The sequence below is a fragment of the Acomys russatus genome, chromosome 32 (genome assembly GCF_903995435.1).
Source record: "Acomys russatus chromosome 32, mAcoRus1.1, whole genome shotgun sequence".
Lineage (NCBI taxonomy): Eukaryota > Metazoa > Chordata > Mammalia > Rodentia > Muridae > Acomys > Acomys russatus.
Genome location: NC_067168.1, coordinates 30,623,350 through 30,734,514, shown reverse-complemented (window position 1 = coordinate 30,734,514; position 111,165 = coordinate 30,623,350). Strand labels below are relative to the sequence as shown.

The 111,165-nt window shown below is 44.3% G+C and overlaps 3 protein-coding genes across 3 annotated transcripts; 2 read left to right on the top strand and 1 right to left on the bottom strand.

Moving 5' to 3' along the window:
• Positions 1–26,225: 26,225 nt before the first annotated feature.
• Positions 26,226–91,906, bottom strand: Acad11 (acyl-CoA dehydrogenase family member 11). Its single transcript, XM_051140807.1, has 20 exons — positions 91,703–91,906; positions 85,623–85,722; positions 83,525–83,650; positions 82,837–82,998; positions 80,804–80,968; positions 73,289–73,430; positions 72,837–72,958; positions 71,847–71,953; positions 70,368–70,494; positions 64,088–64,165; positions 62,466–62,604; positions 58,481–58,588; positions 56,838–56,936; positions 40,168–40,234; positions 39,102–39,187; positions 38,261–38,332; positions 34,430–34,584; positions 28,446–28,562; positions 27,502–27,611; positions 26,226–26,463 (listed from the first exon to the last, which is right to left on the bottom strand). The coding sequence occupies exons 1-20, from the start codon at positions 91,843–91,845 to the stop codon at positions 26,349–26,351; spliced, it is 2,340 nt and encodes a 779-aa protein (XP_050996764.1). The 5' UTR covers positions 91,846–91,906; the 3' UTR covers positions 26,226–26,348.
• On the top strand, positions 50,998–55,599 carry Ackr4 (atypical chemokine receptor 4). The gene is made up of 2 exons (XM_051140808.1): positions 50,998–51,090; positions 54,290–55,599. The coding sequence occupies exon 2, from the start codon at positions 54,299–54,301 to the stop codon at positions 55,349–55,351; it is 1,053 nt and encodes a 350-aa protein (XP_050996765.1). The 5' UTR covers positions 50,998–51,090; positions 54,290–54,298; the 3' UTR covers positions 55,352–55,599.
• Positions 91,907–92,419: 513 nt separating the features above from the next.
• On the top strand, positions 92,420–108,324 carry Uba5 (ubiquitin like modifier activating enzyme 5). The gene is made up of 12 exons (XM_051140230.1): positions 92,420–92,758; positions 95,118–95,163; positions 95,276–95,365; positions 98,117–98,226; positions 99,392–99,478; positions 100,070–100,154; positions 100,900–101,004; positions 101,162–101,289; positions 105,591–105,726; positions 105,972–106,056; positions 106,239–106,345; positions 107,822–108,324. The coding sequence occupies exons 1-12, from the start codon at positions 92,598–92,600 to the stop codon at positions 107,897–107,899; spliced, it is 1,218 nt and encodes a 405-aa protein (XP_050996187.1). The 5' UTR covers positions 92,420–92,597; the 3' UTR covers positions 107,900–108,324.
• Positions 108,325–111,165: the final 2,841 nt, after the last annotated feature.

Below are 111,165 nucleotides of genomic sequence, written 5' to 3'. Positions count from 1 at the left end.
GATTACAGCACCTTTTTTTTTTTTTTTCTAACAGAGCATGATGCAGGCAGTTAGTATATTCCATAGAAGCTAGAAAGCACTTCCTTTAAGTCAGTGGTTCTCAACTTTCCTCATGCTGTGACCCTTTAATACAGTTTCTCATGGTGTGGAGAGCCCAACCATAAAATTACTTTCATTGCCACTTAATAACTGTAATTTTGCTACTGTTATGAATTGTAATATAAATATCTGATATGCATTCGACCCCCAAAAGGGTCTTGACCCACAGCTTGAGAACCACTGCTCTAAGTGAAAAAACCATGTCCACATAACCTTTATCACAGCATAGCATAATTCTGCTATTAGTCTTGTTTGCCTAATTCATAAATTGAACTCCTACAGGTGCACCTATACCATTCGGTACCCCCCCTCTGCATAGAGAATGGTGTTGCCCACAGTGGGCTGGATCGTCCCACATTGGTTGACCTAAATAACAAATCCATAGACACATCCACAGGTCACCCTCACTTAGACCCTCACTGGAACTCCCTTCCAACGTGACTCTAGAGTGTGTCAGGCTGACTATTAAAACAATTACACCGGGGACACAGTCTGTCCCTCACTAGTGAGAGCTATGAGACTTTTCCAGGGCCTTGGTGTTCCTGCTGTGCTTACGAGTTGTGTTGCTCAATAATTATTCAAAGTGGAAGACAAGCTGGGCGAAGTGGTACACGCCTTTAATCCCAGCACTCGAGAGGCAGAGGCAGGAGGATCACTGTGACTTTGAAGCCAGCCTGGTCTACAAAGTGAGTCTAGGACAGCCAAGGCTACACAGAGGAACCCTGTCTCAAAAAAAAAAAATAAAAATAAAAACAAACAAACAAAACCTAAAGAACTTCGTATTTGAATTAGTGGATGCCCACTAACTTTTAAATTTAGGGACTAGAGAAGTAGGTCACAGCACTGTGGAATTTAGAGCCCATGAGTAGAGGAAGTGGGGGGTGGAAAGTTAAGAACATTATTTTTACTATCAAACTTATAGAAGAAGATGCTGTTATCTGTATAAGTTCAAATGCTGCTGCTATTATTGTTGTTATAGAGAAAAGGAAAGTTCCAGAACTATTCAGAGAAAAAGTCTGGTTACATACACAAATAAGAATGTTGACACATTTTTTTACATTGCAAAGGCACTGGGTCTCTATCACAGAGTTATATATGGCAATTGCAGGCAGGGGTTTTCAGTAATTCAGGGTATTATACAAAGGAAAAGAGGAGCCTTGCACCCTTGGGTTTGTTTGTTTCAGAGAACAGTTTATGAAGACATGGTTTGAGTCAGTGGAGGAATGAGTCATTGCCTTCCAAAGGAAAGGTCAGACAGAAGTAATTCTATAAATGTTTAGTTTTTCCTAAACTCGGGAAAGTCACATCAATAGAGTTTTTGCTCAAGTACCAGTCATGCATTATTTTATGTGATTTACAAGCCCCCTTCAATGTGCATCTCCCAGGTTTCTCAGCATGCCAAGGCAGGATGTAGACTGAGTTTCAAGCAGTGTCAAATGTAATACTGAGCTTGAGCCTGTCTTGTGAGCCCTGGGAGGATCTAGGCGAGGTCAGATTTCCCAGCACTGGAGCTGGAGCCATTATCAGTAAATAGAGAACTGACTGATAGCCACACCCTTCCTGCAGCAGGGACTTTCCTGAGGGTGGGATGGAGCACCTTGGCAGTAAGAGGCCTGAGTGCTGACAGGTGTATTCTTCCAGCCTGAGAGTATGAATGTGTGTGTTGGGGGTGGGGGAAAGGGGGGGGGGAAGGGGGGGAAGAAGACAATGAAGAAAGAAGAGCACAAAATCTGTCATTCAGAGAAAAACATTTTTATCCTCCAGACAACAGGGAGCCACACTGGGAAGCAGAATTCTTTTGTTTCTGAAAATTAAGGTCAGGCTTTACAATTTTTTTTTTTTAATGTGTGTGTGTGTGTGTGTGTGTGTGTGTGTGTGTGTGTGTGTGTGTGTGTGTGATGACACATGGAGATCATAGGGCAAGTGGTTCTCTCCTTCCACTATGTGCACCCTAGGGATTAAACTCAGTCAGGCTTGGTGGCAGTCACCTTTACCTGCTAGCCCATCTCACTTGCTGAGGGCATAGAAATTTTAAAGAGCAAGAAAAATAGCAACAGCAAAAATACCTAATATTGAGAGGTAAATTGAAGGAAGCTTGCTAAGAAGCAAAGTGAAAAGGTAACACATGAGCCAGGCATGGTAGTGTGCTCTTTAACCCAGAATGCAGGAGGCTGGATGGGGAGTAGGGAGGTATTCGGTTCAGGCTCTCATGGGATCTCGTGAGAAGTTGTCTCAAACAAACCAAGGCTGGGAAGGTGGCTCCACTGGTAAAGTGGCTACTGCTTAAGCAGCTTCCAGCTTAGTAAGAGACTCTTGTCTCCAAAACTAAAAGCAGTCAAAAGACAGCAGCTATGTGCATGTGCACCAACAGACACATCTGCACACACAAGACCACATCTACACACAACAACAACGTACGCATGCACACACACACAGACACACACCCCTGGTTAAGGAGCAAAACAAAAAGAGACAGAGATATCGAAATAAGGGACAAGTTAAGGGTTGGAGAGATAGCTCAGTGGTTAAGAGTACCACCTGCTCTTCCAAAGGTTCTGAGTTCAATTCCCAGCAACCACATGGTGGCTCACCATCATCTATAATGTGATCTGATGCCCTCTTCTGGCCTGCGGGTAGAACACTGTGTACTTAATAAGTAAATCTTTTTTTTTTTTTAAAAAAAGAGAGACAAGCACATCTCAAGATGCCCTCAAACCAAAAATAAATAAATAAAATTCTATTGAGAAAAATACAACTAGTTTTAAAAAGTGGGTAAAAGACAAAAACATCAAACATCAAGACATTCCCAGAAGGAAGTACCCAGCCTAGTGGAGGAGCGTCACTCTTCACAAATGCACACAACATAGTGTGGAAACAAGAAAGTCCTACCAGTTTTTAGAGAGTTCTAGGCACACAGGAGAACATTTTTGAGAAACAGAGCACTGCATGCTCACTGACAGTACAAGGTAGGTGACAGTGGATCGTAAGAGATGAGGGGGTCATAGGAGATAATGGGTGATAGGAGACCAGGGATTGTAGAAGATGGGGGGGGGTTGTAGAAGATGGGGGGGTTATGGTACCTTTAGAGTTGCTAGGCCAGGACTCTGTCCAGACTGCAAAGTTCTGATTCCTCTCACTCGAGAACCCAAGAGATACCTGAGACAGGAGAGAGCAGCCCTCGTGTTAGTCACCCGGACTGCTTCACCTGAATAGCTCTTTCAGGTTTAGACTCAGTTTGACAATGGTTCCTGTTGCTGATGGGGGAACACTTTACAGGCTCTACTTTTGGCAACACGGTGTCCGTAACAAGCAAATTTTGCCCTAATACACAAATGTTGCTCTAAAAATTCTGGATCAAGAACACTGCCCACTGACTCAATATTTCTGGCCACCCAGATGGCTGCGTAGTGGGCAAGGGCCAGTCATGCTTTAGAACACTGAGTCCCCCTGGTGGTCTTAGGGAGAACGGCACACCCAACCTGTATGCTTCTCTCTTCAGATGATGTCCTAGTGAGCTCTACAGAGCACAGGATGGAAGGCACTAAGAAGTCCCTGGGAGGCAATAAGCTGATGGGGGAAGGGTTTGTGCTCTGTCCTCTAGGATGACTGGCTGTGACTGAAGCTGAGGGAGCCAAGCATGTAAACCCTGGAACCCAATGAACAACAGTCCCAGGACAATTTTAGTTCAACTGAAAGGAGCACCAGATAAGGCACAGCCACCCTCTTCATGGCATTGAAGCTTGGTCAGAACGCCACCAGAAAGAAGGGACTGTTCAGGTTTCAGGAGAAATAACCCTTCTATGGCTGACCCAGGCCACTTGGATCTGGGTCCAGTGTTCTATATCTAGCTGTGGCCCAGCCGTTGTGTTAGGTTCCTTGAGGCAAATAGAGCCAGATGGACTCTATGAGAGGGGCATCTGTATCCGTCACAGCAGAGACCCTCCTGCACATGAAAGAGTGACTGCTGTCCCAGACTTGTGAGCTCCAGATGGTACCTTTCCTGAGTCCTAAGGGACAAAATGCAAGTGACTCATGGAAGTTGGCACCTACAGCTGTTTTCAAGCTTGAAGTGTATAGGAGATCTTCTCTAGGCACAGCTGTCTCCCTGTCTCTCTCTGTGTGTGTATGTATGTGTATGTGTGTGTGTGTGCACGCGCGCACATGTGTATGCGCATGCACGCATGTGTGTGTGTTTACAGGACTCAAGCCATCATGCGTGCGTGGCAAACACCCTTGCCCACTGCACTATCTCCCCAGCTCTCTGTGTATCCCTTATCTGTTCCGTTATACCTGGGGAAGGTCTCTACCACACACATCATCTCCAGAAGCCCAAGCATTACATGTACTTGTATAACCCCTTACCTGGGAGACCAACAGTAATGAGCAGAGTCATGTGACTCTCAAGAGCTCCGTGGCCTGACAGCCCTGCTGAAATGGCTAGCCTAGGGTTCAGTGAGAAACTGTGTCTCAAGGCAGCAAGGTAGAGACCACACACACTTTAATTACAGAGGATAAAAAAGTAAATCTATAAGGAAGGATATGAGCCTCACAGGAAGGAGAAGCTGCCTTCTGCTGGGCTTTGATACCCAGACTAAACAAAGGGCTGGCCAAGCCACCTTCCTACCCTTTGCCTAATCTTCTGTTCCAGACAGAGGCATTCAGAGACATGTCCACCTCCCTTCACCTATTGTCATTTTTCCACTTGCAAAATTGTTGTAATAAAAGGGATGTAGGAAGTCAGGCCAAAGGAAAAACCTCAAACCATAAGATAGGGACACTCACAACTCTGCAACAAAGAACCTTCCAGAACCTGGGGACCAAGTTTCCAAGTGTGAGAATCTTTCAGCCATCACTCCACAAAAGCCCCAGAAGCTATTTTTAACTTTGAAATGGCTATTTTTTTTTTTAGCTTTTCTCTGAGGTGTGTTCTCTGTGCCCCATTTTCCCAGCCCTACACCCTTGGCCAGTCTCTGTCTCTGTTTGTTTCAGTAGACGCAGTAGGCAGTAGGAGCTCCAGGGGCACAGGTGCCACAGTTTGAGCAGGAGTGGCCTTGGTGCTTTTAGCTTTGTTATCTGAAATGCTTGACTAGCAGGTCAGGTATAGGAGCATCCCTTGGACATGAGGGGCAAGCACTGGTTTGTGGTGTTAGTAGCCTTGATGGTAGAGCCTTGGCACTTGATGGGACATCTACCTGGAGGATTCTGACACTTTTGCATGTGCAACTGCAGGCCCGAGGCCATGTTCTATGGAGACCTTACCTTAGTGCCGCATGGTAGGACAGGCAGACTTTGCTGGAAGCTGCTAATCTGGAGTATTTGTGGAATAGGTGCTTCGGGCATCAGCAAGCATATTCCAAGGACGTGTGTCCGATAGGAGACCTGTCCTATTGTATTGTAATAGGTAAAGATCTTGTGACACCCGCACCACCGCAGTACCGAGTCGAGGGCGAGGGACTACGGATTTAACTCATGCACACACAGTGGGTCCTTCGTGCTAAGAGAGCAGCAGCCACAGCCGAGGTTTATTATTCTTCTCCAGAGTTTCAAAGAGCCTTCTTATAGGCAGCAAAATAGGAATCCTCCTCCCAGGTGAAATCCCTCAAGAGGTAATCGCACACAGGAGGAAAAGTCTCAAGGAAGGGAGGGGCGTGTTCTCAGAGCAGTAAACATGACTAGCTAACCAAGATAAACACAGATGTGGAAGCTGCTAGAAACAGGACATGAAACAGCAAGACAGGCAGGCAGCCCAGTCGGGCCTGGTTCCTACAGGTCCACCCTTTATATAAAATACAAATGAGCGTCTGTCTTAGGTTGCCAGGACATTGGTTTCCTATCTTACCCGTCATTGGAAAGGCTTTGTACTTCAAAACCCTCCTGTCTTATGTGGTTAGGTACCTCCACGGTCTTACCTGTCAATAGATACTCATTTATCAAGGCTCAGCCAAGACAGGGCAGTAGGGTTATCCCCTGCCAAAGGCACGAGGACCTGTTTGGCATGGAACTGTTGAAATGCTTGTTGCTTTCTCATGCGGCAGAGGCTCCAGAACAGAAAACCTCCTAAGCCACACAGCAGGATGCCTAGCGCGATAGCGTCGCTTCAGCTTGTTAGCAAGCTTCCCACAGCTGTAGGCCCTTTATGAAGGCATTCCCCGTAATGGGTGGACCTCTAGTCTCCTGTAATAAGGCTGTTCACTGATTAAGATTTTAGATAGCCAATTGTATCATAGAATTTAGATTCTGAGTAACCAACGCACTGGCCTCCTCTCCTGAGAATTTATCCATCATGTGCACAGTAGTTAACAGACTGAGAAATGGCAATGCCCACAGCAGCAGTGGCGGCGGCAGCTGCTACAGCAATGATGACAATAACAGCGGCAGTAGTTCTGAAATCTCTCCTTTCATGATAGATCACCAGGCCTCGCCAGCCACCATGCGTCACAGAAAAGGGAACACCATTCCAGGTGTCCATGCCACCACAGCAGTCTTCTCATCATTCCAGCAACGTCTTAAATGGCAAACCTGCAGGGAACAATTTAAAGTCTCCCCCTCAAGGGAGTCATTAGTAACAACAAGAAAGGTGCTATAGCACAGATAGCTGAACTTATATTTTTACTCCTTTACAGATCCTCAGGCATAGCAGCCCTGTCCAGGCTGCAATTAGTCAAATACAGCCATACTGGTCTGCTCAGACCTACTAGCATCAGAATTGGGGGGGCTCTTCACCAGAGCCCAAACGGTCTCCTGTAGGCTGGGCTGACTTGTGGAAGAATGCACAGGTTGAATCATTTGAAGGGCAGGTGTCTGCAATGCTCTGCACACCTGTCTTGACGGGGCCCGGAGCTGACCCTGGGGCCTGTTTCCCTGCAATGGCCTCCCTTGCCTATTTGTCTTAGAGTGGCACTCATTCCCCTAATGATACCCACGTTGGCAACAAGGACACAAACCTGGCTTAGTATGATCAACTCTATCTCGAGCTTGTCCAGTCTCCCTTCGAGTACATTCTCTCTTCAGGTGTTCTATCTGGACACATCTGAAACATGTTTTCGGCCAGACTCCCCCAGAAGGTGACCGTCCCTGAACAGCAGAAGCTAATACTTGCCCCATTATGTGAGTAGTATCTATACTTCGGCAAATTTTCAGATAATCATTCACGCTTTTATATTTATAAGGCCGAAGGGCTTCCTGACAATACTTATTAACATTTTCAAAGGCCAATTGTTTAATAATAGGCATGACTCCTTCCACATCTCCAAAAATCCTTCCTGCCAATTGCATTAGGCGATCTACAAATTCCTGAAAGGGCTCTGAGGGTCCCTGGACCACTTTAGACAGCTGTTCTCCTGCCCCCTTATTAGGCAAGGACTTCCAAGCCCTCGTGGTGCAAGTTGCAATCTGCGCATACACAGCTGGGTCATATTGTATCTGGGCACTAAGTTCAGTATACAAACCCATGCCTGCTAGCATATCCACGTTTCTCTGTGGAACCCCAGCTGCTGCATTACGTGCGGCAGTCTGAATACACTGTTCTTGATAATCACTGCGCCAAAGCAAATAATCACCCCCACTGAGGACTGCTCTACACATCTGTTGCCAGTCACTAGGTGTTAAGAATTGTCCTGTGAAGGATTCAAAAATGGCAATTGTAAAAGGGGCATGTGGACCATAGGCCATAACTGCCTCCTTAAGCTGTTTTATGTCTTTAAACTGGAGGGATTCATACTGTCTCTGCATTTGCCCTGGGTTAGTTGGGTGAGGCACTTCAACTACTGGAAAGACTACTCCCCAAGAGGGAGCAGAAGGCTCTGCCAAAGATAATTGACTTTGATAATCTGGGTTATACGCCGGGGGCCGCTCTCCTCTAGTTTCTTTTCCTTCAATCTTACACTCCCTCAACTTCTTTAGGGCCCGTATCTCAGAGGTTAAAGTTGCCTCTTCCTCCTCAGAATTAGAAGAATATCTATCAGAGGCAATCTCAGACGGGGCCAAAGATTTTACAGATTGCTCCTCCTGCACTTCATTTAGAGTAAGTTCCAAACTTCCTAGCTGCTCTCTTACATTCTCGTCCTCGCTCCTAAGCACATCTCTAACAAGACGCCATAACCAAAAGGTAACGATAGGAACACTGTTGGACCCTTCATTTTGTAAAGTCCTCTGGAGATCAGACTTCACTTGATCCCAATCTTGGATATTTAACTCTCCCGATACCATAAGCCAAGAACTACTCAATTCTATTGTTTTTATAAAATCTTTAACACGCATACTTAATCCCGGTGCCTTAATCACTAGTCCATCAGAACCGTGGACAAACGTGTGGCACCTATTTCCAATACGCCCATTTCCTACCTCCCTGAGGCGCTGGCCAGCTTCCCTGGGCGATCCGTCAACTTCCTCCCTTCCTTCCCTGGTCTCGATGGAACCTCCACTTGTGACGCCCGCGCCACCACAGTACCGAGTCGTGGGCGAGGGACTGCGGATTTAACTCATGCACATGCGCGCGCGCGCGCACACACACAATAACACAGCGGGTCCTTCATGCTAAGAGAGCAGCAGCCACAGCCGAGGTTTATTATTCTTCTCCAGAGTTTCAAAGAGCCTTCTTATAGGCAGCAAAACAGGAATCCTCCTCCCAGGTGAAATCCCTCAAGAGGTGATTGCACACAGGAGGAAAAGTCTCCAGGAAGAGGGGGGGGCGAGTTCTCAGAGCAGTAAACATGACTAGCTAACCAAGATAAACACAGTCATGGAAGCTGCTAGAAACAGGACATAAAACAGCAAGACAGGCAGGCAGCCCAGTTGGGCCTGGTTCCTACAGATCTGAGTCTGGATATCACCTCATGGGGCTTTGCAGGTTTTTCTAGCCCAAAGCAGAGAACTGAATTGGAGGCACAAGGTTAGAAATAGAAATAAAGACAGCTTATTATTAAGAGGAAATCATTCCAGTGAATGAGAGCAGACTTGTGAGCTTGGAAAAATCCCAAAAGCATTGGGCTGGAAACCACAGGACCCTTTATAGGTCATTGACAAAGCACACACCTCTCCTGCTCTTCTTATGCAGGCTCTGAGCTGTGTTCATAGACCTGGTGGGGAAGAGCTGCCAATCTCACTGTCAACTGGCTTATTTTGTATGTTAATCTTTTCATTTTATTTTATTTACTAGTGTGTGTGTGTGTAGGTCAAAGGACAACTAGTGGCAGTCAGTTCTCTCCTTCCACCCTATGGATCCTGGGAATTAAACTCGGGCCATCAAGCCCAGTGACAAGAGCCTTTACCTCCCGAGTCATTGTGCTGGCATTCCCATTCTTCCGTAGCTTTCTCCAGGCTCCACTCTCCTGCCACCCTCCAGGATGAGTGGTAGTGGCGCTGGGGAGTGGTCACCATGTCTGAGGAGGCGGACATGGTCTCAGTGCCCAGCGGATAGGTATTGGTGAAGCCAGGACTCTGCATCAGCAGCTATAGCCCCAAGGTCACAGACTAGGAAAGAGACCTCCCTGGTTCCTGAGGGGGTCAAGCATGGGCGGCACTCAAGCTGCTTCCTTCCCATCTTGTGGTATCTTTGCTGACTGACGAATCTTTATTTACAGTCTGTTGTAATGAATACATTTCTGATTCTAACTGAAGGAGCACAATACAGGCAGGCCGGAGCGGAAAAAAACAGGACATGAACACAGACTACGCACCAACCAGCTAGCTTTGATCCTGCTTGCTGATGCCCAAGGAGAAAGCACACACGACAGTCGCTCTGTTGTTGTCGTCCTTGGGAGGCAATGTATCTATCCGACTGGCACTCAACCTAACAGCCCCACCCTTCCTTAATAGATAGAGCCGATTCCCCTCAGCCTTGGGAAATAAACAGTCTACCTAGGAAAATGAAAGGGAAACATGTTCAAAAGTGATCTTCTAAGATCACACATGTTCTGGAGAAGTTAGGGAACACAGATGTAGTTTCAGCTGAAGATGGTGAAAACAGATGTCAGGATTAAGCTATTAGAAGAGAGAGCTCTAGGAGAAAAACAACAAGGAAACAAGTCTTGGTGGGCTGGTGGGATAGCTCAGTGGATAAAGGGTGCGTGCCAGCAACTCTGAGCACCCGAGTTCGGTCCCTGGAACTGACTACGGGGTTGTGGGAACCTAGACAGCACAGAAAAGTGTCAGAGCAGGGAAGAACTAGAGGTGTTAAAGGAAGCACTGTTGGGGGATGGTCTGATGTATTTTGATGCTAATTAATAAAAAGCCATCCCACTTGAGCAGGCAACTGAGATAGGTGTGGCTAAGGTTCCCGGGCTTAGAGAGACAGAGGAATCCTGGGAAGAAGAAGAAAGAAGATCCAAGGGTCCCGAAAAGAGAAGAGAAGAGAGGAAAGCCGCCATGGGTTAGATGGAAGAGAAACACATGGCAGGTGTGGATGAAAGATTTGACCCTGATGAAGAATGTTAACAAGTATTTGGGATTATGGCTGGGAGGTAGCTTGATAGAAGTTACTAGAAACAGATGGCATGGGATTGAGACAGGGATTCCATGCCTGCCCCGCTATGGGAAGTAGTTTACAGAATTGATATCTGCCCTGGCCCAGGTTAACTATGGCTATTTTAAAATATAACAGGTGTCTGTGCCTTGATTGATTGCTAGCTGGGCATACTGATAATTCAGATAATTTAAAAACAATAGCCCACAGCCAGGCATAGTCCATGAACTCGAAGGAAACCATGCCCTGCTGGGGAAGCAGTGGGTTAATGGGTGGAATACTCCAGAACAGTTCACTCCTCCTTCCATTTTAGATCTGTTTCTCCAACTAACAGAACTGACAGAAACACACAAGGAAACAAAGTTGTACAGAGAGACACACAGTAAAGACAACCAGGGTGGCCATCACACATTCATACACCTAAACAGACCAGCGGTATTGGGTAATATCTCAACATGGTCCCACACACAGGATCTACAGTTGTGTCTGACCTCCTCTCTTGTGTCCTTGCCAGATGGTGCCTCTTATGGACCAAACTTACCTCCGGAGGTGGTGTTCAGACCAGATGACTTAACATTTATCTTTTTTTCTTTTCTTTTGGGTGGTGGTGTTGGAGGGACTACAAAATGTTTGCCAGTAATTGGCCAGAGAGGACTTTCCTGGGGCCCTCGAATATCTCAGAGCTCACACCCTCGATGCTCTTCTCCAATTGGTGCCCTTGTCCTTGCTCCTAGGGGTCCCGAGGCCTCTAAGGGTTGGGATCCAGTCTCTGAGGATCTCGCTGGAGCCTCCAAAATGTTGTGGAGAGCCCACCAGAGATGACCACTCAGACACTTTATTGCCAGCTGAAAGTCTTTATTCCAGCCATCTGGGACGACACTCAGGTATTTGGGACCCAAGTGTAGCCCTGAGCACTTTAAAACAAGGGGCCTTTAAAGGCAAAGACCGTGTCCTGTTATGTTGCTCAGTAGCTGCAGGGGGAGGTTTGCACAAGCAAGCAGTTGAATAGAAGGTTAAGATAGGCTGTTAGCTGGCGCAGGGAGGTTTGCACAATCAGGTAGTTTAATAGACACTAAGATAAGTAAGCTAGGGCACTTTGACCTTGGGTTCCTAGAACAGATGTGGTTAATTTTCCATGGGATTCTCCATCAAGGAGATTAAATTAAATGGCCTCAGCAAGAATCCAAGATGGAGGACACACTGCACCCTCTTCCCTTGTCACCAAGGGAAGCAAACAGACTGTAACTTCAACCCTGACTGGGGACGGTGGCCCAGTACGCATTGCACACCACTAATGGTAAGGGAAGCTGCCACCAAGCCCAGAGACCCCAAGTGCTGACCAAAGCATTCCACCGTGCTCACGAGGTTTACATCAAATGTGGGCATCTGGCTTACCTCAGTGGCTGCCGTGTGCCAAAGGCTGACCTCACACTGGGTCCTCACAAGTCCCCACATTGCTACAATAGCCATGGTTATATGCCATCTTGTCCTAGGGGCTATCAGCTGTCTTCCTGACTCTAACAGAGGTCTAGGGCCTGCAAGCCTCACAAGTCAGAGGACAGTCCCTTCAGCAGCCTGCAGCCTACCAGAATCTTTATGCTAAGACCAACTTGTCTCCCTTGATACAGCCCAGGACTCAGAATCCAGGCCCCAGTGAGGACAGGGCGAAGTGTGGCCTATACTAAATGGAATGACACACAGCAAGTAAGGCCTCTGGAGGCTAACTCCTCCAAGCCAAAAATGTCATTTAAAGCAATTTTCCACAGGGTGGACTCAGAAAGAAAAATGATATCAGTTTTGACTGGTTTCTCTATTGTGATGACAAGATCATCACTAACTCCCATGGAGCTGGGAGGACCCTGGCTCCTAAGTCAACCCTGGAGTCCTAGGCACAGATGTCACAGGCTTCCTTGCTGGACCTCGGAACCAGGGTGCTTTTTTGCAGCTGGAGCCACTTATCGCTATGAACAAATCTTACTGTGCCCTTAGATGATCTCCAGGATGTTATTGGCCAAAGGATGGGCCTTTGATAAACTAGAACTATTTAGCAACTTCCTGTCACGCTGAATGTTTGCTGTCTTAGAAGCAAGACGTGGAACTAGCAATATAAGTTTTCCTTTGCCAAACAAAAGAGACAGCAATACAGATTCTTGTCACCCTTAATGACTAGTGTGGACTGTGACTTTTGGCTGGTCAATTCCCTATTGCTAATGTAACAGCATTACCTGGTGCTTTGTGTTTGATTGTTAACTGTGTCACTCCCAGGTTTGCTTGCTGTCTTGAACGAACCCCAAGCAGTGCTATGAAACCTTGCCTCTCTGAATGTTCTGAATAAAAGGCCTACACCTGGGCACAGCAGAAAGAAGGAGCAGAAGGAAAGTTCGAGGGCTTCCGGGACAGAGAGGATCTTGGGTAGGAGATGGGTATGGGAGGAGGAAGGAAGAAAGGAGCTATGGGTTAGCATGGAAGGGAGGCATGATTGGATTGGTGTGGATGGAGGGAAGTGGCCAAGAATAAACAAGTATTTATAGAATTTTGGATGGGAGGTAACCCAGAAAGAAATGATCCAAACGGATGGCATGGGATAGAGGCTGGGAGATGATGGGACGGAGCTTAGGAGGTAATATCTGCTGTGCCACAGGTGAAATAAGGCTATTCTAAAACCTACCAGGTGTCTGTGTCTTTAGATTGTGAGAGTAGGTTAGATAACACTACTATAACAGTTATAAGCCTAACACTAACCATCATTTAGGCCATGCTTCTTTTAAATTAACAACATGCTAATGATATGCCACAAGTTCCTTACTGGAACCGAGTACTTTCAGGAGGAGCTAGATATTACTATGACTTTCAAGGCTGTGCACATCACAGGCAAAGACTTTGGACCATGGGTGGACACACGTCACTCATACACATTTGAACATGCCTGAGGAAATTAACTTCTAATTTAAATAATGTATATAAAATTTTAAACTGGCAGATTAAGTTTTAGGAGACTGCTAAGAATATCCAGAATAGCTTGGATATGTGAACATATTTTTATTATAAATTTTATGAAATCTGCAGTTAACTCTTTTTTTTTTTTTTTTTTTTTTTTTTTTTTCGAGACAAGGTCTCTCTCTGTAGCCTTGCCTGTCCTAGACTCGCTTTGTAGACCAGACTGGCCTCGAACTCACAGTGATCCGCCTGCCTCTTGCCTCCTGACTGCTGGGATTAAAGGTGTGTGCTACCATGCCCAGCATTGCAGTTAACTTTTTACAGAACAAGTATTTCCATTAAATATTTAATTTAGATGAAATGGAATATAAATGTATACTGAATCTAGAGAAAATGTAAGATATTTATATTTTTTAATGTTAATTATATGTTGAAGTAATCCTTGGATATATTGGGTTAAACAAAATTAAAGTTAATTTTTACATTTTAATACAGTACTAAATAATTTTAAGTGCAGTATCACTTATTCATTTGTGCATTGCGCATGTTAATATAATATTTTAACTGATGTATATGTTGTTCACTGATGAAATCCAACCATCCTTTTCCTGTTCTGACCCGTACCATCTTCCCATTCTTAATTAAACACTGTTTCACAAATGAGAGCAGACACAAGGTATTGTCTTTCTGTCTGGCTTATTTCACCAACAGTATCCTTCACTTCTATCCATTTTGCTGCAAATGATGTCATTCATTTTGCTTTGTGGCTGATTACTGTTTACATATGTTGTTTTCTTTACCCATACGTTTAGTGGTGCATCTCTAGGCTGAATCCTTAGCACTATAAATAGCCCGAAAGTCATCTACTGTGAATAGTGCCTCAACAAACATGCGCGTGCTCTCTATGGTGTTTCCCTGACAACAATACTGAGCTGGCTTTTTGGTTTGGTTTTTTTTTGGGGGGGGGGGGAGTTGGTCTTTTGAGACAGGGTCTCTCTGTGTAGCCTTGGCTGTCCTGGACTTGCTTTGTAGACCAGGCTGGCCTCAAACTCACAGCGATCTGCCTGCCTCTGCCTCCCAAGTGCTGGGATTAAAGGTGTGTGCCACTATACCCGGCTTTTTATTTTTATTTTTAAAACATATTTGTTGGCTATCTGTATTTCTTTTTTCTGCAGACCATTTGTCCATTTGAAATGTCTTTTTTCTTCATTGTTTCAGCTCCTTAACCACACAGCATGACCCCTCTGCAAGATGAACACTCTAGGCATTTTCTCCACTCTGCACGCTGTGTCTTCCCTCCATTTGACTATTTCCTCTGTTACACAGTTTTTAGTTTGTTATTTGATCAGACAGTTGTGGATCTTGCTTCTTTGGCTTATTGTTCTATCCAGGCTCTTTACCTGTTTGCTCTATGGTTGGTTGGTTTGTTTTTTGCTCTTTTTGTTTTGTTTTGTTTTTGTTTTTGTTTTTTAGTTTCAGGTCTTTCATTTGGGTACCTGATCCATTTTGAACTCAATTTTTATAACTAACAAGAATAAATTATCTTATGCATATAGATATCTTCCTTCAGAGTGTGTGTGTGTGCGTGTGTGTGTGTGCGCGTGCATGCGCACACGTGCATGTGTGCACATGCATACATGCGTATGTACATGCACCATTGTCAGCAATCAGTCAGCTGTAAATGCGTGGGCTTATTCAGCAGGTCGCTGCTTGTTCCTTTGTTCTTTCTACTTCTCTGTTGTTATAGAGTACGTCTTGAGGTCAGTGTTGTGACACCCCTGCTTCATTCTTTTTACACATATTGCTTTAGCTATTGGTGCCTCTTGTGCTTTCACATGAATTTCAGAGTTATTTTTTCCAAGTTCTGTGAAGAACTATTTGGAATTTCACTGGGAATTTCGTCACATCTGTAGACTGCTTGAGTGGTATGAATATATATATATATATATATTTGGGGGGGCGGTTAAGACAGAGTTTTTCTGTGTAATAGCCCTGGCTGTCTTGGAACTCTTTTTGTAGAACAGACTGGCCTTGAACTCACAGGGATCTGTCTAAGTGCTGGAATTAAAGGCATGCCCTGCTCAATATTAATTCCTTTAATCCATAGACACAGAGTCTGTCCACCTTTTTTGTCTTCAATATCTTTTATCAGTGTTTGTAATTTTCATCATAGAAATATTTCATTTTCTTCCTTAACTTTATCCCTAGGTTATTATTTTATAACAATTGTAAATCGGATTACTTTTATGATTTCTTTCCCAGCAAATTACTATTTATTTATTTAAAGACAGGTGTCCGTATATAGCCATGGCTGGCCTGGAACTTGCTATGTAAATCAGGCTGGCCTCAGAATCATGGAGAGCCATCTGCTCCTGCTTTGCCAGTGCTGAGATTGAAGGCACCCTCCACCATCCTACTCATCGAATTTCTTACTATGTATAGAAAAGCACCTGTATTTTGTATATAGATTTTAAAAAGTCTTTTAGTTAAAACTTTAGGTTTTTCTACCTATGAGACTATGTCACGTACAAACACAGGCGTTTCCCTGTCTCCCTTCCTATCCGTGTGCCTCCTATTCTCTTGCTTAATTGCTTCAGCTAAAACTTACAGTATTATACTATGTACAAGAAACATGAGTGTTTTTCCTTGTTCATTTAAGAAAAATTCTTAATCTTTTCCCTGGTCAATATAGTTTTGGGTACAAATTTGTACTATATAGCATTTGTGTAGGGTGATCCTTCTATACCTAATTTCCTCAGGTCTCTAAGAATAAAAGTGTATTGACTTGTTGTTGTTGTTGTTTTGAGACAAAGTCTCATGTGGCCCAGGTTGGCCTCAAACTTACTAAATAGTCGAGGGTGACCTTGAACTTCTGGCCTTCCTTCCTCCATCTCCCAAGTGTGAGGATTACTGTCTTGCATTGTCACATCTGGTTTATGCAGTTCTGGGGACTGAACCCAGGGCTTTGTGCATGGTAGGCAAGCACTCTACCAGCTGTGCTACGACCTCAGCCCATTTGGATTTTATCAGCTGAGATGATACATAAATTTTATCCTTCATTCTGTTGGTGTGATAGGTCTGTTGCCTGCACGTATCAAACCGCCCTTGCATCCTGGCATGAAACCAAACTTGATCATGTTCAGCGATCTTTTTGGTGTGCTGTTGAATGTGGTTTGCTAGTATTTTGCTGAGGATTTTTGCACGGACCTTTACCAGGGATATTAATCTCTTCAATTCTCGCCATGTCCTTGCTTGGTTTTGCTTTTTGCTAACAGAATGATTCTGGCCCCACAGGATGAGTTGGGAAGTGTTCTCTCCTTTTTGATTCTTTAGAATCATTTGAGAATAATTAGTATTAGCTTTTCTTCAAGTGCTTAGCAAAACTCATCGGAAAGCTGGGGTGTATCTTTGTTGGGAAACCTTTACTGATGATTCAGTCTATTTGGGTTTTGTTTTGGTTTTGTTGTTTTGGTTTTTTTTTTTCAAGACACGGTTTCTCTGTGTAGCCTTGGCTGTCTTGGACTCACTTTGTAGACCAGACTGGCCTCGAACTCACCGAGATCCATATGCCTCTGCCTCCACCTGGTGATTCAGTCTATTTGTTTTGGGGTTATTCAGCATTTTTATATCCTCATAGCATATTTTGTGGGTCACATATGTACAGAATATTGTTTGTTTATTTTGGGTTTTCTAATAGTTTTTCTTAATTCCTATGATCCTTTGTATTTCTGTGGGGGTGAGTTCTAGGGTCTTCTTTTCCCATTGAATCTTTATTTATTTATGCCTTCTATTTATTTCTGGGTTCCAGCCTCTTTATTGATGATTTCCAGTTCTCTGCCCTTCCGGTTCCTTGCGGAGGAGTGGGAGAGTGCTGTGCAGGCCATTCAGTTGTGGGGTCTACTGTCCTCTGATCTTAGCTATCTTACCTTCTTTTGTAAGTCTTTTTTTTTTTTTTTTAAAGACTCATGATGCACAAACACACACAGAAGATTTCTTGAGAGCAGAACATGTGTGGGCAGAAGGAATCATTCCATTTCTGTGAGAGGAACAGAGAATGCAGTCTTGATTGAACTTTGGCAGCCGTGTTCTCTGGTCCCCATGCTTTATCCAGACCACTTTAGACAATCCTAGATGTCAAGGCACATTGCCATTCACAAATGGGCTTCAATGTTAAAACAAAACACAACATTAAAGCCCCAAAGAAATGCAAGACAGGATGAATCTTCAGAGTTGTTAGCATTAAACAGACCATATCTTTTCTATCTTGGTTTATTAGTAAAATAAACTTTCTATTTAACAGTATTCACCAAACAGAAGAGTAAAGTAATGGCTATATTTTCAAGGTCTCATGGGATTTTAATGAGTATCTGTCAGGAGCCACCCTGTTAAGGGAGCTCACTAGGCATGTGGATGTCTGGTAGATGATGTGGTATTTGCAAGATCTTATACCATGATGCACCCCCAAACTGTTTCCAGCCTCTGACATGCTGTCAGGAGCCATTGATCTGGGGAAGTTCAGCAGACATGAGAGATCTCTGGAGGTGATCTGGTATTTGCAAGGTCTGTATCGTGATGCATGCCAGAATTGCTTCTAACCTCTGACTACCCTGTCAATTGTGTTTTGTTGCATCTCTCTAAAATCTTGCATTAGAGCCGGGCGTGGTGTCACATGCCTTTAATCCCAGCACCCAGGGAGGGAGAGGCAGGTGAATCACTGTGAGTCTAAGGCCAGCTTGGTCTACAAAGTGAGTCCAGGACAGCCAGGACTACGTTCATGGCCAGCCCGGTCTACAAAGCGAGTCTAGGACAGCCAAGATTACACAGAGAAACCCTGTCTTGAAAAACCAGAAAGAAAAAACATCTGGCATTGGTGTGAACTGTTACTTTCTGGGTACTGACCAGCTCTGATTGAGCAAACTTCCTATAGGACCTTGTTGAAGATGCACTGTTTGTTATTCAGATGAATTAATCCCTGATTATGGATTTCCTGACTTGATTCAAATAGTTGTAAAAGTTAAACTTAGTTTATGGTTGCAATAAATACCTTTGTGGACCTCCAAATGCCTCACTAAGGATAGCCTAGTAGCAGATTTGTGGCTGCAGATAAGCCTCCACTCCATATGGCACCACGAATCTTGGTATCTCACCATAAATATAGACAAGTTTGTTTAAACTTTCCACAGACCTAAGTGGAATGAAGCTACCTAGAGATGTCTGAATTTACTCTGTTTCTTAGAATGAAAAACAGATAAAATTATTGTCCTGAACTCATTATGAACTAAGAGCTAGCTGGATAATGTGTAGTTAGGTCAGTCCTACTTGATAAGTTGTATATTCTTGTAACTTTTAGGCCTTGTCACTCCGAACTCACTGTGAACTTATGTAATGGATACTTAGATAAGAAATGTTTAGATTTAAAACATGTAACCTGTTGTATTTTAGAATTCATCTGTTTTCCTGAGTAATTGTCTTTTTTCGATTATGAGGTAATACCCTTTCCTCAGAAGTGTAAGTACGGTCATCCACAATAAATGGGGCTGAAACTGGGAAGCTTAACTTCAGTCAAAGTTAAGATGCCTGACTTCATCCACCTTTTCTCTTGATTTCCCTGAGGATTTGCAAATAAGTTAGTAGACTCAGGGCCATCAGCCTTCTATGGCTAATAAGCCTAAATTTACATTGGCTTACTGGAGATCTCCGCAAAGAGGCCTATCTACAGATCAAAGAGCCTCCTTTACGACCCCTGTGCAGTCTCATGCCAGAAGCCGCTTTTACAGCCTCAGCCATAGGAAATTTGTGGTCAGTTTAAGTTCTCCTCAGCCGCAGTACAGCCAGTCCCTAGAGAAGAAACCCTGGTCTCTCCATTCCCTCCTTCTTCTTTCAGTCCTGATCAGCTGCCTGAGCCATCAGCTCTGGCCACCCAAGAGATAAAGCGAACTGGAAGGGCATCCGCATCCAGCCCCAGAGACCCTACCCTGGACCTCTTCAGAGCCCCAGCCAGGCATTGACAAGTATACCAAGCATAAAGGTTAAAAGCAAATTAAATATACACAAGATTAACATTTTATACTAGGGGACTGAAGAGGTGGCTCATCAGTTAAGCACACTTACTGTTCCTGCAGAGGATTTGAGTTTGATTCTCAGCACCTATGTCTAGTGACTCTAGCCATGTGGAACATTAATTAGTTCCAGGGGATCTGAATCCACTATCCTCCTCAGGCTCCTGCACGCACGTACATACCCCCCCCACACAGGCACACCCCCCCCCCACAGGCACACCCCCACACACAGGCACACCCCCACACACAGGCACACATACCCACACACAGGCACACCCCCCCACACACAGGTACACACTAGGCACACCCCCCCCACACACACACAGGCACACCCTAGGCACACAATGAAAAAAAAAAAACTAAACAAGCTTTAAAATAAATGTTTTAAAAGTAGCTGTATTTCATAAGTATGTACTTAAAAGTCCCTCGAGCTAGGGATGTAGGTGATAGAAGGATTGCCTGACATGTACCAGGCCTGTGGTTCCATCTGTAGTAGGAAAAAAAAAATAGCCTAAATCTCTTTAATACTTTATGCTCTTGAAGTTATACCAAATTAAATTAATTTATTACTGGTCTTATCATCTGAAATAAGATGGAATAACAAAACATTAGTCCCTGGACATAAGTTTAAACAGATCTACCTTTGTCTTTGAGAGATCTCAGAGCACTCACATTGACATATTTACTATCTTGAACTGACGCCACTAGGAAAAAAAAAGTAGATGAAAGAATAAACTCAACACGGCCTTTTACTACTTGTTTTTTTTTTTTTTTAAAGGAGATAAAAAATTCCACATGAAAGATATTTTCCTACCCTAGAGGAAAATAACATTTCTTATCAAGGACAAAAAGTTGAGACTAATGGAAAAAATATTTTTTAAAATGTAATTCTGAGGCCTAGATAAAAATGTAGAGAGGGAAAAGCAAATTTCTGAGCCATTTCTTCCCCTGACCATGTCACCTAGAATTTTAAATTAGATGTGCATTTTGCTTTATATTCCTATTGCAGCGCCAGACAAGTTATTTACTTAGAAAGCCTGTTAGCTGGACTGTCACCAAGTGTGCCTGAGCCCAGGGCTCAGCAAAGCACACAAGGACAGACCATTCAGGTGGAGAGGGCAGTGGAGGTCACCACCTGTCTATCATGGCTGTTCGGGTCGCACCTGCAAACACCTGGCCCCTGCCTATCTCAGCCTCATCTCTTGTCCCATAGTCACTGCACAAATCTTTCAGGCTCCCATTTTCCAGTCTCTGCCTAATCAAACATGCTCACAGACACCTCCACCCTGGCTTCCATGGACGCCTGATGAATCTTGTTCCTGCCAAAGTTGCAGCCATCAAGGCTGGAAGGGCTCTGTGACTGTCGAACGCCTCTGGCAACTCTGATGCAAGGCTTGGGGGTCAAAGTTCCTGCCACCAAGCCCTACAACCTAGCTGGATCCCTGGGGCCCACATGGTGCAAGAGAGAACAGATTCTGGTAAGTTGTCCTCTGACATCTCCATGTGTGCTATGGTATGTAGGCTCTCTCTGTGCCTGTCTGTCTGTCTGTCTGTCTCTCATAAAAAAATGACTGTATGGCCAGTGAGAAACACAAACCTGTTGTACTGCCCTTCTCCTGCAGAGACAGATATACCCCAGGACCCCTCCTTCCTGTAGCCAGTGAGTGCTGTGTACTCAGGAAATGCTGCCTGAGGGCCAGCTACTCAGGGTTTCAGGCTCTTTTCTAGACCCCAGGGAACAAAGGACCCTCTCTGCCAAAGTACATTAGGGAGGGTGATAGGAAGATTGACAATGTGAAGCTACCCTGGGATACATCAAAAGATCCTGAGAGGGAGAGAGGAGGGTGGGTGGGAGGAAGGAAAGGAGGAAGGAAGGGAGAGGGAGAGAGAAGGGGGGGAGACATACATACATACATACAGACAGACAGACAGACAGACAGACAGACAGACACACACACACACAGAGAGACAGAGACACAGACACAGACACAGACACAGACACAGACAGAGAGACAGAGAGACAGAGAGAAATGAAAACAAAATATAACATATAGACTTTAGTAGGAGATGAGAAGGGAATAATGAATCAAAGAAAAGTATACAGTAATCACACAATGAAAAGAAGTTCTAAGAAGCCCAGGACAGAGAAGGGGCCTAGCTATGGTGTGTGCATGTGTGAGGAGGGTTGACAAGTTCGAGGCCTGACCACAGAAGGGACAGCTGGAAGGTCACACTGCAGGACAGGAGTAATCCTTGAGGACATAGAATGGGGTGAGGGGAGCTTTCAGAGTAAATAAACGGCTGTGCAAAGACCCGAGGGTGAGCCAATGTCTGGATGGCAGAGGGTTAACACAGCTTGTGCAGAGGAAGGGGAAAGAGCACTGGACACCGACTTCAGACTTCAGAGTTGAAAAGTGGTGGCGGACTGAGCCTGCAGTCTCCACCTGTCTCCACCTGGAGGAGTGACAGGGAAGAACCCTCATGGAGCCATCAGCCAGTCTCAAGCTGCCTCCTGCAGCTGGCCTGTGCTCACTCAGGCTGTCCCCTAGGTAACGCTTCTGCAGGGAGAGCTGCCCATATTCCAGGGTGAAGGGAAGGACCGAGTCTGCTCATAACCATGCACACTAAAGACGTGAGTAGGTTTACCTTAAAAGGAACATGAAGACACCATTACGAGGAAGACACGCTGGAAAACAGAAAAAACTATTATGCTAGGATCATAAATTGACAATGAATTAAGGGATGACTCTTCCCAGAATCCTGCTTATTTGGGAAACTGGAAAGTTCTAATTTGTTTCTCTGAGGGACTTAGGGTCCCCCTGATCGCGGCCCTCTGGCTGATTAGTTGTTAAGAGACAAGCTAAATGTGCATCCCCTTGGATGTCAATGCTCCACAAACACGTTTCATCAGTTCACTTGCCCAGACTCCTGGCCATCCCTTGTACTGGCCAGTTTCTTAGGGATACTCAAGCCGTCTTGAGTCAGCTGCCTAACCTTCTGGTCACTCATGGCCTGGGGCTCAGACGATAGATCCTCTTCAGAGCCCCAGCTTTATCTTCACCCCCAGCTCTGAACACAAGTAAGTGGTGGTAACGCCAGGTATGCAATCCCTGCCCTGACAAACACACACACACACACACACACATGAATTTGGAGGGAAAACACGAGGTCCACATACAATTACAGGAAAACAGGCCTTAAGTAAACATGAAAGGCGTGAGCTGACACTGAGAGAAGACAAGAACAAATGAGGAACGTCAAAGGCGGCTAGGACAGTGGCCAAGAGAGGACACTTGGTTTCTGAACAGGTCTCTGGAAAAAATCTCAGCAACTCTTCCCAAGCATAGGAAGTGGCAAGAGCCAAGGCTCAGGGGCCTGGGCAGGCAAGAGTGCGGGAACAGAGGCCAGGAGACTGTGCTGGAATGGGCCAGGCGACAGAGATCAGAGGGAGTCAGGCTTGGACAAGCTCTGATAGAACACAGTCAGCTGGAGGGAGGCCTCGGGCTGGGTTCCCAGGCAGGGGAAGCCAGCCGCGCACTCAAGGGGGCTGCAGCAGCCAGCTGGCAGGCTGCGACTACAAGTTTAGTTGGGAGACAGCAGAGGAAAGCCAGGCTAGAAGAAGGTTTAAAAAAAAAAAAGCTGCCAGGGACAAGCAAGCCAGAGGCCCATAGCCTCATCTTCTTCCATCTCCTTGCAGAGGACCAACCACCTCTTTCCACTTGTAACATGGAGACCCTGGGCAAGGCGACCTGGCTCAATGCAATATGGTGTTCTTCAGAGCAGACAGTTCCATGGCTGTCTTTCATGTGATGACATCCTTTATTTAAGAATGCCACAAGTTCAAACCCCTTAAGACGCCTGGGTAATGTCTGTCTTTCGAACATTCTGGAGACTTTCCCATAGTTGGGCTTATGAAGAAAAGCAGTTGCTGGCAAGCCTTGTGTCCATTGAAATACCAAGATCTGGGGCTGGGGAGGTGGCTCAGCAGTAAAGTCCCTGCTCTGTAAGCACAGAGACCTGAGCTCAGATCCCTGGCTTCCATGGTTGGTGTATGGTTGTAACCTTAGCTTGGGGTGGGGACGTGCCTAGAGCTCTCTGATCAGTCCATAAGTTCAGTGAGATACCTTGTCTCAGATAAGGCAGAGAATGATAAACAGGGACATGCATGAATACAATCGCACAGCCTGTCAGCCGCTTTAGTTCTCATATAAAATATAAGCATGTCTGTGGGAGGCAAGTACAGCCCAGCTGGGGACCACCTGGGGACCACCTGGGGACCACCTGGGTTCGTGTGGATTACCTTGGGAAAGGCTTCTTAAGCAGCCACAGGTTGGTGAGGAAATCAGCTTCTTCACGTGTTGTCAACATGGCAGAGGAACATAACTGGCTGCCCTGGGAGCAGGCATCACCCCTTGGTGTCCTATTGGAGGATGACCGCACCTGCCTTCTGCGTGGGGCTCTTGTCTTCCCATGCTCAAGTCTTGAGGCTTCTTCTCTTCTGTTACTAACCACATGGAAAGGCCTTGGGGGGCCATGATGACTTCTGATGACTGCCGAGGGGGCGGGGTGGGGCGGGGGCGGGGCGGCATCCTAGAAACTGCCTGAAGTGTACAATTCTATCATCAGTTCATTCACCCACCATGACAACAGGACTCCCTTGGTCTTATTCTGCAATTTGGGACTTTTTCACTTTCAAAAAAAATCTTTTATGTTTTTGTTTTTGTTTTTTTTTTTTTTTACGCATTTATTTATTCTACCTCTGCGTCTGTCTCTCTCTGTGTGTTTGTTTGTCATGTGGGTATGCATGGAATTTCCTCCGTCCATCACGTGGGGCCCAGTACTAAAGTCAGGTCACCAGACTTGGCTGTAGGTGCCTTTCTTTACTCACTAAGCCATCTTAACGGCCTTGCTCCTCTTGTTTGAATAAATTAAAGGTGAGGAAAGAGACATGGGTCACATGGAGTGGCGTGCCTGAGGGACAACGACAAGAAGACAACAAATGAACTGAACTCAATTGAAGCCAATGCAGCCAGGTCTCCTCAGCGACAGAGAACATGTTTACAAGATTTAACTAAATGGACCTTAATTCAGATTGCTAAACAAAACAAAACAAAACCAATAGAAGAAAACCTCGAGGTCAGACATGATGGTTTATGCTCATAATGCCAGGAGGATTGATTATGGCCAGGCGTCCCAACGCACAATCCCCCTAAACCCTCTAAACCAAAACTTTAAAGAACTAACAATGAGGTACATTTGGTACTAAGATTTGATGTACTTCGAAAAAGAAGACTGTACAAAGCACTTTTCTATGTTTCCCAGATTTCAACTTGCTCCTACACGGCTCCCATGACTGGCACAGCAGTTCTCATCAGGAAAGTCCCCCAGGGTAATCCCACTGTACCAAAAGGGAAGGTGGCAGAGGGAGCTGAGGGTCCAAAGGCACAAGCTACAAAGGCCCACATGACACGGCTCTGAGCCAGGCCTGTGGCAGACCCCTGATTTCTCTCTATGGCCCCCAAGAAGAAACACCACTCACAACAGACAGGCTCTCTGGCCACCCACAAAGGTGCGCTGTGAACACACTTCCTGTTGAAAAAAGTTAAAAATTTTTAGGACTGAAAATAACTAGGTTTGAAATTTTGAAATACTTCCCAGATATTTTTCCAATGGTATTCACATCATAAAACGGCCATGGGAGACAAAGATTTGAGTATATCTTATTTAACTCAACATTTCCAAAACATAATTCAGTATATGATCAATATACAAAAGTATTATCCATGGGACATTTTAAATTATGTATTTTACACTTACAGTGTTTATTTGGATGCCAAATTTTGATTTAAAATATTTCTTTTTGTGTTGAGATTTCAAAACAGCCATACTTGAAAAAGTAGATCCACCCACCCAAGCCTTTCCAGCTGTACTTAACAGTTTTCCCCCATCAACCAAACTGAAAATATGATTTAAAACTACAAATTTGGTTCCTCTGTTGCGCCAGTGGCACTTTGGTGTAGAGGGCTGTGGTGGTCCACAGCTGCACTGCAGGGCTGCTATGACAGGACTGGCCTCGAGGGCGACCTGGGCTGTGGTGGTCCACAGCTGCACCACAGGGCCGCTCTGACAGGACTGGCCTCGAGGGTGACCTGACCAGGTCCAGCTCAGAACTTTGACGTAGCACCAACTCTCAATGGATCTCGTCTGCATTTTCTATGTAACTTAAGTGGCCATGATCACGTGATCTCCCTATGTGCTACATTCTCTTGTGGACTTTCCCCTGCATCCAGCTGTCACAGGAACTGCTTCCTGTCAGGTCAGGAAGAGGGTTATCATGAAACTCTGAAAACCTCCAGTTACGTCATTCTGAGCTGCTAACCTAAGCCCCAAGACACTATTAAAAACTACATATGTTCCAAAACAAGATGAAATAGGCCTGGGGTTAATTCCTGAAAGTCAAAGTAACAAGGATTGTATATGCCCAGCACTCCAGAATCAGCGTGACCATTCCTAGTGTGACCTCATCACAGGTCACATGTGTATAAAGCAAATGTTAAACCATTAGAACACTAGAGCCAATGATGACAGCTATGAGACTTCCTATTTACCTCACACCTGGGTGACCCATAACATTATAAAACCCAATGATCAAAATAGACGCAAAAATCTTGGCCATAGATGAGTGATTAGCCTTGTGCTCAAACTATTGCAGAAATGTGAGACTTAAGTTTTGGAGCTGGGTAAGTGTGTGCCCCACCCTCTCCGCCACAGGATAGAGCAGGGCAGCTCCCTCACATCCTGGCTGTCAGCCGTTTGGCTTGGTCCTGGAGCTCCATTTTGGCGATTGCTGAGAGATGGACTTCGTCAGGCCCGTCTGCTAAGCGCAGGGTCCGTATTATGGCATACCTAGACGGGGGAAAGAGTGAGGGGTCAGGGTTATTGACAAACACAACACCGTCATGCCACGTTCATCCCAAACCAAGAGAGAGTACAAGGAACACGGAGAGAGAAAGCCCAGGATGACTCACTCCAGCTGCCCAGAGGTGCACACAACTCTGGACCATGTGAGGCCAGCGGCTGGCACCAGCGAGGGAGCTTCTTTACAATGACTAAGAACTTTGGTGGCAGAATCAGAGCGATCCACTGTTTCTATGGGCCATGCAAGAGTGGGGACACTGTGGCAGTTCAGAGGTAAAGACAGAAGTGGGTTTGCGGTTCTTTCTGTGGCTCCCCAGGAGTGGGAGCAGTAGCTGCTGCTGACTGTCCTGCTAGAGCAGCTGAGTCTTAAGAACTGAGCCCCACAGGAACGCCCACATCACTCCACCTTAAATTACACAAAGGTGCATCTTTATTCTTTTTTTTTTTTTGCATCTTTATTCTTTTCCTAAATAATAACTGTCAGAGCATTTGTAAATTAAAAAAAAAAAAACCAACTAATTTTATCTTTTGTGGTTTTTTGAGACAGGGTTTCTCTGTGTAGCCTTGGCTGTCCCGGACTTGCTTTGTAGACCAGGCTGGCCTCGAACTCACAGAGATCTGCCTGCCCCTGCCTCCCGGAGTATTGGGATTAAAGGTGTGTAATTTTTTTTTTAATCTTTGTATTTTTAATGTCAATCCTTTTAAATATAATCTTTAAAAATTTCTGTGCATGATGTGCGTGCGTGTGTATGTGTGTGTGTGCGTGTGTGCATGTGTGGAGATCAGAAGACAGTCTTGGGCGTTGATCCTCACTGTTCCCTGTTTTGTATGCCAGGCTAATTGGCCTGCAACCCTCTATGAATTCCCTTGCTTCTGCCTCTCGGCTTGAAGGAGGCACTGGGACTACAGGCAGGTGCGAGTGTACCTGCCTACACCTGGGTCTCCACGCTGCAGTGGAGAGCACTTTAGCCACCGACTTGTCTCCCCAGCACTCGCTGTGGATGTCCGTAGCTGGCATCTACTCACATGTTGGCCAGAGGGTAATCCTGGCAAACGCCTGCGCCTCCGTGCACCTGGATGGCCCAGTCAGCTATTTTGCAGACAGCATTTGGGGCAGCCACTTTGATCATTGCAATCTACATAAGCAAGATAGGAAAAGAATGTTCTTTCCCAGGGCCATACAAAGTGTGCCAGGACTTGATAGAATTGGTATTTCTCTGTGAAGTAAAAACAAGGAAACAGTCCCACACCCAAGTCACTGCTCAAACAGGAGCCAACAGAAGGCTGTGGCGACCGCCTGAGTGGCTGTATTTCCGTCAGTAGAGACCTTCTGGAAAGAGACCTTGCTTCCAGACCCCATCTATTTCTAAGTAGCCTTGTTTCCAGAAGGATTTCAGGCAGTTGTAAATCATACAGAATGTTTGTGCTCACACAAAGCCTGTGGCCTTTGCTCCATGAATCAGGGTTTTTTCCTAGAAATATTATGGACTTTTAGAATAAAATGAGTATGTCCTTACTCCAGATTAGCTGGATGCATGGGAAGCCAGGGGCAACAGACGGCTTTCATGGAACATTCACAGTGTATCAGAACCGTCCCCTCCAGTCTCTCTCCATCATTTCTCTAGCCTACAGCCAGGTGCAGAGATGCTAGACACTTTGGACACAGGATAGAGTGAATGGGTGCCATGGGCACACCACCAATTCTGCGTATGTAGAAAGCCTAGAACTTCCCCACTCCTTACTGACTCATTTGAACAGTTCTTAAGGCATTCTGGCATCTTCAAAATCGTTCTGTCAGGCAGGCCAGTGACAGGAGAGCCAGACAGGAGACTCACAGTCTTTAAACCAAAACCACATGAAGCTTCCTGGATTGTGAGTGCCATGGGGGAGGGGGTGGGGGCATGAACCCTAACACAGCCAGTGGGTGGGAGAAGGCGGAGAAGATGCAGGGGTTGGAGGGGGCAGCTTACCTCCTTCCTGGCCGAGGCACTGCCTAGAGTGTCTATGCTGTGCGCTGCTTTCAAGGTCAGCAAGCGGATCTCCTCGATGGCTATGCGACTTTTAGCAATCCGGTGAGCCACGACCTCCTGTAGGGGAGTGAGGGAAGGAGCAGTGGAGTCTTGTTGGAGAAACCTTTCCTAGGCAATGGCAGTTCACAAGTCATGCTGCGTTATATAAATGTTTCCGAGACAGGGTGTCTCTGTGTAGCCTTGGCTGTCCTGGACTCACTTTGTAGACAAGGCTGGGCTCGCAGAGATCCACCTGCCTCTGCCTCCCCGAGGGCTGGAATTACATTTTTTTTTTCCAAGACAGGATTTCTTTGTGTAGCCTTGGCTGTCCTAGAACTCCCTCTGTAGACCAGGCTGGACTTGAACTCACAGAGATCCGCCTGCCTCTGCCTCTGCTCGGATTAAAAGTGTGTGCCACTACCACTTACTGCATATATTTTTGAGTCAAGGAGTTGACTCTTTTGATATACCCCAGGCTAACTATCAACCTGTGGAATATCATAGTTAAAATGAAAAGATTGTAGAAGTATTACTCACTTAGAAAAATTATTTTGTATATTTTAAAGTTTGTCTGTCTGTGTGTGTGTGTGTGTGTGTGTGTGTGTGTGTGGTGCCATGATCTCCAAACTCAGGCTGTAAAGCATAGTGGCAGGTGCCTATTTTATATCTCTTAAAAAAAAAAAAAAAAACCTTTTTATTGATTCTTTGTGAATATCACATCATGTACCCCAATCCCACTCATCTCATCCCTATCAGTCCTTGCCCTTGCAACCTCCTTGACAAAAATATAACAACAACAACAACAAAATAAACCAAACCAAACAAAATCTCCCCATGGATGCTGTAGTGTGTGACAGTGTGTCCCACAGTGTACCCAGCTCCATCTCCATCAAGCCTCCCCAGGGCTGCAGCCTTCTGGTCACACAACCGAACATTTCAAAGGCCCACTTTCCACTGACAGACCACCTTATGCGCTGCCTTTCCAGGGTGCTGCGTAATGAGGTCATCTAGCATGTATTCGATGTGGAATGCCTTGACTTTCGCCCAAGTCCTTCTGTTTGCCAGCAATGCGTGTTGCCGAGAATGACTCCATTCTAGAGATGCGCACAGTCTGTTTACCCATTCATCTGCTGAGGGATGCCGGACCACACCGACTTCTGATCCACGGAGCCCCGGGAAACATTTCTATGGAGCCTCTGACATGAGTATATGTTCTTCATTTTTTTGTTTTTGTTTGGTTTGGTTTTTCAAAGCAAACACCAGAAGTAGAATTGTTTGCTACTGACTAACATTTATAAGAAATAGTTGGCTTAAGTGGTTGTAGCATGCTGTGGTTATCCCAGCTGAATATGACAGTTCTGGATGTTTCCCAAGCACTGGGTACTGTTAGCAATCTTCTAGTCAGAGCTATTTCCCTGTGGTTCTGGCCTGCACTTTTCTAATGTTGGTGCTTGTGATCTTTGATGTATTTGTTTGGTATTGGTAAGTCTGTTCATATTCTGAAAAACATATTTTTGAAACATGACACAGCAAAAAGGGCAAAACCGAAAAGGGGGAAAGATGTGTCATGCAAACACAATCAAATGCCACGTAAAGCACACTTCGGAGCAAATCTGTGTGGAAAAGCAAAGGGACTGGAGTAGCCGGTGTTTAAGGAGGAGAGGAAAGTGAGAGGCTTCTGTCCAGCTTATCTGGAGTTGTACAACAGTGTGTGGCAGAGAAAGAGTCAGGGAGGAGCTCAGACAGAACGAAGAACCAGACACAGAACCACCACCATGGCCGACTGCCTCTGCAGAGGCACAGGAGCATCCAAATGGAGGGAGGAAGCTTTTCCAACAAATGCTGGAGCAAATGGGCAGACAGAAACAGGGATCTGAAGGGCGGCGCCCCACACCAAGACTCCACTACCCTGTGTGCCAGTGCAAAATGCAAGACCTCGGGGAAACTGTCAGAGAAAATCTCCACCACAGGGTGGGACAAAGCAATGGCCCTCAGACTGATATCCAAACACGGGCCACAAAGACAACATGACAAGTGAGCGTCCATTGACTTCTGCTCTGTGGAAGACCCTATTAAGGGAATGGAAAAGAACACCAAAGGGGAACTATTTGAAAAGCACAGAGCTAGCTGATAAAGCGCAGTGCCCAGAATGTAAAAATCATGCAGTAGACACCACCAAGGTATCCAGGTAGACAATGACATCAGACACAAGCCCAAGGGAAAAATATAGCAAATGAAGACAAGATGCCCTTATGAGAGTGACATGAACAAAAGCAGTTTGACATATCATTAGAAATCAGTCAGAATGCCTACATAAATACAACTGTGACATTATCACATGCTGGTGGGGGTGTGCAGACACTGGGCCATTAGACACAGCTTGTGAGATGAACATACGAGTGACCACATTGCCAGGGGATGTTCTCTTGGGCATTTCTCTCAGATAAATGGTGAGTTGGTACTCACAGGAACACCTAATACAAGCGGTTATACCAGCTTCATAACAAGCAAAACCAGAAAGCCATAAACAATGCAGGTGTCTCTCAGCGGATGCGTACCTCACCTGCAGCACGGCTATCCTAAGAGGTGCTGCTTAGCAGTACAAAAAACCAACTCCTGAATCACAGTTTGGCCATTCTCCAAAGAACCCTGACTGAGGAAAATGGCCACTCCCCAGGGTTTTCATATTATGGAATCCTATGTCTAGAGTGAAAACATTACTTAAACCGGAGCAGATTATGGTTGCTAGGAATCGATGAAGATCTGGTGGCTAGAATGAAGAGAGTTTGGTTCATAATAGGACAACCTAAATGGGCCTGCAGTGATGGGAATTTGGAGCCTAATGGTATCCATGACAACATCAACATCATCCTGATATGGTAGCTTCTCCAGCTGTTATCACTGGAGAGAGGTGGGTAGAAGAGAAGGGATCTTTTGGCATTACTTATATCTGTATGTGTGGCTGCAATTATCTCAAAATAAAACAGTGAGAACAAGTGCTTGCGTCTCACTTATCTCAGTGAAATTTCTCTTGTGTTTTCTTCATTTGTCAGAACTTAGAACAGCGGAGGCAAGTACGTGATCATGGCTTTATGGACTGTAAGCCCCAGAAGCAGCAGGGAGCTCAAAATTCACCATGGAAGCCTAGGGGACATAGTCGTGATCCTAGGTGATCAAAACGGATTTTGGGGTCCCCAGTTTTAGACACGGAATGCTGTTTGCGATGTCTGCTAAGCCGGATCAGTAGGGTACCATGCTTGATTCAAGCCATGCGAACCTCCCACCGCCACCTTACACTCGGTCACCTTTCTTCAACCATATATGGCTTCTAGGATTTGAAGTGGGTCTAATGGGAATGCAAATGTCATATGAAGTATAAAATGTGCACTCAATTTTAAAATGTGAATTACCTCAAAAAGAAAAACAAATGTAATTATCTCATCAATCCTGTTTTTATATTGATTTATTATGATCACATACAGTGAGTCAAGTGAAAATATTTTCTGAATGAACTCCATGTACCTTTTAGTTTTCAAAACTGTAGCTGCGGAAGCAGCGTGGTGGTGCTCTGTGGTCCCTGAACTCAGGTCAGGACTAGCCTTACAGGTGGGAACAGGCTCAGAACTCAGTTCAAGCAAGCTGCTGGCAGACAGTGAAGTTTTTGATGAATGAAAAACAGGGGCATCACAACCTCGTGAACAGACTTAAATGTATTCCCTTCTTAGCTTTTAGGATGAAGGATCAAGTTCCCAGCTGGGTCTCCTCAGCCCCCCGTTTTCTAAAAAGCACTGAAGAAGGGTGAAAACTGAAAGCTCCAGAAAACAGTCAAATATACTGACTAAGATGAAATTCCAATTTACAGCTGGAACAATTTAGAAGGCAGCTGGAAGGAGTCGCCACATTCAGGGAAACAAAATGTCATTTTTACAAATTGAAAAAAAATAGCCGGAGTGGGTTCTTGTTTATGACATGCCTCTGCGTTCTCTTTTTGCTTCTGCCAGCTTAATTAATTCAAGCCAGATGTGAGAGGGTTCCAGTAGGAAAAACACATGGTCTTCAAGCGCTCGCTGGCGTAGCAGGACACAGTAAAGGACAGGGGAGAAATCCTCCGTGGTGCAGCATTAAAAACACCACTCAAAGCACGTGTGTTCATGCATACCTTTAATCCCAGCACTCTGGAGGCAGAGGCAGAGGCAAAGGCAAGCAGATCTCTGAGTTCAAGGCCAGCCTGGTCTACAAAGCAAGACCCAAGACAGTCAGAGCTACGGAGAAACCTTGCCTCAAACAAACAAACAAGCATCACTCAAAAGCATGTGGGCAGAGCCTTGTGATCAGGATGCGTGCTGGACACCCCCTCATGCCCTCCCATCGCCTTCCTCCAGGGCTTACAAGACAAGCTTGAAAAGACGCCCGGAAGAGGTCATGGCCAGTGCTATGAGCAACTCTGAAGTCCCTTTCTGGCAGCCACAGGGCTGTATCCATCAGGACCCCACCTCTTCCCACGGTGCTTCTCAACCGCTGACTCCTAGTACTCTCTCCACACCAAGGGGCTTCCCCACAAACTGATCCTGGGTATGAAGTCATGAAGCTGGCTGCATTCTTCTCAAGAATGATGTTGTGAACAAACCGTATCCATGTTGAGCGAGCTCAAGCACTTCACAAATATTAGTGTTAAGTGACGACTGCCATAGTATTCTGCAGACCTCTCCTTCCAGCCCCTCCCCTGCTACAGTGCTGCTGCTGTTAACATTAGTATTTGTATCTGTACCAACACTGCTCTCAGAACACTGAAGATGGACTACTTCACAAGACATAAACACAGCCCATAAACGCCTAAGTGGAAGGCTAGAGAGATGGCTCAGAGGTTAAGAGCACTGGCTGCTCTTCCAAAGTTCCTGAGTTCAATTCCCAGCAACCACATGGTGGCTCACAACCATCTATAATAAGATCTGGTGCCCTCTTCTGGCCTGCAGGTAGAACACTGTATACATAATAAATAAATACATCTTTAAAAAAAAAAAAAAGCCTAAGTGGAAGCTGGATGTGGCTGTGCATGCTTTTCTTCCCAGAACTCGGGAGGTAGATGCAGGTAGCTCTCTCTGAGCTCCAGGACAGCAAGACCATCTCAAAAACAAACAAACAACCCAAAAACCAAAAACAAACAAAAAAGCAACCCAATAAACCAACCAACAAGACAAACAACCAAACCTAAACAACAAGCTGCTTTGAAACATTCTGAGAAGGTCATAGCTGAACGAGGTGGAGATAGGGTTGGGGTCGGGGGTCTAGCGCAACAACACACACCTGTGCAGTAAACACAGTCCTGCTGTCAACACAAGCTAGGCCTAATACTAGCATGTGAGCAAACACTAAGTTTGCTGGCTTTCTTAAAGTCAGGAGGCCTTGTGGGTAGTGAGCTGGCTATCCCTCCTTGTAGACGGCTCTCCAGAGTCTGCAACCAGACCTCTTCCTTCTGCTGACATACATGGTCTAAGGTTAATGCCTATTTGTACCTATGTTTATAGTGGGCTGTAAACAATAGACCCAATAGTATATAATTTAAAGATGAAAATTCAAAAATCATGTAACCTCCCACCAAACGCAGGCCCCATTTCTACATTTCTCCATCAGAAGCAAAGCAGCTTCCTCTAGAACCAGCCCATTCCATTTTTTAAAGTCTAACAGAATATTCTTTCTTTCTCTGAGTTATGTGCTGTTTTCATACATGCTGAAGCCATCGTCCTGATCTGTGTACTCGGTGCTGAAGCACAGAGGGCCTGTTTCATTTTTCACAAGGGGAAATGCAGCTTCTCACCCCGTACGTGGCCACACTCACAGCAGAGAATCCCGGGCTCACATAGAGGAGACCTGTCTGGCACGGATGCTCTTCTTACTAAGGTCAGAGCAGCTGAGCTACAGCAAGTTCAAGGACATGATCCCCTTACATGCTCGTACAGCTTCTTCTTGAAGGCTTCCCTCTGCACTGCCCGGTCACACATGATCTGTAGGATGCGTTCGGCCAAACCCACGGTTCTCATACAGTGGTGGATTCTTCCAGGTCCAAGGCGGCCTTGGGAGATTTCAAAGCCCCTGCCTTCACCTGGGAGACAGCAAAAGGAACACGAAAATGGCCCAGCCAGACCCTTTCATCTACAAAAATCCTAGGAAAATCTGAGATGCCCTCAACATAAATAGCCTTGTGGTGAGGAAACAGTCAATTCTTTTTTTTTTTTTTTTAACTTTTCACTCTTTTATTTGAAATACTTTCTGAGAATTTCATACATGAGTGCTATGCTATATTCACATCATTTCCTCCTCCCTCCCCCTCCAATTATTCCTGTTCCCTCTACTACCTTTCAAATTTATGACCTTTTTTAAAAAAAATTTTTATTATTAATTTATTCTTGTTACATCTCAATGGTTATCCCATCCCTTGTGTCCTCCCATTCCTCCCTCCCTCCCATTTTCCCATTATTCCCCTCCCCTATGACTGTTCCTGAGGGGGATTACCTCCCCCTGTATATGCTCATAGGGTGTCAAGTCTCTTCTCGGTAACCTGCTGTCCTTCCTCTGAGTGCCACCAGGTCTCCCCCTCCAGGGGACATGGTCAAATGTGAGGCACCAGAGTACGTGAGAAAGTCATATCCCACTCTCCATTCAACTGTGGAGAATGTTCTGACCATTGGCTAGATCTGGGCAGGGGTTTAAAGTTTACCTCCTGTATTGTCCTTGGCTGGTGCCTTAGTTTGAGCAGGACCCCTGGGCCCAAATCTGCCTATCATAATGTTCTACTTGTAGGTTTCTAGAACCCTCTGGATCCTTCTACTTTGCCATTCTCCCATGCTTCTCTCATCTAGAGTCCCAATAGGATGTCCTCCCCTCTGTCCCAGTTTCCTGGTAAGTGAAGGCTTTCGTGGGACATGCCCCTTGGGCTAGTATGCAGATATAAGTGAGTATATACCATTTGAGTCTTTCTGCTTCTGGGTTAACTCACTCATTATGATCATTTCTAGCTCAATCCATTTATCCACAAATTTCAGGAATTCCTTGATTTTAATAGCTGAGTAGTATTCCATAGTGTATATGTACCACAGTTTCTTTATCCATTCTTCTACTGAGGGACACTTAGGCTGTTTCCATGTTCTGGCTATTATGAATAAGGCTGCTATGAACATGGTTGAGTAAATTTTTTTGTTGTGTGCTGGAGCATCTTCTGGGTATATTCAAGGAGTGGAATAGCTGGGTCTTGAGGAAGCCCTATTCCCATTTTTCTGAGATAGCACCAGATAGATTTCCAAAATGGCTGTACTAGTTTGCATTCCCACCAGCAACGAAGGAGTGTTCCTCTCTCCCCACATCCTCGCCAGCAAGTGGTGTCACTTGAGTTTTTGATCTTAGCCATTCTGATGGGTTTAAGATGGAATCTCAGAGTTGTTTTGATTTGCATTTCCCTGATGACTAAGGAGGTTGAGCATTTCTTTAAGTGTTTCTCAGCTATTTGATATTCCTCTGTTGAGAATTCTCTGTTTAGTTCCAAGCCCCATTTCTCAATTGGGTTATTTGGTTTGGTGGTGTTTAGCTTCTTGAGTTCTTTATATATTTTGGATATTAGATCTTTGTCAGATGTAGGGTTGGCGAAGATCTTTTCCCAGTCTGTAGGCTGTCGCTTTGTTCTCCTGACAGTGTCTCCAGCCTTACAGAAGCTTTTCAGCCTCATGAGATCCCATTTATGAATTGTTGACATTAAGGCCTGGGCCGTTGGTGTTCTGTTCAGGAAGTTGTCTCCTGTGCCAATATGTTCCAGGCTCTTTCCCACTTTTTCCTCTAAGTGACTTAGTGTCTCTGGTTTTATGTTGAGGTCTTTAATCCACTTGGATTTGAGTTTTGTGCAAGGTGACAAATATGGGTCCAGTTTCATTTTTTTACACATAGACCTCCAGTTAGACCAGCACCACTTGTTGAAGACACTATCCTTTTTCCATTGAATGGTTTTGGCTTCTTTGTCGAAAATCAAGTGACCATATGTGTGTGGATTCATATCTGGGTCTTCGATTCGATTCCACTGATCAACCAGCCTGTTGCTGTACCAGTACCAAGCTGTTTTAATACTATTGCTTTATAGTACAGTTTGAGATCAGGTATGGAGATTCCTCTGGAGCATCTTTTATTGTACAAGATTGTTTTAGCTATTCTGGGTTTTTTGTTTTTCCATATGAAGTTCAGAATTGAACTTTCAATGTCTTTAAAAAATTGTGTAGGTATTTTGATAGGGATTGCACTGAATCTGTAGATTGCTTTTGGTAGGATGGCCATTTTTACTATGTTAATTCTCCCGATCCATGAGCAAGGAAGATCATGCCATCTTCTCAGGTCATCTTCAATCTCTTTCTTCAGAGTTTTGAAATTTTTTTCAAACAAGTCCTTCACTTGCTTAGTTAGAGTGACTCCTAGATATTTTATATTGCTTGTGGCTAATGCGAAGGGTGTGGCTTTCCTAATTTCTTCCTCTGCAAGCTTGTCATTTGTGTATAGGAAGGCTACAGACTTTTTTGAGTTAATTTTGTATCCAGCTAATTTGCTGAAGGTGTTTATCAGCTGTAGGAGTTCTCTGGTGGAATTTTGAGGGTCACTTATGTACACTATCATATCATCTGCAAATAGGGATAATTTGACTTCCTCCTTTCCCATTTGGATCCCCTTGATCTCCTTTTGTTGTCTTATTGCTCTGGCTAGAACTTTGAGTACTATATTGAAGAGATATGGAGAGAGTGGGCAGCCTTGCCTTGTTCCCAATTTTAGAGGAATTTCCTTGAGTATCTCACCATTTACTTTGATTTTGGCTATTGGCTTTATTATGTTGAGGAAAGTGCCTTGTATCCCCGATCTCTCTAAAACTTTAAACATGAATGGGTGTTGGATTTTATCAAATGCTTTCTCTGCATCTAAAGAGATGATCATGTGGTTTTTTATTTTCAGTTTGTTTATATGGTGGATTACATTGATGGATTTCCGTATATTAAACCATCCCTGCATGCCTGGTATAAAGCCCACTTGGTCATGATGAATGATATCTTTGATGTGTTCTTGTATTCGTTTTGGGAAACAGTCAATTCTACAATAACAGTCACTGTGACATAGGGGATTTGGATTTCAGTCTGATGTAAGGACTGTCTCTTGAATTGCTTTAGTAGTTCCACAGTGGTGGAGAAGACATTGTCCTGGCCTTAGGAATCCAGAGTTCAGAAAAAAACTGAACATGGATAAGGGTGACACAGATGGACAAGGAGAGGCAAAGGAGGAACAGATTGTCGTCTGTCCGCTGTAGTCCCAGCGTCTGCGGTGGCGGCGGTGTGGGTGGGTGAGAAATGAAAGCCTCCTTTGAAGGTTGGGGAGGTTTCCAGTGAATGGAAGGACGGACTCATCCCAGGCATGCCGTGAACATTTTAAATTTTATTCTGTTCTGTCTCGGATCTGAATTCAAAGAAAGTGTTGACATTTTCTTAAAACTGGTCAGGAGCCCTGGCCAGGCCTTTAGAAAAAGCCTGTTGCTCTGAATTGGATAATGTTTATGTTCAGCTATGTTTCCAGTTGGTATAAAATGTAAAACTGTCATTTAACATTTAAATAAAACCATATCATCCCACATAAGGAAGCACACGGGATGAGCACTTCCCTTGATAACTGGAAGGAGGTGGGAAGCATCTAAACGGAAGTTGTGCATCTTCCCCAGATGCAGGCCGGGACAGGAATGCCCAGTACTGGATGGCAAGACTCACCCAGTATTAAATTGGTAGCAGGAACTCGCACGTGATTAAAATGGACCTCCCAGTGCCCACCGTGTACGTTATCTATAAAACAAAAAGTAATCATTTCAAATGCAGGCTGAGGTGAGCAAAGAATTCATAGGCAGTGGCTCTGCCATAAAGTGTAAGTACTCAGTGGAAATGGGATTTGAAAGAGGACTATATTGGGGACATTGCAGGGTGGAACTCAGCCCTCAGCCCATAGCACCCAATGTTGCAGCAAACTCAACGGTTGGAGGTAGAAGAGGTCTGAGAAACTACTTGAGACAGAGGCTTTTACATCCTCCTTCTGAAGAGGTCTCAGAGCAACGGAAACGGGGGACCCGGTCCAAATGGTCCTACACCAGGTTCAGATGGCGGCTTATGTCAACTCGACTTACCCATCTGTTGCATTCATCCTTTGAGCAGACCGCTACATTGTCAGGCATTGATTGCCAGAATGAGAAAATAAGAAACTCCAGCTGTCTTACTCATTTTCAAAGTTTTAAATGTTGACTCTTTTCTCCCCCACAATTGAAGGTTCCTTTCTGATTATACAAACACACAGAGGGAGAAGGCTGCAAGTCATGCCTGCTCCCTGAGGACAACCTGCCCTTTCCACAGTATAAACAAGGAGGCAGGAAACTGGGCTGCTGCCCCCTTCTTATCTGCTCTGTCTGGCCCTTCCCTAGCGTACTAAGGAGCTGCAGCAGCCAAAGGGATTTCTAATAGTGCATGTTATGCACAGCAGTGCTGCCGATTCCCTTCCATGTTCCTGCAGACTCATCTCCCTGGCCCTGCATGCCATACATAGACGTGTTTACCAAGTACTTACCCATGTAGCCAAACACTGACAAAGGCCTTATTAATTCTACTCCAGGTGTGTCCATTGGAACAAGAATCATGCTGTGTTGTTTGTGTCTGGACAAACAAACAAACAAAAAGAAAAGAAAAAAAACAACATTGTGGAAACTACGTAAGACTTGAAATGGTTGTTTGTTCTCGTGAGAGGATGAAAAGGCAAGGATGGTTGGAATGTAAGTGGGCAAAGGCACGCTCAGGCTAGCCTGACACAGGCTGTGATCTGGAACAGAAACAATGGCTCAGAAATGAATGAAACCAGCTGGGCGTGGTGGCACATGCCTGTAACCCCAGCACTTGAGAGGCAGAGGCAGGCGGATCGCTGTGAGTTCAAGGCCAGTCTGGTCTACAAAGTGAGTCCAGGACAGCCAAGGCTGCATAGAGAAACCCTGTCTCAAAAAACCAAAAACAAACAAACAAACGAATGTAACTCGAGGCAGCTCACTACTCAACAATGGTAGGGGACAACTGATTAAAATTAAACAAAAAGACAATTGCCTTTAATACACATATCCCAAGCCTTCCACATTTCTGAAAACTCTCAACATTTCTATTTCTCTCTCTCTCTTCTCCAGTACTAGTGACTGAGCCAGGGCCTTGGACATGACAGCAAGATTTCTACCACCGAACGCTGACGTTTTTAATTTCTAGTTACTTCATGCAGATGTCTTTCAAGATTCATGAACACTTTACATCCACTTCCTCTTTTTGGTTTGGTCTCACTACAGTAACCCAGGCTGGCCTGGGATTTGCTATATGGAGCAGACTTGAGTGATCCTCCTGCCTCCACCCTGCAGGCCTGCACTGCCAACTGCAGCAGCCACTCTTTCTAATGCCTGCATTCCATAGGAGGGGTGCACGGCTTCAGTGCCTACATGGCCTCCCAGATGGATTCGGAAAGTAAAGCACTTGAGATATAAAACACTGAGTGTATCTTATATTGGGGGGGGGATGCCCATGTGGCACATCTTAAGTGAATAAGTGGACATGAAGAAAACCTGGCTCATTTTTCCGTGGCCTCCATAGAACTGCTTTATTACCTGGATGCAGAAGCTGTCTCCGTTCTTCCCAAAACAATTGCAATTTTGCACTTGGGATTCCCAGCTCCTAAGAACAGGAGAAAACAAAGAGAAAAGGAGAAAACATTTCACTCTGGAGGCTCTACTCTCCCCAGGTTTATTTCTGGTCAGAAAAGGAGACAATTATTGGATTCACTGACATGATAACACTTTGTGTGTGCTATACATCACTCAAGAAAAAGGATTAGGCAAAGACAAGCTTGGACTTCACCGGGGAAAGCTGTTGTGCCAGAACAGTCAGATGTTAAGGAAACATGAAACAGCTGTGATGCTTGAGGCAAAAGTGACCATGCTCTCTCTCACTCGTGCCACTTTAAGCATTAGCATGCTGGACAGGCTGTAAAATTTTATGTGTCTGATGTAATACTTTATAGGTTCTGATCCCATCTTCAAATGGTAGGGTTATTTATTGGCTTATTAAGGGTGAAAATTAGACAACAAAGTTATTCTAATGTGAATGTAAAAGCTTATTCTATCACATTTTAGGATTTGTGAGAGTTCCGCCCTGGGACCTTGCAAAAAACACACTGAAGGCACAATGAGGTAACTCAGAGGGTGAAGGGGCAGCCCAGGCTGACACGTTAACTTACTGCTGCAAATGTTGTCTTCTGACCTCCATACATGTACTGCAATGTCATACGTGCACACGTGTGCATACACACACACACACTCACACTCACACACACACTCACACTCACACACACACTCATGCACATTTATATGCAAGGCAAGGGAGGGCACCCTCAGGAAGGGCAGCCTCTCTTCACACCGGCACTTGATTTGAAGTGCTTGGCTCTGTGGTTCTTGGGAAGCAGCAGGACACACTCTAGAGATCTTGTAAGTTTTCAGTCTCACTGAGAAGACACCAGGGAGCAGGAATACCATACACCGGAAACAACCCGCAAACGAAAGCAGAGAGGAAAGCTTTCCCAAAACCAATTAGGAAGGACTCAAAATGGCAGACTGGTGTCTGCCTCCCACCACTGTTGAGATTCTCACTGATATAAACATGTAAAAATAAAATCAAGGCAAACTATAGAGAGGAGGTGAAGCTGGAACTGGGGTGCTGTGGCCACTAAAAGATGAGAGATTCCAATAACATCTGGGAAGCAAGCGAGGGCAGGATGACCAGGGAAATGGATAGAGACACCGCAGTCTAGACAGTGATACAAAGTACTGCAGAGGGTCAGGAGTGAGGAGGCTGTGAAAGCAACCAACGGCTTCACTAGGGAAATGAAGCCATCTGTACTCTCCTAAGAATGACGTCATTCCGACACCAGGAGGCCAGCATGCCATCAGCTGACTCTAAAGGGATCTCAGAGCTGCTCCACTGAGAACTTGCTTATGGAGTCCTACACAGGAAAGAAATGTGCCTGTGTTATAATCGGCTTAAACTCTGTACATAACTATAGCCCCTCATTAACATCTACTTTAGCTCTCAGTATGACTGTAGCTCTTTTGTTAATACCAGCTCTTAGCATAGCAGGAAACATTTTTATTTCAAGTCTCCATATTGATTATGAGGTGAAATTAAGTTCAAGTTCTCAGGCTCTACGTGCCTGAGATCAGGAAGGCCCAATGAATAAAACAATAGACGATAAATGCACGTTCTGCTTGGGTTCAAGATAAATGTGTGTTCTATTCGAGTTCAGACTGCAATGCCCTGCTATGTTCCTTACTTCTAGATGGCTGGAAAGCCCCCAAGTGCTCCCCTCCCTTAATTCCCAGCCGATCAGCTTAAAGTGCTTTGTCTAGCTACCTAGACACAATGGACAATAATTCTTCCCAGTTGGATGAATACACTGTACCTGGGGGGGGGGGGGCGGAGGATTTCTCCTGCCTGATTGTGTGTGTGTGTGTGTGTTTCTTTAAAAACTCATTTTGAAAACAGTTCAATGGCACAGTATGACTCCCAAGTTCAGATTGCGCTCCTAGCTGGTCAGTGTCTAGTTAAGCGTTCATTGAATATCCTTTCAACCTGTGTCTGGTGTTTGAGGGGTCAGTATGTGACTATTCCTGAACCCTAACACCTGGAAAATAATACAGGGCCAGCAACAGAAGAAACCTCAACTTTGCCTCCTTAAAAAAAAAAAGAATAAATGTAACAGTTAAAAAATATCAGTAATAAAGTGAAAATCCTCAAGGGTTTCAGAGAGACTAAAACAAGACACTCAAAAGGAAGGAGGGCGGATCTTCCAGACCCTTTTCACCAACTGCAGATGATGCTGGGTGAAAGGAAGATCATGGCGAGAATTCTATACCTAGCCAAACTATCAACTCTTGTGAGGGTGGAATAAACATGCAAATCAACAAGTAAGATTGGTAATTCACCTAGCATGCACTTTTAAAAATTATTATTTTTTTGTTTTTTGAGATAAGGTTTCTCTGCGTTACCCTGGCTGTCCTGGACTCACTTTGTAGACCAGGCTGGCCTCAAACTCACAGAGACCCAACTGCCTCTGCCTCCCAAGTGCTGGGATTAAAGGAGTGCGCCACCACTGCCCGGCTAGTATGCACTTTTTTTCTCGAACAGTTAAGAATCTAATCAAGAGCTGGGTGCGGTGGTGCACACCTGTAATCCCAGCACTCAGGGAGGCAGAGGCAGGTGGATCTCCCTGTGTTTGAGGCCAGCCTGGTCTACAGAGTGAGTGCAGCATAGCCAGAGCTACACAGAGAAACCCTGACTTGAAACAACAACAAAGAATCTAATCAAGCAAAATAAAGGAGCAAACAAAGAAAAGGAAGCCAAACTATTAGAAAATAGTCTCTCTCAGGGAAGTGATGCATGCGAACCCCAGGATAATCACACTGACACATGCCTAGAAAACAATCATTCTAGACTGGAAAAGAAATACTCATGTCTCCAGAGGGCTCTGAAAAAGAAAGGCAGGCTGCGAAAATTAAAGGAGCATGTGCAGGAGTGGGAGCTTAATAAAAGCAAATGATTCAATCAGAAAATAGCCATAGGAAACTCTGAAACATGGCTGGTGGACACATAAGCCGTGGCCCCACTACAAAACAAACTAAAGTGGGAGGAGTCTAAGTGCCAGAAGGGCTGAACTAAGGGGCCTCCATAGTAGAAAAGCTCTTTGGGACAGGAGGTAGTTTATATTGCATCCCTACAGAGGTGCATGGACTCTAGCAGGACACTCACAGTGACACCCACACTTGTAACCCCAGTACTTGGGGAGGCAAGGCAGGCAGGTCTCTGTGAGTTCGAGGCTCTGGTCTACAGAGTGAGTCCAGGACATCCAAGGCTATATACACAGATAAACCCTGCCTCAACAAACAAACAAACAAACAATTTCAGAGTCACTCTGAGTTAACTGTGTGTTCATGGGATAGAAGTAAGTGTTGTAGCTGACATGGGGACAATGGAAGGCTGGGATAAACGGAAGAAAAAGAGGTGAAAGAATTAAGAACCTTTCATTACAAAGTGGAGCTTAAAGTTAGATACTTTAAAATTGGAATAATATTAAAATACAAGGAGTTCCAACAGGAGCGGCCCAAACTGTCACCCTTCCAATAGGTGGGTCAACGCCGCCATCTTGTGTAGATGGGGAGTGTGGAAAAAGCTGGTGGCCTTGCATCAGAGTGGACATCAGGAAGCTGCCGCTGCCGCCCTCCGGGGCATGGTGCTGCCATGTTGGGAGGCAGAACTGAGTAGACTGGCAGGCCTTCTCTCAGTTGCTGCCCTTTCAACTAGACAATAGGAACTTAGATATTAACCAGACTAAGCTGGGTGTGGCCCATGGGCTCGCCATCCCAGCCCTATGAGCGAGGGCATGAGGGGGAGGATCCTGAGTTTCAGACTAGAGTGGGCTACATGGAGGGACTCTGTTCAACACCCGACCCCTCAACAAGATGAAAGGGAATAAAAGCCTACCGTCTTATAAACACGTTACGGAGCCCACCTAGGGGAGGGAGACTAGATCTGGTTTTCTTTTCGTGTTTCTCTCCCAATTTTCCTTCAATCTGAACATGAAATGTACAAGCAGTAGAGGAGTCATTTCCTGCCAAAGGGTGGGGGGTGGCATTTCCTCACTTACATGTGATGATGTGTAATTCCAGAAATCCTACATGCATACTTTGCCTAGTGAAGCACTTAAATAGTTTCCAGCCGTGAAAGGGAGGGCGTGGGGAGGAAGGCACAGAGCCTAAACTGAGCGCCTCTGCTTCTTCTCGGCCTGGCATCCAGTCAAGGGCACATCTCAGCAGCCATCTGAGTCTCCACAGCCACAGCCACGTTCAGAGCTGTCTGAACGTGCAGACCCAGAGGTGTGCACATGACTTGTGTGGGGAACTAGAAAGGGCCCGGGGTTTCTTCCAACGGAAACAGGAAATTTAAGAAGCAAAACTGGCCAAACAGACGTTACACTATAATTAGGTAACAGATACGTTAAGCAAAAAATTTCCCTAAACACACGACTTATTGTCCACATTTTGGGTGCAATCAAATGTGGAACCATTTTTCCAACCTTCTGGGCATTTGCAACATAATTTTATTACTAAATCCAATTGTTTCAAATAAATTGAAATGGAAACTATTATGTTAAGAAGGAATGAATGTTTTTCATTAAAAAAAAAAAAAAAAAGACAAGCATTTCCACAAGTATAAATAAGAAAATGTGAAGTTAGAGAAATAAAACATGTTGCTATGCCTCGGGTAGTCTGCAGTGTTAGCACTGGCCTGAGACAGCGGAACACACATGCTCTGTGTCAGCCAATGCAGTGGTTTAAATGTTAAGAGTCCTCTCACGCCCTCTGGGTTACAAAAGGATTGGAGCCAGGGTAGCACTAACAGGGGGCAGTTTAGTGGGAAGTCTTTCAGCCATGTGAGAGAGGGGACCATGGGACCCCAGACCCGTCTCCTCCCTTACTTATTACTTCATGGCTACAAGCTAAGGCACTAGAGTAAGTGCTTTCCTCTACTGCCCCAATCTCTGCGCCCTCCCCTGGGCCCTCCCCTGTGCCCTCCCACTGCCATTCAGAGTCTGATCCAGGGTCGGTAAGGTCTTCTAGTCATGGGCTGGGGCCTCTAAAGCCTCTCCTCTACGTTAATTAGCTCAGGCCTCACCTTAGTGACAGACAGCTTGCCAGCAAAACCAACAGGAATTGGGAATGTTGGTATTTCTGGACTTTGTTTTAAATGGCAATCTCTTTCCTTTATTGTCGATTTTAGCTAGAATTCCTTATCTGAAAATACTCAGCTGAGAGATCACCACCCTCTCCCCGCCACCTCCCCACCCCCCAGTTTTGTTTGCAGGAGGCAGGAGGATCAGAAGTTCAAGATCTTCCTTGGCTGCAACATAGCAAGTTCCCTCCCACCTGGGCCACATGAGACCTGGTCTAAAAACAAAACAAGAACAACTGTTTAAATATACTGCAATGAAGAGTATTTAAATGGGTCCTCCCCCTTCCCTCCCCCTCCCTCTTTCTGTGTGTGTGTGTGGGGGGGGGTGTGAATGCGATACAGGTGCCCACAGAGTCTAGAGAAGTCAGATCACTGGAACAGGTGGTTACCGCTGCCCGGTGTGGGTGCTGGGAATAGGACTGCAGTCCTCTGGGAAAGCATCTCTCCAGCGCTCCTGAAGTCATGCACCCACTCCTACAAACTACAGAGTTAAAAACGCTTCCATATAATGGCTCACTCTCAAGTCTTCAATAGTATTTTTCTAGTCAGAGCCAGCATCCCCACAAGCCCAGAAACTGCAAGGTTGATTCTACATGCTTCATACAATATACTACCTCATACTGCTGAAGACAGGGTCAGGGCACACTGACATGGTGTGGGGCTCATTTTCAATACAGGTCATAGCAGAAACTTCAAAAGTGCAGCCCAGGCTACAGATGTGGCTCAGGGGGGTAGAATGCTAGCCTAGCATGCGTGGGGCTCTAGGTTCAACCCCCAGCACTGCATAAAAATATAAATAAAACAGAACTGGAAGTAGAAGTACACACCTGTAATCATAGGTACTTGGGAAGTAAAGACAGGAGGATTAGAAGTTCAAGGTCATCCTAAGTTTCATACTGAGTTCAAAGCCAGCTCGGGCTACATGAGACCCCGTGTCAGGAAAACAACCAGGCACAATCTTCTCCGCCCTTCGAGGGACTTGGGCTCCCAGCCCTCTTTCTTTACTATTCGGAATGCACATTTCCCCTATGATTCCCTATGTTTCATTCTTTCAGAACCAGAGAGAGTCAGGCACTTTCTCATATACGCCCTTAATAGATTGCAGAGACTCAAAACACTAGGCAAATCACTCTTTTTTTTTTTTTTTTCTTTGTTTTTCAAGACAGGGTTTCTCTGTGTAGCCTTGATTGTCCTGGATTCACTTTGTAGACCAGGCTGTCCTTGAACTCACAGCGATCCACCTGCCTCTGCCTCCTGAGTGTTGGGATTAAAAGCGTGCACCACCACTGCCTGGCAGCAAATCACTCTTTAATTCTATCTTTCATATAAAACATATGGAGAGTAATTTGGATTCTTAAATACAAAACATCTAACCTGGCTGTTTTGCTGATCATTAAGTGTAGAGGAAGTCAGGATGAACACACAAAAGATAAAACTTAAAATGTTTTGTAGTTAACCTGACTGACTCACAAGAGTGAGATGCGAATCCTCATAAATACATCATCTTCCCCAAGCTCCAGGCAGAATTTGGCAGGGGCAGCAGCTGGAATACCCTTCTAGAAAAGAGAAGCCCCCTCTTTTATGTCATTTTGGTCACTGAACAGGATACAGAGTGCCAGGAATGAGCCAGGCTGGAGGAACGGCACAGCCAGAGACCATCTCAGCACACCTGTGGGTCTCAGGCCTTGGGAATGATACAGATGCCCAGATAAAGGTATTTGTTCCACACAGATTCTATCTGGCAAGACTGTTCAAGTGACCGAATCCAGTCAGACTACAAATTCCCCCATTCCCCACTCCCCCGTGCTTGCTCACGAGCTTAACTTCTTAGGCAGTGGGATCTCTATGAGTTTGAGGCTAGCCTGGCCTACAGAGTGAGTTCCAGTACAGCCAGGTCTATACAGAGAAATCCTGTCTCGAAAAGCCAATACAAGAAAAAAGAAAGAAAGAAAGATCAGTTTCCTACAGAAAGAAAGATGACAACTGGAATTATCATGACTGTTATGCATGTGACCCGAGTGACCTAGAAAGTATGTAAACACATGATACCACACAGAGCACAACCCGCAACCGGGGGGGGGGGGTGGGGAGGTTCTTGAGGCCATTTCTTTTACCAACATGGACTTTCTGTGGCAGAAATACTTCAATTTAATTTGACTTCAGCTCTAACATTCATGATTCAAATCAGGATAAAACCATTATAAGTTAAGAACCCCCTTACAGTAACATTTGCACTTGGAAAAGTTTTTCATCCAATTCCACTATTAAGGGAAAAAATTATCCAAAGTGTTTCCTCAGAGTTTGTGCCATTTTTACTAGGGAAAACTGACGTTGGCACACACTGAACTATCTTAGAAAGATCCATAGTTAAATAACAATGTTTTTTATTTAAAAATTTTTATTTTTAATTTGTTCACTTTACATCTTGATTGTAGTCCCCTCCCTTTTCTTCTCCTAGTCCCTCCTCCTCCCTCTGCCCCCTTTTGTAGATCTTTGATTGGAATTTTAAACTTTAAAGTATAAGTGGGGCTGAGTGTGCTGATGTGTGCCTGTAATCCCAGCACTTGGTTGACAGAGGCAGAAGGATCATGATTTCAGTTTCATCCTTGACAACATACTAAGTACAAGCCTGGATGACCACACCCAGCTACTTTTCATACTTTGTCAAATTTCCCAGTATTACCAAGTCTCCTAGTTGCATCTGAAGAAATGAAAACACAGCATAGTCAAGGTCTGTTCGCATGAATCATACATAGGTGGAACTCAGAGCTCCATGCCAGAAGTGCCAGATCATTCCTGATGCCTTTTATGTCTTGAAGGGTTCAGTTTGAAGAAAATGATTTTTTTCATTCAAAAGCTATAAAGATTATTATAAAATCACAACTCGTTCACAATATGGAAATCTAATTTATAATAAAACACATAGTTTTAAAGGGAAGGGCACATAAGGGAAAAGAGGAGATGTATTCAAGCATACACAAAGCAACACTAAAACTGCGTGAGAGGCAGCATCATAGAGTGCCAGAGATGTGTCAGAGATAGCATGATAAGGCGGAAAAAGTCTAACCCTGAACATGTAAGTAAGAACCTTAGCCCTGGCATCAAAATGGAGGCTACTGCTTAAGCTGACTGATATAGTGGCCCATGTGTTTAGTATCTGACAGGCTGGCAGCATGAGTAAGGTACCAACATAAATGCTTAAAATACACAGAGTACAGGACAGCTCTGAAAGACAGAAGATACTATAAAGTAGCACTTGTGGGATGTGAGGCACTTGTGGGATGTGTAGCTTTAACTGCCGCCCTGTCACAGCCTAGAGTCATCTGAGAAGGAATCTCAGTTGAAGGATTTCCCATATCAGATTGAAACATGTAGCGGGCATGTCTGTGGAACCCTGTCTTGACTGTTGTTAGTGGGTATAGGAGGGTCTGGCCCACTGTGGGCAGCACTGCTCCCTGTGCAGATGGCCTTGGGCTTTAGAAGTCAGGTAGGTAGGGATGAGGATGTGAGCCGTGCAGATATTGAGAGAAAGCACATTCTAGACAAACTGGAGAGCTAGTACAGAGTCCTCCTTAGGACTGTGCCTGGCATGTTATAAAACAGCCAGGAAAGAGACATGGCAGGCAAAGCAGTGAGCAGTGTGGGATGAGATGAGAGGCCAGGAGGGCTGCAAAAAGCTGGAACACCCATGGGATACTGTAAGTCACTGTAACAACTGAGTGGAGCGCTGGGGGCTTCCCGTCTCTATCCCTGATGCACAACAAGATTAGAGGTAAGAGGAGACCGGCCAGATACACCCGCGCAGGCAGGGGCATGAAAGGCGGTGCCCTCTTGAAGGCAGTGAGGTCGGAAGAATGACCAGCCACAGGGGGAAAACGCTTCTTAAACTTTAGTTAATGGACATTGTACAAAGTGAGTGGGTGTCGGGATGAGATTTCTGTTCAAGAACAGTCATGTACTTTAACCGTTTCAGTGCCATTTCCTTTTTCTGTTCTCTTCCTCTCCCACTGGTCCCGTCCTCTTCCCCTTCACAGACAGTCCCCCTTTGACCTTAAGGCTCATATATAATTGAATACGTATTATTTTATCTTTAAGTTTAGGTAATTTTGCTTGAAATGATCATAATTCTACCCAGTTCCCAAAAATGACACATTTTGTTCTTCTTTATGGCTGAACAGGAGTCCATGGTGTGTGTGTGTGTGTGTGTGTGTGTGTGTGTGTGTGTAATACATTTTTCTCCTCTCCTCTCCTCTTCCCTTCCTTTCCCCCCCCCCCCCCCCCTTGAGACAAGGTCACACAGAGCCCAGGCCAATTTGCCCTCACGTGGCGGGATTTCAGATGTGAGTCAGTATACCTTGTTTATATGGGGCTGAGAATTGAACCTAGCCTAGCTCTTACTCTACCAGCTGAGCTACCCCTAACCCTGTACTGTTTTTACCTATTCATTGATGTGCTTGCATCTCCTTAGGAAAACCGTACTAGCTTGGGGCTGGGGAGATGGCTCAGCAGTTGGGAACACTGGCTTCTCTTCTGGAGGACTTGGTTCAATTCCCAGCACCCACATGGCAGCTCACAACTGTAACTACAAGTTCTAGCAGATCTGACTTCAGGCATGTGGTGCACAGACTTACAGGCAGGCAAGACACCTGCAAACGTTAACAACAACAACAACAAAAACAAAACAAAAACAAATGTTGCTCAGAAACACTGAGTATGTGCCTCTGTTAGTAGCGTCTCATTCAGTAACTTGACTTTGATGCTTAAAACTGGCCTGAGATGATGTTTCCTCAAAGACAAGCTGTGATGCAGGTCAAGGCTACCTTGACTCCCAGCCATACACAGGAAGAAATAAATCTGAAGGCATAGACTAACAAGTCTCTCTGCATAAATCAATATGGAGGCCATAACCACCATTGAGGGGGAAAAAGGGGGGCTTGGGTCTAAAATAGCTTCTGCAGGTGGCTACCAAGGCTTAGCTTTGCATGAGAAAGCAGGGCAATACTATGCAAATGTGAGGTGAGAGAGAGCCCAAGAATTGAGTCTACATTAATCTCTCTTCTTGCTGCTCTGCCGTGCATTTGTTTGGCAGCCTGGGAAAACAGCTCCTCCACACAGAGGAGTTGGAAGGTTTGTATCTGGCCCTTGATAAAACGGTTCTAAGAAAAATGAGAAAGCCATGGAGAAAGGCACACTTTGAACCACAGAGAGAGAACACTGCTGGGAGCCAGGACTCTGCTTAGGTAAAGGATGAAATCACGTACGGAAACAATGAGTTCTGCTCTAACTGCCTGGTTTGGTTTTCAAAAAGATAACCTTCTGGGTGAAAAGCATCTTAGTTTTCTCTCTTAGACAAAATAACTTTCTCGAGTATTTCTGTAGCCTCCCAGAGCAGGCTTTTGGCTGCTGGATGCTCTCAGTGTGCCCCCTCTTGGCTGATGAGGAGATGGGGAGCCACAGGCACACTTTCCTGTTACTTTCAGCTGAGTGGAAACCGACAGTCCTGCAGTTTGGGAGCCAAACTGGAACCTGCCAGGACGTTTAAGAATTTGGACAGAGTCCACCGGAAGGTTCTATGGAGCACTTAATCAACTCCAGAGGTTAAATTTCAGGAAAGCTCTCTTGGATCCAAGATAAAGGCGGGGTGTAAAAAAAAAAAAAAAAAAAAACCCACGATAACAAGAGTTGCCTGAGTCAGAGAGGTCCTTTGGCTGCCTCGGCACTCAGGACTGCGCCTCTCCTAGCTGAAACAGGTCGGTTCCCTTCTTTTATTTCTTTCTCCTTTTGACCTAATATGAATTAAAAATTTTTTTTTGTATTTTTATCTTAGTGGAAGGTGGGGGACTTGGTGCATAAGATTCTAAACATTTATATGCACCAAAAAAAAAAAAAAAAAAAAAACAAACTATTTAAGAATATCTCTACACTTTAACCTTCAAATGAAAATATGAATATACCAAGAAGAAAATGCTATTTCCAATAGCATGGCTGATTTGTATAAGTTTGTCAGGCAGCAAATACGGTTTACCAGATCATTTGTTTCTGCTCTTTAAAAAAAATATGGTTTTTTTTGTTGTTCTTGAAATGATTAAAAGGAGTTTATAAGCCTTCCTGTAGGTCTGCAGATATCTCTGTTCCTATTTTGATTCCCTGATGCCACTGGAAAGTCATCCTGACTTTCAAATACGCGTCCTTACTGTTTTTGGTTTTTTTGTTTTTTGTTTTGTTTTTTTGAGACTCTATTGCTCTATATCATCAAGTTCAAGGTTTTGAGGTGGCAGAGAGGAAAGAATAAAGTTTACGTCGCGCTAATAATGATGCACAGAGCACAGAGGCTACAGCGGTCTTCCTTGGTGGCGCCTCTGAGGCACGTTTCATGATGAAATGGCCATTGTAGACTGCGGTGCTTGGTTTCTGCATAATAAAGAAAATCCCTCTGGAGCACTTTTCCTAAGGGGCACCTTCACTTCGCCTTGCTCATTCAAAGAAGAGTTAGCAAGTTAAACGTCCTTATTTTGAAACTGAATGTTCTTTCTTGTACTGCTTTGAAAATACTGTTTTCATATTGATTCTGTAAGATCTGAGATTCTTTTAGAAATATTGAAAGTCATTATAATATTTATTTTAAAACCTGTGAATTCCTTGCAAGCTCTTCCTGTACACTGTGGTGCTATTAGCCAGTGTGCGATTCCTGAGTGTGAGTCAGGAGACCCCTCACATAGCCTGCATTCATTCTGTAATAACAGATTTATACGTGGTGGCAAAATCTTCAGAGCCTGACAAATATTTAGTGACCAGCTGGAGTGCACCAGGTATGCTAATAAAGCGTCACTTCCAACCAGGAGTCAAACTGCTCAGACTGCATTTTCTCCACATGATGGAGTCACATCATTTGATGGTAAAGTCTTCTGGGAAGGGAAAATCCTCGCTCATGTACTCTCAAGGGGAGGGCAGAAAATAGTGCCGGAGAAAGGGACAGGTGAAAACAGTGGAGATGCACACCATAGCCAAGTGTGCCAGCCATCAGCTCACAGTACAGTGTGCCAGTCATCAGCTCACAGCACAGTGTGCCAGCCATCAGCTCACAGTACAGTGTGCCAGCCATCAGCTCACAGCACAGTGTGCCAGCCATCAGCTCACAGCACAGTGTGCCAGCCATCAGCCGGCAACTCAACATATCGCTGTCTCCTGTGTGGAGTGGTGGCAGGAGGGAGCCTTGGCTACCACTCTAAGGGGCTTGAGGTATGCCTCTTTCGGGAAAGGGAAGTGCCTTCCAGGAAAAGAGGTATGCAAGGCAGAGGCAGATGGGCAAGTTAAGGGGTACAACACTAATTGGCAGGAAGGAGGATGTTTTTGACAAACAGTTGGTGAGAAGGGACAAGCAACGGTCAGATTCAAGCTAGGAAGACAATGTATTAAGTGGGAGGTACGTGCATGTGTGCGTGCGTGCGTGCGTGCGTGCGTGCATATGTGAGGTGCAAGGTAAAATATGAACATGCAAACCAAGTATGGTGGCTCACACCTATAATCCCAGCACTGGGGAGGCTAAGGCAGGGGGATCGCTAAAATGCTTACAGACTAACTGGAAACTGGGGATCTAGGTAACGGAGAAGTCAAAGATGGTGCCAGTTTTCAGCTTAGAGGGACCAGTGGATACAAGTAGTGACAGGCTTGGGAGGCAAGCTGGCTAAGTGAGGTTTTCTTGTAGGAAAGCCTAGCAGCGACTCCAAGCAAATGCCAAGCTAATTTATTTAAATTAAAATTTATAAGTAATACTGGAGTAAAAAAAATTTTTTTTGAGACAGGGTTTCTCTGTATAGCCTTGGCTTGTCCTAGACTCACTTTGTTGACCAGGCTGGCCTCGAACTCACAGCAATCTGCCTGCTTCTGCCTCCCGAGTGCTGGGATTAAAGGGGTGTGCCATCAAGCCTGGCTTAGAATAAAAATTTTAAACATTTATTTTTCAAGTAAAACAACTATTTTAATTTATTGTAGATATACTCCACAATCCTTAAAGTTACATTTATAAAAAAAATGCAACATTTCTTCTGCTCTTTGATTAAATTTTATATTTAAAAAACCAGACTGGGGGGGGGGGGTCCTGGAGAGATGGCTCAGAGGTTAAGAGCACTGATTGCTCTTCCAGGGGTGATGAGTTCAATTCCCAGCTACCACATGGTGGCTCACAACCATCTATAATGTGAGCTGATGACCCTCTTTTGGTGTGAAAGTGTACATACAGGCAGAGCACTTGTATATGTAATAATAATAAATACATAAATCTTAAAAAAAAAAAAACAAACAAAAACTAGACTGGGTAGATGGTCCATGATTAAAGTGCTTGCTGTACAAGTGTGGGGGCTAGAGTTTGGGTCCCCAGTATGCATGCAAATGAGAGGTGGGCACTGCAGCCCACCCACAGCTCCAACATTCAAAAGGTGGAGAACAGATGTTTGCAGCAAGCTTCTAGTCAGAGTAGCCCCCCTGGCGAGCTCTGGGTTCATCTGAGAGAGCTCACCTCAATAAATAAGGTAGAGAGTAATCTAATGACTCCTAAGGCCAACTTGAACCTTTAGATACACATGCACACACATGTGCACTCACACCCCCACACAGGAGCGCACACACACACATGCATGCAGACCACATACAAACACATACAGACCCCACACTTAAAAGTCTTGGGCTTTACCTGGGGTTTAGTAACTAAGTGCTGGGATACGGTGTGTTGGCCACAGACCAACAGCAGCTCCTACATGCACGCTTTTAAGAACACAGGATGGGGGGGAGCTGACTCAACGTGGTTCCCATTCAAGTTTTCACAGTGTGAGTCAGGCTCACACGTGACACGGCCACGATCCACTCTCTAGAGAAACCCCAGGCCATATGCTGGGCATAAGCGCTTCCTTTTGAGCAGTGCTGCTCTGACCGTCTTGTGCTCTTGCCGTCCAGCTTGGTGCCATGGCTCTGGAGCAGGACCAGCCAATGGAGTACTACTATGAGGAAAGCGAGATGAACGGCACCCACGACTACAGTCAGTACGAAGCGATCTGCATAAAAGAAGAGGTCAGGCAGTTTGCCAAAGTCTTCCTCCCCGCCTTCTTCACCATAGCCTCCGTCATTGGGCTGGCAGGGAACTCCACAGTGGTGGCTGTTTACGCCTACTACAAGAAACAGAGGACCAAGACAGACGTGTACATCCTGAATCTGGCTGTGGCAGACTTGCTGCTTCTGGTCACGCTGCCTTTCTGGGCAGTCAATGCAGTTCATGGGTGGATTCTGGGGAAAATGATGTGCAAAGTAACTTCGGCGCTGTACACGGTAAACTTCGTCTCCGGGATGCAGTTCCTGGCTTGTATCAGCATTGACAGATACCGGGCAATCACTAAGGCCCCCAGCCAATCAGGAGTGGGGAGACCCTGCTGGATCATCTGTTGCTGTGTATGGATGGCTGCCGTCTTGCTGAGCATACCCCAGCTGGTTTTTTACACAGTCAATCAGAATGCTCGGTGCACCCCCATCTTTTCCCACCGCCTAGGAACATCCCTGAAAGCATCCATTCAGATGCTGGAGATCTGCATAGGCTTTGTGGTCCCCTTTCTTATCATGGGGGTGTGCTACGCCATTACTGCCAGGTCACTCATCAAAATGCCGAACATTAAAAAGTCTCGTCCCCTCAAGGTTCTACTCACAGTGGTGGTTGTATTCATTGTCACCCAGCTGCCCTATAACATTGTCAAGTTCTGCCAAGCCATAGATGCCATCTACCTGCTCATCACCAACTGCGAGATGAGCAAGCGCATGGATGTTGCCATCCAGGTCACAGAGAGCATCGCGCTCTTCCACAGCTGCCTCAACCCTGTCCTGTATGTCTTCATGGGGGACTCTTTCAAAAACTATATCATGAAAGTGGCCAAGAAATATGGCTCCTGGAGAAGACAGAGGCAGAATGTGGAGGAAATCGCTTTTGACTCTGAGGGTCCTACAGAGCTAACCAGTTCTTTTACCATTTAAATATAAAACTGCTCTCTGCTCTTTGCTTGGATACTCACACACAAGTGGTGTTTCTTCCTCAAATGAAATATTTGTGTGACACTGAGACTCAAACATCAAACATGCATTGTTGCAATGTATAATGAAAGAGGAGTAAGGGGTGGGAGTGTAAGGAAGATAGATGCTGGAGAATAAACAACAAATGGGCAAAGTGGAAATTAAAGTGAATGACAGGAAGACAGAATGGCAGGATGGAGAAAAGCATTGTGCTATAAAGAGGAAGTCTGTGTGGTGTTTTGCATCTTTACTGTAGTGGTGGCTATTCAAATCTAGATGTACTACACGTGAACTTCAACTCACTGGTGTTGACAGCAACTGTAATTATTTAATATAAAACACAGAGCAATGGGCACCCAGGGCCATCCTATACGATAGGTCACTGGGCAATGGGCGCCCAGGGCCATCCTATACAATAGGTCACTAGGCAATGGGCACCCAGGACCATCCTATACGATAGGTCACTGGGCAATGACCATCTAGGCTATCCTGTACTATCTTTGTAATGTTCTATGAGTTAACAACATAAAATAAAAAGTTTTTAAAAAATCATGCTGTGAGTCTGGTAATCTAAAACCAATTAATAAAGAAACCTAAGGTAAGAGATATTTATAATTATTTGTAATTATCTAAATTTTAATAAGAATATTATTTTTTGGTAAAATTCCAATGCTTAAATAATCACAATAAAACTTACTCTTTTTTTTTTTTTTTTTTTTTTTTTTTTTGGTTTCTTAACTTGTAAGTGATTTTATAAGATATAAGAAAGAAAGGCCAAACCCATAAACATTGCCAAGATGTTCGCACATTCTGGTAAGTTCCTATTCATGCAATATGCTTTGATGATATCACCAGGAAAATTGTCCAAATATATGATGGTTCATCATGCATATTCTGAAAACCAGCCTTAAAAATCATGGTTATAACTGGGCGTGGCACACACCTTTAATCCCAGCACTTGGGAGGCAGAGGCAGGCAGATCACTGTGAGTTCGAGGCCAGCCTGGTCTACAAAGTGAGTCTAGGTCAGTCAAGGCTACATAGAGAGATCCTGTCTCAAAAAAACCAAAATAGAAAGAAAAAAATCATGGTTATCTAGAGCCTGGTTTTATAACGTCCTAAAGAACTGGCCCGTGTATGTAGGCCTTTTACTGGGAACTGATGAGCAATATATTATCTTATGTAAAAAGCTTATTTTTCATTTAAATGTGTGTATTTCAGGCAATAAAATATGTGCCACACTTACCATTGTTGCTGATACTTAAGACGGAACCAAAACAACACCAGCACGTGTTCTGCCACCACTGATCTACACTCCAGACTCAACAACTTCCCAGATTATCTTTTCCCTTGGCACGGTTTTGGAGGTGGAGTCTAACGCGGTGATCATGAGGCAGTGACTGGAAACCACTGCTCTAGCCACGGGCAACAGAACCGCAGAGGACACTCACCACTGCTCCACCACTTCTTGCCGTTAACTATGTAGCCATCTCCATCTCGCTCGATGCTACATTCAATGTTTGTGGCATCGCTTGATGCAACATTGGGCTCTGTAAGGGAACAACAGCTAGATTTACAGGCAGGCAGAAATCAGTCATCCACCAAAGAGGCTTAGACAGGAAAATACAAGTTCTTCGAGGACAGAGACACGATGATTTTCATCTTATTCTTTAACCTTTCTACCTTTTCCCTTGCTCTTGGTCCTCTCCCAACACACACACTGTAAGCATCCACTAAGTATGATGGAAGACAGAGGGATGAGGGGTGGGATCCATACTGACAACTGTGTTTTGGGTGCCTTGGCTGATGTCTGAGTCAGGGCACAACTCACTTGTCACTTGTCCAGTCACCAAAAATAGATAAAATTACTGCCTTTGACTTTCCGCATGGAAATTGGCTTTGGCCGTTGGCAGGCTGGATTTCTCTACTATTATTAACAAGTTCTGTCTGTGTCTTTTAAGTGCTACTGGGAATGTGTGTGTGTGTGTGTGTGTGTGTGTGTGTCTGTCTGTCTATTAGTATGCTCACATATCGGAACACATGTGTATATGGAGACCAGACACAACTTCAGGCTCTTGTTCACCCTGGGATTTTTTTTTTTTTTTTTTTTTTGAGACAGGGTCTGTCATTGGCCTGGTACTTGGTGATTGGCTGGCTGGCTGGCTGGCCAGGGAGCCTCATGGATCTTCCTGTCTCCACCCCCAGTGCTGTGATTACATTTGTGTGTCATGACATCAGGCTTTTTACGTGGGAGTGGACCTCGGGTCCACATCCTCGTGTGGCAAGCATCTCACAGACTGAGCATTCCCTAGCCCCTCTTCTGCTCTTTTAAGTGAGTCCTTGGGCTGCGTCATGTATTTGTTTTAAAGCTGCAGAACTGTTCCAGAGAAAGGGGTTGGCAAGCTAATTTCATGTCCTCAGGCTGCTGCTTGGTAAGTACCATGTCACTACAGCATTCTGTAGGTGTTCAATAAGTGCCTTTTGATTATTTAAGTAGAAAGAACTTTTGTTATTATATCAACATTTGTAGAAAACAATAAAATCTGACCATGAGTGAAAGGTGCCATTATGACCAAATCAAGTTTAATTTAATCCTAAATTTAATATGAGACAATAATTTTCCTCCGTAAAGGAATTTTTAAATTATTGATTTCAGTGTACAAGTGTGCTAATGCCATTCTCATCACCCCGCCCCTGGCTTTCCCCTCCGCACTGTGCCTTCAGCAATCTTTCCATAGGTTTAAGTTCTGTTTTTCGAGGTTGTGGAATAGCTGAGTAGTTATATTGATATAAATATCACAGAAATGACTATCAATGAGCAGCAATTGTAGAAACAATGCAACTTAAAAGACATCACCCAAGTGCTGACGCTGAAGCAGCCCACCAGAATACACCCGCAGCCCTCCCAAGGGAGAGGAGTGCTCATCTTGACCTTTTAAGGACAGCAGCGTTCCAAACCAGGATCAGAATAAACACATTTCTGCCCTGGGCAAAGTTGGCTACAGTCAACCTATATCCCACACTACTGAAGTCCACCCACGCACAATAACCCCAGGACGGTGATGACAGGAGACAGGCTGTGACTTGTCCCTACCTGTCATACAGAAGACAGAGGTGATATCCCCACGCAGGAGAGGCTCCAGCCACTGCTGCTTCTGTTGCTCACTGCCATACAGGTGCAATACCTCCATGTTGCCTGTGTCTATATGTAAGAAGAAAGTGATTGACATTTGATACTATTAGTGCTAAATCCACATTTATGAAGATAATACAATGTATTTTCAAACAAAATGTTTGTTTATGAAAATATTCTGAAATATACATTAGATAGAACACTTAATGATGGCATTCAGTTCATATTTAACTTTTTCGGAATCTTGGATGCTTGCCCAGTTCATTCCGTGGCTTTAGGAGGGCTAGCTCAGTTAGGACTGAAGCAGCCATTCCTGACTTAAACTCTGATTGCGATGCTTGTATGCTGTGCCAGGAGTGACAGCCGTGTGCCTGGAGAGAAACTGATATATACTGAGTCTCAGTCCCCAAGTGTCCACGCTGTCCCTCAGACACACATGTCGGGCTAGGCCTCTGTGAAAGCCTGCTAGTCATGGGTTGGTAAACTGCTTACGAGCTATGTTCTCTGCAGGAACCTCTACTTACTCTGAAGACCTCCTTGCCCTGAACTGCAGCAACTCTCATTTATCTGTCAGCTTGTGTTTGTTTGTTTCTTTGTTTTTTCAAGGCAGGGTTCTCTCTGTAGGCCCAGCTGTCCTGGAACTCACTCTGTAGAGATCCATTTTGCAGCTTTTTTTTGCTGTTTGCTCAGTTTGTTTCTGAGACAGGTTTTCTCTGTGTAGCACTGGCTGGCATTAAACTCCTGCTTCTGCCTCATGAGTGCTGAGATTACAGGCATGTGCTCTCTGACAGATCTTAATTTGTTCACCTCATTCCTCTGTGAAAGACAGAGTCCCTGCCCTGTAAGGAAACAGAATCCCTGAGGACCCACTCGAGCACTCCAGTCTTGAGGGGTGCCATCCAGTACACCCACCACACACTCTACCTCCACAGCTGAAAAACAAAAACAAAACAAACAAACAAACAAAACCCAGAACACTGTTTATCAAGAGCAACATGTTCTTGATGCTTTTCTCTCATTTCCATTCCTGTAATTTTTTAAAAAGAATTCTTCTTGAATCTTCTTGAGATTTTAAAGGAAGATTTTTCAGTGTCATCTCCTGTGACTTGCAGGATGGGTGCTCAAATGCTGACGAAAACTGACAAATCTATATCAAGCAAGATATATTTGTAAGGGCTGGAGAGATGGCTTGGGGGCGGGGGCACTTCCTGTTCTTGCAGAGAACCTAGTTCAGTGCCCACTCCTATTATCAGGTGGCTCACAATAGCTTATAACTCCAGCTCCAGGGGATCCGACGTCCTTTTCTCAGGATACTTGCACACACATATGCATGCACACACATAAATAACACTTTTTAAAATCTTAAAACCATCCTTTAAAAAATATACCTGTGCACTCCATTCAGATACTAATGCTGAATCAGGAGGCACAAAATTCCTCGTAGATCAACTCAAACCTAACGCTGTTTTTAAGTCAGGGAGAAAAGAAGTTCTTATTACAATTAACAGCGTGGATTAACTGCTTTCTTTGCTTGTTTGAAATTTGGTGTTACTTGTTATAATTCAAACAAAATAGAAAATTAAACTTTAAAAAATTAGCCCAGAGCAATGGCACACAATATGACAGGGTGGAGGCAGACAGATGAGGAGTTTGAGGTCATCCTTGGCTACATATTAAGTATGAGCACAGCCTGGGCTACATGAGAGCCTTATTAAAAGAGAAAGAATCTGAAGTTATCACTTTTACTCTGAGAAATTGACAATTTTTTAAAATTTATGATTTGGGGAAAAGTATGCTAAAAAAATATCACCCCAAAGGTCCTAAGTTATTATAGTGACAAGTTTAGAAATTAATATAGCTATTTCCAGCACTGTAGGACTTTTTGAAGGGAAGAAACAGAACTAGAAGTCTGCATATTTTCTAAGCTTTGATGACTAGGTAGCAATCAATCAGTCATGTTTAAGAATCCTCACACAGAATGCAATCCACACCAGTCACAGGGCCCTGTCTGTCTGTCTGTCTGTCTGCCTGCCTGCCTGCCTGCCTGGGAAGTGCTCCAGCACACCACATCCCAGGCCTCAGCAACAGCCCTGCCACCAAAGGCAGCAGCTTGGTTTGTCTTGTTTTTCTGCTTAAGAGAGTTGCTTAATTATTTCTCAGTCAAAACTGAATTTTAAATTCTCAACAATCCTGTGGTATTATTTAAGGAGGACAACTAACAGACTCGTGACCTTTCAATCTTAGGAAACCCCCAAGAGTGTCTGGTGGCAAGTGACTCCACAGAGGGAATGGAAAGACTGTGGCAAGGCTGCAAGCAGGCTTCCCGCAGCCTAGCTTGGCACATTATGTATGACCCATGACTGGGTCACAAATCTATATAGTAGAATATGGCTAACACTCTCTGAAAACACAACAAAACAGAACATGCTAGGTTAAGAAAATATCTGGCATGTGTAGTAAGGAAAGATATACACACACACACACTGCTTTCTTTGCTTGTTTGAAATTTAGTGTTACTTGTTATAATTCAAACAAAATAGAAAATTAAACATTAAAAAAATTAACCCAGAGCAATGGCACACAATGTGATAGGGTGGAGGCAGACAGATCAGGAGGCAGACGGAATACACACACACACACACACACACACACACACACACACACACACACACACACACACACACATATATGAGACCCATGTTATATAAAGATAGAGGACTATTTTTTGTTTTGTTTGGTTTTTCGAGACAGGGTTTCTCTGTGTAGCCTTGGCTGTCCTGGACTCACTTTGTAAGGATAGAGAACTATTTATCCATCTATCTACAAATCCACGTGCACAACTATATATCCTATGCATTGGGTTGCAATAGAAGTTATGTCTTCTTAGAAAGAGTAGGAAAAATGCTTTGAATGTCAGTTCATTTCCTTTAATATGAAACTTGCAGCACGTGTAGTGCGTCATCACAGCGTCATGGGTTTGGGATGAAATCTTCAGACACTGAGGACATGTTTCTCTTATATAGCCTCTTGACTGATTACAGGGTCAGGCAGCAGCGATCTGCTAAAGCGGTGTAGACAGAAGGGAAACCATGCTGAGATAAGCACTAGCATCATCAGACTCCCATGAACTATCTTGAATTTTACAGATAAACCAGTCAGTTTAGCATGGAGCCACTTGGCTAAATCTGGACTCTTCTGTCAAAAAAAAAATCACTTCACTTGCAACACCCCTTTCTGCCTGCTCACCATGGCAGCAGCTCTTCTGAGAGGAGCCTGAGCACCAGGGCCGTACAATAGAAGGCCACGCTGAGGACCACCAAGCACGGGCACTATAGGAAATGCTGCCAATTAAGTTTACAGTGTGCTGGCAGCGATGGCTGCTGCTAGGCCCTGGCAGAAACAAAGGCGGACTCCCCGGAGAAAGAGCTTTGCACAATGGAGAGACTGGGAAACTAACAAAAGGCCCTGGAAGTGCCTATCCCTTCCAAGTAGCCATAGAAATACCCAGCCCAATCAGGAAGTGGGTGTTTATGTAAGAGTCCTCTTAGTGGCTACTCCTGTCTACTGGCACTCGCAATATATAGACGCTGATTACAAGAACAGCCCACTGAGAACCTCAAGTCTACTGTTGCATTCAGAGTAGCTATAAAATTATGGCAAAACTTGGGCTGGAGAGATGGCTCAGAGGGTAAGGGCACTGACTGTTCCTCCAATTCCCAGAAACCACATAGTGGCTCATAGCCATCTATAATGTGATCTGATGGCCTCTTCTGGCCTGCAGGTGTACATGCAGGCAGAGCACTGTATACATAATAAATAAATAAGTGAATATTTAAAAAAATTATGGCAAAACTTGTAAGTGAATGACTTTGTATAGGAAAACTTTCTTATAATAAAGAGTTTGTAAACACTGTTCAAAGTGTCAGAGAAAATTTTTTGTAATTACCTGGTGCTTGGCAGTTAAAAACATCTGGAGCAAAAAAGCATTTTCCTGTCTCTTCAGCAATCAAGGCATAGTCGACCTGGCTGAGACCGCTCACAGCTGGCAAGAACAAGTTCCACAGACCCTCTGCTTTGGCCATTTCCTATCAAGGGGATGGACAAGTGATCAAAATTTACCAAAGTAGCTTATTTTAAACAGATATCGGTGTTAATGTGGTTTTTTTTTTTTGAAGTTTAAAAATATTTATGAAATTATTTCATTGTATTCTAAACTGTGTTAAACCAAGGAATCATGCTGGGTGGTGGCGGTGGCAGTGGCTGTGGCGGCAGCAGTGGCACGCACCTTTAACCCCAGACCTTGGGGGCAGAAGCAGGCAGATCTCGGAGTCCGAGGCCAGCCTGTTCTACAGAGTGAGTTCCAGGACAGCCAGGACTATACAAAGAAATTGTCTTGAAAAAAACAAGTAAATAAATAAATAAAACCAGGGGGTCACTAGCTCATTGAAAATCAGTAGTTTCTTAATAATTAAGGAAAGGCCTTGCTTTCCAGGCTTCCTTAGGTTTGGCTCTAAAACTAAATTTGCACACCTTAAAGCTTCTCACTCAATTAGAGTAATTACACCCACGCCCACACACATGCGAGTGTGATTCCGGGCTGCAGTTCCTTACATGTAAGCTGAGAGAGAAGATCTGAAGATGTGAAATGGAATAGTGTCCTGCTTTCTCTGCTCCCTGCTGGACAGCCCAGGGCGTTGTATACACAAGAGGGGAGATGGGCTACCAAGTTACAGCCTGGCCTCGGCGTCCTACTGTCCCACTGTCCCGCTGTCCCACCACCTGCTGTCTCACTGTCTCACTGTCTCACTGCCCTGCTCTGGCCTTCGCTCACTTCAGTGATGGTTAGCAAGGAGCAGCATAAGAGACTGTCCTCATCAGGACCACACCCAGGATTGCAAGCAGCCCAATTTTGATAGAAGATTCTTTTCTCCCTTCCCTTCTCCTTCTTTCTTTCCTTCCTCCCTTCTTCCCCGACCTTCTCCGTTTCCATCTAAAAAGGGACTCATGCTGTAGCTCTGGCTCACCATGTAGCCCAGGCTGGCCTCTAATTTGCAGCAATCTTCCATCTTCAGACTTAGCCTCCCTCCCGAGTGCTAGGATTGCAGGTGTGATCCACCACACCCACACAAGAGTTTTTAAATCCCAGATTTTTAAAAACGTTAAGAAAGTTATTCCTGATGGCCAGGCATGGTGGCACATGCCTTTAATCTCAGCACTTGGGAAGCTGAGGCAGGCGGATTAAATCTCTGTGAATTTGAGCCTGGTCTACAAAGCAAGTTCCAGGACAGCCAGGGGCCTGCCTTCAAAAACAAACAAATAAATAAAAAACAACAAGAAAGAAAGTTATTCTTGGAGCATGGGCTATCACGCCTATTGTCCAGGCACTGGGGTGGCAGAGGCAGGAGGATTGCCACAAGCTAAGTCCAGCCTGTCAACATATCAATACCATAAAGAAAATGAAAAAAGTTATTTTTCATTGTAGTTATCCTTTACCTACACAACAACAATAATTAAGATCGCTCAAACATACACATTTTCTGGTGCTGAGTGCTTTCTTGTCTCTCTTACCTTTAGTTTCTCGATCACTAAGGGGTGCCCCCACTTTCCTGCCGAGTTTCCACTTTGAGCATAGTATTCAGCTACTTCCTGAAAGCAGTGAGGGGAAAATGATTAGGCCAAGTTAATACAAAGTAAGCAATGTTATGAGTAGTGCGCGTGTACGTGTGTGTGTGTGTGTGTGTGTGTGTGTATACACATATGCATGCACTTACATACGGTTTTCCGAGACAGGCTTATGCTATATAGCCCAGACTGGGCTGGAACTTGTAATTTTGCATCAGCTGCCTAAGTGTGGGATTACAGGCACGTGTCACCATCCTGGTTGGTAAGGTCTCTTTTTAATACTAGATGCAGAATAATAAAAATTCTAAATGTTTGCGCATCAAAAAATTATGCTGCCTCAGTATCAGACAGTACTCATCTTCCCCCCCAAGATTTAAGTGTTCTGATTCCAGCACCATGGTACCCAGTGGGCACAGAGACCCCTCAACTAAAAAGGCTGGATGGAATATTACCAATTAATGTTACCAATTAAAGACACACTGAGTAATGCACAGTTGTTCTGGAAGGAAAATAACAAAACAGCTTTGCCCTTCAGAGGGGCAGGAGGATGGGCTAAGCTTGTCCTCTGGGCTGTGGAGGCTGACCTAGGCCCTGGCTCTCAATGGGCAACACCAGCAGGATCGCAGGGAATAAGGCCAAGGCTGGACACAGCAAAATGGAGCAGAAAGACCTTTTCATTCCATTAAAGCCTGAAATGTAAAACCTAAGTAGGGAACAAATAGAACAGAGAAACAGACACAAAAAAATTTGTAACTTTGGAGGCAGACCACAGGGAGAAAGTTTGCCCCCCTCTGCCTCCCAAAGCTCTCAGTTTGCAGTGAAATAGAAAAAAGAAATGTCATGCCCTGAAAGCCAGACTTGTGAGGCCCTGAGCCTCAAACCCAAGTTAAGTTTACAAGGTTCTGCCAACGGCAGGCACAGGCATCTGGCAGAAACAAAACCAGCCCTCCTGGAGGAAAGAGCTTTGTACAAAAACTCATGTAGCTCCTTAGAAAAAAAATTTCGCTCTACAGTCCACCCTGAAAAGTCACTAATAACTCCAGGAAACCAGCCATCAGCAAACCCAGCAGGTCAACACAAACAATCATGCTTCCTTAAAACCACTGATAATGCTCAGATTCATGGTATAAAATATTTGTGGTCAGTAGATTCCAAGAACAAAGGAAGGAATTACCAGTATGACAATGGGCTAGTAAAACTGTCAAAGCAAACTTGAAATGCATCCCAAGGAAACAAAAGCCTTCGCAGCCAAGCTTTAAAACGTGAGCACGGCTTCGCAAAGGTTGGTGGGACCACAAGCCCCTGGAGACCTGAGGACTGCTGAGCATGCGCACAGTTCCTAAGGGACTGTGGTCAGTCCGGGTTCTTTAAGAGCTCTCATTTCTCACACTCTCCAAAGTTACACAATACCAGTCTGTGGACAACTGACTTGTTATTTAGGAACAGTTAGAAAAACAAAAACAAAACAAAGCCAAACAAAACAGCAACATGGGAAGGAATCTAAAGCAATTACTCGCCATGAAAACTCAATAGAAAATAAATATGAGTGAAAAGGGGTAGAACGGATTCATGGAGGTTGAGTGGCTGACTTCCATGGCAACAATGGCATTAGAAATCAACCAGAGAGCAGGGCGTGGTGGTGCACGCCTTTAATCGCAGAACTCAGGAGGCAGAGGCAGGTGGATCGCTGTGAGTTCTAGGCTAGCCTGGTCTACAAGTGAGTCCAGGACAGCCAAGGCTACACAGAGAAACCTTGTCTCGAAAAAACCGAAAGAAAGAAAGAAAGAAAGAAAGAAAGAAAGAAAGAAAGAAAGAAAGAGAAGCCAACAGGAGGGCACAGCGAGACGGCTCAGAGGGCAAGGGTGCTTGCTGCCAAGTCTGATGACCAGAGTTCAATCCCTAGGACCTGACTTCTATGCCCACACCCTCCCAAACAAACAAACAAACAAACGTAATTATAATGTTAAAAAATTAAGCTGGGCAGTGGTGGCACACTCTGTGAGTTCGAGACCGGTTTGGTGTACAGAGTGAGTTCCAGGACAGCCAAGGCCACACAGAGAAACCTTGTCTCAACAACTCCCCCACAAATAATTAAAGGATGAATATCTTCAACTACCGAGAGAAAGTCATTAACAACCTAGAGTTCATATTCCAAACTGTTTGTCGGCTGCTGCTGCTGCTGCTGCTGGTGGTGGTACATACCTATAATCTTAGCACTGGAAAAACTGAGGCAGGAGGATCATGAGTTTGAAGCCAAACTGAGCTAATTAGGGAGACTGGGCCTCAAAACATAACATGGAGTTTCAAATAATTAGGACAAAATAAAAGTATCATCAACAGGCAATATACTACTTATCCTCTCAAAAACACAAAACAAAACAAAACAAAAACCAACCAACGGAACAACAGTAACAAGAGCCCGGACTCTGAGCAAGGGAACTTGGCTCCAGGAGAAACATTGCAAGAATGAATGATAATGTAACAATAACAAAGTGGGTAAATCTAAACAGCACTATTCAGGCCAAACAGTAACCTCTTATTTGTAAAACTAAGACAGTACAATGAAAACACTGGATGATAATTCTCCGATATTCTACAGACATGTTTATAAACATGTATAGCATCTCTGTATCAACTACTTTCTCTATGTTTCAGCTAGGAGAATTATGGGGTTAAAGGTCAGAACTTTTCATGTGTATCATCAAGTGACTGCAGGCTATTCTTCCAAGACACTGCTCTGAGCCATGGACTAGCTTGCTCCTCCTGGGGAAGCAAGGCTGAACTGGAATCCAGTGCTGCACCTTCACAAGCTTCCGGATGGAGAGCGCTTGTCACACGTGACAGGAAGTCAGTTAAATCGGAACACTTCCTGTTTGGGTTGCATATTATTTCTAGTCAATGCTATTGTGTTTGGTAATAAAAAGATGTCTATGATGTCTTCATTCCGACTACTTCACTATGATCCTACAGTTCTGAGAAATCAATTTATGCCTGTGTTTACATGCCCGAGGAGGGTGGGTTCATCTTAAGCCATGCTAAAGAGAAAGGAGAAATAACTACTCCTTTAATGAACCACTATACTTTTCCTTCCCAGAATTAACTGCCCCTAGCCCAAGTCCCCGAGCTGAGCTCCTTCAGGGCTCGGATGGGTCTGCCTCTGACTCACTTTCCCTGTGCCTTCTCTTTGGATGCTGGCCTGAACCGAAGCACACGTCCTTAATCTTCCCGGCCACCTCCCTCCCTGCCGTGTGAGTGACTGACACCACGTGTCCCCTCTATGCTATCTTAGGTGTCATGACATGGATTTTCTTCTCTCCTTTGGGCAGCTGAATGAGATTCATAACTTGACTGCCAAGGGGAGTTTTCCTTTCTCAGTCTAATAAATATTTCCCCAAGCTTCCATTTGACTCCATTTCCAAGTCTTTAAACAATGAGACTATGAACCCCTCAAGAGTCCCTGCATCTGCCCATATCATCTGGTGACCATGAAGGGACTCTCTCACACTCTGGGAGCATCACACTATGGCCTGTGTGCGCTCCTTACACCGTGTTGCTTGCTCTTGTAACACACTGAGTGTTAGTGTTCCTCACTGGTTTTCAGTAGGAAGAACTGCCTTGGTGTAGCTTCAGAAACAAGGGTTATGAACTTTAAAAGGTAACAGAAATGGTCCCACTGACTATTTTTTTCTCATTATGGAAAATACATAAAAATATTTTAAAAAGTCATCAAGAACTTTAGTAGCTAAGGATACATGCTGTTCAAATGCCACTGTTACAATATTATTTTCTAGACATGCCCATTTGGGATTGGCACCTCAGTTGTCATAACATTGAATAAAATTCAAGGTTTTCTCCTTTTTATTTTGAGAAAAGCTATTTACTCCTCTGCAAATCAGTCTAGATTATGACCTACAGCTGGGGATCAGCACGATTCAGATTGTCTACAGGAGGAAACCACACATGTTGGTACAAGCGTTTGAATGAAGGCAATGTGGGGACAGAGATCAAAAAAGAGCCCTGCCGACACGAAGTGGCTTTTCTTACCACACAGGCTGGGCTACCTTTGCTTTCTACGGTCTGTCTGGTTTTTGTTTGCTTTTACTTTTACTGTGAGTTCTTTGCACATATTTTAACAGCTGAGTGACACTGAGTTGACACAGAGGTCAACTCAGAGCGCCCCCCCCACCCCCCGCCCAGACAGGCTACAGTGTCCTTGCAACACCTGCTCACATTTAAGGGAGAAGAAGAACAGCCCTTACTCCGCTCTGCCAATCTCGGCTGGTTGCAGGCGTGGGCATGCGGCAAACAGGCTTTGTTTGGTGTGAGCATGTAGGAATTAGATAAGTGATAGGTGAGCTGGCATCTCCAGCCAAAACCCATCCAGCAAGCCAAAAGCTGAACAACAGAGGGCACTGTCCTAGCCCACTTCCATCCCTGCTGAAGGCCTGGCTTCCAAGGGACAGCGTGTTTGCTGTTGTTGTTTTCAAGTACTGTGATAGTCTTCTGTTTGGGACAAATACACAGGCTGTGTGCAGCTGGTGGGGATCAGGCCAAGAAGCTGGAAAATTCTTCAAGCACCTTGATGTCCCCGACTCTCCTTATCACCCAGTCACCTATTTTGTCATTATGGAAAGGCCCACTTTCATTTCAAAATTCTTCCAAAATGCAACTTCCTCTCTGATGACGTATTCTTCGCTATGATCCACTGTCTTTCAAAGCCAGCTGCCTTCACTGTTCTGGTGTGCCCCTTTTCTGCTTTCACTAAGTTATTTTACTGTTCTAGAATGTAATTGTCGTCAAACTTCAATTGAGTTTTATTCGAGGAAGGGTAATGGTTATCCATATTGAATTGAATTAAAGGTGCTGTTTTCTCCCCTTTCAATACACAAAAGTTTAACTTTAAAACTCAAAATTGGGCAAACATCAGCTAAAGCAGAAACTGTCAGTGTCACCAGATGTAGAGGTGACAATTTTAAAATTAAAACGTCAGTGTTTTTGAAGAAACTGTCCCATCTGTGATAAGTGTTCATCTCCAGATATTTACCACTACAACTAGTCATATAACTCAATAACATTAATGTCCCTATAAAGGTATCTTACTTTTCAACACTGTTGCAAGACTCTTTGTCTTTCGACTTCCTCATTTGACTCTACCCGTCCAACTCTAGACCCTCAGCATCACAGGGCGGTACAATGAGAGCTGCTGTACATCTAGCTAGACTTACTCATGCTGCAGAAGAGAAAAAATCGAGGCCACACAAGCTAACCAGTTCAAGGCCACCAACGTACACCAGGCATGGACAGGAACCAAGCCCTCCCAATCTCCTCACATATACACACCCGTGCCCCTCACGTATGCACACCCGTGCCCCTCACATATACACACCCGTGCCCCTCACGTATACACACCCGTGCCCCTCACGTATACACACCCTTGCCCCTCACATATACACACCCTTGCCCCTCACATATACACACCCGTGCCCCTCACGTATACACACCCGTGCCCCTCACGTATACACACCCGTGCCCCTCACGTATGTACACCTGTGCCCCTCACGTATGCACACCCGTGCTCCTCACGTATGCACACCCGTGCCCCTCACGTATGCACACCCATGCCCCTCACGTATGCACACCCGTGCCCCTCATGTATACACACCCATGCCCCTCACATACTTCCTGTCTTCTCTTTACCGCCTGTCGCCCCACAGGGCATACTCCCCGTCTGTCTTGTTCTTATTTTCAGCTGCTCCCAGGTGTCCAGTCTGTCATAAGGTACCCAGGACATGGTTCTTTCCTGGATGGATGTTGCCTCACTACAACCCATGACCTTCTTCAATGTCACCCCTTCTAGCAATAGCTTATGGGGGAAAGGAAGGACAGTATGTATGTGGCTTGAGATGACAGGCCAAAGTTCATGGCCATGTCTACTTGGGGAAACTGCAGATCTCAAACTCTCAGAGCATCCACAGTTAAAGTAACAAGAGCTAACGGTCACCACCTTAGCAAGAGGCAGCCGGAAGTACTGTTTTACTCCAATCTATTCAGGCCCTCGCTGCCTGTTCCCTTGGTCTCGCCTTGCTCCCGTGGATGCGTGTGCGTATCTTCCAGGCTTACTTTAACTCGAAATGCCTGTGAGACTGGGATCTAAGGTCAGTGGGAGAACGGAGGAAAGTCTGACTGCCAGGAGTGACCTGCTGGGGACGGTCCCTTTGCGCGCTACCTTTTCGGCAGGAAGAATGTGCTGCTTCATGAACTGCTTCACTTTAGCGAGAACTTCCTGGCCTCTCCTGGTCTGGGCGAACAGCTGGCTTTTAGGGTCAGCCTGTGGTGGTGCAGTACTCAAAGTTCTTGGCAAAAAGAAAAAAAAAAAAGGAGGTTACAAAGATGTCCAAAATCATTATTATATGTTTCTTACAATAAGGCAAGGTCTCCCCAGCTAACCAAAAATATTCTTAGGAGGAGCTGCCATATCTGGGAGGTGTGGGCATGCTGTTGTTGAATTCTGCTTCCTTAGCTATCTGCAGCTTGAGGGAGCAAGCCCAGGGCCTTGCAAACGCCAGGCAATTGCTCTGCTGCTGAGTTCTGACCTTAGCCCCACAGCCTTTGTTTTTGTTTTTTGTTCTGTTTTGTTTTTATAGTACAGAGTAAACATAGAATTGCTTTATTTCGATCACTAAGCTTGAATGCTTGAAGATCCACTTGGGAAAACGCAAGCCTCACATGACCTCAATCAGTGCTAGCTCTAGTGACGTCAGTGTCACAACCACAAAGGAACAAGGAAGGTGTGGGCATAGCTGACCATTATTTTTCACACAGGTTTCACAGATATCACTGCAGGACATTTTAAAATGACTTTAAGGGGCTGTGGAGATGGCTCAGAGGTTCAGAGCACAGGCTGCTCTTCCAAAGGTCCTGAGTTCAATTCCCAGAAACCACATGGTGGTTTACAACCATCTATAATGAGATCTGGTGTCCTCTTCTGGTGTGCAAGTGTACAGGCAAGCACAACACTGTACACATAATAAATAATTTTTAAAAATGACCTTAAAAGACTAACAAGAAACATTTGAAACCCTTGTTTTGTTGAAAAAACCCCACAGAGCAGTCTAGAAATGAGTTGTAAAAACCAATTATGCCAGTGCTTTGTCACGGGTAAGCAGGCTTAGTATGTTCCTGGGGTTAAGATTATACATACATTGCATGAGGACCAGGAGCGTGACTGGACCCCTCAGAAATGCTGCCCTGATAGAGACATAGTTTCAAAGACATTTGCAAAATGTTGAAGAAAAAGTAGTATTGCTAGATTAATAAATAACATAATAATATCATTTAAATATATGTGTGTGTAAGTAACAAATATTATAAGGAAACATGTACATGAATATATTTTAAAAGTTATACACTCAGGTTGGCAAAAAATACATTTAATCATAAATATGGGTCTTTTCTTTACATTTTTAGGTCAGTTTATTTTTAGGCATATAGCAATTTACTAGAAAACTATCCTGATTGGCAATAGCAGCCTTAGTCGGGGCAGCAATATAATTTCTGTTTTCTTAAAGTTTTAACCTTCCCACACCCAATAACTATTTAAGTGAAGAGTGCAGACCCCAGGCTATCTCCTGGATCTCTGGAACCTTATGAGCCCTAGCTAATAGAAGGTGTAACTTGAATTACCCAAAGATTCTGTTTTCCTTACCTTTTTGAGAGCTGTAATCCAGTTTCTGCCAGAGGTTTCACAGTATTGGCAGTCAGAAAGCTGTCCTCAGATGAATTATTTCCCAAGAGGTATCTACTATAGACCCCCTACAAGTAACATATTAACATAGGGCAGTTAAAATTAACTGAAGATGGTCCCTTGACTATCCAATGAGTCTTTCCAGTTTGTGGTCCACGTGGGGAACTAAGCTCAGAGCCCAAAGATGTCACGCAGCCTGTCGAGGCTGAGCCAGCTGTAATGATCATTTCCCTGCTATCAAAATGGCACCAAACACTAAACCAAGAAGGCAATGAATCAGATGACCTTACTGTTTACCATCAGTTTTGATCCCTAATTTGGGTAAAACTGTCTCCTTTGAGCAGCGTTAGCTGAGCGTCAATCAGCTATTTCCCAATACCCCATCTCTGTACTTCCAACCTAATGCACCCTTTGCCCACACGATGGCTGGTCTTTATGTCAGTGTGACTGGACTTAAGAGTCACCATGGAAACACGCTTCTGAGTGTGTTTATGTGCTCATTTCTAGAAAGATTTAACTGCGGTGGGAAGACCTGCCATGAATGAATGTGCGTGGCACCGTGCCATGGGTTGGCTCCCAGTCTAAAGAAGGGGAGAAGACTTTTCAGTCTTTGACAGAGAAGGATTTTAGCTTGCTTCTACACTAGGCATGCACCACTCTCTTTCCCACACGCTTTCCCCTACTTTGCCATGACACGACTTCTCTCACTGTCCTTCTTGTTTGTTATATATATATATATAAAAAGACATAACATGTGATACTCATTTTTTCTTCCCATTGAAGCCCTTTTTTTTCCCTTGTAAATTCTAAATTTACATGTTACTCATATCTGAGTCTTGACTCCTGGAGGAGCACAGTGGGCTGAGAACCAGAACAAAAAGGCTTGAACCGGAAAGCATAGTTCACAGCACATCAGTAAGAAATGGTGAAACACTTGCTTAAAGTAATTACCTGTGCTATTCCAGCCAATTTAAAAAACGAAAGGGCCAGAAAGAAATTCCAGTTTGGAAGATCAGGATCAATTCCTCTGTGACGGCAGTATATTGAAATCAGTTCTTCCATCAATGGTATTCCTATAAAAACAGCACACAGCATAAACCTTAAAAAATGCCACAGTAAACATTTCATAATGGAATAATATAGCAAGAAGATACAATATGGCATACAATGCAGACACAGTTACTATTAAGCCTGTACTAAATATTGATGCCCTAAGTAATATTATATGCAAAAACTGTGTATTGTCATAGATTATAAACAGTGAAACACTAACTTCAGGAAACCAGTAAGATAAACTAGAAACATTTTTAAGGTACAAAAATTTCATAAAACTATAAGAAACTTACGCTTTTCAGCTCTGGCAATAATAATAAAGAGGACTTTATATGACTGATTTTCTGTACCTGTGTTCTCTTGAATGTGAGAGCCTCGGTTTATCATGGGCAGTGTCCTCGGCCAAAAATAAAACAAGGAAAGATGGGCTAAGTCTGACAAAGGATGGCCGAAGGTTGACAGCTCCCAGTCCAACACTGCGATCACTCGACACTGCAACAAGATGCACACATGGCTTTGACACATTGAAACTCAAAACAAACCGAGCAAGCAAGCAGAGGACACAGTGCAGTCAACAACCACATTTCCGTCAAAATGAAATGAGATCACAGCTTGTAGTCTTTGCCTACAGCGGTGCATCTCATTTATGAAAAGCAACCAGCTTCCGCTGTCTAGCGCCAGGCTTCTGGTTCTACTACTGCTGGCTGCCAGTCTTTCTGCACTCTGGCCTGGCTTCTCTACCAAACAGATGCAAACACAGCTCAGACTTCTCAACCTTGAGGAACTGCGGTAAAGGAGAAATTCCAATAATTAATTATCTTTTAAGAATTAATGTGGTTGTCGGGAGGTGGTGGCGCATGCCTTTAATCTCAGCACTTGGGAGGCAGAAGCAGAGGCAGGTGGATTGCTATGAGTTCGAGGCCAGCCTGGTCTACAAAAGCAAGTCCAGGATGGTCAGGACTGTTACACAGAGAAACCCTGTCTTGAAAAACCTAAAAAAAAAAAAAAAAAAAAGAATTAATGTCAGCCAAGGCTACACAGAGAAACCCTGTCTCAAAAAACAAACAAACAAAAAACAAAAAAACAAAACAAAAAACCAACCAAACAAAAAAGAATTAATGTATAAGCAAACATTTGCTCTGGTGATGAGTCTAATTATACAATAAATATACCATTATGGCAATAATATTTTAAGGTAAGTTATATAAAACAATCAGGAGAGAGCTGATCCCTTCAAGTTGTCTTCTGACCTACACACATACAAACACACACATACACATACACACACACAATGTGGAATGTGTGCCTTAAGCTCACCACACACAAGATAAATATAGTTTAAAAACTTAGGACCTGGAGAGATGGCTCAGCAGTTAAGAGCACTGTCTGCTCTTCCAGAGGTCCCGAGTTCAATTCCCAGCAACCACATGATGGCTCACAACCATCTGTAATACGACCTGATGCCCTCTTCTGGCCTGCAGGTATACATGCAGGCAGAGAACTATATACAAAATAATAAATAAATTAATCTTAAAACAAAACTTAAAGGTCACCAAATGATCTTCAGAGTTGAAATGACATGCGCCAAGCTAATAGCAATGGTTACTTCAAGGGACTGATGTTTGGGGTGAAGTGCAGGGAGGGACACCTCAATTAGAGAATTCTATACAGCAACATGACATCACACGGCTTGTATTCTGAAGGGGCCACTCCACATGTTATTCTATGGCAGACTGAGGGGGCTGTAATGATACTTGACCAGATGAGACAGCAATGTGAGTCAGGATGTTCCAAGCCACCATGCACGTCTGTGTGTGTTTTCACTCCCCTGACTCTTTGGAAAAACTTAGAGATATCATCACAGAGCTGTGGGCTCTGAATCACACAGATCTAGAGTCAAGTCAGAGCCTGGGAAATGACACTGAGTCAAAAAAAACCAAACAAAACAAAACAAAAAAACCTTAAGAAGGAGCTGGGAAACACGGGTTATTGGCAACATGCCTGCCTGGCTCTAGGTTCAATCCACAGGGACTGGGGGAAGAGATCTTATTTGATTAAGATATGAAGTAAAAGCCCAAGTGATATTATGCAGCAAAAAATCTGAAGACCTTAGTTCAAGGTTTAAAAACTAAATGTTGCAGGTGGTGATGGTGCACGCCTTTAATCCCAGCACTTGAGAGGCAGATCTCTGTGACTTCAAGGCCAACCTGGTCTACAAACCAAGTTCCAGAACAGCCAGGACTACGCACAGAGAAACCCTGCCCTGAAAAAACCAAAACCAAAACCATCACCACCACCACCAACAAAAAACCCCAAAACCTAAATGTCCTATACTCAGGAAATGTTCCAATTCGCACCCGTTACTCCAGTCTAAATATTTTAATTAAGTAAATAATAAAGACAACAGTTTTTGAAATAACATATTGTGGTCATTACCCCTGCAGGGTAAAAAGTCATTTGAAGTCATGCTGGACTCATGGAGCCTGAAGAAGGGGCAAGCAAACCCATGTATCTCAAAGGAAGTAAAAAGCTGCAGGAGGTGCTGGAGAGGTGGCTGATTGCTTTAAGAACCAGTGGCCCTTCCAGAGGACCCAGGTTTGGCTCCCAGCACTTACAAGGCAGGTTACAACCATCTGTAACTCCAGTTCCATGGGATCCCACACCATTTTTTGACCTCTGTGGGTACCAGGTACAAATGTGGTATGCAGACATACAAGCAGGCAGAACACTCATACACATAAAAATGACAGGAGAAAAGAAAGAAAAGAAGCTGTGTAGATGTATAATCCCAGCACTCAGGAGACTGAGGAAGGAGGACAGTGAGTTTGAGGCTACCCTAGGCCCTGTCTCAATGTCCTGTCTCAAACAGACAAGAAATAAAAGAGTGAGACGTGCATGATAAAAGATAAGGGGTTTCAACAGCCAATCATCGAAGCTGATCAGTTACATGAGAAGCTGTAGGGGTGCATGGGGTGGGTGGTGGGGTGGCAGAGGGGTGGCGGTGATGAGGTAGAGGTGGGGGTGGTTGGTAGTGATGGGGTCATGGGTGGAGGTGGTGATGGGGTCATGGGGGTGGTGGTGATGGGGTCATGGGTGGAGGTGGTGATGGGGTCATGGGTGGAGGTGGTGATGGGGTCATGGGGGTGGTGGTGATGGGGTCATGGGTGGAGGTGGTGATGGGGTCATGGGTGGAGGTGGTGATGGGGTAGTGGTGGTGGTCATGCAGCACTGAATTGAAAGGTCTAAAGGTGAAAATTGGATTCCACCACTATCACCAGCTGATTGCATGTTTATGAACCCTCAGAGGCACAGGATTAAAGTCTATCCCCGGTGGCCTTCCTGATGGGATCAGAGACTTCCTAGGAGACAAGAAGATCTTGGTCCTCCCCCAACCCCTGGCCAATAGAGAACTTGGGAAGAAGGCCAAGTGCAACCCTGAAGGATGCTGCATCTTAACCTGGAACTGTGGAGAAACCCTTGTTTGCTGTTCAAGCACCTAAACCTGTAACGCTGTGTTGTGATGGCCCAGGCTGTTTCTCTCTCTCCTCTGGATCTTCTCGGTCACCTCTGGATCTTTTCTCTCTTGCTCACATTAGAAACCATCCCTTAATAATGGAGAAGTCATGTTAGCAGTGTCTTCACTGCGGTCCCTTGCAGACCATGCCAGGGTGCATGACCAAAGAACACGCTTTTTCTGGCTTACCCACACATTCCTGGAAGGTTTGTCACCAAAAACGGTTTCTGTTTTATTTCCTAATTATCATATTCTAATGATAAAATCAAAACATTACAGTTTTTTTTTTAAATAAAATTTTAAAAAGCCCTTAAACCTTACAGAGTAATCATAGCACAATTAAGCTTTTTCAATAACTTGATCCCAACTCCACATTTTGTAGGGCATCGTGCTGGGTAGTTTTTGTTAACCTGACACAAGTTAGGGTTATCTGGGAAGACAGAACTTCAGCCGAGAAAATATCTCTATCGGATTGGCCTTTAGGCAAATGTGGGGCATTTTCTTGATTAATGAGTGATGTGGCAGGGCCCAGCCCACTGTGAGTAGGGCCATCCCAGGGCAGGTGGGCCTGACCTCATAAGAAACCAGGTGGGCAAGCCAGCAAGCAGCTTTGGTTCCAGCCCAGACTCCCCTCCCTCTGGGATGATGGTGATCAGAATATGTGAGCCAAATAACCCATTCCTCCCCAAGTTGTGTTTGTTCCATATTTATCATTACATTAGAAAGCACAGTAGGACATGCATACTATAAGTGTAAATGTGCCTTAAGTTCCTGGGAAGGACGGGCTTGGCAGACACTGCAGAAAGATGGAGGTGGAGGAAGGAACGGAAGGACAAGGGAGGAGGGAGGGGACCTGAAGGACAAGGGGGGGGGGGACCTGAAGGACGCTGGGCATCAGCTCTGTACCAGGCCCAGCTGGTTGAGGCCCAGGATGAGGGATGTGGAGGATGTACTCTGAGGACCTCTCTCTATTATCTTTCCATGATTTTAAATGTAATTTTATTTATGTGTATGCATGTTTTGCCTGCATGTTAAGTGCATCACACACATGCAGTACCTGAAGAAGTCAGAGGGGCACCAGATTCTCTCATGCTGGAAGCAGCCATCTCTCCAACCCCCAGGTTTTTATTTTTAATTCTTCTGTGAGTCCACTCAGGATGGTTCCTTCTATGCCTAGCTGTACAGTTTGCTTGGATGATATGTTGGCATATGGGCCAAATTGTTCTCTTGCTATTTCTCAGTTATCTCTTCTTCCTTTCTGTGTGTTACTCTCATTAGGGGATATATTTCCTTCCTAATGAAGGTTTCTGAGCAGAGTTGGTAATGAGTGCTTGCTGAATTAAATTCTGCCAGCCACATGTTATCCTATGAAGAATTAGTCACAATGTTTAATTACTGGCGGCAGAAATTGATTAAATTCAAGTTAACTAATAAAAATTTCATGTATGTATGTATGTATGTGTATATGCATGTGTGCACATGTGTGTTTATGTGTGCATGTGCGTGTGTGTGTGTCCTGTGTGAAGAGGGGTTGGCTTCCCTGGAACCGGAATTACAGGTGGTTGGTGGCTTCCACAGGTGGGTGCTGGGACCTGAGCTCATGTCCTCTGGGAGAGTACAAGTGCAGTTGTCACTGAACCACCTCAGCCCCTCAGTGCTTTCTCTGTAAAGACAACCCTTTCCCAGCCGATCTGATGCCTTGCTTGTCTGAACGCAGATGACGCCTGTTTAGTGTTTTAATTCTCTAAGAAATGGCCTGAGATTAGCTGTAGAAGTAGGAAGGCAATCAGTACATACTATGCTTTTCTATGAGACTCAGTACGTGAGGACTAACTCTAAATTTTAACATCTTAGTCAACAAATTTAACCCATTGGAAGATCAGGGTCTAAACTTTTTTTTACTTGCCTCAAGTGGAGACTAAAAGTACCCTGAGTTACGGAGCACAGATGATTCTGGCATATTGAAAGACAGTCTCTAAAATATTAATAAACCAAATAATATACATTAAAGACAGACTGAATTCTGCTACATTTTTAGGTATTATCTGTTATAATTTTCTTAGCACAAAGTAGCATTGCTTCATTCCCTAGGCCTAACATGGAAAGCTGGCAAGGTTAAATTAATAATTTTTAGTGCAATTGACAAAAAGTTACACACACACACACAGACACACACACACACAGACACACCCACACGGTGCCTTTGATGGTTAGGCAATGTAGGCAATGGTTTTTTTTACTTTAAAGTGGTACAGAGACTATTTATAGTCAGTATAAAGTACACTTTGAAGTTCACCTTCCTTGCTTACAACCTGAGGCACTGCACTCCCTCGTCCTGCTGGGCAGTCAGAGGCAGACACACCATCACACAGGTAAGCAGCTGACCGTTCAGAGTGATCACACCATCACACTGGTAAGCAGCTGACCGTTCAGAGTGATCACACCATCACACAGGTAAGCAGCTGACCGTTCAGAGTGATCACACCATCACACTGGTAAGCAGCTGACCGTTTAGAGTGATCACACCATCACACAGGTAAGCAGCTGACCGTTCAGAGTGATCACACCATCACACTGGTAAGCAGCGGACCGTTTAGAGTGATCACACCATCACACAGGTAAGCAGCTGACCGTTTAGAGTGATCACACCATCACACAGGTAAGCAGCTGACCGTTCAGAGTGATCACACCATCACACTGGTAAGCAGCTGACCGTTTAGAGTGATCACACCATCACACTGGTAAGCAGCGGACCGTTCAGAGTGATCACACCATCACACTGGTAAGCAGCGGACCGTTTAGAGTGATCACACCATCACACAGGTAAGCAGCTGACCGTTCAGAGTGATCACACCATCACACAGGTAAGCAGCTGACCGTTTAAAGTGATCACACCATCACACAGGTAAGCAGCTGACCGTTTAGAGTGATCACACCATCACACAGGTAAGCAGCTGACCGTTTAGAGTGATCACACCATCACACAGGTAAGCAGCTGACCGTTTAGAGTGATCACACCATCACACAGGTAAGCAGCTGACCGTTTAGAGTGATCACACCATCACACAGGTAAGCAGCTGACCGTTTAGAGTGATCACACCATCACACTGGTAAGCAGCTGACCGTTTAGAGTGATCACACCATCACACAGGTAAGCAGCTGACCGTTTAGAGTGATCACACCATCACACAGGTAAGCAGCTGACCGTTTAGAGTGATCACACCATCACACAGGTAAGCAGCTGACCGTTTAGAGTGATCACACCATCACACAGGTAAGCAGCTGACCGTTTAGAGTGATCGTGCGGCTAAACTACAATGCTCAGTAGGTTAAGTATCTTAAATGTGTTTTCGAATTAGGCCATTTCAGCTTGTACTGGCTACAATAACCCAACTGCAGATGGCGTTACACAACCACACCCAAGCTGGCTTTTCTGTGAAAAATGTTCTGTCCTGCTGGCAGATGCGCTATGTGTGTTTATAAAATTCAGTCAACGTGGTTCTATTTTCAATTACGCCAACCATGCTATTCCTACAGTATTTTCTCCATGTCCTCTTCCTGTAGGGAAGCCGTGTGAAGTAAGAAGCCCATGTGTGAGAGATGCACGTCCTGCAAACACTGAACACGGCGAGGAAATGACTCAGCTTGGAGGATACTCCTCCAAGAAGCAAGACTCAGGGACTCTAAGTTTTCATGTTTGTGTTCTCTCCAAAGAAGCACTGTGTGCATTTACACAGGGAAGGAGTAAGTTCATCTCACATGACGCTTTGATGGAAGCCTCAAATGGGGCTTCTGGAATTCCTCCCTATGCTTATATACTAAACACATGCAAAATTCCCTTGACGCAGGACAGAGGAACTCAAAGGAATGTGAGGGAACCAGAAGAACTGGCTGGAGCACGGACGCGCTAGCAGTTTAAGTGGTAGGCTCAAATCTTCTTGACAAGAGTGACACAGAGCAGCTTCCAAGTCCTACTCTTTTTTGTTTTTCCAGACAGGGTTTCTCTACATTGCTGGCATTGAACTCACAGAAATCCACCTGCCCCTACCTCCCAGAGTGCTGGGATTACAGGCAGGATCCACTGCACCTGGCTCCAAGTCCTACTTAAGTGATGACTGTGAACTGTTTAAGATTAGGAGCCGCTCCAAAGACAGGCAAGAGTCCTATGCTATAAAACCCGTAGGACTCGTCTTCAGAGACTTTGGGTCAGAAACAATCTGAGCTGTGGGGAGGAACAGACTGATCTGGACTCCTTCGAGATTGTGGGGGGCTGAGTGGGGGACATCTGATTCCTTGTGGAGTCTCGGGTCAGACCTACACGGTGCACCACAAACAAGGCTCACAGTGGTACCTCTTTGGGGTGGAAAACTAGGTTATCAAGCTTGAAGTCTCCATGAATCAGGCACTCCTCATTGTCATTATCTGGCAAGTTCTTCATTAGCCACGTGGAGAGCTGGTCCATAGCAGGGATGTTCTGATGGGCCGAAGCCTGGTACTGCTTTGTCCAGGTGGACACCTGGAGGTACAAAGGAGAAAAAGAGAGAGGTAAAAATAGAACATGGGAGTCAGCGACTCCAAATCAAGTTCTTCTGTGCCAAAGTCCATCTTACTCCTAAATGCTTAACAAAATATTCTGAGCAGGAAAACTCCAGGCAGCTGAAATACTTCTATCATCCTAAAATCAGCTAGCTCCATTTTTACCTACCCAGGTTTCTATCGGACAAGAGGGGAAAATGCTAGCACAGGTGTCAAGAATGGTCTTCACTCAGTAACTGCTTCATGGAAGAAAGAAACGAATACAAACAACACCCCATAAACAGAGACAATTTCTCACACACACACACACACACACACACACTACACACACACACACACACACACACACACACACACACACACACACACACACACACACACACACACACACACCCCACTGGCAGACAATTTCTCCCAGAAAAGGGGACAACAAAAGCTAAAAAGAGCTTTTCCCTTTTATTATCCTTTCCCTCACCCACAGAGAATTTTGAATGCACCAGTCAGAGCAGAGAAGACTCTGTATTGTTCATAGAATTAGAAGCAAACAAAATCCACCTGTTCTCAGAGTCCTCTAACAAATGAGACCATATTATTTGGCTGTTCATCTCTCACCATTACCCAATGTATGTCTGCTCAAAAAAAAAAAAAAAAAAGCACACCAGAGCAAAAGTCTTCAACTCTGGGGTCTTACTGACTGAGGCTTATATTACATCTAAGTACTGACCTGTGTCTTATTGGGTCAGTATAAACCTCAAATCCCTCATCGGCAAAATGAGGACCATGCCTATATCTTGTGGGTTTTGCAGAGATTGAAAAACAGCTCACTTAGCCCCCAACAGAGCACACAGTGAGCCCTCTCCCCACTCTGTCCTCAAAGGACATGCTTATAATGGATGCAGCCATGTGTGCCTGGCCTCGCCTGCATTTGGCTGCACAGGTCATCTCATTTTTAATGCTCAACATTACTTCTTTCCCACTAAGTTTTCCCCATCCAAGCAAAGGCATGCCAATCCCCATGCCCTGGACATTCACCTCTTGTGATGAGCAATGAACAATTTACTAGTAGGTGATACATTCAGGGAAATGGACCAGTTCCCACCTTTGTGTATATGAGACTCATGAATGGGTCTCTCAGAAATGACCACAAGTTTCTTTAGGGCAAGAACCTATTTCTGCTTTCTTGGTATTTACAAAAGTAACCCACAAGTATTAAACTCATAAAAGCTTAATGGATAATCGCTTAGCACAACTCAGAAAGGGGAAACTGAGTAGAAAATCTACTGGTAAACCAAGTGAAAAGCTGATACACAGCTTTTACTGAACAAAAGGGCTTGCTGGGTAAGCAAAGGCACATAGTCATGAGCACAGGACCTGCACGAAGAGAAAATAAGAAAGGAAGGGAGGGAAGAGGGAAGGCAAAGAAAGCCAGCCAGGCATGGTAGTGCGTGCTTGGAATTCTAGCACTGAGAGGTAGAGACAGGAGGAGCCCTCAAGCTCACTCGCCAGCCAGGCTAGCTTAATCAGAACACTCCAGGTCAACCAATGCGATGATGTGTTTCAAAAAATAAGGTGGATGGCTCCTGAGAATGAGACCTGAGGCTGATTTCTGACCTCCGTTCCACACCCATGTGCCACACTTAAATGTGTACCTACACACACAGGTGCACCCACTCAACACACACACACACACACACTATTTCATGCTCAAAATATATCTGGATATATTACCGGGGATGATGTTAAAATGGTCACCCTTGAAGGAACCACAGAGTAACTGGCTCTCTTTGACTAGTCATTTGTAGTACATTATTTCTGAGAAGAAAAGCGCTTTTAACATAGACAGCTCACCTGTCTTTTGCAGTACCCGACTCCAGTACCATATCTGCCCAGCTGCAGGGACTGTACATCCAGTGAATGTAGCCATGCCAAGGTTTCTATCACAGCCACATATATGGCTGCACGTTCTGCTGGGCTAACTCCAGGAATTGAAAAATCACGAAAGATGCGGCCCTGTCAAAGTGATCACAGTGGCTAGTTTAAATATCTGGCAAACAAAATCAACATTTTATAGAGTATGTTAGGCACGCGTTTATTGGTGAAGTGTATACAAGGATACGTGCCAAAGGCAAAATACAAGGACATGCCAGGATGAACCTGAAGGCCTTAAGCTCCTTACAACCCACATCTTCGACTTAAAAATAATTTGAATTTGCTCTTTTTAAGTGGACAGCTGCCACCCCACATCCCGACCGGTCTGTTTGGCTACTGCCAATGTAGGTAGCTCTTTACTGACACCTACAGGAGTGTTGAAGAACACGTAAGTGAGACCTACATTTTAAATTTGTTCCTATTCCATTTCAGTCCTCCTTCATTGTGTGCACTCGAAACAAAACTGTAAACCTTTGGAAAGGAATTGCACTAAAATATCAAATAAACCAAATCATCTATGGCTATGATAACATTCAACTAATATAATTCACTAAATAACTTCATAATTAAAAATAAAGCAGCAACCGAGGAAGACTGTTTAACTTACCTGCACATGCTCCATCACGTAAAATTCTGTTCCGATGATGGACGCATCACTGCAGTACAGCAGAGGCTTGGGAACAGGAAATCCAATGGAAAACAAGGCTTTCTGAACTCTGAATTCTCTATCAATCTAGACAGGAGTATTACAAACGAGAAATAGAGAAATGTAATAACTACATGTGAGCTAACCTTAACTAAGGCTAGTGATACAAAACTGTGTCAACAAACAATCCAGAGCTGACAATAGCTCTTCCCTTAACTGGAGGCTTGCTCAGTCACTACGATTACAAAGTAGGCCAGCTCTGAGGCATGAGGATTTAACTGCGGTAAAAGGATGGGCATCCGCGTGGCCCTTGTAGCATGAAGGCAAGAGTCTGGCTATATTTCACAAGTTGTGTTAAAGAGCATCCCTCTGGTCTCAGAACTTCCCTGTTTGCTAGCTTGGCCTCGCCCTTCATACTTCTCAAGAGGCTCGGGATGGAGTTCCTCTAGCCAGACACAGGAGCTGGGGGAGGTGGGTGGTGGTTATGGGAAGGGAAAATCACCCATTCCTTCTAGACATCAAAGGAGAAGCCAACTTCCAGGGAAAGGGCACAAAGACTCATACAGGTATCTGGTCTGTTTTAGGGATGCAGATTACTATGGGGATGGGGGACCAGGCATCCAGAAGCAAATCGGTATTAAAGCTGGAGCCCAAGTAAGACAAGAGGAAAAATGATATCCTTGGGTAGGACACACATGGGTGTGGCTTACAGCAGAGCTGTGATACAGGTGAGTAAGGGTGACTCATGCATGTGGAAAGTGCCTTACTCCAGACTGGGACAAAGGTGACTGACTACTTCTAGGGAGGGGATACCATGCAGTTCCCCATGTACCAGGGAAGTATTTAAACCCAACGTGAGGACAGTCGATAGTACCAATGGCTATTGAAAGAGGTACGTGGAGTCGTCCTGGTGCCAGGGAACAAGAGGAGGTGGTGAGGGGTGTGGGACAAAGGGGCTAGGGAATTACAACATGGACAGCAAACCTAGGGAATTACACCACAGGCAGCAAAGCAGGAGGACTGCTTTTTAAACCACAGACGGGGCACAGCTGAGGAAGATAAGACAAGGCAGTCTACACCCATGGAGCTGTAGTTAGGCTGCGAGCATGATGTGGTCTGCTATAGTTAAGAACAGAACCAAAGGTGACTGCTACCGAGGTAGACATTTCTAGGCACGGGTGGAGGCTTTCCTTCACTCATGACATATTGACATTAACAAAAGTTACCCAACTCCTTCTTCTTAAAAAATTTTAAGCATCCAAGATACTTCATGTTTTCAGGAATATGAGCCAAGAAAGTCAGAATCTGGGTTCTCCTGTTACTGTGATAGCAAACTCACTCACTGGGATCTTCTCCCGGTGAATGAGTAGAAAGCACGAGATTACACCCACACCCACACACACAGAGCACTCAGAATGCTCTCTAGCACTTGGATTTATGTCCTTTCCTGCTCTCTAACTATCCCCAGATAATTCCTGATTTTGCAAATAAAATTTAGTCTAAAAATTGACTAAAAATCATATTTGTAAGTATTTATGAGGTACAGCATGATAACTTGGCTTATGTATATATTGGGTAGTGAACAACTCAGAATAATTTGCAACAAATACCTTTCATAATTCTCCCCAATGAGACTAAAAGTTAAAGCCTGCTATACAATGATTGCTCATGTGTTTCTTTTTTAACCACTGAATGATTATAAGATACCCAAAGTAAATACATTGAAATAACTCAACAAGTAAAGGCTCACTGTAGGTAATACTGTTAGTATGTTGGAAAACCAAAGCATCAGGAAATGAGTAGCGGTGGCCATATCCACAGGGAAGAGCAAAGCCCACCAGGACACCTGGTGGTGCTCAGGATAACAGCTTAAACACAGCGTTAGCTTCCAACCACGGATTCCCCCTTTAAGAACAAAGGCATGTGCAATTCAAGCAAATGTTTAATTACAAGTGAAATGCATTTCCGCTAGTCAACAGCCATGAGAAGACCTTCAGAGGCTGGTAAGTTGTTTTGTGATTTTCAAAGGCAGTTGCTCACTGTATTTTCTGGGCCGTACCTTGTGAGCTTTGGGAAGAAGAGAGCCCGGTGGTTTCTTCCTGAGAACGTAGGCTTGGGAGCCTTTCTGGAGGAAAAAGGTTGGATTGGACTGTCCTGATCTAGAGAAAAAGGTTTTGTAAAGGTCAGTTATAAACATGTCTCCTTCGTGAAATGTCAGAAAAGACAGGAACAAAAATAAATTAATCTTAATGCTGGGCTGACCACAGGGGCGCTGCCAGCAACCAGAGCAGATGCCAACAGCAGCCTGGGTAACGCCATCTTTTTTTTTTTTTTTTTTAGGTCGCAAAACACCTTTAATCCCAGCACTGAGGAGGCAGAGGCAGGCGGATCTCGTGAGTTCGAGGCCAGCCTGGTCTAGATACATAGTGATTGTTCCAAGACCTTAAGGGCTAGTGACGTCTCAAAACAAAAAACAAACAAACAAACAAACAACAACAAAAAAAAAACCCCAAATATATGCGCTTCATTTTCGGCGCAGGGGGTGCAGTCCTAGCTAGCGGTTGGCAGTGCACCTCAGAAATACCAGTTCCAAGAAGGCTGAGGGAGGAGGACTACAGAGTCTGCACAGGTGATTATTGTACAGCTGACATTCTGTGGCTGAGGGTGATTTTTCTTGTCTCCTTCCCCCCCCCCCCCCCCCGCCTCCACTGCAATTATCTTCCTCAAAGTCTGTCTTAAACCCACTTTGATCAAGCTTGCATTCCCATCTTTCCACTAATGCTGCCTTTCCAAGGCCACTAGCACAAAGCATGACACACTTCTACCTTCTGGGACGCCCGCCTCCTTGTATCTCGTCAACACTGGAGTGTTGCGGCTGGATTTCCAAACCTCCATTTTATTTAGACTCTTTCCAGGTGAGCCTTTCTGTCTCCTGGCTTCCAATACCTCTCTGTCAACTGCTCTCAAACCTGTCTAGACCAGGTCTCTGCCCTGAATCTATACCCAGCTGGTTACTCTAACATATTCACTTAACCATCTTAAAATCATCCTGAAACTTACAAACGGAGCTTTCATACTTTTTTTCTGTATTAGTAGTATTTCTCATCACTATGACAAAATGTCTGCCAGAAGTAATTTAGAAGAGATAGAAAACCCCCCTTTTTTTCCCCTCCCAGTTTCAGGGTGTATGTCTGTCTCACAGGGAAAGCACGGCACGGTGGCTCAGTCTACGGTGGCGGGAGATTGCGGCAGCTGCTTCTCACATCTTGGCATATCAGGTGGCAGAGAGTTCCAGCTGGCATGGGAAGCACACATGACCTTCAAGGCCTGCTGCCCTGCAACCCACTTCTACAAGCTAGGCCACATGTCCCAGACGGTCTGTTGTCAGTGGTCTGGGTGCTCTCAGGTTTTTGGGTGTCTTCAAAAAGTGCACATCAGTGTCAAAGCAGCAAGAAGATTTATATAAAGAGATGGTGTAGGGTCTAATCCAAGGAGGCAGTGGGTTACTTGAACAAGAGCACCCCAAAGCTGCGGCTACTGTTTGGGCTTTTTTTTTGTGGGGTCCAGGAGGAGGAAGAGTTGGTCACTAAGGAGCATACTGAGGATGGCTCTCTGCTTTGACGGACAGGCGTGGGTTACATTAGTCTTTACTGTGCATGACACTTTCCATCATGAACCTGCTTTTACTCATAGGCATGCCCAATCAAGCATAGGCATGAGACCGTAAATACAAGTTTCCCCTAAGAATTCACTCCGAGGACACAATTTGCCTTACTGTGTATATACCCAAACTAATGCAGACCGGACTGGAATCACATCTAGTTCCAGAACATGTTCCCTATGTTCTGAGACACACGAAAAACCAGTCACGCAGGGACTGCCAAGGCAGGAGTGACCTTCTGCATTGCTTGGAGTGGAAGGTGCATGCAGCTTGATTCAGGTAGGGGCCCCAGGTGCTAAGTGCACTATTAGAAAGGCAGCACTTGGGTGCCAAGCAGCTAACCCTGGACTACATTTGTCTGCCTCAGTTCTACCAACTACTGAAGCAATTCCAGCATCTGGGACCAATAATTCAAAAGCATAAGCCTGTGAGGATGGTTCACATGCAAACCATGACGTCCGTTATGACCACCTCCATTCTAGTTCACGATGCCCTCATGCTTAGTTACCATGGCAAATGAGAACAGCCCTTACCTCTCTTCCCTTCCTAGCCAACATCTAAGCCATCACTCTTTCGAAATCTACCTAGGCCATGATCACCTCTCACCTATTTTACCCCACCATTTGTTTCCACCTTTGCCCTCTTTAGTCAACTCTCGACACAGCAAGCAGAATTTTGGTTAAAAACAATGATGATGAATAATTTCCTCTTCTACTCACAAACCTCTAACCTTAACCACTTCCACTCAAAGCAAAAGGCAACGTCCTGATGCCTGTCCATAGGGCTCGCACTGCCCTTGCTTACAGCACTTAGCCCACCCTGGTCTGTATTCCTCAACCTCTGGCCTTTGCTTCAGTGGTCCTCGTGTCTGGAGAGCTTCCACGGAAGCATCCTCAACCCTTTCTAGTCTTTGTTAAATGCTACCTTCTCAACGCAACCTTCCTGCCTTGTCCTCAACATCTTCCATCTCCCCATAGCACACATAAACCTGAAAATAATATTTAGAAATCATTCTTCTTCATAGAATGAGACTGCAGAAGAGCAACCTCAGTGCTAGGCACATCTTAGGGACTAGCCTAGAAGAGTTTTGTTGTATCAAGCTATAGAGTGTTTGATTGTTGTTTAATTATATTTTGTATTACCAAATCTGGAATAACTATAGCAAACAAACATCAGAGTCTATATTAAAGAACAACTTTGAAGAACTCTGTGTCTTGAATTCCATGCCTATTGCTCTCTCGAAGTTTATCTCCTTAAGCAACACACTCTATATTTACCCGCAGTTTTATATGTGCTATGTACAGCGGTGATTGCATCTTTTCCACTGGTGTATGGCAGTCCACTATACAAATGAGCAATTTGTTCTTCCATTCTACTACTAATAAATACTACTGTGTTTTTTTTTTTTAAAGGGGGATTCTATTACAAGCAACACAATGAATGTTCCTGATATCCTGGTATGAAATTTTCTTAACTCTAAGAAATAATATTTCTGCAGTGAGGGGCATGCATATCTTTCTGACCTCAGTTTTATGGGATAATGTCATGTTGGTCAGTGGTAGCTATACTGACTCTTACCTTAACGAGTCCTTAAAGTCTCACATCTTAATGTCTAAATGTATATGAATACATACAGGGCATGCATATGATGTGTATGAACATGCATGTCACCATACGCTGAAATCAGAGGTCAATTTTGTGAAAGTTCAAGGACAACTTTGAGCCTCTAATCTTATCTTCATCTCCCAAGTGCTAGGATTACTGCTATCACCACAACCTAGTCCGGCTTTATGCGGCACTGAGATTTGAACCCTTAGCTTCAGGCATGCTAGGGGTGCTCTACCTACTGAGGCAGTCCCACAGCTGGGTGGCAGTTTCCTTACAGACAGTAATATTTCACAGGGATAATAATTATCCCATCACAAGCTCTTGGAGTCTTTTACCCATGGATCTTCCCATTTTCCCCAAGCTGATTCCAAGTGTCACCACTGTCGCATAAGTTCTATAAACATGTGGGTCTTTTGTGAACTGTCTCACTGACATATTTAACTACCTGTGTGCTAATAATATGCCACCCCAAATCAGATTTCCCACTCTGTTGTTCTTTAGGAATGTTTCTGTTAACCCTTTGGTCTTTCACGTAAAACTTAAAAGCATTTTTTTCAAATTAGAGAAAAAAATTGGATTTTGATTGACATTGCTTTTTTTTTTTTTTTAAAGATTCATTTATTTATTATGTATACAGTGTTCTGCCTGCATGTACAGGTACCTATATGCCCAGAAGAGGGCACCAGATCTCATTATAGGTAGTTGTGAGCCACCATGTGGTTGCTGGGAATTGAACTCAGGACCTTTGGAAGCACAGCCAGTGCTCTTAACCTCTGAGCCATCTCTCCAGTCACGACATTGCTTTTAATCTATAGATTAGTTGGGAAAAAAGCAAAAATTTACAATACTGACTTTTCCTGCTCATGTGTGTTAATTATAAATTCCTAAGGTTCTTTAAAAATGGCCAATATGGGAGGGAGGGAGGAATGGGAGGATACAAAGATGGAATAACAATTGAGATGTAATATGAATAAATTAATAAAATATATTTAAAAAATAATAAATAAATAAATATGGCCAATAAGGTTTTGTTGTTTGTATATAAAGGTCTTGCACACTTTCTATTAGACTGGTATTTAGATAATTTTTTGGATGTTCTTATCAGACCTTTTGAGTGTCATATTTAACTGTTGCCAAGATAAAAAAGTGCAAGTGATGTGTATACTTAATTTTAACAAACTATTACCTATGTAGCTCATGAACACATGAACCAATTAGTTACAACATTGTATTTGTTGTCTGTTTTTATCCTGTTAAAAAGTTTGCACTTATATTGTGAAATGTATGGTTTTTCTTTTTACATTTATTTATTTATTGGGGGGCATGTATGGAGGCCAGAGGACAACTTGCAGGGATTGTTTCTCTCCTTCCACAGTGTGGTTTCTAGGGTTGACTTCTGGATGTCAGGCTTCTCAGCAGGTACCTTCGCCTGATAAGCCATCTCATTGACCCAGAGTTTTAAAAGATTTTTTTTTTTCAGATTTCTGTGGCCTAGTATGCTCTTAATTTTTCTAAGTTTTCATCTATCCCGTAAATGAATGCATCTTCTCTGTTGAATCCATACTTCCATACATCTATGTTACGTCAAGCTTGTATAACATTTCTGGAAAAATAGTTTTTCAGACCAGGGGTTGCTACATGTCCAGGCTGGCCTTAAACTCAGTCATCCTTCCCCAGCCTCTACATGTTGGGGATTGAAGCCAGGTAGCACCAGGCTTGGCTTCAGAAATAATTTTTTATTGAGCATGATTTTGGTGAACATCAACTTAATTCAAAATTAGTTTTAAACAGGGCTTGAGGGATGGCTCAGCAGTTAAGAGCACTGATTGCTTTTCCAAAGGACGTGGGCTCAAATCCCAGCAACCACATGGGAGTTCACAAATGTCTGTAATTCCAGTTCCGGGGATCTGACACCCACACAGACATACATGAAGGCAGAACACCAATGTAAATAAAAAAGTAAAAAGAAAACCAACATTTTAAATCTATAGAGGACCACAATAGCCTGAGGATATAGAACCTTTATCCGAGAGCAGCATGGCAAACTGGCCAAATTCCATACTGAGTGGACTATTGAAATTTGAACTTTGATCTGTTTTCATCTGGTCACAACACAAGACATTAATTTTAGAAGTGCTGACTAGACTTTATCCTACCTCTCCACGGATATTTCAATGCTTAAGCCTTTTCACCTACATTACTTCATTTCCTTATCAAGACTAATAGGAACAGGCAAGTATTACAAGAAAGAAACTTTGGTCTTCAAATTTACATTACAGCTAAATCCCCGGATACAAAGGCTACAGAGACAGTTCAGTGGAACCATATAAAATCGGCTTATACTGGAACCATATAAAAATGGAACGCTATCATAAAACATTCTAAAGTCAGATTCACTTGTCAGTGGGGAAAGATGCTCCCGAGGTCATCTCATCCAGCTTAATTCCCTTGCTTCAAGAACTGGTGCTGAAAAACGGCTAAGTGGAAAGTCTAGAATCATAATTTGTGTATTTCAGGGGGTGTTATTAACCTAGCCTCAGGTGACTAAAGTCAATTAAGCAAAATGGCACAAGCCCCTCAGAAAATGATTTTTTAGAGTGTAGCAAAGAGGTCACAGAAGGTATCTAAGAGTGCCCAGCCTCATCTTTCTCAGTTAGGCACATAATTTTATTCCTTAACAAGACTGCATTGCACAATGCATACTGCAACTCTACCTCTGCCCTCTGGGATTGAAGGACAAATCATGCAGGAAGCGTCCTTGAAGGGAAAGAAATCGCAACTGGGCAAATGAGAAACCCACCCAGGGCCAAAGGAAGAAAAGCACCAAGCACAGAGACGCTCCAGTTGGAGGCGAAGGCTAAAGTTGATACCTGTATTGAGTAACAGTCAGCACAGCCCGGGGATCTGACCCAAAGCCAGGCAAGTGCTGATTCAGGTAGGCCTCCAGGGACCTGATGTCGAACTTGTGCTGGGGTAGCACTTCCACGGTGTCACTGGTGGCATCCATCTCCATGACTGCCACTGCTGTCACAGGGTACAGGAATGAGAATCCAGACTGCACAGAGCTGGCGAAGAGGTAGGAAAGACGCTAGAGCTTGGGGGCGGGGTCAGGGCGGGGCTTAGCAGAAGCCAATCACTTGGACTCTGGGCTAAGCAGTGTTGGGGGCTGAATCTAGTGACTTCGGGTCTGGCAGAGAAATGAAGGAAGCGCCTGCTGTGGGTCCAAATTTAGATTTAAAAAAAGTCATAGTCAGATCTGGAGGCCTCGATCTTATAGAAAGACAAAGTCACAAACGTCACTCGAGCGAGTGACACAGACATCTTCCACCCTAGCTTCAATGATGCGTCAGGCGGAAGGCCTGTGTGGTCCCTCTAAGAAGAGAGTCCGCCAGGACCTTGAGCCCCGGAGTAAAAGACCGCAGTGTTTTCATGGCCTCCTACATTCGAAAGGCAGAATCGCCGTCAGCCTGCTCTGGACACACATGGCACTGGCCCTGCTGTGACCTGGTTTTCGGTTCTAGAGAAGAAAGCCAAGTATTTTGAGGAGTGTTTTTACCGAGGGGAGCGATGACGGCAGCGCACCGGAAGACCGGTGGGCGTGGCTGAGACGTGTCGAACCAGACTAGCTAGAGGTGCTTCCCCGAGTGTCGGCACCGGGAAGGCTGTGTTTAGTCCTCCTGCACTTCGTGGGCCCAGCGGAACAGCGTGGGGCGGCGGCGGCGGCGGAGGCCCGGGCTGGGAGCGGCAGCCTCCGGGAGCCCAGCCATGGCCGAGTCGGTGGAGCAGCTGCGACAGCGGGTTGAGGAGCTGGAGCAGGAACTCGCCCGAGAGAGAAACCGATGGGCTTTGGAGGTCGGCCACGGAGTGGGTGGCCGGGCCCGCATCGAGAAGATGAGCTCCGAGGTGGTGGACTCCAATCCTTACAGGTGATCCGTGGCGGGGCAGGCAGGGCCACACTCCCCTTGAAGGGTCCAGCCGGCCTCCGTCGGCCCTTTCTTGCTGCACAGGGCCTGTTTCCATATGGGCAAGGCCAACGTCTTAGCGCTAACAGAAGATCATCCTCGCCAAGCGTGGTGGCTCACGAGATTGATCATCCTAGCATGGGGAATTGGGGTGGGGGGAGGGAAGTAGGGGACATTGTCGCGAGTTCCGGGCCTGCTTAGGCTGCATAATGAGTTCTTGGGCTGTATAGTGAGAGCCCTTTCTCCTGCAAAGAAGAAAAATAACATTTTATTTAAGACAACCAATCCACGCCAGGCATCCATATGGTGCAGCTCTTGTGCCTGCTGTCCTGTGCTGTTTCCCGTCATCTTTGTCTTCATTAGTCTACCTCGCTTACCATAAGGCTGATTGTTAGTAAGCTTTTTCAGAACATACCATCTCATGTAAAGCCGCCAAGGATAAAGTAAGTACGGTTTCCTAAAGGCCTCTCAGTGTAACTTAGGCGGGGCAAGGAGAAGGAGAGTTAGTTACGAGCGTTCTCACGAACATCTCTGACTGACGACTTTGCCAGGCCTGTCTACCGCTCTCCTTCGCTCTCCCTAAAAGGACTTGTTAATTTATGAGGGAGAATATAGAGCAGTGGTTAAGGGAAAGGCCTCTGCATCAAGGCTGAGTGCATCCGTTTCTCACCTTACTGAGTAGCCAGTAACTTGTAACTGGTTCTAACAGCTGCCGAGCTTCCCCTTCAGATGACCGTCTGTAAAGTAGGACCGTAGGAACGCCTGTTTCAGCCAGAGTGATGAACACTGAGGCCGTTTATGTGAAGTTCTTAGAACAGCAGTTGTACATGGCAAGCCCGGGACAAGACTGCATTCAGTAGCATGCAGTTAGACCTTCCATTACATGTTTTTCTTCTCACCGCAGCCCTGTGAGATTGCCGTTACTTTGCTCTTGTCCTGCAGGTGAGAAAGGCGTTAGTTATTTTAGATAGGGTGCAGGAAACAACAGAATCTGTGTGGCATTAGGTTTCTCCCCTAGTAAGTCGGCAAGGCTGTAAGTAGTGAGGCTGAAAACCGGGGAGTTTTAGCGTAGGTGAAGTTCCAGAAAGAGGGCTGTGTGTGTCGTGGGGCTAGAGACGCTCTCAGCTGATGAAGTTGGTAACTCCTGCATGTGAATATACATAGGGGAGTTTTAGACAACGGCTGGAGTCGGGGAGAGTAAGTGAAAGCGTGCAGGAGACTGGGCATAGGGGAGACACAGATGCTGCCTTGAAGAATGGAAGGTATGGGAGAAAGAAGCCTCTAAAATACTCCCCCAGCGGTGAGCAGAAGGCTCATGGGGCAGGAAGTGTTTGTGCTCAGTGATGGACATTTAAGAGTGAAATCTTGAGAAGACTGAAAAAGCAAGAGGTGAAAATGCAATTATAGATACGGTCACATCGAGTTGAAAGTGGAAAGAAAGGGGTCAGGCAGGGGACTGCTGGCTTTCCTAGCAGCCGTAGATCCACCTGTGCCATAAAGAACAAGCAAATGAAAACTTGAATATTTGCACATTTGTGTATATATAATGTATATATATGTATATAATACAGCACACACACACACACAGAGAGAGAGAGAGAGAGAAGAGAGCTGATGAGCAGTAGCTAAAGTGCCTCTTATAGTCCTTGGCATACGAGAGATGCTTCCAAAAGCAGACATCATTGTGGGCAGAGGCCATGAGCTTATTTCATTGTCTTTATATACTAACAAAGCAAAGGAAAATAATGGCATTTCACTTTGACCCTTAACATTTAAGCCATTAGCTGCAAATCTTGGCTACACGTTAGGATGAAGAAGGTGTTTAGAAGAACAGTACTGTTTCACAGGCTACAGTGGGAAGACAAGCCCAGTGGTTGAAGTTACGCAGTGAAAGTTAGCTTTTAAGTTCAGTTAGTCATCAAATTTGCTGCGTACCCCAGGCTGGTCTTGAACTTTTACTTCTCTCCTGCCTCATTACAGATGCATGCCACGATATCCAGCTAGATTCCTCCTCTTTTGGAGTAGTAGTTATTTAGTTTTGGGGATTATTTTCTTTTATGGTGCATGTCTTTAAACATCACTGTTAGCTAAAACATTAGAAGCTTGGGGCAGGAGAAATGGCTCTTCCACAGGATCCAGGTTTGATTCCCAGCACCCACAAGGCAGTTCACCATGCATAACTCTAGTCCCTGGTAACCGTCTTCTGGCCTCTGCCGGCACTGCATGTACAGGCATACATAACAGGCAACCCACCCACCCACATAAAAATAAAAGTAGAAAAAGACTGCGAAAGCTCTCAAGCCTTTTTTATTTCTTCTTTAAGCCGTCTGATGGCCCTGAAGCGGATGGGGATTGTCAGTGACTATGAGGTATGACACGTCTTTCCAGCTTCTGAACTTGATTTCAGTCAACGAGAATAATTTCTGGTGCCAAATCAAATGAGGAGTGTTAACTAGCACATGTGCCATTTTTGTTTCACAGAAAATCCGTACCTACGCTGTAGCAATAGTAGGTGTTGGTGGAGTTGGTAGCGTGACTGCTGAAATGCTGACAAGATGTGGCATTGGTAAGGTAAAAAGATTTCTCTTTGCCTGTCTAGTAGGGAACCGTTCCCTCTGGAGCACATCAGGTACAGACCACCACTCTCCTGCTTGCCAGTGCTTGTTGATTTCTGCTGGGTTTCTGGTGATTGCTCTGCTCACGAGGCCGAATCATATCTTCTCCAGACAAAGGCTCATATTACTGCTAATTCAGCGAGGGTCACTTAATTGTGTCCAGGAGTTTTGTTTAGGGCGGTGTAATGTGTAAGTAATTTGGAATTATTTTGGCTATAGAACTGGTTCTGGGGTGTCCCCCCACCCCCAAACACCGCACCCTACATGTCACTTTAGCAAGCCAGGAAGCTTACTTCTGCAGAAGGGTGTAAAGCCATGCCACATGAGCAGGCAAGCTCACCCAGTGGGGGTTCTGCTGGGCTTGTATTCCTGGTACAAGGGCTCCTGTGCCCCATTGTGAGTGGTCAGGGTGCGGCCTCAGACTCTTCCACCGTAGGCTAACTGGAAATGGCACAGCTGACGAGCAGAACACTGCTGCTGGGAACAGGACACAACCTTGAACACTTATTTGGATTTCAAGAAGTGCTGACCCTGGAGGAACTTAAATTTCTGTCAAGTGACTGCCTTACAGTTTTTTAAAAAATGAAGTTTTGCCTGATTTAACCCCTTGATACAAAAGACAGTACATCTAAGTGGACAAAGTATACAAATGAAACACTCAAATGTTGAAAATCTTATTAAGCGCTCAACTAAACATACACAAAGTTGAAAGAGTTTAATTTAAACTGGGAGATGTTTCAGATTTTTTTATTTAAGCTATTTTGTTTTCTTCTTTTAAAAATGGACTTGAATTGTAGAAAAGAAGTAACCGTCTGCCAGAATTTAACCTGCCAAAGACTGCTAATGTTTCTTAGTGGTTGAAGAGATGTTTTCCACAATTATCTGTCTTCTGTTATTTTCATAAAACATACACTCTCCAGTGTCATTTGTCAATAAGTTAATTTTAAAAGATAGTGGTTGCAAAATTGGTCCTCATTCATCAATATAAAAAGGATGTGAACAGAATACTTAAAATGCTTATTAGAACTCTAATATCAGTTGGGTGGTGGCGGCACATGCCTTTAATCGTGGCACTCAGGATGCAGAGACAGGCAAATCTCTGGGTTTGAGGCCAACCTAGTCTACAGAACGAGTTTCAGAGCACCCAAGGCTACACAGAGAAGCCTTGCCTTGAAAAACCAAAATAATAATAATAGTAATGATAATAATTTTAATATTTGGAAGTAGTTTACAAAAGTAGGCCAAAATTGAGTACCAGGTTGATGAACAGGATATTGGAGATGCTTGAGATCAGTAGTTAAAATTGAGTATGTCGCATATTAGAGCATACTGCCGGACCTCAGTTAATGTGGTGTTAATCCTGTAGATGTCAGGCACACCTGAAGATTGTTATAACCATTTCCAGTATCCTGACAGGCAGAAACTAAACCCTGAGAATGCCTGGAGCCTTGCCTGGGCATTCACTAGGAAAGAAGACGTCAAGATGCAGCACATACAACTGAACCAGAATCTGTCTTTCAATAGACTCTGCGTATTAATGTTGGGGAAGGGCTTTTTGCCTCACTAACAGGTTCCAGGTGATGCAGGTGCATCTACATGAGGTTGCAGCAGCCCTTCCCGATGGCTGCTGTTACCAGACTCCTGGGAAGGCTTTGATAGTTCTCATGCCTCACAAGAGCCGACTAGGGATTCTGGCAGTGAGATCAGACACCTGCATTTTCAGCAACTCTTCCAATGATCTCACTGTTTACCCAGGCTTGTAAAGTAAGACTAAACAGATGAGTTTCAGGAATTCTTTCTTCTACCTGTAAAGCAGATAAGAAGCTAATTGATGACATTTAGTGGGGAGATGGTGCCTAGAAAACCCAGGGCCTATTTCTTATCTCTGCAAGTGTCTGCCATGCTTTCCACATGTGCTGCAGGCTGGAAAGTCGATGTCATTTCTCTGTGACTTAAGCCAAGTAGTGGCAGAGTGACAACTTCCACTTCTTTTTACAAAGCCAGCCAGGAGTCTCAAACTCAGATTTAATCCTCTCTCACCTAGAAAATATTATTGATACCTAAGTGGTATCCTTCTCTGGGTGCTGTCATAGGCTTTTTTGCTTGTTTGTTTGTTTCTGTATTGAGAAGGATAAATCTCATTTATAGATTCACAGAATCTAACCTGTTCTTACTGATAAGAAGTGTGAAATTCTGCTCATTTTAAATGATGTGTGCACATAGCAAACACTGAAGTAGACCTAAGACTAAAGCAGGAAACAATAATTAACTGGTTGATGATTCTCTGAGGAATAATGAAATTTAGCCTTGGCTTGGGTATGTGGTATGTCATACAAAGGGAATCAAGGGGGAAAAGGATTGAAATAGGATCTTGGCTCAGTTTTAGGATGCCAAAGTCAAATGGAATGAACATTCTTTCTTGTTGAGCTGGTATGTAGAAGCCGCATGGTGCTGGGTGGGGGAGGGGGCTGCACAGAGTCCTGCATTAGCTGAGTGCTGGTCAGTGTGGGCCCTAGCTGCCTTGTCACTAAGCTGAGGATTAAAGGGACAAGTGATGCCTACCTCCCAGGACACTTAGTAAACTGTCAGACACCAAGTGTTAGAAGTAACTAACATTATCACACCATGAGCCTTAAGCTGCTGATCACATGGGAAATCCACTGGTTTAATGTCATTTTTCATTGAAATACCACTGTTCTCATTTTAGTTGCTACTCTTCGACTATGACAAGGTGGAACTCGCCAACATGAATCGACTTTTCTTCCAGCCTCATCAAGCAGGACTGAGTAAGGTCCAAGCAGCAGAGCACACTCTGAGGTGACTGGGGTGGTAGCGGAGGGTTGTGTGGAGTGGGGTCTTGTTTGGGTACCTGCTGTGAGCTAAGCTGATCTCTGGGAAATGCATATTTCATTTATACAAAGAATTCTCTTACTTTTTAGACCTGGCCTGGCCGACTTTGTGTAGGGCCAGAGTGTGCATATTTTCGTTATTGTTGACACTGCTTAACTGTGGAGCCACAGTGTGACTAGCCAAAGATCACACCAGATGATCGAGCATGCCTCTGTTCCAAAAACACTTCTATACATGTCATGAAATTCTCTGAAAAAGAGTTGTCCCCCAACCATTTAAGAATTGTTCTTGCTGAGCAGTCATGGCGCACGCCTATAATCCCAGCACTTGGGAGGCAAAGGCAGGTGGATCGCTGTGAGTTTGAGGCCAACCTGGTCTACAAAGCGAATCCAGGACAGCCAAGGCTACACAGAGAAGCTCTGTCTCGAAAAACTAAAACAAACAAAAACAAAAAAAACAAAAAACAAACAAACAAACAAAAAAAGAATTGTTCTTAGTGGCATGTGGTGGCATATGCTGCAAATCCCAGGACACGGGAAGTTGAAGCATGTGTGAGGACTGTCCCAAATTTAAGTTCAGCTGGACTGCATAGGGAGTGCTGGGGCCAGCCAGGGCTGCGTGGCAAGATGTTGACTCAGAACAAAAACCCAGAGCAGGCAAGTCGTAACCTTGAAGGACATAGAAAAGCAGGTAGTGGACAGATGTGGCTCGGGGGCTGTGATTTGCCAGCCCCCAACTGTGGGGCTCTGAACATTGTTGGAGTAAGACATAAAGAGACTGTCGGACTGAACTGGAGCTTCCAGCAACAATGAAGGCTCTGGGGTAATTTGGAAACGTTCTTGTGGTCTTTATGACTGTCTACATTATGGTGGCCAGCGCTGACCTTGCAGAAGGACAGAGTCATCAAAAGTCTGTTGGGCTGCACGTGTAGTTACTCTGCAGCAGCTGCGCCTGTGGGCAGGGCTGGACTAACATGATCCATGTGCTTTCATCCTTGAGTGCAACTAAGCAGAAGAAGAGGACTTCTCTTCTTCAGTCTCAGTTAAATCCTGCTCGCTCCTTCACCCTCTGTTTTCTGCTTTCCCGTCCTATTCTTATAAGGACGGTTTGTAACGTTTGCTCTCCTTCTCAGGACCATTAACCCTGATGTTCTGTTTGAAGTTCACAACTACAATATCACCACAGTGGAACACTTTGAACATTTCATGAGTAGATTAAGGTAAAATTTATGAATATTTTGTGTAATGCCCTGATGTCCAGCTCAGTTAAACAAGTGCTAAAAAAATCTATTTTGATAAATTTTTCAGCTTTTAGGAAAAGTAATTTTTGTGTAGTGCTTATTAGAATCATTAAGTCTCTATTCAGGAAGTGGCTTAACACTTTATATGCGGTCATTAACATTAAACACTGTGTTATAATTGTGTTCAGGCATTTAATGAAAGAAAATCCACTGCACAACTAAAACTCAGTTGCAGTGTATTTTGTGTCCCACTGGGTGTGGTGGTGAATGCCTGTAATCCCAACACTTGTGAGGCTGAAGCAGGCGATTACAAGCCTGAGATCTTACTTCAAGAAACACGGAAGGAATGAAATATGGGCAGTGGGGATTGGGTTTGCACTTGGTTGCTTTTTGAGGCAGGATCTCGTACTATATGTCAAGGGTTGGCATGGAGCCAGTGACTGTCCTCCTGCCGCAGCTTCCCAGGTGATAGCACTGCCGGTGTCAGCCACCAGGCTGCAGGGCAGAAGAAATTAATGTATTTTGTATCCTCATTTTTTTTCCCAAATACCATTTATTTTCCTTGTCTAGTTTGGGCGGACTAGAAGAAGGAAGACCTGTTGACCTAGTTCTTAGCTGTGTGGACAACTTTGAAGCACGAATGGCAATAAACACAGTGAGTGTCGTGTGCGGGGACCCGGGGGTTCTCTCTAAACATAGTCTAAGTTACACTCCGTCTTCACAGTTAGCCTGTGCTGAAAACGTGTGGTAAGAGCTTCTGACCTCAGCTGTGACATGTTCCAGTGTCTCACTCTCTTATGTATAAGGCAGCAGATGGTTCTGCTGTATGGTTTTTAAGTAAATGAATATTTTATGATGCTTACTCTAGTCACCATTGGGTTTCCATTGCATTCATTTATTTTGTGTGTGTCTGTGTACATGTGTGTGCCACCATACCCATGTGGAGGTCGGAGGGCAGGAGTTGGTTCTCTCCTTCTACCGTGTGGGACCTGGGGACTGAACTCAGGTCATCAGGCTTGGTGGCAAGCATCTTTACCTGCAGAGCCATCTTGCTGGCTCACCATTGGCATTGGCTTTTTTGTCTTGCTAGTATTAATGTATAAATTGAAAACATTTCCCAAAAATAAAATATTTTTCTATGAATCGCTTTTAAGTGATACTTAGCATTTTTGTATTGCAGAAGTTTTAGAAAAATAAATTTTTATATTAATCTAAAGAAATCTAGGAAGCAGTGGGTCAGTGTGAGGAAGTTGCTGTTACTGGGATACCCACACCTTCCCTGGTGCAGCTCTTCTCTCTGACCCCAAACCCACAGGATCCATTTAGAGAACATCTGCTAGTCCACAAAGGAGCTTGGCAGTAATTTGTGCTCTTTTGTGTTTTTACCGTTTCCTGTGAAGGCTTGTAATGAGCTTGGTCAGACGTGGATGGAATCTGGGGTCAGTGAAAATGCAGTTTCCGGGCACATCCAGCTCATGATCCCTGGAGAGTCGGCTTGTTTCGCGGTAGGTGCTGTCTTGTTCACTTTCACTGTTAGATGTCAGTGATCTCTCGTAATTGATGTCTACAATTCAAAGGAGCAGAGGAGTGCTGGGATACTATTTGGAACATTTCGGGGTTTTCTCTATTTCATTTGAAATTGGTGTATTCTTTTTCATGTAGTGTGCACCACCACTTGTAGTTGCTGCAAATATTGATGAAAAAACCCTGAAACGAGAAGGCGTCTGTGCAGCCAGTCTCCCCACCACCATGGGAGTGGTTGCAGGCATCTTGGTACAAAATGTATTAAAGTAAGTGAGGGGTGATATTTCCGAATTGTTTTGTATACTTTTGATAAAAATGTATTTCATAAAGTACTCCAAGAATTGGTATTGCCAACTAAGTAATTTTCTTAAACTTAAATTTGCTTTTAAATATATCATACATACATGACTTTTGCAAGCATTGTGTGTGTGTGTGCATATGTATCTATGTGAATGTGTGTACTTGTACATGTTTGCTGAAATGTCCGGTCCTCCCTGCATTTTGAATAACTTGTTCTGATACAGTGTTGCTCTGTATACCCAGGCCGACATAGTGCAAACACAGTGCACTTCAGAGACACTAGACCAGACAACCCCCTGCCACCTCTGTAGCGTGCTCTGTTGCTGTTTAAAATGTTGTGTGAGACATGATTCTGAAGCACTAAGCAAATGAGTTAAAGCTGTACAGACTTAGACAGGAGGTGGGAACCAAGGCACAAACATGCTTGCTTCTGCTGTCTTGATGCTCTTACTAAGAGTCATTCAAATGTGATAAAGCCAGAGAAACACCTCTTTTGGCACAAACCAGATTTCTCCAATGCACTTTGTAACTGTAGCCAAAAATGAGAAAAACAGGTTTGTATGACTGATGTTTTTGTCAGTTTATGAGCCAATTCACTCTTTACAAGCAGAGTCCCTATGAATTCCCTAACTCTAGCTACTTTTGTCCCATTTCAGGCTTAGTAGCATAGTTATGTCTCTAAGTCTCCAGATTAATCCCATACTGCAGCACGGAAATAAGGCCTCCTGATAGCAGAAGCATGCTCCAGCAGAGGTCATAAGAACCACGTACATAAATCCTGAAGGCAGCAGTCTAGGGCTGTGGGGCCTAAGAGCAAGTGGCCCATCTAAACCCAGTAGGTAATAAGAACACTTTATAACAATGTGCAAAGGGGAAAGCAGTCCTGGCTACAAGAACACTTCCCTCACGGTTCCTTTATTAACACGCATTTAGACTGTCCACATTTTTATTATTGTTACTGCCAGCGCTGCAGACAGCATCTCACATACGCCCTTAAATTCCGAACTTATGTTCAGTATGGGTTTCTGCAATTTATTTCAACAAAACCCACCCTGTTGTTGGGAAGAGATGGCGCTGTCCATCAAAGACTTGGGGTACTTGGCTCACACATGCTGTCAGAAACATTCGTGTCATCAGACTCTCAGAGCTTTGCCAATCTGAAGAATAGCTATTTCAGGTTCCACCTACTTGTTAAAAAAGGGATTGGCACTTACGTTTCTTTTCCCATGAATGATCATTGTACTATCATCTGCTGGGTCTTTTCATTCCTTGTTACATATTTAGCTTTACATATGTGTTTTCAGAAAACTTTTTCTTGTCATTTGTTATTTTAATCTTCGTGTGCATATGTTATGTGGGTATATGCCTGCGTTCATGTTTTGTGTGTGCACACTGGCATGTACCTGTGCTACACGTGAGGACGTCAGTAGGTAGCCTCAGTTGTCACTTACCTTCCGCCTTGTTAAGAGGTGGGCCTTTCATTGCTTGCCCTCGCATGTACCAGGAGAGCTGGACCTGTGAGCTTCCAGAGACTCTGTTGTTTGCCTTCCATCTTGCTGTAGGAACACTGTACTCACAGTCATGCACATCTGTCAAGTTTTCACATGGGTTCTGGGGATCTGAACTCAGGTCCTCAGGCTTGCATGGAAGCACTTTGCCCACTGAGCCATCTCCCCAGCCCTCACTTGTTTTATGCACAGTCTTCTATATAGAAGCTGTTGGGGGGGGGGGTGGTGGTGGAGAGATTGCTTTGTAGTTAAAGAGCACTGGCTGCTCTTCCAGAGGTCCTAAGTTTAATTGCCAGCAACCACATGGTGGCTCACAACCATTTGTAATGGGGTCTGATGCCCTCTTCTGATATTCATGAAGACAGAGACTGATGTATATAAAATACACAAATAGATAAATCTTTTTTTAAAAAAAGCTGTTGTAGTTAGGCTTTCTATTGCTTTGATAAAACCCATGACCAGAAGCAATTCATGAAGGAACAGGCTTATTTGACTTACACTTTCTCATTTCGGTCCATTATTGATGGAAGTTAGGGCAGGAATTCTGGGAACCCGGAGGCAGGAACTGAAGCAGACAAATAAAGGAGTGCTGCTGCTGGCTTGCTCCCCGTGGCTTAACCTATTTTTAATACTTTCCAGGACTATGTGCTCAGGGGTGTCACCACCTGTAGAGAGCTGGACACTCCCACATTAGTCATTAATCATGAAAATGCCCCACAGACTTGCCTACAGACCAGTGTGATGGAGGCATGTTATCTTCCCAGATGATCCAGCTTGTGTTAAGTTGTTAAAAAAAACCAACCAAGACAGAAACTTTTAAAGAGAATGGTACTTGGCAGGGGTGGGGTCACAATGGAATTCTCTGTGTTGGAAATGCTTTGACTTCACCTGGTACTACTTACATCAATGACTTAGTATATTTTTAGTTTACTGTATAAAAATTATATAGTTTATAGTAGGTTATATCAGTTTTTAAATTAGATTTAGCATCACATCTCATATGTATGTGTGCACATGTGTATGTGGTATGCTTTTCTGTATATCTGTGTGTGAAGGCCAGAGGACAATGTTGTGTGTCTTTCTCTGTTTCTTTACCTTTAAAATGACTTCTACTGGACTCATCATTGACAGTTTGATGCATGTGTGATGTGCATTCTGATTACTCTAACCTCTTCTCCACTCCTCCACTCTCCTTCCTGTCCCTATTACGCCCTACAAATCACCTTCCCGCATTCATGAATTTGTTGTTATTTCAAGACCCACTAAGTTTAACCAGGATTATCTGTATGGCCATGGATTTGGAACATCTATTGGTGTCTGGTGGGCACTTTGTCGGTACACTACTGACAATAATGACTGCCCTCCCCCCAGAATCCACCAGTAGACAATAGCTGAGCAGGGAGGGGTAGGGCTCCATAAGCCCCTCCCTGGTCCATGATTGACTGTTGATAAGCCGAGTTGTGTGGGCCATTGCAAACAGCCACAGCTGCTGTGGCATCATCACTGTAGCGGTGGTGCCATGGTCTTATGGCTTTTACATTCTTTCCACCTCCCTAGCGGTATGGAGGGCTATAAATATCTTGCTTAGGGCTGAGCACTCAGCCATCACTTACCCTTAGCACCTTGAGCAGCCATGCGTCTGTATTCAGTTCTGTACATTGCAAAGAGGCTGTGCCTTCTATGGGGATAAGCTAGAAGACAGTCTGGTGCCATGGTAGGTTACCAAACAGCAGTCAGAAGTTGCCCCTAGGGCCTAAGACTTTAGCCATGGGTTTCTGACTGCCGTTACAGTACCAGGTTTGAGTTCCGTCTTGGGGAGCAGGCCTCAAATCCAGTCAGAGAATAGTTGGTTTCATCCCATACCTGTGCCAACCTCAGTGCCATCATTCTACCCACGGGCACATCTTGCCTTGCAAGTTGGCAATATTGGTTTTAGGGTTTACAACTGGATAAAGACCAGTGATGCCTTTTTTTCATCAGCACAATAAAAGCCAGTGGGGAGCAGCTTCCAGTTTACCCTCAGCTTGATTGCTCTATGCCTGGCGTCTGAGTGTGCTCCACATTATTGACGGGGTCTCACCATTTTGGCTGCACTGGCTGTGCAGTGAGGCCTGGGCTCTCCTGTCTCCACCTCCTCTCCTCAGATCTGGGGCTACAGGTTCACGACACCATGCCTGCCTTGCTATGTGGGTTCCGGGGATGCAAACTCAGACTCTCATGCTTGCACTGCAAGAACTTCATCCATTGAGCTGCCTCCCAAGCCTCCTTAGCTCAGGCTTTGAGAACACATCTCTCTCATTGCGGGTCTAAGCTCAGTGCACTTTTCCGAGGTTTAGCATGCTGTACTTGCCAACTTTTATTTTCATCTGAGGTTCAAAAGTAATAGCTCATTATACAGTTATGAAAGGGTGTGGACACCTCTTTCCTTCACTTATTTAACAAAATTCAAGCGACTACTACAAGCCAAGATTTATAAATAAGGTAGACAAAGTTGCTGTTTTCTAGGTTGTTTGTCATAAAAATTCATTACCTGAGCCAAAGTCCTTTTTAAAAAATTTACTTACTTCTAGTAAATAATAAATAAAGTTTATTCTTTTATTTAAATCTAATTTGATTTTCTTTTGTGTTTTGAGATGGGAGTCTCACTGTATATCCCTGGCTGGCCTGGAATTCACAAAGATCTGCCTGCCTCTGCCTCTCAAATGCTGGGCTTAAAGATGTGCATCACCATGCCTGTCTAATTTGATTTTCTATTCCAGGTTTCTGTTAAATTTTGGCACTGTCAGTTTTTACCTTGGATACAATGCAATGCAGGATTTTTTCCCTACTATGTCCATGAAACCAAACCCTCAGTGTGATGACAGAAACTGCAGGAAGCAACAGGACAAATACAAGGTATACACAGTCAAAACAAAATGTCTGAGGGTCACGTGGCCTAGGACAGTGACTTTTCACAAGAAACAGACTTGGGATATAGTGTAAATGGATTCTGGATTTTTATAGTTTTAGTTAATTTAGCATACTTGAAAAACAAAACTCCATTCTTGCTTTTGGTAAGATAAAAGCCCTGTGTGACTCCTTGAGGAGTGCGTCAGAGAACTGAGGAGGAGTAACGGTGTTTGTGCGGTTTGCTTACACAGAGGAGGGCAGCAGCACAGCCCACACAGCAGGCTGCACCTGAGGAGGAGGGGCAGGAGGAGGTGCTGCATGAGGACAACGAGTGGGGTAAGAGCCTGGTGCACCGGACTCACGGTGGAAGACACTCCTTTCTGGGAGGGAACATAGGATTACAAAAGTTTAAATAATTCTTACAGTGTTTTCTGGGAGAGAATGTAAGATTACACAAAAGTTTAAGCAATTCTTAAGAGTTTTCTTGAGAATGAGCACAGGTCATATTTAACCTGCAGGTATTGAGCTGGTGTCTGAGGTTTCAGAAGAGGAACTGAAGAAGTCTTCAGGTCCCATTCCCGCCTTACCTGAAGGAATTACAGTGGCATACACAGTCCCAAAGAAGGTATTTGTGAAATCCGATTTACCATATGTAAACAGCAGATAAAGACTGTATATATTTATCTTGTTCCAGCTTCCTCTTAGTTGAAGCCTGCGAGGCATCTCCTGCTCTAGATGTTTACAGTGTGGGCAGTGAGGGGTGAGAAATGGACAGTCAGTGTCAGTGTGGGGACAGGCACAGCTCATTTAAAACGAGAAAGTAACACTTACAAATTCATGATATAGCAAGTATAATAGATTTTGGTTAAATTAGACTATTACTTTCACATATCGATAGTTTTAGCCACAAGCCCATGTAAAGGTGCTTCTGAAAAGGATGATGGTGTGCGCCTGTGATCCTAGCATGTAGGAGGCTGAAGCAGGAGGTTTGCAAGTTTGAGGTGAACCTGGATTGTAGTAAGACCTGGAAGTGGAGGTTGTGGGTGGGAGGTGAGGGGTGGTGGGTGGGGGGTTGAGCGGGGGAGGGAACGCTAGGTTGCCCATGAATAAACCTGCAGAAATATAGACTTTCTCAAGCACAGACTTACAGAACAGGGCCCAGGACCACCACACAAAAAGACGTACAGATAGGCAATAGGCACTGAAAAGTTGTCAAATGTCATTAATCATCAGGTGTGCAGATGAAACCCACTGAGGTATGTCTTACTCCAAGTGAAGAAGGTAAGTGCTGGCAAGAATGCAGAAAGGGACCTAGAATATAATAATGCCCTGCTCTCAGGAATGTAAATCAGTGTGTCCATTACGGAAGACAGAATGGAGGCTCCATATATGTGATCCAGCAGGCTCACCGGACGGGTATTTAGCTAAAATGTCTATTGACTAATTAATCAAAGATACACACACACTGGAACACTATTGAACCATAAGATGAAAACCTGTCATTTGTGACAGGACAGATGGAACTGGAAGTAATTAGTGAAATAAGATGGGCATAGATGGGCAAACACTACACGATCTCCCTCATATGTGGGCCCTAAAGACTGATGCTATAGACGTTGAGGATGGAATAGTGCTGCCAATGGTAAGCAGAGGCAGAGGAGGGAAAGGTTGGCCAGCAGCTTGGACGCTACAGCTAGCTGGGAACACTGAGCTCTGGTGTGTCACAGAAGCGTGGCTGTCGGTTGACATTGTTGATGTTCAGAAAGATAGAAGAAGTGACTTTTAAATGTTCTAATGACAAAGAGATAGTTTGAGGAGATATGCTTATCCTGACACGACATCACACAGTGTATCATGTACCAACTTCATGGTCTGCTATAACAAGTATAATTTTATATTAAAATACACTCAGTAGGAATGTTGAGAATACTGAAGTTGCTGCCCCTTGAACCAAATTTTGGTGGAGAATATAAGTATTTCAAAATGTATTTATCAGAGAAAACCAGCTTTCCAAGTGAGTTGAGCTTGGGTAAAGCAGACTGTGAGGACAAGCAGTTCTGCTTGGTTCTGTTTTCATTGCATTTCCCCCTTTTGTTGACAGGATTCTGTTTCTGAAGTAACAGTGGAAGAGTCTGGTGAAAGCTTGGAAGATCTCATGGCCAAGATGAAGAACATGTAGACAGTGGACCAGCATCTGTTTTATTTCCTGTGCTTACGCTGTTCCCTGGGGATTAAGTCAGAACTAATAAATGTAGGGCTGCCTTCACTGGCATGTGCATCTTGACAGATTGTTAGCTGTATGGAACACGAGTGCTTGCCCCCTGCTTCCTCTGTAACCGAATCAGAAACGCATGTACGGAAGGAAAGGAGAGGAGGGGTCCATCCATTATGTGATTTCCTTTACAGTAATTTCCTGTCTGTGGCCTGAGGCCCAGATGGAGGATGGTGCCTGGTGCCTGTGGCCGGCAAGTTTCTGGGTGAATGGCTTCCTACTGGACTGTTACCCACTAATAATCTGACCATGGATGACTTTAAACAGCCTGTAAGATAGCCCTCAGATGCTTCTCAATGAAATACAAGCAAAAGGTCTTCATTGGCAGTGTGTAAAGCTATGGGTTAGATATTTAAGACAAAGCATAGACAAACGAGAGTTAGCTTCATGGACAGACAGAAGTACAGAAACATAGTTATATTCTCATTTTCACTGACCAAGGAAAGGGCGTTGCTGTCTGTGGCAGAAGTACCTGGAGTCGCTATGGTACTGAAGAACAGGCGTGAGTGCAGTGTCCAGACTGTGTCCACCATATAGACTGTTCCTGAATACCTGACTCCAAAAATAGATGCTAGCAAGGCTTGTCCTGAGTAGTGGGCAAAATGAAGAACTCGAAATTTCGTCTGCAGTGGCTGACAGGTATTTATTCCCTGCAAGGGTTCCATTTCCCAACTGTGACCATGTAACGTGTAAACTGACTCCTGATGGGAACTACTGATGATTTTCACCTTGAAGATAAGGAAAGAATCTTAATGAATGCCTAAATTCTGTGTATTAGAAAATGTTAGCAAAAGTCAAACGTACCATTCCCCACTTGTAAAATAAAGGTGTAAAGACCAACTCCAGACATACGTTTGATGTACTATTGACTAGCTTTGGATTCTAGATTATGTGTAGTTTTCATGTTTATAGTAAAGTCAAGTGTTTCCAGCTTTGAACAAATTTACATTTATGTTGTCTTAGTAAATTTTTACAAATATTTTCACAAAACTTAGCATATTAGATTGGAGAATAACTTTTCAAATCACTAGACATGTTTTAAATTTTACAAATGAAATACATTTTTCTAGACTAATTCTTTAGAAATACTGGTCCATGCATTTTCTCACACTTACAGTTGTTAACCTTCCATGTCTGGTTAAGGTGTAATGCACAGGACCCACCATCTCCTAAAGATCTGCCTGCTGGGGTCTTAACGGTACCAAATGACAACGTTGTCATCTTCAAACAAACAAACAATAACAAAACCCCAAGCCTGCAACAGGCACCTGGTGATTCAGTAGTGTTCTCCCACAGTTGGCAGCCATAGAGACTGATGGGCAGCAGGCAGCGGAGGAGAATTACTGCAGAGAGGCTTGGCCGGGTGCAAGCATCCCTAACACCGTCCTAACACAGTGACTGGAGTCTAGATGTCATAAGGCCACTCACCACTTTGTTCTGACTGTTAACAGAGAGGTGGTCGCTGCCTCTGCTCAGCGTTTTGTGTCTTGTTCTCATGGGAATACTCCCTCGCTACCCACAGACCTGTGGGCACGAGGAGAAAGAAGGCAGCAACTTCAGGGGCATGTCAGGGAAGCTTTGACTGCCCCAAAGCCATTTCTATTTCCCGGATTTTTCTTTCTGTAAAGTACTGAAGACAAGTTACAGTAAATTTTGGTTCCTGCCAATTGTTTATGATTGAGGGGCTTGTCTGAAAATTGTCATTTGGCTAAGGAGATACACGTTAAAGCGAATGCAGTCTGCGAATCTGGTGACTTTAATACAGTCTGTGAATCAGGCATCTGTTAATGTGAACATGATCTTACTGTTAAAGAATCGCAGATCTACACACTTGCTTTTAACTTACTAAGCACAGAACATGTTGTTAGTGCAGCAAATAATGAGATAAAAAATAGATAAAATAATGATTTTATTATGTACTTAATTTGAATATAGTTTAGAGAAAAAAAGAAAAATGTATAATTTAGTGGCCACCTCAGCTCTAATTTGTACCTAAAGCCACTTAAATAACAATGCATTTTCTAAAATATTTTTGTGTAGTTCTCAAATGTAAATTATGTAAGAAAAAAGAATAAATATTATGCCTACTTGAAAATTCTATTAGAGTGCTGGTCACAGCTAATTAAAGTTTTTGTTTTTTGAGGTGATAAACATAAACTTTGTGCTATATTTTTAGTGTATTAGTCTTGAATTAATCAGATTCTAAGCTTTGACAGATTATTTGTAAGATCAATATTTAATATGTTCATGGATTCAGTTATCTGTACCTTTCACAGTGGGAAAACCCCAAAAGATAGGTTACGGTCATATTTTAGCTTTTATCTTCCTCTGAGCTTGAGCCTCCTCAAAAGGTAGAAAAAGCTCATTTCGTGCCATCTTGCCTAATTTAAGTTATCCTAAAAATGTTTAGACTTCAGCAATGCATCTGAAGCTCCGGCAGGAGTTACCTGGTCCCCTAGCTCTCAGGCTGCTTCTGAGCGGCCTCAGGGAGGGGCCCTGCAGTTGAACTGTAAGTTCTGGGTGGTGATGCTGCTGGCTACTGCATCCCTGGGAGTTTCATGATACTTGGCATACCCTGCAGTCACCACAGAGGTCTTCAAGTTGAACAAACTACTGAGTAAACTTGGCCGATATTCGAGTCTGCTCAGACATGTTCAGTGTTGATTTTTAAATAATAATGCAAAATAGCCTTGTACGACAGAGTGTAAAACAGAGAGCTTGCAATTGCACTTTTATTTTAAAACAACAGAATACAATTTTTATGTCTCATCTTTATAGTAATACATATTGAGATATTACAGGATTTAAAATTGATGAAAATTTTACTATAAATATACAAATAGCAATATCTAAAATGTGGCAGTATTTATAAGATCTATAAAAAATATTTAATTTTCAGTATGAAAACAACCTGTTGAGGTAAATCAAGATTGATTTAGACCATTTTAAGAAAGAAATAGAATTGTCATGGCTTTTCATGTATGTGTGTTCAGGAACACACCCAGGGTCTGATGCATACTACCACTGTGTCCTCAGCTCTACTTTTTTATTTTGTGACAAGGGCTCACTAAGTTGCCCAGGCTGGCCTTGAACTCACTGCATACTCTAAGCTGGCCCTGACCTTGAGAACCTCCTGTATCAGCCTGTGAGTAGCTGGGCTTGCAGGCCTGTAC

Excerpts from the sequence above, each read along its gene's own strand:
- Uba5 (XM_051140230.1), top strand. The coding sequence starts at position 92,598 with ATGGCCGAGTCGGTGGAGCAGCTGCGACAGCGGGTTGAGGAGCTGGAG. Across the intron at positions 92,759-95,117 it reads GTGGACTCCAATCCTTACAG|CCGTCTGATGGCCCTGAAGC; the intron begins GTGATCCGTGGC and ends TTCTTCTTTAAG. Across the intron at positions 95,164-95,275 it reads GGATTGTCAGTGACTATGAG|AAAATCCGTACCTACGCTGT; the intron begins GTATGACACGTC and ends TTTGTTTCACAG.
- Ackr4 (XM_051140808.1), top strand. The coding sequence starts at position 54,299 with ATGGCTCTGGAGCAGGACCAGCCAATGGAGTACTACTATGAGGAAAGC.
- Acad11 (XM_051140807.1), bottom strand. The coding sequence starts at position 91,845 with ATGGAGATGGATGCCACCAGTGACACCGTGGAAGTGCTACCCCAGCAC. Across the intron at positions 85,723-91,702 it reads CTGACTGTTACTCAATACAG|ATCAGGACAGTCCAATCCAA; the intron begins GTATCAACTTTA and ends CTTTTTCTCTAG. Across the intron at positions 39,188-40,167 it reads GAGACAGCTTCTGCATCCAG|ACACAAACAACACAGCATGA; the intron begins GTAATAAAGCAG and ends TTGTTTGTCCAG.